This window comes from Bufo gargarizans, chromosome 3, assembly GCF_014858855.1.
Source record: "Bufo gargarizans isolate SCDJY-AF-19 chromosome 3, ASM1485885v1, whole genome shotgun sequence".
In the NCBI taxonomy this organism is placed as follows: domain Eukaryota; kingdom Metazoa; phylum Chordata; class Amphibia; order Anura; family Bufonidae; genus Bufo; species Bufo gargarizans.
Window position 1 is genome coordinate 208144579 of NC_058082.1, and position 139977 is coordinate 208284555.

General features: G+C 44.2%; 1 protein-coding gene across 1 annotated transcript; it reads left to right on the top strand.

The window, feature by feature from the left end:
- The first annotated feature begins 12480 nt into the window (after nucleotides 1-12480).
- On the top strand, nucleotides 12481-86243 carry LANCL3 (LanC like 3). Its single transcript, XM_044288513.1, has 5 exons — nucleotides 12481-13011; nucleotides 41897-42020; nucleotides 42786-42983; nucleotides 84010-84217; nucleotides 86084-86243. The coding sequence occupies exons 1-5, from the start codon at nucleotides 12481-12483 to the stop codon at nucleotides 86241-86243; spliced, it is 1221 nt and encodes a 406-aa protein (XP_044144448.1).
- Nucleotides 86244-139977: the final 53734 nt, after the last annotated feature.

Genomic DNA, 139977 nt, shown 5'->3' on the forward strand with positions numbered 1-139977 from the left:
GAACAGCATGGGGAGGACGTCTGGATGCATCATAGACTCCCATGTCGCTGCTGGGAATGATGTTGCCTGAGTAGTATGCTACTTTTACAGACTGACAATAATGCGCACAAAACCGAAGATAAAATCGATTTTAGATGAAAAATTGTTAGGAAACATTCTTCGCTGTATATTTACTTGTATATAAAGTGCAAGTGCTGCCAAAAATTACAAGGAAGAGGCACTCCGATACAAACTGTATATCACATAAAGGAGGTCCTCATTTACATTGTGGTACAATTGTTCAGGTAGTGAGACTCCTACACTCATAAAGCCTATGCAGTAAGTGAAAGGGCTGCCAAAAATTACAAGGAACCGGCACTACAATACACCCTTTGTTACACATAAAGAAGGGCATCATACAAAGCCTTGAAAAATTATGATTGATGTCCTGCTGGTGACTCTCAAAAACATTTGGAGCAAGGGCCTGCTGATCTGACCATCTAAAACATTATGGGTCGAGGGCCTGCTGCCGTTTTGGTGACTCTAGATAACCTGGGCCCGATCGCACGTCCCCGTGATGGCGACGATCCATTCGGATGTCTGCCCTATAAACTTTTGATGTTATTTTCAGCGCGAACTACAGTGACCATGGGTAACTGGGAATCAGGGTTTGATTCTGGAGAGGGAGCCTGAGAAACAGCTACAGCTACCACTTCCAAGCAAGGCAGCATGCGTGCAAATTACCTATTAGGTATAATTAGGTGAGGGGCTGCAGGTGAGCAGACCCTGTAAAATATTGTAGGTGAGGGCCTGCAGGTGAGCTGACCCTGTAAAACATTAGTTGTGTGGGCCTGCAGGTGAGCTGACCCTGTAAAAGTTTTTAGGTGCGGGCCTGCTGGTGAGCTGACCCTGTAAAACATTATATGCGAAGGCCTGCAGGTGATCTGACCATGTAAAAGATTTTAGGTGCGGGCATGCTAGTGAGCTGACCCTGTAAAACATTATATGCAAGGGCCTGCTGGTGAGCTGACCCTCTAAAAAATTATATGCGAGGGCCTGCAGCTGAGCTGACCCTGAAAAACATTGTAGGTGAGCGGACCCTCTAAAAAATTATAAGTGAGAGCCTGCAGGTGAGCTGACCCTGTAAAATATTGTAGGTGAGGGCCTGCTGGTGAGCTGACCCTCTAAAAAATGATATGCGAGGGCCTGCTGGTGAGCTGACCCTGTAAAAAATTGTAGTTGGGGGCCTGTGGGTGAGCTGACCCTCTAAAAAATTATATGCGAGGGCCTGCAGCTGAGCTGACCCTGTAAAACATTGTAGGTGAGGGCCTGCTGGTGAGCTGACCCTCTAAAAATGTATATGCGAGGGCCTGCAGCTGAGCTGACCCTGTAAAACATTGTAGGTGAGGGCCTGCTAGTGAGCTGACCCTCTAAAAAATTATATGCGAGGGCCTGCAGCTGAGCTGACCCTGTAAAACATATGCGAATGGCATTATATGCAACAAATAAGCATGTTGATATGATGGAAGAGGAGGAGGATGAGAAAAGGAAGATTCAACCATATACCCTTGTTTGTGGTGGAAGGAGTGCATGGGAATACAGTGTATTCAGTACATTATAAACAAACAATTTAAAGTGCCTTTATGTTCATCAGCTTTCCTCTGGTGGAGTTGAAAAGTCATGGTCAATCCAGGCCTTGTTCATTTTTATAAGAGTCAACCTGTCAACATTTTCATTTGACAGGCGGATACAATTATCTGTTATAATGCCACCAGCAGCACTAAATACACGCTCAGACAAAATGCTGGCGCCATGGCAGGCCAGCACCTTCAAGGCGTAGAGCACCAATTCGTGCCACGTGTCCATCTTGGACACCCAGTAGTTGTAAGGCACTGAGGGATTATTGAGGATGCTGACACGGTCTGCTATGTACTCCTTCACCATTTTCCAAAATATTTTCCTCCTTGTGACACTATGCAGCACATCAGGGTGAGGGTGTTGGCGGGGTGTCATGAAACTGTCCTAGGCTTTGGAGAGTGTTGCCCTGCCTCTGTTGGAACTGTTATGTGTTCCCCTTGTCTCCCCTCCTCAGTTGGCCAAGGAACTACGGACTCTACCGCCAGCGTTGTCAGATGGAAATTTTTGGAGCAAATTTTTAACAAGGACCTTCTGGTATTGCACCGTTTTGCTCGTCCTCTCCACCAGAGGAATGAGAGATGAGAAGTTCTCTTTGTAGCGGGGGTCGAGAAGGGTGAACAACCAGTAATCAGTGTTGTCTAAAATGCGTATAACGTGCTGGTCGCTGGAAAGGCAGCCTAAAATGAAGTCAGCCATGTGTTGCAGAGTACCAACAGGCAAGACTTCGCTGTCGTCATCAGGAGGATCATTCTCAATCTACTCATCCTCTTCTGCCCACCCACGCTGAACAGATGGAATTTAACTTCCATGGGTACTACCCTCTGTAGCGGAGGCAACCGTCTCCTGCTCCTCCACCTCATTATAGTCCAATTCGCGCTGAGAAGACAAACTGAGGGTGGTCTGGGTATCACCCTGTGTAATGTCTTCCCCCATTTCCACATGCAAAGCGCTGTCCTTAATTGTGAGTAGCGAGCGTTTGAGTAGACACAGAAGTGGGATGGTTACGCTGATAATAGCGTTATCACCGCTTACCATCTGTGTTGATTCCTCATAGTTTCTTAAAACCTCACAGAGGTCCGACATCCATGCCCACTCCTCGCTTGTGAATAGCGGAAGCTGACTGGAAAGGCGACGACCATGTTGCAGCTGGTATTCCACTACTGCTCACGAAGCCTGGCCAATATGTGGAACATCTAGTTCCAACACGTGCTCACGTCGCACAACAGTCGGTGAGCTGGAAAAGTGCTGCTGCAGCGTTGACAGGCCGGCTGAAGCTGTCGATGACTTGCGGAAATGTGCACACACGCGGCGCACCTTCACCAGTAGCTAAGGCAAATTGGGGTAGGTTTTGAGAAACAGCTGAACAACTAAGTTTAAAGTATAACTGTCATATTTTTTTGGGGGGAGTATTGGATTGTGGTGATTAATATCTCCTTTCAACTTTTCACTGTGTACTCAATTACCCCTTAATTCCACATGTTTGTTCCCTGTAGTGCCTACTTTTAAGTTAAAATCAGGTTGCTATGCAGGGTCCATCTATCTGTTGAAGGACGGAGGACGCAGAAGCACGCAGCCTGCAAGGTCAGATTACAGACAGCCAGGGACTGTAAGTAAATGATTAAAGCCAGGTCCTCCCCAGCAGCTGATAACAGTGCCTGGGCTGTGTGCACTTCTCCCTGTCCCTGCGCTTGGCAGACGCTCCCTCACTCAGCAGACTGGGACAATGCAGAGTCGAAGCAGAGCAGGGAAGGGAGAGTAGGACAATGTGTTTTGGGGTGTATTTTTACATATACCCATGCTGGGTGAGAGAAATATCTCTGTAAAAGTCAACTTTTCCCATTTTTTTATACAAAGTTGTCATTTTACAGAGATATTTCTCTCACCCAGCATGGGTATATGTAAAAGGACACCCCAAAACACATTGCCCAACTTTTCCTGAGTATAGCGATACCACAAATGTGACATTTTTTTGCAGCCTAGGTGCGCAAAGGGGCCCAAATTCTAAAGAGCACCTTTAGGATTTCACAGGGCATTTTTTACGCATTTGGATTCCAAACTACTTCTCACGCTTTAGGTCCCCTAAAATGCCAGGGCAGTATAAATACCCCACATGTGACCCCATTTTGGAAAGAAGACACCCCAATGTATTCCGTTAGGGGCATGGCAAGTTCATAGAATAATTTTTTTTTGGACACAAGTTAGCAGAATTTTTGTCCCGTTAACTTGGGACAAAAAGTTTAATCTTTCATGGACTCAATATGCCCCTCAGCGAATACCTTGGGGTGTCTTCTTTCCAAAATGGGGTCATTTGTGGGGTGTTTGTACTGCCCTGGCATTTGAGGGTCTCCACAATCATTACATGTATGGCCAGCATTAGGAGTTTCTGCTATTCTCCTTATATTGAGCATACGGGTAATGAGATTTTTTTTTCCGTTCAGCCTCTGGGCTGAAAGAAAAAATGAACAGCACAGATTTCTTCAATCGCATCAATCAATGTGGATGAAAAAAATCTCTGCCAAAAAATGTGCAAAAAAAAAAAAAGGTGGGAAGGAGGGGAAAGGCGTCTGCCAGGACATAGGAGCTCCGCCCAACATCCAAACCCACTCAGCTCGTATGCCCTGGCATTATTGCCGGAATTATTATTATTTTTTTATACAAAGTGTTTGCCAAAGCATATGAACACCGCCCCTCAGCTCATAAGCCTCGGCAAACGTGTCTCTTACTGCAGAGGAGAAATCTCGTCTTGCAGCGCCGCATACACCGACTTTTGTGTAATCTGACAGCAGCGCAATGCTTCTGTCAGAATGCACATCAGTGCTGCAGCTGCTTGATCGCTTGGTCCACCTAGAAGGTAAAAAAAAAATACAGACAGCAACGCAATAAATTTATTAACATTAACTTTATATAACATTTGAACAGAACATTAACTTTTATAAACTTTATTGAACTTTTGAAACAGAACATTAACTTTTTTGCTTACCTGTGATTTTTATTTTTTTACCTTTAGAGGACAAACCTCTTCTTCCCCATGGGACAATGTGCAAAGCGCAAATCGCCCAGAGATGTGGCGAAGTACATTATGCACTTTGTCCCAGGTTTGTGGCAGCTCTGTGTGAAAGGGTCCTAAGACCCCTGTGTGCCTGTCCTGTGTCACGCAATCCCTATGCTAAGTGTACCTGTGTGTGGAACTTGTGGAAACACTGCCCTAAGCATAGGGCAGGCTGGTCAGGACAAAAAAAGGTGGTTTCACGCCTTATTCCACCCCTGCTACAGACACAACATTTTTTTCTTGGGGAACGTTGAGTTGGGGTACCAGGATAGACAGTGTCTGCCATGTAGCCGGCTCACTACATCAGGGACTTGGGGCATGGACCCTCCTGGATACAGGATTTCTGTAATGATCTCTTCCTGGAATTTTAGGAAGGATTCTGTTCTCCCAGCCTTCTGTAGAGAACAAAACTATTATATACAGCCAATTGAATTAAATATACAGACACCTTCTTATACCAGCGTCTGGTGCAATGACTCCAGTTGCCCTTTCAATTTGCACTGTCGTGTCTGCGTGAATGGAGGACAGAAGGTAAACGTCCCTCTTGTCCCTCCACTACGAGCATTGAATTCCGACTAGATGTAAGTGCCGAAAGAGGGCCACGCTTGAGTGAAAATTGTCCACGTATAAGTGGTACCCCTTGTGGAGTAAGGATGACACCAAGTCCCAGACAATCTTGCCACTGCTCCCCAGGTAGTCAGGACATCCGACCGGCTCCAGTTTTGAGTCTTTTCCCTCATAGACCCTAAAACGATATGTATAGCCTGTGGCCCTTTCACAGAGCTTATACAGTTTGACCCCATACCGGGCGCGCTTGCTGGAGATGTACTGTTTGATGCCAAGGCGCCCGGTAAAATGTACTAGGGACTCGTCTATGCAGATGTTTTGATTAGGGGTATACGCATCTGCAAATCTGGATGACAAATGGTCTTTGAGGGGCCGAATTTTGTGGAGCCGGTCATAAGCAGGGTGGCCTCTTGGATGACAGGTGCTATTGGCAGCGAAATGCATAAAGCACATGATGACCTCAAAACTTGCCCTGGACATTGCAGCAGAGAACATGGGCATGTAATGTATTGGGTCTTTAGACCAATATGACTGCAATACATTTTTTTTAGTTAGACCCATGCTGAGGATAAGGCCCCAAAAAAAAATTTCTTCGGAAACTGTGACTGGTTTCCACTAGTAAGGCTGGGCATAGAAGCTTTCCGGATTGGCAGTAATAAACTGTGTGGCATAGAGGTTGGTTTCTGCCACAACTAGGTCATAGAGATCCGCAGTGAAGAACAGATCAAAAAACTCGAGGGCTGATCCTAAATGAGCTGTCTCCACGCGAACTCCAGACTGGGCGGTGAAAGGGGGCAATACGGGTACAGGAGTTGCGCTTGCCCAATCAGGTCAGGGGCCTGGCTGTTAATGACAGCCAGGCCCCTGCTGTAACTGTGAAAACTCTGATGCTTGCAGTTTAACCCCTTAGATGCAAAAGTCACTACTGACCTCCGAATCTAAGTTTACATTGGCATTGGCTCCCCACAATGTGATCACGGGGTGCTGATGGCTGCTATGACAGCCCATGACCTTACAAAGGCCTCGGACCTGCTACAGAAGCATTCTGGGTCTCATAGGCAAACTGTCAGTGTATGAAACTGACAGTTACAATGCATTACAAAACTTCTTCAACAAAGTAGCGTTTTTGTATGTGTCATGGCATACTGATCAAGACGCATCTGGCATGAAACACAGTGCATGTCAATAAGTGCCGTGTCAGTTTTTTCAGACACAAAAGAAAACGGATCCAGGCGCCCATTTATTTACAATGGTTTTAGTCCTGGATCCATCTTGGTCATTTTAGAGATAATACAGCTGGATCCGTTCATAATGATGCAGCCTGTGGTATTATCAGTAACAGAAGCGTTTCTGCTGATCCAAGACGGATCCAGCAAAAATGCTGATGTGAAAGTAGCCTAAGGGTGGGTTCACATGATGCTTTATGTCTCTGTTTGACGTACGGTATACGTAGGGAAAAAAAAGGATGCAAAAATGCAGCACACCACATTCTTGTATCCTGCACAGTCTGGCAAAAAAAAAAAGTATACTTTTTTTTTTTTTTTTACAATGGAACTCTATGGTGAACGGATGCCACTGTATGGCATCAGTCTGAGGCATCCCTTTAATGTATAACTTATACCTAACGTATACGCTAAGTGGATGGGAAAAACTGGTGTCTTGTAAAATGGTATTTATTGGTAAAAAAACATTAAAATATTAAATAAGGTATAAAATAAGAGAGCTACGCATTTCAACAGCGCCGCCTTCCTCAGACTTGAGCCTGAGGAAGGCAGCAGTATGCCGCTGAAACTCATAGCTATCTTATTTTATATTTTAATGGTTTTTACCAATAAATACCATTTTACAAGACACCAGTGCAGTGCCCAGAGTTTACCTATTTTTTACACTTACTTCTTCTGATTCTGTTCCGGCGGGCAGGTGTAGTGGCCTGGTCTCTCTCCGTGAAGGAGTGCTTCTGCACAGGGTGCACAGCTTACTCCGGTACAGAGCTCCAGGTAATGGGCACCCATATTTCATTGCTGAAGGAGTTACACTAGGGGAACGCCCCCACTCTTTTTCTTCACGTTAGTGATCCGTCACTGCCCCTGCTCTGACGCTTACCAGTCTCTACCTCTTGAACATAAGACTGGACAGTGATTGGCAGAGTGTTCACCTTTCTTAGGACGAGAGGGACCAGGAAGTAGCCCGGCGGGGATCGGGAAATGCCTGTAAGTGGGTATGACTTATTTTATTATCTTTCACCGAGTCTATGTTGATCCAGACAACCCTTCATGTCCTATTCACACAGCAAAATTAGCCATTTTATTGTTTCGATTCCACACCAACATTGCATCGGCAGCCGTGTGGTGTCTGCTTTCCACTGTTTGCAATAGGAGGCAGCACTGCCGTTCATAGAAGTTTAAAGCCGCGACCGCGTCAACAACAAACGGGTCCCGTGTGGTTGTGGTGTCCAGACAAACATTGCTGGAGGTTGCAGCCGGAGTATGCTTGCAGTTTAGCTCCATTCAATGGGTCTGTGGTGTTCAAAGTGAAAACCTATGATGGCTTCTGCCATGGAATATACTGTGGATTTTACCAGAATCAAAACCTGCCATATGAACATATCCTTAGTTAGGACTGTAGCTATAAGCCCTAGCTCCATGGAGCACAGGCAGCTGAGACGTATACACGTGTACGTATACAGATTGGCAGAGGGAAGGGGTTAATTACTATAGCAGAAATCACTGATCACATGGAATATACACCTTAGAGCTCGTTCACATGAACGCGTGAAGCCCGTGCACCGCAAATTGCGGTGCGCAATGCACGGGCACCGTCCGTGGGGCAGGCACATGGGGATCATCGCAGACCCATTCACTTGAATGGGTTCGCGATCCTTCCGTTGCGCAAAAAGATAGAGCTAATTCTATCTTTTTGCGGTGCGAAAGCACGGAACGGAACCCCAGAAAGCACTCCGTAGTGTTCCGCATCTCCGGATTTGTGGAGCCATTGAAATGAATCTGTGATGCGGAATGGCCACAGAACGGTGCCCGTGTATTGCGGATTCGCAATATGACAACAGGCATCGGTAATTGTAAAATATCACATCAAGATCTGATCCTGATCCCTTCCATTTTCTAGGCAGCAGAGAATGTTCCTTGTCATTCTCTAGTGGAAGGTATGACATTCTATGATATCAAGGACTGACATTAATCAAATTAAAATGCAGAATCTTAAGCCCCTATTAGACCGCAAGATTATCGGCAATTCATTGCAAACAAGCACTGATAGGAAGGCTCGGATAATCAAGCAGGTGATGAGTCTGTTGACTGATGGGCATCCTTTGTCAGGAAGAAAGATGTCAGATTATCAGCAAATCTCCCTGTGTAATCAGGGCTGTGCTGCCGATAATGAACAGAAGGAATGGCTGCGGTAGTAATCGTCCTTCAGCATTCTGTTTGCATCGTCTGTGTAATCAGGCCAGTGTGCAGGATGTGGTCTCATGCCTCGGCGCTTGCATTGTCCGATACGGGCAGTGTAATAGCACTTTTAGTGAATCTGCACCTTTTAACAAAATGTCATTTTAGGTCTAAATTTCTACATACATTTATTTAGATTATGACGTCACAGCCGTTTGCTTCAGGTGAGCTGCTATGATGTCACAACTGTGTTCCCATCAGGTAACTCCTAGAACAAAAGGTGTGTTTCCATAAGGTAAGCTGCCATATATGACAAGTGGGGTCCTGGGGGATAAGCTATGGTGACATCACAAGAAGAATATAGGGCAGGTAAGCTGATGTGACATCACAAAAGGATTTACATCAGATAAGCGTCTGTGACATCACAACTGTATTTCTGTCAGGTGACATCACAAAAGGATTTACATCAGAGAAGTAATACCACTGGTGGGTTTCTGTGAGCGGGGGAAGACTGGGAACTTTAAGTGGCCCAGTAAAAAAACTAGAAGTGGCCCCATGTTGTAGGCGGGTCCAAATTGACAGAAGGTGGAGCAACACAAGTAGGCGGGGCCAACAATACTGTAGTGCAGGACAAAGTACCACCCCAGAAGGACCAAATACCACAGTACAGCACAATATACTGCCCCAGCAGAACCAGATACCACAGTGCAGCACAATATACTGCCCCAGCAGAACCAGATAAACAGTGCAGCACAATATACTGCCCCAGCAGAACCCGATACCACAGTGCAGCACAATATACTGCCCCAGCAGAACCAGATACCACAGTGCAGCACAATATACTGCCCCAGCAGAACCAGATACCACAGTGCAGAACAATGTACTGCCCCAGCAGAACCAGATACCACAGTGCAGCACAATATACTGCCCCAGCAGAACCAGATACCACAGTGCAGCACAATATACTGCTCCAGCAGAACCAGATACCACAGTGCAGCACAATATACCGCCCCAGCAGAACCAGATACCGCAGTGCAGCACAATATACTGCCCCAGCAGAAACAAATACCACAGTGCAGCACAATATACTGCCCCAGCAGAACCAGATACCACAGTGCAGCACAATATACCACCCCAGCAGAACCAGATACCACAGTGCAGCACAATATACTGCCCCAGCAGAACCAGATACCACAGTGCAGCACAATATACCGCCCCAGCAGAACCAGATACCACAGTGCAGCACAATATACTGCCCCAGCAGAACCAGATACCACAGTGCAGCACAATATACCACCCCAGCAGATAAATACCACAGTGCAGCACAATATACTGCTCCAACAGAACCAAATACCACAGTGCAGCACAATATACTGCCCCCGCAGAACCAGATACCGCAGTGCAGCACAATATACTGCCCCAGCAGAAACAAATACCACAGTGCAGCACAATATACTGCCCCAGCAGAAACAAATACCACAGTGCAGCACAATATACTGTCCCAGCAGAACCAGATACCACAGTGCAGCACAATATACTGCCCCAGCAGAACCAGATACCACAGTGCAGCACAATACACTGCCCCAGCAGAAACAAATACCACAGTGCAGCACAATATACCGCCCCAGCAGAAACAAATACCACAGTGCAGCACAATATACCGCCCCAGCAGAAACAAATACCACAGTGCAGCACAATATACCGCCCCAGCAGAAACAAATACCACAGTGCAGCACAATATACTGTCCCAGCAGAACCAGATACCACAGTGCAGCACAATATACCGCCCCAGCAGAACCAGATACCACAGTGCAGCACAATATACTGCCCCAGCAGAACCAGATACCACAGTGCAGAACAATATACTGCCCCAGCAGAACCAGATACCACAGTGCAGCACAATATACTGCCCCAGCAGAAGCAAATACCACAGTGCAGCACAATATACTGCCCCAGCAGAACCAGATACCACAGTGCAGCACAATATACTGCCCCAGCAGAAACAAATACCACAGTACAGCACAATATACTGCCCCAGCAGAACCAAATACCACAGTGCAGCACAATATACTGTCCCAGCAGAACTAAATTCCACAGTGCAGCACAATATACCGCCCCAGCAGAACCAGATACCACAGTGCAGCAAAATATACTGCCCCAGCAGATAAATACCACAGTGCAGCACAATATACTGCTCCAACAGAACCAAATACCACAGTGCAGCACAATATACTGACCCAGCAGAACCAGATACACAGTGCAGCACAAAATACTGCCCCAGCAGAACCATATACACAGTGCAGCACAATATACCGCCCCAGCAGAACCAGATACCACAGTGCAGCACAATATACTGCCCCAGCAGGACCAAATACCACAGTGCAGCACAATATACCGCCCCAGCAGGACCAAATACCACAGTGCAGCACAATATACCACCCCAGCAGGACCAAATACCACAGTGCAGCACAATATACTGCCCCAGCAAGACCAAATACCACAGTGCAGCACAATATACTGCTCTAGCAGGACCAAATACCACAGTGCAGCACAATATACTGCCCCAGCAGGACCAAATACCACAGTGCAGCACAATATACTGCTCCAGCAGGACCAAATACCACAGTGCAGCACAATATACTGCCCCAGCAGAACCAGATACACAGTGCAGAAAAAATACTGCCCCGGCAGAAACAAATACCACAGTGCAGCACAATATACTGCCCCAGCAGAACCAAATACCACAGTGCAGCACAATATACCGCCCCAGCAGGACCAAATACCACAGTGCAGCACAATATACTGCTCCAGCAGGACCAAATACCACAGTGCAGCACAATATACTGCCCCAGCAGGACCAAATACCACAGTGCAGCACAATATACTACCCCAGCAGGACCAAATACCACAGTGCAGCACAATATACTGCCCCAGCAGGACCAAATACCACAGTGCAGCACAATATACTGCTCCAGCAGAACCCGATACCACAGTGCAGCACAATATACCACCCCAGCAGAACCAGATACACAGTGCAGAAAAAATACTGCCCCGGCAGAACCAAATACCACAGTGCAGCACAATATACCTCCCAGCACAACCAGATACCACAGTGCAGCAAAAATACTGCAATCCTCCTCACAGTGTAAAACTGTATCATGATCCTGGGCATAGCAATACAGTTGAATTCAGGAGGGAACCTCCAGCCACTGGCCAGGTGCGTAAGTGTCTGATGCCATTACATTCATTAACGCAGACAGCATCAGATTATGTACCTGGCAACCGGCCAAGAAGAGGGCTCCTGCGGCCCACCTGGAGATTTCTCTATAGTACAGTGGTGGCGAATCTATGGCACGGGTGCCAGAGGCGGCACTCGGAGCTCTCTCTGTGGGCACCCGCACCCTCGAAAAAGTCTAAGCCAAGTGATAAAGTACATGGAGGATATACTATATTGGCCTGTGGTATTCAGGTTAAATTACCGTGTTGGCACTTTGCCATAAATAAGTGGGTTTTGGGTTGCAGTTTGGGCACTTGGTGAAAGGTTCGCCATTGCTGCTGTAGGGTCTATGGCCAGTCCACCCATTCCTGTCAGCCAGGTAAACACACTGCAGATGCCATTGTACACCAGGCAGCCTCCTGCCCCTGCTGTCTCCATGTACATCTGTGGTGTAAATCACCTCAGGTACATATGACCCTTCCATGATGTGCGGCAGTGAGGGTGACAGGGTGCTGAGCGCCCATGGCAGGAACCCCGCCCCTTGTGTGAGCGCTCCGCCCCCTCCAGCAGGCACAGTCTCCTCTGCGGGCACACTGCTCCTACCACCTACCTACCGCCTCAGCACAGGGATGGAGAACAGGCGCTGCTTCACCAACCGCTTCTCCGACTATAAGGGCAACCTGGTCCCCGGCCAGAGCCGCGAGCTGGGGGCTCCGCTCATCCTGCAAACGGTGGAGCGCATCCTGGGAAAGCTGCCGGCACAGGGGGGACAGGAGGGCGGGCTGTACGGAGGGCTGGCCGGGGTGGCATACATGCTCTACCACGTCTCGCAGTGCCCGCTGTTGAGCCCTCACAGGGACAGCTACCTGCGCCGTGCAGCCTCCATCATCGAGTCGTGTGTTGCGTACTATGATCGGGAGCCCGACCGGGAGACCCGCGCGTCCTTCCTGCTGGGTGGCGCTGGGGTCTACGCGGTGGCCGCGCTGATTTACAAGGCGCTGGGACGGACGGACTTCACGCAGGTCCTGGAGCGGTTCCGGGCGCTGTGCGACATCTGTGCGCCTGTGGGCTTTCTGGAGTGCGGCTCTGACGAGCTGTTCGTGGGCAGGAGCGGGTACCTGTGCGCCGCGCTGGTCCTGAGGCAGAAGCTGGGCATAGAGGTAAGAGGGCAGCCTGTAGGCACCTGTAATAGTCTCAGGGTTACTACAGTATGGTCTCTGAAGGTCACAGTGGGATGGTGACAGTGATACCCTGCTGCCAGGCTGCTGTGCCCACAGAGGGAGACCTTTCTCCTCAGTGCCCTTATGTAGAAGGTAAGTGGTGTTCAATTACAGTATTCATATTGTGTCATCTCCATTCACAGCTATGGGAATTTCAAAAATGGCCAAGCCCCACAGCATTGACTGGAGAGACACAAGTGCGTCCACCGCTATGGGACTGGCGGAAATGTCCGAGCCAGCGCTTGGCTATTTTCTTTTACTTTTATAGCGGTGAATGGAAGGTGACCGCACATGAGCGGCTGCTGTCCCTTCACTTCAGGGGCCCCATTCTGGAGATGGTGGGATCCACAGCTATCTGACATTTGTGGCGTACGTGCGATATTACATCAATTTTGAGATGGGGAAGGCTAGCTCAGCCGAATGTACCTTTCACTTAGTGATCCATTGTTTCATTCTGGAAAAAGTACCCTAAAAGGGGTTGTCCAGGATTATTCTGTTAGGCTCCATTCACACGTCCGCAAATGGGTCAGCATCCGTTCCGCAATTTTGCGGAACAGGTGCGGATCCATTTATTCTCTATGGGGACGGGGTCCGCAGCTCTGCAAAAAATAGAACATGTCCTATTCTTGTCCGCAGCTGCGGGCAAGGATAGGCATTTCTATAGGTGGTGCCGGCCGGGGGTGTTGCGGGTCCGCAACACACTACGGACGTATGAATGGAGCCTTACTGGCCTGTCCTCAGGATAGTACATCATTATTAGATCAGTGCGGCACCCCCAAAGATCAGCTATTTGAAGGTGAGTGCCATGGCCTCATGGTCATTGGTCACCTGGCCTGTGCGCAGCTCAGTCCCATTCAAGTGTATGGACCTGGGCCTCAGTACACAGTCCACAGCACTCACACAGCTGAGTGGTGAAGGTGCCAGGAGTCAGAGCCCCACTGATCAGATATTTAGGCCCCATGCACACGGCCGTGTTTCACAGCCGTGTGCGGGCCGTGGAACCGCGGCCTGGATCCCTCCTGAGAGCAGGAGCGCACGGCGTCACTGGTTGCTATGACGCCGTGCGCCCCCTGCTGCCGGCACAGTACAGTAATACACTGGTATAGATCGTACCAGTGTATTACTGTACTGTGCCGGCAGCAGGGAGCGCACGGCGTCATAGCAACCAGTGACGCCGTGCGCTCCTGCTCTCAGGAGGGATCCAGGCCGCGGTTCCACGGCCCGCACACGGCTGTGAAACACGGCCGTGTGCCTGGGGCCTAATGGCTTAGGTTACTTTCACACCAGTGTTTTTGCAAACAACGGAAGCCGCACGTGTGCATTCCGCAATTAACGGAACGGGTGGCCTATTCTTGACTGCAGGGCCACGGAACGGAGTGCTGTCCGCATCTTTTGCGGCCCTATTGAAGTGAACGGGTCCGCACCCAAGCCGCAAAAACTGCGGCTCAGATGCGGACCCGAATAACGGTCATGTGCAGGGCCGTCTTTGCCGCAGGGCAAAAGGGGCAGCTGCCCCGGGCCCAGTTGCTCATGGGGGCCCTGGCCCGACTCTGACTCTCTGACTCTATTGTCTAATATGCAGCCGGCAGCAGCGCAGCAGTCTTCACTAGACAACTTGAACTAACTGACAGTTACAGGGGAAGGCGAAGCACTTCGGCCCCCCGCCCCCGTCACTCACGTGGTAAAAGGGGGGGTGTCGTGTGTGAGTCAGTGTCGCCGCAGCCTGGTGTGAAGCGCCACGGCGGAGCAGCCAGCAGCAGCAGGGACTAAGTCCCGCCTCCGGTCCGGAGGCTAAAGGGATTGGGTGGCGGTGGTGAGTGAGTCACAGCCTCACGTGACGTCACGTGACCACTGTCTGACCAGACAAGAACCAGACGGTCCAGAGACCAGACCAGTCTCAAGTCACTGACCTGCTGACCTGACCTACCTAATACAGTCAGCCAGGCCAGCCAGAGTCGACCTGCCACTGCCGCGCCAGGAGGGGAGGACAGGACTGAGGAGGAGGTAAGCAAAAAGCAGTGGCACGCTGCGCATAGTCTGTAGGCATTTTCATTATATATTAATTGACTTTATTTTATATTAGAATTTAGAAGAAATCGGTCAGGTCACCAGATCCGACCATTCATAAATTTGTGGGGGATTATTATAGAGAGCCCCAGGCGACATAAGGGCAGGGGTTGGGTAGGGTTCTTCTCTCTGTCTGACTCTGCTGCTGAACTGTGGCCTGGGGCCATCACTTGCCAGCCCACATTTACTAATCTTTGCTCTGGGGGGCCCTCATGGTGTGGTGTGGACTGGTCATTTTCACTAAGGAATAGTTCAACCATTTATGTGCAAAAGAGAAAATAAGAAGTCAGCTCCAATCAGATATCTGCACATAGACCAAGACTCTGGGTCTATGCAGATATCTGATTGGAGCTGACTTAGTGACCTCTTTTTTTCTCTTTTGCACATAAACGGTTAAACTATATTCCTTAGAAAAAATGACAAGTCCACACCATGAGGGCCCCCCTGAGCAAAGATTAGTAAATGTGTCCAGACGGCCCCAGGCCACAGTTCAGCAGACAGAGAGAACCCAACTCCTTTGTCTCCCGTCTCTATAATAATCCACCAGTAATTTATATAACCCCATTAGTGGGAGATTATTATGGAGACAAAGGAGTTGGGTTCTCTCTGTCTGCTGAACTGTGGCCTGGGGCCGTCCGGCCACATTTACTAATCTTTGCTCAGGGGGGCCGGCCCCTCATAAATATAGACCCACATGGTGTGGACTGGTCATTTTTTCTAAGGAATATAGTTTAACCGTTTATGTGCAAAAGAGAAAAAAAAGAGGTCACTAAGTCAGCTCCAATCAGATATCTGCATAGACCCAGAGTCTTGGTCTATGTGCAGATATCTGATTGGAGCTGACTTCTTATTTTCTCTTTTGCACATAAATGGTTAAACTATATTCCTTAGTGAAAATGTCCAGTCCACCACACCATGAGGGCCCCCCTGAGCAAAGATTAGTAAATATGTCAAGTGGTGGCCCCAGGCCACAGTTCAGCAGACAGAGAGAACCCAACTCCTTTGTCTCCCGTCTCTATAATAATCCACCACTAATGGGGTTATTTAAATTACTGGTGGATTATTAGAGAGACGGGAGACAAAGGAGTTGGGTTCTCTCTGTCTGCTGAACTGTGGCCTGGGGCCACCACCTGCCACATTTACTAATCTTTGCTCAGGGGGGGCCTGGGGGGCCCTCATGGTGTGGACTGGACTGGTCATTTTCACTAAGGAATATAGTTTAACCATTTATGTGCAAAAGAGAAAATAAGAAGTCAGCTTCCAATCAGATATCTGCATATAGACCAAGACTCTGGGTCTATGCAGATATCTGATTGGAGCTGACTTATTGACCTCTTTTTTTTCTCTTTTGAACATAAACGGTTAAACTATATTCCTTAGAAAAAAATGACAAGTCCACACCTGAGCAAAGGGTGACACCAGCCATAGCAACGCCACTGCCTCTATCTGTAAGTCGCTGGAGTGCACGGCAGGCTCGCTTTTCTGAAGGAAGCGGAACTGTGAACTGTCTGAACTCTGAACGGCTGTACAGTCGGTAGTGGCATGTGACACATGTGGCAATAATAATGTGTCTGGTAAAGACCTGTGTCATGTCATGTGTGATGTGCATCCCAATTATTTTTTTGTGTGTGTTGTGGTCGAGGGCGTGATTGCATGCTAGGGTGTGGGAAGGCGGGATCCAGGGGGCCCAAGGAAATCCTTGCCCAGGGTCCAATCAATATTAAAGACGGCCCTGGTCATGTGCATGAGGCCTTAAGTGAGTGGCGTCATTGCATTCAGCCATACTGAATCAGCCCGGCGAGTCTGCCGACTGTGGCTGCCCTGACCCGATCTGTGAGCACACTGCAATAGCCCCACAATCAGATATAAACCGACTGTATCATAAATGAATACGGGTCAAGAGGAGCCGCAGTTGACCCAGAACATACGGCTGACGCACAGACTGTGTTTCATGCGCTGATCACGGTCGTGTGCATGAGCCCTACAGTAAATTTCCTAGTGGCAGACTCCCTTTAAGCCCCCCATACTCATGCAGGCTTGTCTTGGTGGTTCTCAATAGGAAGAAGGGAAAAGGTGCAGACACCTCTGGTGGAGTCTTGCCTTCTTTAAGGCTCCATTGAGACGTCCATGGAATGGGTTCGCATCCGTTCCGCAATTATCCGGAACATGTGCGGACCCATTCATTCTCTATGGGGCCGGAAGAGATGCGGAGAGCACACTATGTGCTCTCTGCATCCGCATTTCCGGAGCGTAGGCTCTATCTTCTGGTCCGCAGCTCCGCAAGAAAATTGAGCATGTCCTATTCTTGTCCGCAATTGCGGACAATAGGCATTTCTATGGGGGGTGCCGGCCGGGTGTATTGCGGATCCGCAGTGCACTACGGATGTCTGAATGGAGCCTAAGAATTGGACAGTTGACATTTAGGCTACTTTCACACTTGCGCTTGATCGGATCCGTTCTGAACGGATCAGATCATATTAATGCAGACGGAGGCTCCGTTCAGTACGGATCCGTCTGCATTAATAACTTAGAAAAATTTCTAAGTCTGAAAGTAGCCTGAGCGGATCCGTTCAGACTTTCAATGTAAAGTCAATGGGGGACGGATCCGCTTGAAGATTGAGCCATATGGTGTCATCTTCAAGCGGATCCGTTCCCATTGACTTACATTGTAAGTCTGAAAAATAAATAAAGTAAAGTCTCTGTTAGATATACTTGTCTTCTCTAGCGCTGCAAATCCGGAGACAATGTGGGAAAAGTCAAATAAGTAAAGTTTTGGAAAAGGATTGCGCTGCAGGAGAAAATTCCTTTGTATAAAAATAAAAATATATAATAAAAAGTTCCTTTGGTAGATCTTCAATCAACGTGGTCACAAGCCAACCTCACAACTTAACACTGGTATGGAAATCTGTTCTGAAAAGAAAAAGCGCACTATGGTGTAGCAAGTTCCACAAACTTAGCGCCCCTGCGATTAGATTATACTCACAGGGTATCTTGCAAGAAAATGCGTATATGAATGGATGGTGTCTTCAATAGTACTCTGTTGAAAAGAGAGGACTATAGTGTAGCATGTAATTACACTTAAAACGCTTGCTGTAAGGTTATACTCACAGAATGTCCCTTATGAGAGGCTTGGAAGGAATCTGTGCAATCTTCACAGGCAGCTGGGCGGGGTCTTGTGGTTTTAGCTGTAATTTTATTTCTCAATAAATAATTTTTATCCGACTTTTTGGTGCGCATCCGTTCCACTTACCAGTCCTTCTGAGTAGCTGAGGTCTAGTACCATCTAGGTGCAGAAGCATTCCATCCGTCGGATCGATATTTGGAAATTCCTACTCGAGTATCTTGATCCTTGCCTGCTCCACCCGCCCAGCTGCCTGTGAAGATTGCACAGATTCCTTCCAAGCCTCTCATAAGGGACATTCTGTGAGTATAACCTTACAGCAAGCGTTTTAAGTGTAATTACATGCTACACTATAGTCCTCTCTTTTCAACAGAGTACTATTGAAGACACCATCCATTCATATACGCATTTTCTTGCAAGATACCCTGTGAGTATAATCTAATCGCAGGGGCGCTAAGTTTGTGGAACTTGCTACACCATAGTGCGCTTTTTCTTTTCAGAACAGATTTCCATACCAGTGTTAAGTTGTGAGGTTGGCTTGTGACCACGTTGATTGAAGATCTACCAAAGGAACTTTTTATTATATATTTTTATTTTTATACAAAGGAATTTTCTCCTGCAGCGCAATCCTTTTCCAAAACTTTACATTGTAAGTCTGAACGGATCCGCTCGCCTCCGCACGGCCAGGCGGACAGCTGAACGCTGAACGCCGCCAGACTGATGCAGTCTGAGCGGATCCGCTCCATTCAGACTGCATCAGGGCTGGACGGAGGCGTTCGGGTCCGCTCGTGAGCTCCTTCAAACGGAGCTCACGAGCGGACCGACGAACGCAAGTGTGAAAGTAGCCTTAACATGCTTGACCTTTGATTCCTCCGACATCTGTGTCAGGGGAGAGCTGGAACATTACCACACATGTCAAATCGTCAGGGGGCTCGGCTGAGCATGCGTGATGGTTTCTTTGGGAATAGTGGAATACACTACTCCTCTGGCAGCAGCTTACGTCACAGCAGCCTGACACCTGTCATCAAGGGACGGTTAAGACCCCCATACACATTAGTTGTAGGCCAATACTCTGATGTGTGTGAGGGGCTTCTGACTCTCCCCTGACAGATGATGTCAACGGAGAAAAGGATTGGGCAAAATAAATATTTTCGCCTGATCCTTTTGTTCTCCCGGTAGATAATGTATACACATACACGTTCAGTCGGGCCAAATGTGTATGGAGGAGTCGGGAGGGATAGTGGTCAGCTTTCACAGCTATTGAATTGTCAATCTGGTGTCTTTAGGCTCCCCCTTAACTATAGTGTACTGATCTCATCCAGATTGTCAGATTCAGTCAACTAGGGATAGCTTGAAGGCCCCATACACATTAAGTGTCCATTCACACGTCCGTAGTGTATTGCAGATCCGCAAATTAAGGTTCCGCAATACACCCGGCCGGCACCCCCTATAGAACTGCCTATTCTTGTCTGCAATTGTGGGCAGGAATAGGACATGTTCTATTTTTTTGCGGAGCCGAAGCCCGGAAGTTCAGGGCTGCGCTCTGGAAATGCGGATGCGGAGAGCACATAGTGTGCTCTCCGCATCTCTACCGGCCCAAAAGAGAATGAATGGGTCCGCACCCATTCCCGATATTGCGGAACAGATGCGGACCCATTTGCGGACGTGTGAATGGACCCTAATCCTTTCCTGATGCAGCGATTTTCTGTTTTTGTTTTTCCCTCCCTGCAGAGCCATACATTTTTTATTTTTCCATTCACATGTCCCGCAAAAAAAACAGGTCCTCATACGGCTAAGTTGTGCTTTCTAATGCCACCTGCGTAGGATGTACTGCGAATTGGAGAAACAATTTCCAATGGGGTGGAATTGGAAAAGAAACACAATTCTGCCACAGGTTTTACAGTTTTTGTTTTACAGCGTTCCCTATGCAGTAAAACTGACTTGTGCTCTTCATTCTCCAGGTCAGTATAAATTCGGCGATAAAACATATGTATAGTTTTTCTTGCATTTGTGTTTTAATACAAAAAAAAACTGTGCAAAAATTATTTGTTTCTTTTTTATAGTTATGTCTACGCAGATGTGTTGGGGCACATTTTTTGGGGGGACGATCTGTCGTTTTTGATACTATTTTGGAGTGTTTATGACTTTTTAATCACTTTTTGGAAACTAAAGTAATGAAAAAACTGTGAATCGGCCATTAATATTTTCCGTTACACCATTCACTGGGAATAACTTTTTTATATTTTAATGTAGAGTTGTTGCGATACCAAATTTTTTATTCGATTTCGATACCATAAAAAAGTATTGCAATACTTGATACCATTCGATACCACGCGAAAAAAATAAGCCCAAAAACTTTTTTTTTACTGTTTATTTAATAACTATCCTGGGATCTTTTCATCCCTTGTCCTATTCACCCTAATAGAGCTCTATTAGGGTGAATAGGACTTCACACTCTCCCTGCTGCCCTGTGTATAGTGTACACAGCAGCAGAGAGATTACTATGGCAGCGAGGGCTTCAGTAGCATCCTGGCTGCCATGGTAACCGATCGGAGCCCCAGAATTACATTGCTGGGGCTCCGATCAGAAGCTGCCACTGCCACCAATGAGGGGGAGGGGAGAGGACCCTGTGGCCACTGCCACCAATGATTTTAATACTGGGGGAGTTGAGAGGGGCGGGCGCACTGTGCCACCAATGATTCTAATGGGGTGGGGGGTTGAGGGGGGGGGAGCACTGCGCCACCAATGATAATTAACCTTTAATACAGGAGGCGGGTACTGGCAGCAGATCAGCGGCAGTTAACCCCTCAGGTGCCGCTGATCGCAGTTCCCTGTCAGAGGCAGGGTGCTGGCAATGCGATTCTGCTGCCAGCACCTGCCTCCTGTATTAAAAGTTAAAGACGACCTTATATGGGTTCGGACTTTGTTAAGTAGCAGGCTACACAGAGCGGCGCCCAGGGATGTCCCAGCACTTACTATTCTTCCTGGGCGCCGCTCCGTTCGCCCGCTGTGCCCCATTACTGTCTCCTGCTCCATATGCTACTTACTATCGGAGCAATGGGGAGGAGACATCAGCTTCTCTAGTTGGCGTTCCTTCTCCCTGGCTGTAGCGCTGTCCAATCGCAGCACAGAGAGAAGGAACGCCCAGGAGAGAAGCTGATGTCTCCTCCCCATTCCTCCAATGGTAATTAGCATATGGAGCAGGAGACAGTAATGGGGCACAGGCGCACAGCGGGCGAACGGAGCGGCGCCCAGGAATAATAGTAAGTGCTGGGCCATCCCTGGGCGCCGCTCTGTGTAGCCTGCTACTTAAAGTCCGGGCCCATGAAAAGTCCTATCATTCGTGGCGCAGTGCGCCCTCCCCTCCTCCTCCCCTCTCTCCCCATTGGTGGCAGCAGCAGCACAGGGGGGAGGGAGAGACTGCTTCCTTCTCCCCTGTGCTGCTGAGGGAACATGAGCGCGTTGACAGCAGCGCGCTCATATTCTGTGATACTAGACTGCACAGCCCAGTATCGAAAAAATGGAAATCCTGGTATCGTATTGATACCGGGACAAAAGTATCGATTGGGTATCGAAATTTTGATACCCGCAACAACCCTATTTTAATGGTATTGGCTCTTTTGCATGCGGTGATGCCCATGGTGTTATTTTTTTTAATTGTTTATTTAGATTTTTGGGAAAGGAGAGTGATTTGTATATATATATTATTTTTTTTAATTAACTTTTTGTTAGGTCCTCAAGTGGACCACAACTTGCAATCGACTTACAATCGCGCTTCCAGGTTTTGCCCTTCTCATACGCAGTGGTCACATTTGACCACAGCATCTGAGGAGTTAAATGTCCGTGGTCGGTATTAAACAGCAGGCACCCTGCCCCATGGCACTCGCTCCACTCCATAGTGGGCACCATCTTTAAAGAGTCAACATGTACAGCAGATGTCAGAAAGTGGGTAAACTGTTGTTGGCCAAACCTGCCTTCTTCAGAGGGACTGGGTGACAATCTGTTGTTTATGGTGAGCCCCCTCCCCATTTTGTTCTCCAGAGAGAAGGTGTATGGGCACCTTTAAACGGGGGTGATTGGAGCTCTAGGGAAAGCCAGAGAAATTTGAAGGATAGAGTGTGATATATCCTATAGCAAGACCAGTATACTCCAGGCCGCTGAAGAAATGCCAGGTCAGACCTACTGCTGTTCACAGTCACTCTGCCAATGGAAAAGGGGGAAAATGAATTGAAAATGGCCTACATAAATCAGTCGCTTTTGATGGAGACCCATGCCCCTTTACTAACACATATGACGTCTATCCCTTGTGTCAGTAAAAGTTTTTACCGTTTTTTTTAATGTAATTATGGTAATCCAGAAAATTGGAGTAACCACATTTATAACTCTGTCACAGTGTAATTTCACTATTTATGGACAATATCATAGAAATCATGGAAAAAACTGAAGGAGAACATACAAACATATTTAGGGCGCCTTCACACGTGGCAGATTGTGTTGCCGAAAATTCTGCGACGGAAAATCAGTTCCATACATTTGCATGATGCTTGCGGAAATCCATGTGCCTACTGCAAAATCAACCCCATTCAGATAAATGGAACAGATTTTCAGTCACTGATTTTCTGCAACAAAATCTGCTGCATTTGAAGGCGCCCTTAAAGGTTAATGGGCCCTAGGGTGTATGTGTGAGTTTGTAATACAGTCGGACAATTAGATTGTCAGACATCACTAACCTGATCAATCACTGTTTTTGATAGAAATGATATTTCTACATGGCAAATAATTTACTAGCAGGTGTAGTAGAGTAGAGTAATAGAAGTCCAACAGACCCAACAGTCATGAAATGCATGCTGCTGATTCTGTGTAATTCAATCACTTATTGAAAGGGGCATGTTCAAAATAATAGCAGTGTGGAGTTCAATGAGTGAGGTCATTCATTCTTTGAAAACAGGTGGAAATGATTGCCCTTATTTAAGGAAGAAAGGCAGCAAATGTACATGCTGGTTACAGTTCATTTCTCTCTGAAATTCTGAGGAAAAGGGGTTGTTCCAGACATTGTTCAGAAGAACAGCGTACCTTGATTAAAAAGTTGATTGGGGAAAACATATAAAGAAGTGCAGAGAATGGTACGCTGCTCAGCTAAAATGATTGCAAATGCTTTAAAATGGCAACGAAAACCTGAAAGACGTGGAAGAAAGCGAAAAACTACCATTCGAATGGATAGGAGAATAGCCAAAATGGCAAGGACTCATCAGAACAATCAGCTCCAGGAAGATCAAAGAAGGTCTAAAGTTACCTGTGAGTACTGTTACAATTAGAAGACGCCTATGTGAAGCCAAGCTATCCGCAAGAAGCCCCCGCAAAGTCATGTGCTGAAGAGGTTAAAATTTACCAAAGCACATTGACTGGCCTAAAGAGACATTTTGTGGACTGATGAAAGTAAGATTGTTCTTGGGTCTAGTGGCCGGAGACAGTTTGTCAGACGACCCCCAAACACTGAATTCAAGCCACAGTACACTAAAGACAGTGAAGCATGGTGGCGCAAGCATCATGATATGGGGATGTTTCTCATACTACGTTGTTGGGCCTATTTATCGCATACCAGGGATCATGGATCAGTTGAATACATCAGAATACTTGAAGAGGTCATGCTGCCTTATGCTGAAGAGGAAATGCCCTTGAAATGGGTGTTCCAACAAGACAACGACCCCAAACACACCAGTAAACGTGCAACATCTTGGTTCCAGACCAACAAGATTGACGTTACGGAGAGGCCAGCGCAATCCCCGGATCTTAATCCAATAGAAAACTTGTGGGTGACATCAAAAATGCAGTTTCTGAGGCAAAACCAAGAAATAGCGAAGAACTGTGGAATGTAGTCCAATCATCCTGGGCTAGAAGTTGGTTGACTCCATGCAACACAGATGTACAGCAGTTCTCAGAAACAGTGGTTATACAACTAAATATTAGTTAAGTGATTCAAAGGAAAGCAAAATCTTCAAACATGTTTCAGTTTATATAGTGAATGTTTGAGTTTGTAAAGAAGAATACAAACACTGCTATTTTTTTGAACAGTCTAATATTCACTTTTCTTATATTCAATATTTTTAGAGGAACAACACAAATTTGATATATTTTTCTTCATGTTTTGATTTGGAATAGAATGTGTAGTGTTCCCAATGCATTTGTGTGTATGGAAATAAAAGCTATTAAAAGGATTTTGAGCTTTATTCACTTTTTTAAACACACTGCTATTATTTTAAACAAAACTGTATATAAGTAATTTATTTTTTTACCTATTTAAAAAAAAATCTTTTGGACTGGACACTTTTTTGCTCAAATGTAAATAAAATCTTTTTATTTGTTTTGTTTTTTCCACAATAATGCCTCTTGTACATCGTCTTACTATCTTTTGGGAGACATCTACCGTATTTTTCGCCCCATCAGACGCACTTTCCCCCCCAAAAGTGGGGGAAAAGTGCCCCTGCGTCTTATAGGGCGAATGCTGGCAATTTACATTGCAGTCTGCGGCGGGCCAGAGTACAGTGCCTGGCACTGCCCGCCGCTCTACCCGCCTACTACAGACCCTCCTCACTAATACATCGCAGTCTGCGATGCTGCAGCATCGCAGACTGCGATGTAAATTCCCAGCATTCGCCCCATAAGACACAGGGGCACTTTCCCCCCACTTTTGAGGGGGAAAAAGTGCGTCTTATGGGGCGAAAAATACGGTAGGTGTCTCCCAAAAGATAGTAAGACGACGTACAAGAGGGATTATTGTGGAAAAAACTAAACAAATAAAAAGCTTTTATTTACATTTGAGCAAAAAGAGTCCAGTCCAAAATTATTCATACCCTTCCCAATAATTAATAGAAAAGCCGATATTGGCTATTACAGCAATCAAACGCTTCCTATAATTGCAGACCAGCTTCACAGGTATTTTTGCCCATTCATCTTTAGCAATGAGCTCCAAATCTTTCAGGTTGGAGGGTCTTCTTGCCATCACCCTGATCTTTAGCTCCCTCCACAGATTCTCAATTGGATTCAAGTCTGGACTCTGGCTGGGCCACTCCAAAACGTTAATGTTGTTGTCTGCTAACCATTTCTTCACCACTTTTGCTGTGTGTTTTGGGTCATTGTCATGCTGAAATGTCCACTGGTGCCCAAGGCCAAGTTTCTCTGCAGACTGCCTGATGTTGTCGTTGAGAATCCTCATGTATTGCTCTTTTTTCATGGTGCCGTTTACTGTGATTAGGTTCCCTGGTCCATTGGCTGAAAAACACCCCCAAAGCATTAGGTTCCCACCACCATGTTTGACAGTAGGGATGGTGTTCTTTGGGTTGAAGGAAACATCATTGTGACCAAACAATTCAATTTTTGTTTCATCTGACCATAACACAGAAGACCAGAAGTCTTCTTCTTTGTCCAGATGAGCTTTTGCAAAGGCCATGCGAGCTTTTGTGTGCCTATTCTGAAGAAGTGGAACCCAGCAGTGTGCAGAGTCCTTGAGACATTGCCACCAGCAGAGCCCAGATTCACCAGGATGGCCTTGGTGGTGATCCATGGATTCTTTTTCCCCTCTCTAACTATCCTCCTGGCCAGCACAGGTGTCACTTTTGGCTTCTGACCACGTCCTCTGAGATTTTCCACAGTGCGGAACATCTTGTATTTTTTGCTCAAATCTTTGTCTTATCTTTTAGGAGACCCGATGTCATTTCCCTTCAAAAAATTACTTGCTGGTTGAATAAAAGTAACTTTAATTAAAAATTTGCCAGGGGTATGAATAATTATGGGCAGCACTAATATATATATATATATATATATATACAGTGGGATGCGAAAGTTTGGGCAACCTTGTTAATCGTCATGATTTTACTGTATAAATCGTTGGTTGTTACGATAAAAAATGTCAGTTAAATATATCATATAGGAGACACTTACAGTGATATTTGAGAAGTGAAATGAAGTTTATTGGATTCACAGAAAGTGCGCTATAATTGTTTAAACAAAATTTGGCAGGTGCATAAATTTGGGCACCACAAAAAAGAAATTAAATCAATATTTAGTAGATCCTCCTTTTGCAGAAATTACAGCCTCTAAACACTTCCTGTAGGTTCCAATGAGAGTCTGGATTCTGGTTGAAGGTATTTTGGACCATTCCTCTTTACAAAACATCTTTAGTTCATTCAGGTTTGATGGCTTCCGAGCATGGACAGCTCTCTTTAAGTCACACCACAGATTTTCAATTATATTCAGGTCTGGGGACTGAGATGGCCATTCCAGAACGTTGTACTTGTTCCTCTGCATAAATGCCTTAGTGGATTTTGAGCAGTGTTTAGGGTCGTTGTCTTATTGAAAGATCCAGCCCCGGCGCAGCTTCAGCTTTGTCACTGATTCCTGGACATTGGTCTCCAGAATCTGCTGATACTGAGTGGAATCCATGCGTCCCTCAACTTTGACAAGATTCCCAGTCCCTGCACTGGCCACACAGCCCCACAGCATGATGGAACCACCACCATATTTTACTGTAGGTAGCAGGTGTTTTTCTTGGAATGCTGTGTTCTTTTTCCTCCATGCATAACGCCCCTTGTTATGGCCAAATAACTCAATACTAGTTTCATCAGTCCACAGCACCTTATTCCAAAATGAAGCTGGCTTGTCCAAATGTGCTTTAGCCCACCTCAAGCTGCACTTTTTGTGCTGTGTGCGGAGAAAAGGCTTCCTCTGCATCACTCTCGCATACAGCATCTCCTTGTGTAAAGTGCGCCGAATGGTGCACAGTGACTCCATCTGCAGCAAGATGATGTTGTAGGTCTTTGGTGCTGGTCTGTGGGTTGACTCTGACTGTTCTCACCATTCGTCGCTTCTGTCTATCCGAGATTTTTCTTGGTCTGCCACTTCGAACCTTAACTTGAACTGAGCCTGTGGTCTTCCATTTCCTCAATATGTTCCTAAGGCTACATTCACACGTCAGTATTTTCCTATATCCCGATTTTCGGTCCGTTTTTTGCGGATCCGTTGTTCCTGAAAATGTTTCCGTATGTCATCCGTATGTCATCCGTTTTTTGCGGATCCGCAAAAAAACGGAAACATGTATAAAGCTCAATAATCAAATAAAGTTGTTTGGATTTCTTTGAAAAAAAATTGAAATAAATAAAAAAATAAAAAAATGTATGTGTTTCCAGGAACGGATTCCGCTAAAAATGGATGACATCCGAATGTCTTCCGTTTTTTGCGGATCCATTGACTTTGTATTGTACCAGGATCCGAATTTTGCGGACAAGAATAGGACATGTTTTATATTTAAACGGACATGCGGAACGGAACAACGGAAACGGACAGCACACATTGTGCTGTCCGATTTTTTTCCAGGACCCATTGAAAATGAATGGATCCAGATCTGGTCCTGATCTGTTCCGCAAAAAACGGAACAGATCAGGAAAGAAAAAACGGACGTGTGAATGGACCCTAACTGTGGAAACAGACAGCGGAAATCTCTGAGACAGCTTTCTGTATACTTCCCCTAAACCATGATGGTGAACAATCTTTGTCTTCAGGTCATTTGAGAGTTGTTTTGAGACCCCCATGTTGCTACTCTTCAGAGAAAATTAAAAGAGGAGGGAAACTTACAATTGACCCCCTTAAATACCCTTTCTCATAATTGGATTCACCTGTGTATGTAGGTCAGGGGTCACTGAGCTTACTTAGCCAATTTGAGTTCCAATAATTAGTTCTAAAGGTTTTGGAATCAATAAAATGACAACAGTGCCCAAATTTATGCACCTGCCTAATTTTGTTTAAACAATTATAGCACACTTTCTGTAAATCCAATAAACTTCATTTCACCTCTCAAATATCACTGTGTGTGTCTCCGATATGATATATTTAACTGACATTTTTTATCGTAACAACCAACGGTTTATACAGGAAAATCATGACGATTTAAGGTTGCCCAAACTTTCGCATCCCACTGTATATATATATATATATATATATATATATATATACCCTTTTTTCAATTTTTTTTAATACCCCTGGGGGACCTAAACATGCAAGAGCCTGCTAGTCTTCAAATGCACTAAAATTAAAAGCTGTAGAAGAAAAACGGTGGGAAATTTGTAACGAAAAATAATTGACAACATGACTTTTAGCCTAAAATGAGTAAAATGGAAATAATAAAAAAAAGTTGCCCCATGAAAGCTTCTTGGAGTAATAAAAATTCCACCATGGTGTAGAGTGGCACCATTTAGATGAAACAGTAAGAAATATGATGCAAGAAAGTTGTGTGTATGAAGTGTTATAGGAAGGGTTTTCAGCAGGAGGGATGCTGACCCCCATCAGAAATCCTTGTGATTAGAGACCATTATACTCTTAGTGTTGCTCGTAGTGTTTTCTAGACTCCATTCGATTGGCATTTAATCACAGAGATTGCTTGATAGCAACTAAATTGCTTGAAATATCACTTAAAAACCTTTTAAATAATTACATTTAGCCGTGATAACATAGAAGAAATATATTTCTAAGGCTACTTTCACACTAGCGTTCGATCGGATCCGTTCTGAACGGATCCGATCATATTAATGCAGACGGAGGCTCCGTTCAGTACGGATCCGTCTGCATTAATAACTTAGAAAAAATTCTAAGTGTGAAAGCAGCCTGAGCGGATCCGTTCAGACTTTCAATGTAAAGTCAATGGGGGACGGATCCGCTTGAAGATTGAGCCATATGGTGTCATCTTCAAGCGGATCCGTTCCCATTGACTTACATTGTAAGTCTGGACGGATCCGCACGCCTCCGCACGGCCAGGCGGACAGCTGAACGCTGCAAGCAGCGTTCAGCTGTCCGCCTGTCCGTGCGGAGGCGAGCGGAGCGGAGGCTGAACGCCGCCAGACTGATGCAGTCTGAACGGATCTGCTCCATTCAGACTGCATCAGGGCTGGACGGAGGCGTTCGGGTCCGCTCGTGAGCTCCTTCAAACGGAGCTCACGAGCGGACCGGCGAACGCTAGTGTGAAAGTAGCCTTAGAAGAATAGCATGCGTTATATGCTTGGACTTACATTTACCCTGTTTTATATGCATCTGTCCCTTACATTTATTGCATCTCCATATAGATTTCATAGATTTTGGATGCTAGCCAGAAAGGGTAACTAGCTAGTCATTAAAGTCAGTGTCCCAATATAAATATACAGTGATCCCTCAAGATACAATGTCTCCTGGGCCACTGGAAGTTTAAAGGAAATGTGTCATCAGAAAATGACCTATTGTTTAAGGCTACCTTCACACTAGCGTTTCTGTTTTCCGGTATTGAGGTCCATCATTCATTGTCAATGGGGACAAAACTTAACTGAGCAGAACGGAATGTTCCAAAATGCATTCCGTTCTGTTTGTTTGCATTCCAATACCGGAGGTTTTCTTTCCGTCATGGGATGTGGAGCAAAACGTTTTCTCGGACACAATAGAAAACACATCTGTCCCCCATTGACGTTCATTGGAGTTCATGACAGATCCGTCCTTGCTATGTTAAAGGGGTTCTGCACTTTGTTTAAACTGATGATCTATCCTCTGGACAGATCATCAGCATGTGATTGGCGGGAGTCCGACAGCCGGGACCCCCTCCGATCAGCTGTTTGAGAAGGCAGCGGCGCTCCAGCAGCGCTGCGGCCTTCTCACTGTTTACCGCAGGCCCAGTGACATCATGACTTGTATCAACTGGCTTGGGCGGGGCTAAGCTCCATTCAAGGGAACGGAGCTTAGCTGCGCCCAGGACAGTGATACTAGTCGTGACCTCACTGGGCCTGCGGTAAACAGTGAGAAGGCCGCGGTGCTGCTGGAGCGCCGCTGCTTTCTCAAACAGCTGATCGGCGGGGGTCTAGGGTGTTGGACCCTCGCTGATCAGATGCTGATGATCTATCCAGAAGATAGATCATCAGTTTAAACAAAGTGCAGAACCCCTTTAAAGACAATACAATCGGATCCGTTCATAACGGATGCAGATGGTTGTATTATCAGTAACAGAAGCATTTTTGCTGATCCCTGCCGGATGCACTGTGTCTATTGTCCATGGGGCTGCCATAAAGCAATTCTTAATGCTGTCTAAATGCTTTGAAGGAGAACCTGTCACCAAAAAATGCAATGCAATCTGACAGCACCATGTTATAGAGCAGGAGGAGCTGAGCAGATTGATATATATTTTTATGGGAAAATATTCAGTAAAATTCGTAATTTTTACATTTATATCTGCATCCCTCTGAAGTGCTATCAGTACAGGAGGGAGGAGTTATCAGTGACTGACAGCTATCTCTCTATACACACTTATACACACAATGCCATCAATCACTGATAACACCTGGGTATTCACAGAAGGTAGAAAAAGCACAGATATACTGTAAATGTATAAATTACAGGTTTTACTGAATCTTTTCTCACACCGCAGAAGGGAGGGACTGAACTTGTTCTGTGCCCCTCTGATGGAGTCAACCCCCACTACTGACGAGGCAGGTGGACATCCACTACCTTAAAAAATCTGTATACTTATTTGATTATTAGCATTTTAGGATGCACTGTTTCCTGTTTACGAGTTTTCCTTTTAACCCTTTAAGGCCCAGAGTTTTTTTTTGTGTGTTTTTTTTTTTGCGTTTTCGTTTTGCGCTCCCTGCTCCTCCCTTTTTCTGTTCACATAGCCATATGAGGGCTTGTTTTTTGCGGGACAAATTGTACGTTCCAACGCCACCATTTAATATTGCATATGATGTAGTGGAAAGTGGGAAATAAATTCCAAATGGGGTGAAATTGCAAAAAAAAAGCAATTCCACCAGTTATACGGGTTTTTTATTTGCGGCGTTTGATGTACGATAAAACTGACCAGTTACTTTTAGTGTCTTTTCACAGGTCCGCAAAATGGGTCCGTATCCGTTGCACAATTTTACAGAACAGGTGCAGACCCATTCATTTTTAATTGGGCCGGAATGGGCTGTCCGCATTTGCGGATCCGCACTTCCGTTCCGCCAAAAAATAGAACACGTTCTATTCTTGTCCACAATTGCGGACAAGAAAAGGCATTTTCTATGAGAGTTCCGGCGTTGTGCGGTCCACAAAATGCGGAACGCGCATTGCTGGTATCCGCAAAACACATATGGACGTGTGAATGAACCCTTATTCTACAGGTCAGTACAAATCTGGCGATACCTTATATGTATAGTTTTTCTTGCGTTTTGATAGTGATAAAAAAAAAATTAAATGGGAAAAAAATCAGTTTTATTTTTTGTCACCATATTTTGACCCCTCTAACTTTTTTGTAATTATGTGTACGGAGCTGTGGGGGCTCTTTTTTGCGGGGCGATCTAAACTTTTCATTTATTACCATTCTGGGGTGTGTATGACTTTTTGATCACTTTTTATTTAATGTTTTGTAGAAAATAAAGCGACCAAAAACAGCGAATTGGCCATTTGAACGCTTTTTTCCGTTTTGCTGTTTGCCGTATGGGGAATATATTTTTATACTATGGGCATTTTCTCACATCGCGACACCCATGATGTGTATTTTAAATATTTTTTAGTTCTTTTATTTTTATTTTGGGAAAAGGGGCTTGATTTGAATTATTATGATTTTTATTTTCAAAAACGTTTTTTTTTTTTGCACTTTTTTATAGTTCCCATAGGGAACTATAACATGCAATCTTTAGATTGCTATTATCATAGACTCCAATGCACTTGCATTGGAATCTATGATGATTTTACTACTTTCATATGGAGCCCTATTACAGGCAAGGGCTCCATAGGAAATACTATGCAGCAGCCTCCTGTCATTCACAAAGACAGGGGCTGCTGCATACACACTCCGGCTCCTCCGATCGCCACACGGGGGAGCCGGAGCATAACTGAAAGCGTGTGCTTTTGGTTTTCAGCGAGCTCAGATGCCGTGGTCAGGAGCGGGTGCCATCTGTAAAGACCCTGCCAGCGTTGTACATGTACGGCGCTGGGCGTTAAGGGGTTAAGCTCTTTTATAGAAATGGAAGTCTTAGTGTGTACTTCCAGTCAAACTGCTGCATAAGGCTCTTTGCCCTCTGATTTAGTCGGTGTGTAACGTCTAATTTTGCAATCACTTATGAGCTATTCTTTGTGGGACGCTGATTGTTGCTGCATATTTCATAGTAATTGCTTTGAAAATGTTATTCAGTCTTGTACTGAATCTATTTTACAGTGTGATAATAATTTGCCTATATAGAAAACCACAGCCTGTCTGATTTTGTAAGGATCTTCAACGTGGTAATGGTGAGCAAAAGATACACCCTATTTTAGAAAAATCAGGGACTTTTGTACCATTGAGGGTGTTGCCACTTCAGATGTAGTATCGCATAGCAGCCATTCAGATAAATGGCCGACTATATAATACAGGGATTGCTTGTACAGACCGTCTCATAGAGGGGGTTCCAGAACAGCTACTCAGCTCTGTGATGTTTTTGTGCCCTAATAGGTCATATTGACAGGGGATGTCTTTATGAGACAATCCCTCTAAAATTGTAGTAAAAGATCTCAGCCTGTAAATACAGAGCTCATATCAATGTTTCTGGACTTCTATCTGAAAAAAATGCTCCATGTAGCCTAAAAACTTTTTTTTTTTTGTTATTTTGTAAAGCTCTTCAACCTTATTAGAGCAATAAAATCCTTAAAATGTGTAAATTAATTTTATTTGTTAATGTGTAGAGACAGTAAGTAATACACTATATTAGCTACATGTAAATTTTTGTTAGAAAACTGTATGTATAGCCTCCCCTTGGCTCTGAGGGTTGCTAAGGAGAATCCATCTTTAGCGTTCTACTGAACGCTGAAGCTGCCAGATAACTATATGAGTCTTCTCAGCCTGCCTCTGGTCTCCCTGTGCCAGAATTTACCATCCTATCCCAGCCCTGTCTCCATAAAGGTGTAATCGAGCATGCTAAGACTAATGTGACCCTGCAGTTTATCTGCTGCCAGTGCCCATCGCTGGCAGAAGTGCTCCCTCTGTCTTACTAGCACGTCTCCTAGTGCTGGGAAAGTTGCAGTGTTCAGCACTAAAAGTAAGTTTACAGTAACATACCACACTTACTGTTAGCGCTGTACGTTGCAGCCCCGTTTTCCAGTGCTAACCAGAGGCATGCTGGAAGGTCGAGGGAAAGTGCCGCTTCCAGCTATTAAGGCTGGCAGCAGGGTCACTTTAGTCTTAATACGCTCTATTACACATTTAGGAAGGCACGACTGGGAAACGGGAGACCAGAGACAGACTGAGAAGCCTTGACATCATACAGGTATCCCATTGTCTTCAGAAGATGATTCTCCTTAGCAAGCTTCAGTAAGAGCCAAGGGGAGACATTACATACAGTTTTATAATAAAAATTAACACATTTCCCTAATAAAGTGTATTTAGCAACATATACACTGAGGGTCCTTACACATAAAAAAAATTACACTTTAAACTAGTTCAAGGGGTTATCAAGGTAGAGATAATGCTGACCTATCTTCAGAATAAGTTATCATTATCACATTGGCGGGGCTCTAAGTCTTGGGAGCCGCCGCGCTCACTGGAGCTTTGGCAAGCATAGCCAGCTCGAGGCAGTTCACCTAGCACAGCGCTGTACATTGTATAGCTACACTGACCTGCAACTAGGCCTTGTGACTGATGTATGGTGATGTCACATGGCCTAAAAAGAGGCAGTGGAGCTCACAGAGCACCAGCGTCTTCTAACAGCTGATCAATGTGAGTATCGGCCCCGTGCCGATCTGATATTGATGACCTATCCTGAGGATAGGTCTTCTATATCATTTCCAGGATAACCCCTTTAAAAGGAACCTGTTGCCAACCCTGACATGACTGTTTTAATAGCTTCATGCATTCTCCATGTAATAACAATTCTGGAACATCTATTCTTATGGCTCTATGTTGTGCCATTCCTTTATTATTGCTGCTCGAAGTTATGAATGAATTGCTAGCAGTCTGCAGTAAGGGTACAGATGAGTGTAACAAGTTGGGTGGGGGGGGGGGGGGGTCCCTGCACAGATTAACTCTATCCCATCAGTGCTGCCATTTTCAGACTGCACCCCCCAACTGGTTACCTTACCACCCCTCTGTACCTTTACTGCAGACTGCTAGCAATTGATTCATAACTTCTAGCAGTAATAATAAAGGAATGGCACAACATAGAGTCATAAGAATAGATGTTGCAGAATTGTTATTACATGGAGAATGCATGGAGCTTTTAAAACAGTCATGTCAGGAGTGGTGACAGCTCCTCTTTAACTCCTTCCTGTCCATTCCAAGTAAAATACAGCTAATGGAGTGGTCTGGGCCTGTACATTCATGTTCATTATTAGAAGATACTCCATGCTCTGTGTATACATTACTTGATTTAATAAGCTGTCCCTATTATATGACTTTTCCTATATGGTCTCAACAGTGAACCAACAGACCTTGTGTTGCCTTCAGTCATGATGGTGTAAAAATAAATAAATGTTATGCAATGTCATATAATTAACCCCTTAAGGACTTATGACGTACCGGTACGGCATGTTTGCCGAGTCCTTTAGGACCCATGACGTACCGGTACGTCATAACTTTAAAAGTAGATTGCGGCGCGTCGGGGGGTTAATAGGAACAGGATGTCCGCTGAAATCATTCAGCGGGCATCCTGTCACAACACCGCCCGCTGAATGATTTCCCCCCCCCATATCGGCGATCGCAGCAAACCGCAGGTCAATTCAGACCTGCGGTTTGCTGCGTTTCCGGTCCATTCGGGTCTCCTGTGACCTGATGAACCGGAAAAGGATGGTGATCGTGGTGTGATTACACACCACCAATCACAGTCCGAGCATTTGGGGGCGGCGGTGCTGTCCTTGGTGCTGATTGGTGCTGGGAGAGAAGAGGGAGATTCAAACTCCCGGCGCTCCTCTCTCCCCTCCTCTTCCTGCTGCTGCTCCTGCACCGTTCTGCACCAGCTCCTGTGATTCCCCCCTTCGACACCTATCACCCTCCAGGTAGGTTAGGGTCAGGGGAGGGTTAGTTAGAATGGAGAGTTAGTTAGAGAAAAAATAAATAAAAAAACTTTATCTGATTTATTGTTTGTGGTGGTTGGGGTCTGAGACCCTAGACCCACCACCACTTTTTTTTTTTGCGTGCGCTGACTGTGGCCGGCATTTTTTGCGTCCGGCCACTGTTAGCACATCGGCCGTCCCACCACTGATCAGCGTTGTACTGATGATCAGCGTTCTACCGCTGATCAGCAAGTTTGAACTTTTTTTTTTTTTTTAACACTTGTCCATTCTTTTTTTTTTACTTTAGCTTTTTAGTACGTGAACACCCTGTGCCCCCACACACACGCACATACAATAAAGTTTTACACGCACGCACATACACAAACACACACACATACCCATGGCCCGCCGGACGTTCTCGGCCGAGGAGGCTTACGCCCAGCTTGCCTCCGACTCCGAGAGCCCCAGTGAGGATGAGGATGACCCCACTTTCTTCTTGTCATCCGCATCCTCCTCATCATCTCTGATGACGATGAGACTGCCGCCAGTCGGAGCCAGGGGCCCCACATGCTAAAAACCCTGTGGCCCACACCAGTACGAGCCGCCCTGGGGCTCGTATTGGTTTCCCGGCCTACCAAATAAGCCCACTGGAGCCCCCTACCGGTGAACCTAGCTGGTGTCCCGAGGTGATCCTGCCTATGACCGTCTGTATAGGATACGGCCGGTCATCGATCACTTCGGGGCCAAATTTGCGCAGGCCTACGGACCTGGACGGGAGGTCGCGGTTGATGAGTCTCTCGTTGCTTTCAAGTTTCCGCCAATACATTTCCACTAAGCGGGCGAGGTATGGCGTGAAAATGTACAAAATTTGTGAGAGTACCTCAGGGTACACTTACAAATTTTGTGTGTACGAGGGGCGAGAGTCCCGTATTGAACCGCCAGAATGTCCCCCCACTCTGGGTGTTAGCGGAGAAACTCGTGTGGGACCTTATGCACCCACTGCTAGATAAGGGTTACCACTTGTACGGGGATAACTTTTATACTAGCATTCCCTTGTTCAGGTCCCTTGCCGCCAGATCCACTGTCCGCTTGTGGGACCGTGCGGAAAAATCAGCGCGGCCTCCCTGTCCACCCCCTCCAGGTATCTATCTCCAGGGGTGAGACCCGTGCCCTTACCAGTGGAAACCTGTTGCTGGTCAGGTATAAGGACAAGAGGGATGTCCTTATACTGTCCACAATCCACGGTAACAGCATCACCTCTGTCCCTGTGCGAGGTACTGCGGCAACGGTCCTCAAGCCCGATTGTATCGTCGACTACAATCGGTATATGGGAGGAGTTGATCTTTCTGATCAAGTCCTCAAGCCATATAATGCTATGTGCAAAACCCCGGCATGGTACAAAAAAGTTGCTGTCTACTTGGCACAGGTTGCCTTGTACAACGCTTTTGTACTATCCCGAAGCGCTGGCAGCACAGGGACATTCCTCCAATTCTATGAGGCAGTCCTCAAGGACCTGATTTTTTCAGACCTGGGAAAGAGCAGGCTGGAGTACCTCGGGAACTGGAGGCGCCCGGATTGTCCCTGGCCAACATTTTCCAGGTGTGGTCCCCCATACTGGAAAGAAGGGACGAACCCAAAAAAGATGCAGAGTGTGTCACAGGAGGGGGATACGGAAGGACACCACCACTCAATGGGACACTTGCCCCGATCATCCGGGCTTCTGCGTTATCAATTGCTTCAGGGAGTATCACACTTCCATGGAGTGCAAAACTTTTATAATCCCCAACAGTCCCCTAGAGAACATAAAAAAAACCTCTCAGACTTTGGAGACACAGAAACAATTTTTCCCCAAAAAAATATTAGTTTTAGTGCAGGCATCCTCAGACTGCGGCCCTCCAGATGTAAAACTATAACTCCCAGCATGCCCTGACAACGTACAGCTATCAGCAGGGCATTGTGGGAATTGTAGTTTTACAACATCTGGAGGGCCGCTGTTTGAGGATGCCTGCTTAGTGTCTCCAAAGTCCGAGAGCCATACATATTGGGAATTGCCGCGTCCGTAAAAATCTTCTCTATAAAAATACTAGCTCCCAGGCTATGGAGATACAAAAATAATTTTTTTGTTCCTCAAATGATAATATAGTGTAAAATCTAAATAAATAAATATTAGGTATCTCCGCATCCGTAAGAATCTGCCCTATAAAAATAACTTTTAACGCGTAAAAGAAAAAAGCTATTTTTTGTCACCTAACATCACAAAAAGTGTAATAGCGAGCGATCAAGCAAGGGTTAACAGCCAAACAAAACTAAATTATTATTGCCCCGATTCTGTAGTTTGCAGAAACACCCCATATGGCTATATAGCCGCACGGCAGGGCATAGAACGAAGGGAATGCCATATGGTTTCTGGAAGGCAGATTTTGATGGACTGATTTATTTACACCATGTCCCATTAGAAGCCCCCCTGATGTAGCCTAGACTAGAAACTACAAAAAAGTGACCCCATCTAAGAAACTACACCCCTCAAGGTATTTAAAAGTTACTTTACAAACTTTGTTAACCCTTTAGGTGTTCCACAAAACTTAATAGCGAATGTAGAAACAATTTTAGAATTTAAATTTTTTGTTACCTTGCCTCAAAAAAGTGTAATATAGAGCAACCAAAAATCATATTTACCCTAAAATAGTCCCAAAACAACAATCACCTTATCCCGTAGTTTCCTAGATGGGGTCACTTTTATGGAGTTTCTACTCTAGGGGTGCAGCAGGGGGCTTGAAAGGGTACATGGTGTAAATAAACCAGTCCAGCAAAATCTGCCTTCCAAAAACCATATGGCGTTCCCCTTCTTCTATGTCCTGCGTTTAGCCAAATAGTAGTTTACGACCACATATGGGGTGTTTCTGCAAACTACATAATCAGGGCAACCCATATTGAGTTTTGTTTGGCTGTTAACCCATTTTTTCCAGTAATAAAGTAAGGGTTAAAATGGAAAATTTTCCAAAAAATAGAAATTCCAAAATTGTTTCTCCATCTGCCATTAACTCTAGTGGAAGCACCTAAAGGGTTAACAAAGTTTGTAAACCCAGTTTTGAATACCTTGAGGGGTGTACTTTCTTAGGATGGAGTCACTTTTTTGGAATTTCTATTCTAGGGGTGCAACGGGAGGCTTGAAATGGGACATGGTATAAACAAAACCAGTCCTGCAAAATCTGCCTTCCGAAACCCATATGGCGTTCCCCTCCTTCTATGTCCTCCCGTTTGGCCAAACAGTAGTTTAGGACCATATATGGGGTGTTTTTGCAAACTACAGAATCAGGGCAACCCTATATTAAGTTTTGTTTGGCAGTTAACCCTTACTTTATTACTGGAAAAAATGGATTAAAAGGGAAAATTTTCCCAAAAATAGAAAATTTTAAAATTTAAGTCAATTTGCCATTTTTGGGTGGTTTTGTTATTACGTAAGCCTCACAAAGTGACTTCAGACCTGGGCTGGTCCATAAAAAGTGGGATTTGGAAAATTTCAGAAAAATTTCAAAATTTGCTTCTAAACTTCTAAGCTTTGTAACATCCCCCAAAAATAAAATGGCATTCCCGAAATGTTACAAACATGAAGTACATATGGAGATTGTAAAGTCATCACAATTTTTGGGGGTATAACTATGTATTACAGAAGTAGAGAAACTGAAACTTTAAAATTTGCAAATTTTTCTAAATTTTGGGTAAATTTGGTATTTTTTTAATGCAAAAAAATTAGCTTTTTTGATCCCAATTTTAGCAGTGTCATGAAATACAATATTTGACGAAAAAAACTGTCTCAGAACGGCCTGGGTAAGTAAAGGCGTTTTAAAGTTGTTCACACATAAAGTGACACTGGTCAGATATTAAAAAAATGGCCAAGTCCTTAAAGGGGTGAGCTGAACCCGGACATCCCTCCATTTTCACCCAGGCAGCCCCCCTGACATGAGCATCGGAGCAGTTCATGCTCCGATGCTCTCCTTTGCCCTGCACTAAATTGCGCAGGGCAAAGGCATTTTTAGGATCATCAGTGCCGGTGACGTATCGGGGCTCTCCATGGGGCTGACAGGAACCCCGGTGACGTCCCTGGCACTGATGGGCGGGATTTAGCTCTGCCCTAGCCAGTAAAACGGCTAGGGCAGAGCTAAGGCCTGCCCCTCAGAGTTGGTGACGTCACCGAACACACTGCTGGGTGGAAGTTACCTGCCGGGCAGTGTGTTATTGAAAACAAAAGAGCCCTGTGCCCTGCGCGATTTAGCGCAGGGCACGGGAGCGCATCGGAGCATGAGATGCTCCGATGCTAGCCTCAGGGTGGCTGTCTGGGTGAAAATAAGGGTATGTCTGGGTTCAGCTCTGAACCCGGACAACCCCTTTAAGTTGAAATAGGGCTGAGTCCTTTAGGGGTTAATGAATACTTCAAGAAAGTTACCCGAACAACTCAAACATGGAGACATATATATCTCCAAATAGCAAGGCGCCAGCATTATATACCCTGCATTATTTTGGAATTCCATGTGGTTACCTCAAACATACAGACTACATGTAAAGCTAGCATCGAGAGATACATGTAAATGCCCATTTTTACTTTTTTAACAACTGAAAAATAAAAAGATGTCTCCACAATTATTTTTATATTGTACTTGAACAAAGAACAGTACTCTGCCATCTGCTGGACAAACACGCTACTGCTGAAATACTGCAGATACAAAAACTGACAACTGTAAAATCAGATCTACACTAATTCTTACCCTGTGCTCCTGGTGAGTGTCCATTCTTCTATCAGCTCCTTCTGTATTTAGCTACTGCAGGTGCACATAACAATTTTAATAACCACTGGAAGAGCTAAACTGCAGTAGCAAGCGCGTCCAGCAGATGGCAGAATACTGTTCTTTGTGCAGATGACTCTAAAGTGCTCCTTTATTCATCATTAATTCTACTTTGTGTAGCGAATCAAATTCGTGTGGCGACGTTTAATGAATACTTTTGCCTTGTGAAATGGTGCACAGCAATGTCTGTGGGAAAATAAAAAAGCCAGTGGGCCATACCTATAATACCCAAAAGCAGTCTTCCAGAGAACAGGAGCAGTAGATTGCTGGATTAATGTGACTCAGCTTTGACACTAGTGGCCCCAGATGACATCCGAGGTATCCTCGTGTATCTGCAGTTGCAGAACCTTAACAGTTGATGTGATTGAATGATTTGTCTTCATTTATTGGAACGTGGTATAATTGTACTGGGAAAGTCCAGTGGTATTTAGTTGTTTCCCTCACTGTTCACAGCAAGTGAATTTACGTAAATTAAAAGAAAATGCCAATGTTCTGAATATAAGTACTTTTTTTTTAACAATATGCTTTTAAAGGGGGCATTGGGGAGGAGAGTTAGGATTGTTTCACATTTACATTTGCCGATCAGACAGGCTGTTCCGGCCGGGAGCAGCCTGCTGGATCTGGCATTGTTGTCTGGTCCATTAAAGGGATTCTGTCATGAGATTTTACCCCTATAACCTAAACATATGCCCATGTCCGTACTAATAACATGAATCCTAAGTTGGCCTTATTAAACCTGCTTGTGGCTCTATTAGCCCAGAAAACAGGTTTTTATAATCTGTCAATCACCTACCTAAGGTGCCCAAGGAGACTTCTATTAATACAGAGTGCCCGGCCGCACCCATCACCCTCTGGTGCCCAGCGTTGCCTTCCCTGTCATAATCGCTGCCCTCCCTGTCTACAGTGCCGCCTTCCTCACCTCAGCGCCGCCTCCGCAATCCTCCCCTCCCTTTGCCAGATCCCGTGCGCACTAGGCTCAGCCTGATGCGCCTGTGCAGACTCCTGGCAGCGGCTTTGTTGAGCGAAGTGCGCATGCAAAGGGGTTATCCCATTATTAATGTAAAAAATGAAGTACATGCTCTCCCTATCACAGCTCAGGAGGCGTGTCCATGCTCTCCCTTTCACAGCTCAGGAGGTGTGTCCATGTTCTTCCTATCACAGCTCAGGAGGTGTGTCCATGCTCTCCCTATCACAGCTCAGGAGGCAGTTGAAGGATGAAACTGAGCATGTGCGACCTTCTCAGTGAGACGGACAATGAAGTAGGAAAAAAGACAAACAGCAGGTGGCGATATACAGATACATTTTATTGAATAACTCATTACATGCAATTACAAAAGTATTCAGATGCGGTTGCTAGTTAGAAAACTGTAGAATATTTTTGTGGGACGACTGCTTTATGATTGCTGAGAGAGAGCAGCAGGACCACCTGTGTGAACACCTTTGTCCAAAGCTGACAACACCTTTAATGTTAATAATCTGAAAAGGCAAGAAAACGTTGGGTGCCACCATGTGATACATCTTATATATGCTTGGCAAAGTGCTGACAGAATAGCACTCAGCTATTTGTCAAATCAAAGGTGGGCAGCAGGCCATAACCACCTTGGTAGCCAATGGCTGCATAAAAAAGTGGTGGCTTTGGTCTGCCGTGTGCACCACGACCGAACTGTTTGTCCTTACCCGAATATACGGTAGCTAAGTGTCACTGCTTCTCTGCCTGTTATATCTGAATGTGGCGTTCAAGCTAAAACACTTGCAGTCTTTTGAGGTCCTGCTATGATGTGTATTCTGTCCATAGGTGTTAACGCCAGCACAGATCAGGTTTATCTGCCATGCCATCCTGGAATCTGGAAAACAGTATTCAAGCAAGAAGAGGAAACCATTTCCACTTATGTACTCATACTATGGGACCGAGTACCTAGGTAACAAACAATACATTACATGTACATGTACAAAATGGGGAGGATTCACTTTATCAATTACAATTGGAACCTTTCATAGGGATCATTTAGTACTTATCTATTTCGTTGCATTCTCTACATTAGATGAGGTCAGTTATCTGTGCTACCAAAAATGAGATAGCTACAGATATATTCAGTAAACCTTTCTATTCATCCTTCAGAAATGGAAGCAAGCAGTTTTCATGTCCAGATTAGAAATACAAGAAAGATCATGCTCAAGTCTGCTAAAATTGCCCAAAATCCACTCTTGGTTCTGATATAGACTTTAAAGGGCTTGTCTCACTTCAGCAAATGTCATTTACTATGTAGAGAAAGGTAATACAAGGCACTTACTAATGTATTGTGATTGTCCATATTGCCTCATGTCGGCTTAATTCATTTTTCCATCGCATCATATATTATTAAGTGCCTTGTAGTAACTTTCTCTACATGATAAATGCCATTCGCTGAAGTGAGACAACCTCTTAATTTGGCAAACTGCAGCGGGAGCAAAAGGATCAGTTGGTCGGGGCTGTAATTCACGTTTTTTTGTTACACCCTCTAAGTTAGTAACATGCATCTTCAAGCCATGTTTTCTTATGACCCTGTCTATGGGTAGAAATCAGAATGAATAAGCAGGTTATTTTACTACTATCACACTACAAAATGATGTCCATTGACCGGCACTTAGTGCAGTATAATACCAGCCATCTTTAGATGAGCTTTTTTCTTTTCTTGTTGCTGTAGGGGCAGCACATGGACTGTCTTCTATTCTGCAAATGCTACTGTCCTATCAGGATTACCTTGAGCCAGCTGACCGGGACCTTGTTTGGCAAAGTGTCGACTTTCTTGTGAACCAGGAACAAAATTGCAATTGGCCACCGGAACTCGGGGAAGTAATAGAACGTGAAAACGAGCTTGTCCACTGGTGTCATGGAGCCCCAGGTTAGTCATTATCTTGGTTTAGCCTCCTAACAGTCACGTTATAATTGGAAAAACCTCCCAAAAATATCACCTTTTTTATAGTAAATTTTTAATGTGTGTCTGCAGTAAATCTTGTTGGTGCACAACTCCGGGGACACTATTACATTTTTAACCCTAGTGACATCATTAATGTTAGCCTTAAGGACCAATAATATTTTCCCACTTTTTTGTGTTCTAGCAGTCAGTACTTTTAAATTTTTTCTTCAATTTTTTTTTATTTAGCAGGATTAGTTGTAGGTTTTTTAGGAACCATTTTCGGTTATATAGTGTATTAAATAACTTTTATTTTATTTTTAAGGGGGAAGATAAAAAAACTCAATTTTTACATTGTTTTGTGGAATTTTTTTATTGTGTTCACTGTGTGGTAAAAATAACGTAATTTTATTATGTGGGTCAGCACACTGATGATAATACCACATTTCTATATACATTTTCCCTTTTTTCTTTCTTTCCTCCTGTCAGCTATGCAGCTGCTTCCTCATTCTCCTCCACACTGACAGGGAGGGGGCACTGCTCATATCTTAGGTTTGGTACCAGACATATGGGCTTTGTATTGTTTGAAAGCTGACATTCCAGACAATACCAGAATGACATAAATCTGTTTAGTACAGGGGAACATATCACTGATAGAAATCGGGATGCTGTGAATGCAGCTGAAAGTGAAAGTAAAAACAGATTTTACCTGCGATTATTCCCAACTTGATTTCTAACAGTGATTTCTCCTTTGTTGCTTGGGCTAATGCTGTCATTTTGGTCCAGTTGCATGTTTTTAGCTGTTACCATTCAGGAGATAGCAGCATCTAAATAGCCCTCTCCCCTCCATTTACACAGTTAGCTACTTTTCCCACTGCCCGAGCTGGACTCGGGGAAAATAGGTGGTTAAAGGGGTTCTCCAAGATTTTGTCAAATAACCCTTTCCTATAACATGCTACCACTCTGGTCTCTGCTGCTCCATTTCCAGCTAGGCCTGCAGCATCACATTTGGTTCATCTTTACCGTGACCACTATAGCCAATCACTGGGCTCAGCAGTGACGTGTTCATGACCATGTGTCCGATGAGGTCAGTGATTAGCTGTAGCATTTATGGGACCACTGAATGTGACGTCCATTCCATGCCCAGTGGTAATTAGAGTTGCTGGGATCAGAGCAGAACTGGTTAGACAATAAATATGAGTAGGTTTTTTTATTATTATTTTACTAAACATGATACTTTTACTTGGGTCAAGGATTTGAATTTATTTGCCAGAAAATTGAAATGGCACAAATTCTTTAAAAATTGTAATAAAATAACATGCCTAGACATTAGGCCTGCACAATATATCGCCAAAGCAATCGCAATCGCAATTAATCGCCATATCGCAATCGCCAATTGGCCGACCCAAAAATGCTGCAATTATATTACCATATTTTTCGCTTTATAAGACAAACTTTTCCCCCCCCAAAAGTGGGGGGGGGAATGGCAGTGCGCCTTATAAAGCGATGGTTGACTTTTTACGTGGTTGACACGGATGTATCGCCGGCCGCTACGCCGGCGATACATCAGTTACAGTGTGGGGAGGGAGGAGGGGCTGGAGGCAAGTCGTTATTTTAATGAACAAATGTTCTTTTATTTATTCTATTTTATTTATCTGTTCTGTGCAGTGCTAATAAGAAAATGGCAAGTTTTGTATTTTGTACTTTTGCAGTAATGCAAATATGTTATATAATTTAGTAAAATATGTTTTATTTTGAAAAGCACTGTGCATTTCAGTTCTTGAGTTAAGCATAACTTCATTTCAGCATTATCAGTAATTTGTGTGTGCTTTTGCCTTGAAAATCCAAGCAATTAGACCTCTAGCACAATTCCCTTAAAATATCGCATCGCATACCGTTATCGCAATTTTTAGGGCCCTAATCGCAATCGCACAAAATTCCCATATCGTGCAGCCCTACTAGACATGGGGATTAGCCCTGAGGATTTTCCGGATTTCCAAAATCTTTTGGAACTCTGTGAAGAGGGAACCAGGATCCCAGGAAAAGGTCCGTTTACGGAACTACGGCCGCGAAGTACCAGACTGCCACCCCCTGTAAGTACCAAACACATAGATATCTTCTTGCGTCTCGTTATTTCTGACATCGAGAAAATACAGGGTATGTCCCTTCACTCGAATCTCTCGGCATCAGAGTTCCAGGCTTTGAGAAACCTGGAAAATAACAAGGAGTTGATTATTAAACAGTCGGACAAGGGTGGTAATCTGGTACTTCTGGACCACCACCAATATCAATTAATGTGTTTGGCATTACTGAATGACAAAAACAGTTATAAAAAAATACCAGTGGACCCAACTGAGATTTTCCGTACTGATCTTCTCGGAGTCCTCAGTCAGGGCCTACAACAGGGTGTCATCAGTAAGACCGAGTATGATTTTCTCTTTCCGAAAACCCCACAAACGGCCACTTTCTATTGCCTGCCCAAAATCCATAAAGGGATACATCCCCTGAAAGGGCGTCCCATTGTATCGGGTATTAATTCGTTGACACATCACGGTGGAATTTACCTTGACAAGGTACTCCGTGATTTTGTTTCAAGTTTACCATCCTTTACCCGTGATACAATGGACTTTCTCCATAAAATTTAAACGCTCACAGTAAATCCTAAAAGTATCCTGGCAAGCATCGATGTGGAATCGCTTTATACCTCGATTCCACACGATAAAGGAATTAAGGCAGTGAATTATTTCCTCAATACAAGAGGAACCCAGTTTTCTGCACATAATGGTTTTATCTTGCAGTTGCTGGATTATATTCTCACCCATAATTTCTTTCTATTCAACGGCTCCTTCTACCACCAGCTCAGGGGGACCGCAATGGGGAATTCCTATGCCCCCACTTATGCGAATCTCCTCCTGGGCTGGTGGGAGGACACGGTCGTCTTCCCAGATCAGCACCCTTGGTGGAGTGAGTACATCACATTTTGGACTCGCTACATCGATGATGTGTTCTTGATCTGGGAAGGAAGTCTCGCAGCATTCCACCGCTTTATCGATACTCTCAACTGTAATGATATTGGTCTGAGATTTACCTGTGAAACCCAACTAGAACAGATCACCTTTTTGGACGTTGTGGTGACCAAGATAGAGGGTACCCTAAATACTTCAGTTTTCCGGAAACCCACGGCTACTAATAGTATCCTCCATTGGGAGAGCCACCACCCCACCGTCGTCAAAAAAGGGATCCCTAGGGGACAATATCTGCGGGTCCGTAGGAATTGTTCGTCGGGAGTTAATTTCTATCAAGAATCAGGAAAACTCAGAAAGAGATTGAGAGAGAGGGGTTATCCCTCAAAAATTCTTAGGGACTCCTTTCAGTTCGCAGAGTCAAAAAAAAGAGAAGAACTTTTAATACCAAAACAAAGAGACACGGACAAGAATCTGATACGTCTTATCTCGACTTTTGACTCTGGGAATGGGGAGGTGGTATCCATACTCAGAAGACACTGGGCAATTTTAACTATGGACCCCGACCTAACACAGGTAATTAGGAACTATCCTCAGGTGACTTACCGCAAAGGGAGAAGCCTACGTGATCGTTTAGTACATAGTCATTATGAAGGCCCGAAGAGAGAGGGCACGTGGTTAGACCGTAGGCCCCTCAGTGTTTTCAAGTGTGGTTCTTGTAAAGCCTGCAATTTTATTAATCCATCTAAATCAATAATTTGCTCTGTGACCCAACGACCGTTTACGATCCGTGACTTCGCCAACTGTAAAACCAAAGGCGTAGTCTATATTTGCCAATGTAGTTGTCCGTTGGATTACATTGACAAGACCAAGAGGGAATTACGGAGAAGAATCTGTGAGCATCTTAATGATATAAAAAAATCCAAGGATACTCCGGTGGCCCATCATTTTAATAGCTGCAATAAGGGCGATGTGAGTTCGGCTCGTTTCTCAGTGTTGAAGGTGGTTCCCTTTCCTGAGAGGAGGGGCGACTGGGACAGAAGGATTCTCCAAAAAGAGTCCAGCTTGATTTATCGTTTTCGGTCCCAGTCCCCCCTTGGTCTCAATGAAAGACTCAATTTTGCGTGTTTTATTTAATATTCCCCTTGTCTGTTTTAGTTTTGGCGATCCCAGTTAATTTGTCCAGTATCAGCAGTATGTGACCCATGGTATTCTGTGCTGATCAGTGCGAAAAGCACCACTTTTTTCAAGGGGTTAATATGATTGACTCCCTTTATCTGTAAATTACCTGCTATCTCTATTTCATCAATACTATTGGAGAGGCAGGTTTTCATGTATTTCTCCATCATGATTAAACATCTTTAATTGTATACATTGTCTGCTGAGTGATACTTCTATGTCTTCAGGGGGCTGTTACTGATGTTCTGCTGTGCCCCTTGTGCATCTTTGGCACACTTTGGAGAATGTATGCTCATCTGCAGGTTCGTTTTATATTAATAAATTGCTGGCTCTCTCTGGCACATTATGGAGTTTTTTTTTGTGATCTGGAGCTCCTATTTTTATCTTTAATATGCTGGCCTTTTTGCTTTAAACCCCTCTCCCCCTCCCTCCCTCCACCCTTCATGTTATAATCGCCTGAATAGTATGGCCTCCTCCTGTCATCTTCCGGAGGCCGGAAGCCCTTATGCGTTCCACCTGGCGTTCCGGGAGCAGAATGCGCCTCCCCGGCGGCTGGACGCACCGATCTGACCCTATAAATGGGTCTAAATCTTTGCTGGCACCTTACCTGGGCCCTGAGCAGGCTACTGGGGGAGCTTATGGCCGGCATCAACAGCATGTAAGTAGCAGGATGAGCCAAATACCTGCTTTCTTGATCATTATAACCTGTATTTTTTTTAGTTACCTTATACCTAATTCTTCTCCATTTGTATGCACCTCTTTAGGTAACTCCTGTTGGGATGCTTATATCTTGCCTTCTGGTAACATTGTATTTTATGCCTCCTCCTTTGAACATCTCTAGCTAAGTATCGCTCCATTTTCATTATCGCCCTTGTATCATTTATCACATCTATATCATGGTTGGACTATGTCCTAATGTTGTACCTACTTCCTGACCTTATACAGGTGAAACGCGTTGAGGTTTGTGTAATAAGATGTGCATACTAAAAATGTGTGTATTATTTACTTGAGAGGAACGGTGACTTTTACAGTATCCTGGATCGCCTTCCATTATTCTCTTTTTCTGTATCTGCAATAATTATACTTAATCGTCGGATTGGACAGGTGGCGACTCCACCTTTTTTGTACCACCTTCCACTTCCGGTGTATCTTCCCTTATTAAGAGTACATATTTTCTCTTCCCGGTTAGGGCTAATCTAGGGATTTCATAGCCTTAGGTTCGGGGACAGGGAACCCCCACCATCAGGGGGTCACCCTGGGCTGAGCAGTCATTAGGGCCTTTAGGGTAAGCATTCTGTCTGCCCTGCCCTTTTTTCAGACCCTGTCCTTTTTTGGTCTATTCCTCGAGCCACTATGTCTACAGGCATTGTTGTGTCACTAGTAAACTTTTTATGTAGGGGCCACTACTCCCCAGTCAAAAGAAATTTATATATAACCCTTTTGAAAGGTAGTACACTTTGTCGGTATATACATACCTATACCCGCACTATCATTAATAAAGGTATTTTTAAAAGTCACTAATTTCTAAAGCTATATACTAAAAACAGATTTTACCTGCGATTATTCCCAACTTGATTTCTAACAGTGATTTCTCCTTTGTTGCTTGGGCTAATGCTGTCATTTTGGTCCAGTTGCATGTTTTTAGCTGTTACCATTCAGGAGATAGCAGCATCTAAACAGCCCTCTCCCCTCCATTTACACAGTTAGCTACTTTTCCCACTGCCCGAGCTGGACTCGGGGAAAATAGGTGGTTAAAGGGGTTCTCCAAGATTTTGTCAAATAACCCTTTCCTATAACATGCCACCACTCTGGTCTCTGCTGCTCCATTTCCAGCTAGGCCTGCAGCATCACATTTGGTTCATCTTTACCGTGACCACTATAGCCAATCACTGGGCTCAGCAGTGACGTGTTCATGACCATGTGTCCGATGAGGTCAGTGATTAGCTGTAGCATTTATGGGACCACTGAATGTGACGTCTCCATTCCATGCCCAGTGGTAATCAGAGTTGCTGGGATCAGAGCAGAACTGGTTAGACAATAAATATGAGTAGGTTTTTTTATTATTATTTTACACTGCCCCTGTTCACTGAAATTTAAAAAAATCTTGCAGAACTCCTTTAATGTCTAATCTTAGTTTGTTCCACTGTAGATGAAGGTACTTACACTTATTGTAGGGAGCAGTGACAGGGGGTTATTTAGCAAAACTGTTCTAAAGGAAAATTGACGTAGTGGCCAATAGCAACCAATCAAAATCCTCCTTCCATTTTTCAAAGGTCCTTTGGAAAATTAAAGGTGGAATCTGATTTGTTGCTATGGCCAACATAGCCAGTTTTCTAGTACACCAGATTTGATAAATCTCCTCCAAGGTACATACTTATTGAATTCTTTCCATTAAGAAGATTCAATCCTAGAATGGCTCCTTCCTTGTGTCTTCCATATGGCAAATATTTGAACAGGGTGCATGTTAAAAATCTTTATTTTATGTAACCCTATTCCACATTTTTTTGTAGAACCTCTTTGGTACATTTAATTTTCAAAGAGGACCCTCTACAGACATGTCTTAGTAAATACTTGTATTCACCATAATGTAACAACTATGGGGCATTTTATCTTACAGCTCTTCGATGTGCTAGAAATTTACAAATAAATTGAAAAGTTGGTGTTACCAGTTGGGGATGTGTCTCTGCACTTTCTGACATTGTCCAATTGATGCTGCCAGTGTCAGACTTTGTAGGCACACACCCTTTTGATAAGGGGAATGGTAACACCCATCTGTCAATTTATTCATAAAATTCTAGGAGGAATGGCACAATGGAGAGTTATTAGAAAAATGCTCCAGAATTGTTACCAAGAATTGGCTAAAACATGCATGTTTGGAGATGAGACATGTCCTTTTTAGCCCCTTCTCAACCAGCACCGTACATATTAAACAGCAGACACCTGGGACTAATATATGTGATTGATGATGACGTAGATCGCATACTTTTAATCCTTCAGTTGCTGTGGCCAAACATCGTCTGAGAGGTTAAACGTGGTCTGCTGTTTAAACCAGCAGGAACGCGGCGGCTATGGTGCCCGTCACGCACCACGAGGTCCATGAAGTCCCGTCTGGAGCCATACATGTAGGCACTGGTCAAGAAGAGGTTAATGAAGAACGCTATTCATTTATGGCACAGCGAGCAAAAAACAGGAGCAAAGCAAACAAAACAGGAGTTGTGCCCACCTGATCAGTACAGGGGCCTGGCAGTTACTAGAAGCCGGAACCATGATGTATCCACCGTCATCTGTTGAAACCTCAGATGACAGCAGATTAACAGCTTAGATGTCATGGTCAATGCTGAGCCATTTTTTGGTGACCTCGCTTTGCAAAAATATAATAGCAATCAATCAATCAAAAAATCGTATGTACTTCAAATAGTACCAATGAAAATGTCATACGAGACCATTGCCCCAAAAATATGGCTCTCAGAAAATGGCGACACAAAAACATGATTTTTTTTTAAAATGCTTTGTGTAAAAGTAGCAAAAAAAATAAAAACTACATAGAATTGGTATCCCTGTAATCATACTGACCATCAGAATAAAGTTATGTCATTTTTCAGCACAGTGCATGCCACAATAACAAAACCCAAAAAGCAATGGCAGAATTGCTGCTGTTTCTTTATCCTGCTTCTCAAAACGCAAAATAAAGTGATCAAAAAGTCGTATTACCCTGATTCGGCAGTTTATAGAAACACCCCACATGCGGTCTGAGATTGCTGGGCTCAGAAGGTAAGGAGCACCATAGGGTTTTTGTAGGACAGATTTTGGTAAAATAGATTTTGGGTGCTATGTTGCATTTGAAGAGACCCTGAGGTACCCCTACAGTAAAAACCCACAAAACGTGACCCCATTTTCAAATAAAATGTCTCTTTTTCATTTTCACAAAGAGTAACAGGAGAAAATCACCATACAATTTGTTACCCATTTTCTTTTGAATATGACAATACAATAAACTACTGTACTGGCACACAGCAGAGCTCAGAAGGGAAGAAATGCCATATGGCTGTAGGGCAGATTTTGCTGGAATGGTTTTTGAGTGCCATGTCGCATTTGAAGAGACACTGAGGTAACCCCTATAGTGGAAACCCAAAAAGTTACCACATTTTGGAAACTATAACCCTCAAGGAATTTATTGAAGGGTTTAGCCAGCATTTTGATCCCACAGATGTTTTCCAGGAATTAATGTGTAGTGTATTGTAAAAAATTAAAATTAAAATTGCAATTTTTCCACAGATATGCAATTTCTTTTTTTAAATCAGATAGATCAGAAAAAAAAGAGAAACCCATAGAGAAGATAAAGGGATGAGTACATGCAATCCCATTGGACATTCAGAAAGATATCAAGACATTTTCCATAATTGACATCCAATTTTCAATAGTGAAAGCACACGATACAGAAATATACCCTTTTAACTCCTTACAGACACAGCCTTATTTCACCTTAAAAGGGTTGTCCAGGTTCAGAGCTGAACCTGGACAGCCCTCCATTTTCACCCAGGCAGCTCCCCTGACATGAGCATCGGAGCAGTTCATGCTCCGATGCTCTCCTTTGCCCTGTGCTAAATTGCACAGGGCAAAGGCATTTTTCTGAGTTCCGGTGACGTACCGGGCTCTCTATGGGGCTGACAGGAACCCCGGTGACGTCACCGGCACTGATGGGCGGGATTTGGCTCTGCCCTAGCCAGTAAAACGGCTAGGGCAGAGCTAAAGCCCGCCCCTCAGAGCCGGTGACGTCACCGAACACACCGCTGGGCGGAAGTTACCGCCCGGCAGTGTGTTATTGAAAACACAAGAGCCCGTGCCCTGCGCGATCTAGCGCAGGGCACTGGAGCGCATCGGAGCATGAGATGCTCCGATGCTAGGCTCAGGGGGGCTGTCGGGGTGAAAATAAGGGTATGTCCGGGTTCAGCTCTGAACCCGGACAACCCCTTTAAGGAGCAGACAATTTTTTGCAAATCTGACCCATTTTAAGTGGTGATAACTTTAAAACGCTTTGACTTATCCAGGCCATTCTGAGATTGTTCTTTCGTCACATATTGTACTCCATGACACTGGTAAAAAGGAGTAAAAAAAAATCATTTTTATTTATAAACAAAATACCAAATTTGCCAAATTTTTTAAAAAATTAGCTAATTTCCAAGTTTCAATTTCTCTACTTCTAGAATACATAGTAATACCTACAAAAATTGTTATTACTTTACATTCCCCATATGTCTACTTCATGTTAGGATAATTTTGGGAATTACATTTTATTTTTGGGGGACGTTACAAGGCTTAGAAGTTTAGAAGTAAATCTGAAGTCACTTTGTGAGGCTTACATAATAGAAACCACCCAAAAATGACCTCATTCTAGAAACTATAGCCCTCAAGGTATTTAAAACTGATTTTACAAATGTTGTTAACCACAAGAATTAATGGAATATAGAGCTACAATTTCAAAATTTTACTTTTTGGGCAGATTTTTCATTTTAATATTTTTTTTTCCAGTTATAAAGCAAGGGTTAACAGCCAAACAAAACTCTATATTTATGGCCCTGATTCTGTAGTTTACAGAAACACCCCATATGTGGTCGTAAACTGCTGTACGGGCACACGACAGGGCGCAGAAGGAAAGGAATGCCATACGGTTTTTGGAAGGCAGATTTTGCTGGACTCTTTTTTTTTTACACCATGTCCCATTTGAAGCCCCCCTGATGCACCCCTATTATGATCCCATTTTAGAAACTACGGGATAGGGTGGAAGTTTTGTTGGTTACACTATTTATGAGGCAAGGTAACAAGAAATAGCTGTTTTGGCACCGTTTTTTTTTTTTTTTGCTATTTACAACATTCATCTGACAGGTTAGATCATCTGGTATTTCTATAGAGCAGGTTGTCACGGATGCGGGGATACCTAATATGTATACAATAATACGTTTTACACAATTATTTTGTTTCAAAAATGAAATCAATCATGTTTTAGTGTCTCCATAGTCTGAGAGCCATAATTTTTTCAGTTTTAGGGTCTAATTTTTTGCGGTATGAGATGACGGTTTGATTGGCACTATTTTGGTGGACGTACGCCTTTTTGATCGCTTGCTGTTGTACTTTTTGTGATGTAAGGTGACAAAAAAATGGTTTATTTAGCACATGCGGCGATACCTAATATGTCTATCTTTTTTTTCCCCTATTTTTTTACAATTTTTTTTACTTTATTTGGGAAAAATGACGTTTTGGTTTATTTTTACTTGAAACTTTTAATTTTTGGGGGGAAACTTTTTTTTTTATCCCACTTTGGGACTTCAACTTTTGGGGGTCTAATCCTTTACAATGCATTCCAATACTTTTGTATTGGAATGCATTGGCTGTATGAGTAATACTGTGTGTATTACTCATATAGCTTCCGGCCTGGATCTCACAGGCACGTCACAGGAATGCAGCAGCGATGCCTTTCATGCCATCGGGTCCCCCCTTCAGCCCCATGAAGACCCGATGGCACCGCCGCCGCCCGCACCATAAAAACCCGCAAACCGCCGGTCTGAATTGACCCCCCCCCCCCCCAGTGATCGGAAATACACAGGGCATACAGGTACGCCCTGTGTCCTTAAGTACCAGGACATCAGGGCGTACTTGTACGCCCTGTGTCCTGAAGAGGTTAAATGTAACACAGAATGTTATTGAATAAACCGCCCCCCCAACCAGCGATGAGACATGTACCATGTATCAGAGCACTGAGGAAGATATAGCCGACGCCCTAAATATGAGCTTAACCCCTACCCTTCCAATGATAACCTAGTCTCTCAATTCCTCCACTCCTAGCCACCCACCATAATTATCCTTCCCAGTCCCGGTCTCTTATATGCATACTCAAAAACCACACGTATCTCTGAAACCACTCCTCCTAACACAGCCAAGATAATCATACTCCATGTTGTGTCACAGTGGTCCTATAAGATACCCACTTGTTCCAGATTTTGGTAAACTTGGCCAATCACTGCCTTTTAATATATACTCTTTTTTCCAGATGATGGATCTCGTTCATTCTGTTAAAAAATTCAACCCTGGAGGAGGGGGGGCTGTGGTGTAAGCCAGTATTTAGCAATCAACTTGCTGGCCTGGAAGAGCAGACGCTGCACGCGAGTTACAGTTTGTAATGTCCAAGATTCCCAATACACACACAATACACTCTGACCAAGCGGGACCACAATGTGATATGCCTCTTTAATACAAGTTAACATGCCTGTCCAGAAATTCCGAAGCTCCATACACTCCCGAAACATGTGCATCAGGGATGCAGGACTCTCCCCACACCTAGGGCAGGAAGCATCGTTCCTAACCCCGATCTTGAATAGAAGTAATGGAGTGCGGTATACACGATGAACAACAAATAATTGAGACATACGCTGGCCCTCACAAACTGATAACTGAGGTGTCAGTGCTAGTACTGCTTTCCATTGGTCCTCTGAAATAGAACCAACCTCCCCCTCCCATTTTTGTTTGACCACCAAGCGGTCATGCTTCACAGATTTCACGAACAGGCTCCTGTATATGGAAGATTTTAATCCACTTGAGGAGCCACATGTGAGAATCTGTTGCAACAATGGGACTACTGTACATGTAAGCGACCCAGAACTTGCCTGAGCTTGGAATGCATGTCTTAATTGCAAAAATTGATAAAAGGCCTTATGAGTAAGAGCAAACTCATTCCTGAATTGTTCGAATGATTTGAATACACCATCTCTTTGCAGCTGATACAAGAACACCACACCCTTCCGTTCCCAAGGGGAGAACCCCTCTAGGTGAAACATTTCCATAGAGGGGTGACCTGAGTGAAGCCCTGTATAGACAGCAAGTCACGACACTTATGCTATCAGCCACGCAGATGCGTTGTCCCCAGGAGTCCTCCCTCAACCCCTCAATTGCTGCATTTGTGAGGAAATATAATATAGCCACGGATTAGGAATAGAGAGACCCCCTGCATCCTTTACTTTTTGTAAAGTATCCAACCGAATCCTGGCCCGTTTTTTGCGCCAGATCAAGCTTCTAAACAACCTTTGTATTCTAAAAAAAATCCATTGTGGGATCTAAACAGGGGAGTTATGCAGGACATACTTTTTTTGGGAGATCCTAGGGTGCGGTCTGGGTAGTGCTACCCATCTGGATTGGAAGTACATCTAGTTCAATTTTTCTTACCACTTTACTGTTGCAATTTTTTAAAATAAAGACTAAGAGCCAAAGCGATTTATAAGTATAAAAAAAGGCCCCAAATAAGCCACAGAAACTTAAAGGGGTTGTCTGGGTTCGGTGATTATTAGTAAATAGGCTGCTTTTCACTAACAGCCTATATATATGTGGGTTCTACCTTTATTTCTTTATTCTGATTCCTCAGACTGGATTTGCGGACCGGAAGTGTTATTTTTGTTCAGCTGGTGACGTACCGGACTCTCGTCACTGGCAGAGAGAGGCGTTCTGGAGTGCTCAAGGAGGCTGTTTTGTAGGAGGGAACTGGCATTGCTAAAGAACGCCCCTCTGTTATGTCACCGGGCACAGAGGGGCGTTATTCTGGGCTAAAGGAGGTTGATTTGGAGGCAGGGAACGCTGCTGTTTAGCATAGTGCACGCCTCTCATCTGCATGTACACCGCATGAATTCGGTAAGCACGCCTCCCATGTCCTGTAGACACGCCTCCCATGGTTGGGATCGAGACGTCAATCTACAGAGTCGCACTGCCTTGCGGGACCCATAAGGCAGTGCGGCAGGAAATGACATAGAGGGAGCACTGCAATGTAAACATTACCGAGCGCAGCTTCGGGGACCCGGAGGAGTGAAAAAAAAAACTGGGAACCTTCAGGGGGACCTTACAGACACATTTAACGGTAAATACTAATGTTAGTTAAAAAGACTGTGATCCCGGACAACCCCTTTAACCTGTAATATCAATTCCAGACAAATGTAATTCTCAAAAAATAAAAATAAATTACCAGTAGAAAGAGGGAGGTGCTCATGCCGCTCTACAGAGCACTAGTGAGACCTCATTTGGAGTATTGTGCGCAGTACTGGAGACCATATCTCCAGAAGGATATTGATACTTTGGAGAGAGTTCAGAGAAGTGCTACTAAACTGGTACATGGATTGCAGGATAAAACTTACCAGGAAAGATTAAAGGACTTTAACATGTATAGCTTGGAAGAAAGACGAGACAGAGGGGATATGATAGAAACTTTTAAATACATAAAGGGAATCAACAAGGTAAAAGAGGAGAGAATATTCAAAAGAAGAAAAACTGCTACAAGAGGAAATAGTTTTAAATTAGAGGGACAAAGGTTTAAAAGTAATATCAGGAAGTATTACTTTACTGAGAGAGTAGTGGATGCATGGAATAGCCTTCCTGCAGAAGTGGTAGCTGCAAATACAGTGGAGGAGTTTAAGCATGCATGGGATAGGCATAAGGCCATCCTTCATATAAGATAGGGCCAAGGGCTATTTATAGTATTCAGTATATTGGGCGGACTAGATGGGCCAAATGGTTCTTATCTGCCGACACATTCTATGTTTCTATACATAACTTTCTGCAAAAGTATCATTTTCAGGAGGTTACTTCTACCTATTTCAGACATTGGCAGTTTGCACCATGCATTGATTTTTTCAGGCATGCTGTTCAGGAGTGGATCTATATTATTTTTCACGTAGTGCTCAATATTTGATGAAACCACGATCCCCAAATACTTTAAGTTGTGAGCAACCTGCAGCTGAGTGGACAGGAGGGAGGGACCAACGGGGGCTGGGTCCAGTGGGATTAGAATGGACTTGTCCCAGTTTATACGAAACCCAGACCGGTCTCCAAAGTCTTGTATAAGAGACATTATGGGGCCCAACGACCCTTCCACATCTCCCACGTATATGAACATGTCGTCCATATATAGGGACACACGTTCCTCTCTGGCTCCCATGGGGAACCCAACAATTCTATTGGTTGAGCGAAGTAGGCATGCAAGTGGCTCAATTGCAATGGCGAATAGAAGAGGGGATAGCGGGCATCCATGACGCGTACCCCTACCCAACTCAAAGACTTCCAATGTACCACCATTAGCTCTGATCCTAGCCTTGGGGCCGCAATATAACAGTTGTACCCAAGAGATAGAGGTATTCCCAAATGCCATGACTCTTAAAGGATAACTGTCACACTTAGACCCTAATTTCAATTTTCATATATGTAGTTACTAATACCATGATCAGTTACTATTAGACTGACTTACCCCATATTTAATAAGATTCAGCTCTTAGCAACCAGTCTGCATAAAACTGCAATTTGGCCGCCACTGCCCTCACCCTGAGGCTAATCCCGCCTGCCCTCACTAGCCAGTAACTATAGCCCCCCAAAAGTGTCAGTAACCAGAGCCCTCCCCCTAAAGGGTTCATCTCCTACAGCACAAAGGGGTCCTCTTACCACATGTTGCTTTCATTTATACACTGAGCAGATGGCAGATCTCCCTTCCCTGCTCTGCTTTGACTCTGCATTGTCCCAGTCTGCTGAGTGAGGGAGCGTCTGCCAAGCGCAGGGACAGGGAGAAGTGCACACAGCCCAGGCACTGTTATCAGCTGCTGGGGAGGACCTGGCTTTAATCATTTACTTACAGTCCCTGGCTGTCAGTAATGTGACCCTGCACGCTGCGTGCTTCTGCGTCCTCCGTCCTTCAACACATAGACGGACCATGCCTAGCAACCCTATTTTAAGCACAGGTAAAAGTAGGCAGTACAGGAAACAAAAATGTGAAATTTAGGGGTAATTGAGTACACAGTGAAAAGTTGAAATAGGGCCACCAAGGAGATATTAATCACCACAATCCAATACTCCCAAAAAAATATATATGACAGTTATACTTTAATACCTCCCATAGGTAGTGCTCCTTAACACTATCAAAGGCTTTAGCAGCATCAAGGGATAATAATAAGAAGGTAGTTCTTCTTTTTGAAGGGAGTCATTAAACACAGATATCAACTGTGGTAGTAATGGAGTGCTATATTTTTTGAAGAACTCTGCCGGTAAGCCATCTAGTCCGGGAGCCTTTTCATTCGGGAATGATTTAAGCGCCACTTCTAGTTCCGTCAATGACAGGGGTTGGTCTAAGTAGGCCGCACTCTCCGCCGAGAGCCGTGGGGTAGATATCCCAGCGAGGTAGTCTGCAATATTTCGGGGGCCCACCGCTGACTTATATATATTTTTATAATACACGTGGAATTCCGCCAGAATATCAGAGTCTGTCGTGACCAAAGATCCATCAGAATTTTTGATGGACCATCTTGTGCTCGGACAATCCTGACCAGCAGCCTGCCAGAACTTTCCCCAGCTTCAAAATATTTTTGCTTAAGAAAAAGCGTCTATTATCAGCGGCATGTAATAGATGTTCCTTTAAGTCTGTCTGTGCCGTCACCAGCGACATCTCATGTTCACGTGAGGGGTGCTCAACAAATCTCTTTTCCATCTCCATAACTAGGTCCTGGAGCTGTTTTAAAGTATCTCTGGACCTCGTTTTGTGGCGACTTATCCGCTGGATGTATAGTCCACGGATAAATGCCTTACAGGCAACCCAAACTACTCCCATAGGTGTCAACCCTTTATTATTAGTAAAGAATTCCCGAAGCTCTCCCGTGATACCCCCCTCCCCATTCACCAGCTGCAGCTTAAAATGGTTAAGCCTCCATGTTCAAACCCCAGGAGGTCTCCTTGCACCCAATTGAAGCACCACATGTATAGGGGAATGGTCAGATAGACCTCTCGGCAGGTAGTTAGCATCCACCACCCAAGAGAACATATCTGGGGATCCTATAGCCAGGTCAATCCTAGAGAGGGAGTGGTGAGAGCGGCGTATATCCAGATTCCTTACTCGCCAGATATCATGCAAATCCAGCCCTCGTAATACTGTGGCAAAATTACCGTAGTGTCTCTATTTGCACCCGACACTCCCATCCTGTCCAACCTTGCGGACGGGCAAGTATTAAAATCACCTATTATTAAAATGGGACATGGTAGGGAGCTCCTCAACATAGGCCATTATCTCTTTCAAAACTTCACCACTATAGGGGGGGGGGGATATATACCACCACTAGGACAAAGGAGGAGTGGTAACAGGTACAATATGGGCATACATTAGGGCTGCAGCTAACGATTATTTGAATAATCGATGAGTTGCCGATTAATTTCTACGATTAATCGGGAAAAACGACAAAATTACAAAACAGAGAGGTTTATATGATCTTACTTGAAAAATTATGTTCAAAGGCCATATTAAAACAAATTGTGGACGACACTAGTATGGGGGATCTGTGGACGACACTATTATGGGGGATCTGTGGACGACACTATTATGGGGGATCTGTGGACGACACTTATGGGGGATCTGTGGACGACACTTATGGGGGATCTGTGGACGACACTTATGGGGGATCTGTGGACGACACTTATAGGGGATCTGTGGACGGCGTAGTTATGGAGAGGGGGATCTGTGGACGGCGCAGTTATGGAGAGGGGGATCTGTGGGTGGCGTAGTTATGGAGAGGGGGATCTGTGGGTGGCGTAGTTATGGAGAGGGGGATCTGTGGACGGCGTAGTTATGGAGAGGGGGATCTGTGGACGGCGCAGTTATGGAGAGGGGGATCTGTGGACGGCGCAGTTATGGAGAGGGGGATCTGTGGGTGGCGCAGTTATGGAGAGGGGGATCTGTGGGTGGCGCCGTTATGGAGAGGGGGATCTGTGGGTGGCGCAGTTATGGAGAGGGGGATCTGTGGGTGGCATAGTTATGGAGAGGGGGATCTGTGGGTGGCACAGTTATGGAGAGGGGGATCTGTGGGTGGCGCAGTTATGGAGAGGGGGATCTGTGGGTGGCGCAGTTATGGAGAGGGGGATCTGTGGGTGGCGCAGTTATGGAGAGGGGGATCTGTGGGTGGCGCTGTTATGGAGAGGGGGATCTGTGGGTGGCGCTGTTATGGAGAGGGGGATATGTGCACTGTTATGGAGAGGGGGATCTGTGGGTGGCGCTGTTATGGAGAGGGGGATCTGTGGGTGGCGCTGTTATGGAGAGGGGGATATGTGCACTGTTATGGGCATAACAGTGCACAGATCCCTTTCCTCATAACAGTGCACAGATCCCCCTTCCCATAGCAGTGCCATACACAGACCCCCCCCTCCTCCCCATAGCAGTGCTATACACAGACCCCCCTCCCCATAGCAGTGCCATAGACAGATCCTCCCCCCTCCCCATAGCAGTGCTATACACAGACCCCCCTCCCCATAGCAGTGCCATAGACAGATCCTCTCCCCTCCCCATAACAGCCCCGGCCCCGATGCTTATAAGTCGGACTAATCACTGCATCTTTATTTTACCTTTTTACAATGACGCTCCTGTAACAGCCAGGCAGAGCGGACGGCGGCGTAACGTCACTCACTCACGTGACGCACCTGCTCCGCCCACCTCATGAATGAAGGAGGCGGAGCAGGCGTGTCACGTGAGTGACGTTACGCCGCCGTCCGCTCTGCCTGGCTGTTACAGGAGCGTCATTGTAAAAAGGTAAAATAAAGATGCAGCGACCGCCCGCCCGCATAGCAACGAATCGGCGATTATTCGATAACTGGATTCGTCGACAACGAATCCAGTTATCGAATATAATCGATTACATCGATTAATCGTTGCAGCCCTAGCATACATATCTACCCATAGGATCTATACGAGAGGAGTGACAGATAAATGGTAGAGATTTGTGTACAAGAACACTCACCCCCCTTGATTGCGTGGAAAGTGTTGAGTGATATGAGTGACCCACCCATGGTTTGTGCATCAAGTGAGTAGAGGTGGAAACCAGATGTGTCTCTGACAGGCATATCACTGCAGGCTGATAATGCTGCAGTGCAAGAAATACCGCAGCACGTTTTGCTGCCTCTCCCAGTCCCCTAACATTCCATCCTACAATTTTAAGTTTGTCAGCCATATTCTGCATAGTAGTAAGTCATGCCAGGAGAAATATCTCGCAAATATCTCGGTGCTCTGACCACCCTCCCCCCGAATACCAAATTATTAATGTACGCGTCTCACCTCTAAATCCACCCAATCCCTAAACGCATATAAACATTGTAAACGTTGTCATATTTCAAAAATGCGTTCCATAAAAAATTTAACCTAAAAAAAACACACGGGGCAAAAAAAACTTCCTGTAGTCGGGCGCCGGCATATTAAAAAAACACAGCTGAACTCACCCAATCCCCAAACCCATACAGATATGCAATTTCAATTTGCGCCACTGTGAAAATTTAGCTCTCTAATTATTATACTCTGTTTCCTGATTGTACACCCCACATGTGGCCCTAAACTTTGTATATATGACAAGGCTCAGGATTAAAAAGAGCAGCATGTGCATTTGAGGCCTGATTTGGCGATTTACACAATATTGGCTGACAATTGCTGTGCCTCTGTGAAATAAAAAAAGAGCCCCCCAAGAAGTGATTCCAATTTGGAGACACCCCTAAAGGAATTTTTCAAGGGGTGTAGTGAGCATTTTGATCCCACCTGTTTCCAAGAAATTAATGTGTAGTGCAGGCTTCGGCACTCCAGCTGCTGTGAAACTACAATTCCCAGCATGCACACTAGCTTAGCTGTTCAAAGAAGTGAAATAAGGATTTTGGGAGTTGTAATTTCAAAAGGGCTTGAGTGCCGGAGGTTGCTAATTCCTGGATATTTAAAAGTATATATGTAAGCTGTGCAGAATGTATCAGAGTGTAATAAGGTGGTAAAATTGCAGGATACATATAGAATGAAATTATTACTGCATGGATGTATGGTTCACTATGAAGCAATCTTTTCTGCAAAAGTCAGGTGTTACAGGGCAGGTTTTACTGTGATAAATGGTGTCCTTTCGTATCCTCATTTTGGATCACACCCTGCATCTCTTTTGGGTCCTTCCCTTCCTTGCTTTTTGAGGGACTTGTTGGCCTGGTACAATACGGACACCATCACTTCTAGACGTACTGGGCCCCGCCGTATCTTGGTTTAGAAAAATCAGAACCTTGATTGCCACCTCTTTAAACTGAAGGATTGTTTGAGTATGGCCTGCAGAGCGAAAAAACACGTACGCATTGTACAGTGCTGTGTGTACAATGTGCACAATGTGCACGACTAGCTTTTTGTACAACACCTTCATTTTCTGCACGGCACTGTATGGCTTTAGTTCATGATCTGAAAGATCAACCCCTCCCAATTTCGTATTGTACTCCAGAATACAGTCTGGTTGGGGGTAGTGGTAAGGGTACTTCTTACAGGTGCAGTGGAGATACTGTTCCTGTCAACAACCAACATGTGCTCATTGAGGAAAGCCCTGCTGTCGCCCCTTCTGAGTGGTCGTCCAAACAGGGACCTAGGAAGGCCTCTCTGATTTTTGCTTACAGTTCCACAAGCTACAATACCTCTGGGACTTAAAGGGCTTCTGTCACCCCACTAAACCGTATTTTTTTTGTTTACTTCCTATATAATCCCTATACTGCGATTTATGCCTACATAATCTAATTAATCATTTTGGTCCAGTAGATTGTGTTAAAAACGTGCTTTTAAAATATGCAAATCACCTTGTTACCAGCAAGTAGGGCGGCTACTTGCTGGTAGCAGCCGCATCCTCCGATCCTAAAGACGCCCCCTCCGCATGTTGATTGACAGGGCCAGTGAACGGGATCGTCCTCTGCTGGCCCTGTCTGCTATCAAGATTTCGCGCCTGCGCCGTAACGGTATTCGGTCGGCGCAGGCGCACTGAGAGGCAGCCGCTCGCTCGGTCGCTCCATCCTCAATGCGCCTGCGCCGATGACGTCACATCTACACCAGGCGCATTGAGGATGGAGGGGCCGAGCGAGCGTCCGCCTCTCAGTGCGCCTGCGCCGATTGAAGACAGGTACGGCGCAGGCACGAGATTTTGAATGCAAACAGGGCCAGCAGAGAACGATCCCGTTCCCTGGCCCTGTCAATCAACATGAGGAGGGGGCGTCTTTAGGATCGGAGGATGCGGCTGCTACCAGCAAGTAGCCGCCCTACTTGCTGGTAGCAAGGTAATTTGCATATTTTAAAAGCACGTTTTTAACACAATCTACTGGACCAAAATGATTAATTAGATTATGTAGCCATAAATCACAGTATAGGGATTATAAGTAAACAAAAAAAAAAAAAACGGTTTAGTGGGGTGACAGAAGCCCTTTAAATAGTGGAGTGCTGGTGTTATAGATATTCACATACAGGTGGCTGGTCCAGCAGTGGGTGCATTAAATCCCAGACTATTTTCTCACTAACTCCTAGGACTGGGGGCATTCTGGGGGTTCAGTCTGGGTGTCCTTCTCTTCGTAAACCTGGAACTTGGTGGCTATACCCAGAGGTACTCTTGAACAGCTTATACATTTTAATATCTTTCTGGGCAGGTATTGACGGAATTTTACCCTACTTTTAAAATTTATAAGGGACTCGTTTATGCTTATGTTTTTTTCGGGGTGTACGTCTCAGCAAATTTGGCGATAAAGGACTGACCTAATTTTAAAGTTAAGTTAAATCTCTGATCATTTTGTTCCGAGCATTGCGCATTATCATTATATTATAAAAAATTTCAAACTGCTTTAAATCATTCCAGTGTAATGGCCATACTGTAAATTGGAGTGTGGTACAAAACATCTCTATCCAATACTGTTTAATGTTTGTCTTTTTTACAAGGTTTGTACCCATAGAGAGTACAAACCTTGAAAATGTTATAATCTCTGCTGCATTTACTGGAGACCATATTAGAGGTCGAGCAAATGATGTTGGATATCGTGGCCGTGAAAGGCAGCCTCTGTATTTCTGGATTATACAAGGCTGACGCACTTTAGTTCCTATGGAGCCCATGCCTGTGGTGGGGCTCCATAGGAACATAGTAAAACTCCAGTGCTAATGCATTGGAGTCTATGAGAGAAGCCATCTGATTGCTTTTTATAGTTCTCTATGGAAACTGTAAAAAAAAAAAAAAAATGTTTTAAAAAATATAACAAAATTTTAAAAACATAACAATTCTAAATGAAAACGCCTATACTATTAAAATATAAAAATTGTTATCCCATACGGCAAGTGGCAAAACTGAAAAAAAATCGAAATGGCAGATTTTCCATTTTTTGGTCGGTTCTCCTCTGACCAAAAATTAAATTGTGATCAAAAAGTCATACACATGCCCCGCAAAAAATTGGCCCGTACACAGCTCCGTACACATTTTATAGGGGTAAGAATATGGAATCAAAAAGAAAAAATACATATGTAGTATTGCCGTAATCGTACTGACCTGGAAAATGAAAATAGCAGGTCTGTTTTACCGCATAGGAAACGCCATAAAAACAAAACCCATAAAACTTGTGTTTTTTCCAGCTCCCCACTACATCATATCCAATATTAAATGGTGGAATTATAAAGTGCAATTTGTCCCACAAAAAACAAATGGCTATGTGAATGGGAAAAAAATAAGTTATGACCCTGGAAAAGCAGGGAGTGATAAACGAAAACGCAAAAAGGGTTAATATTAATCAGAGGATGGTGCGTATAGTACAGTACATCAGTATTATTCACCAGCTTTTTTATTTAGTATGAAATGTAAAGATAATAGTAGCTCTCACTGATTTTATCCAATGGCGGATTTTATTTATATTATTTAAGGTGTTGAGGTGGTTCAATTATTTTACAAGGAGATAAAAAGATACTGGTTTAAAGAACGCACTTTCTGGCCAGAATGATAATCCTTAGAAAGTGGCTGTATAAGGATGCTCCATTGGGTAAATTTTGGTAAGGACCGTAGGCTGTTATGACAAGAGATATTGCCATAGTCAGGCCAATCTGGTAAATGGTTATCTATTTGGGGAGAATATAAAGGATGAAGAAGATGGGTGCATTGAATTACCGTATTTTTCACCCTATAAAATGCACCGGCCCATAAGATGCACCTACAGTTGCAAGAAAAAGTATGTGAACCCTTTGGAATGATATGGATTTCTGCACAAATTGGTCATAAAATGTGATCTGATCTTCATCTAAGTCACAACAATAGACAATCACAGTCTGCTTAAACTAATAACACACAAAGAATTAAATGTTACCATGTTTTTATTGAACACCATGTAAACATTGACAGTGTAGGTAGAAAAAGAATGTGAACCCTTGGATTTAATAACTGGTTGAACCTCCTTTGGCAGCAATAACCTCAACCAAACGTTTCCTGTAGTTGCAGATCAGACGTGCACAATGGTCAGGAGTAATTCTTGACCATTCCTCTTTACAGAACTGTTTCAGTTCAGCAATATTCTTGGGATGTCTGGATCGTTTTCTTGAGGTCATGCCACAGCATCTCAATCGGGTTGAGGTCAGGACTCTGACTGGGCCACTCCAGAAGGCGTATTTTCTTCTGTTTAAGCCATTCTGTTGATTTACTTCTATGCTTTGGGTTGTTGTCCTGTTGCAACACCCATCTTCTGTTGACCTTCAGCTGGTGGACAGATAGCCTTAAGTTCTCCTGCAAAATGTCTTGATAAATTAGGGAATTCATTTTTCCTTCGATGATAGCAATCCGTCCAGGCCCTGACGCAGCAAAGCAGCCCCAAACCATGATGCCCCCACCACCATACTTCACAGTTGGGATGAGGTTTTGATGTTGGTGTGCTGTGCCTCCTTTTCTCCACCCATAGTGTTGTGTGTTTCTTCCAAACAACTCAACTTTGGTTTCACCTGTCCACAGAATATTTTGCCAGTACTGCTGTGGAACATCCAGGTGCTCTTGTGCAAACTGTAAACGTGCAGCAATGTTTTTTTTGGACAGCAGTGGCTTCCGCTGTGGTATTGAGTAAGTCTTTAGCTGGCTCTAAGATTCTTCACCTCATTGAGCAGTCTGCGCTGTGCTCTTGCACAGTCTGCGTCTGTGCATCTTTACAGGACGGCCACTCCTAGGGAGAGTAGCAGCTGTGCTGAACTTTCTCCATTTATAGACAATTTGTCTTACTGTGGACTGATGAACAGCAAGGCTTTTGGAGATACTTTTATGACACTTTCCAGCTTTATGTCAACAGCTTTAAGTCAACAATTCTTAATCGTAGGTCTTCTGAGAGCTCTTTTGTACGAGGCATCATTGACATCAGGCAATGCTTCTTGTGAAAAGCAAACCCAGAACTGGTGTGTGTTTGTTATAGGGCAGGGCAGCTGTAACCAACACTTCCAACCTCATCTCATTGATTGGACTCCAGTTGGCTGACACCTCACTCCAATTAGCTCTTCGAGATGTCATTAGTCTAGGGGTTCACATACTTTTTCCACCTGCACTGTGAATGTTTACATGGTGTGTTCAATAAAAACATGGTAACATTTAATTATTTGTGTGTTATTAGTTTAAGCAGACTGTGATTGTCTATTGTTGTGACTTAGATGAAGATCAGATCACATTTTATGACCAATTTGTGCAGAAATCCATATCATTCCAAAGGAACCACATACTTTATCTTGCAACTGTATATTTTAGAGCAGGACAATAAGAAAAAAAATATTTTTCATTAGACCTCAGATCAGATCAGCAATCAGACCCCCAGTTTTAATCAGACCTCAGCTTACAGCCCCTATCAGATCCCCAATGTTAATAAGACCTCAGATCAGAGCCCAATCAGATCTCAGATGTTCCCCCATGCCTCATATCATCCCCCAGCCATTTATAAGCAGCCCTCAGTCATATCAGCCCCCAGCAGTGATATTTCAGCCCCCATCAGCCTCAGATCACAAAATAAAAAAACACTTACCTCTCCTGCTCCTGGACGCCGCCACTCCTTACCCACAGCGCGATCCTCTTCATCTTGCCGCTGGCTGTGCTGTGAAGGCTGTGCACAGCTTGAGATCACAGAGCGCACTCACGCTGTGCGCAGACTTCACAGACGAGGACCTGGAAGCGGTGAGTATAGAGCCTTCACCGCTTCCTGGTCCTTCGGAACTAATGAGCGCTTCCATAATGGAAGCGGCTCATTAGTATTCGCCCCATAAGACGCATGGGCATTTCCCCCCACTTTTGTGGGAGGAAAAAAGTATCTTATGGGGCAAAAAATACTGTAACTAATTTCCTTTATTCTTTTCTTTCTCTCTTTTCTGGATGGGAGTAGCTTGGGGTGGGATAGGGTTATGGGAACGATGTGTGGTTTAATTGAATCTTTAACTTGAGTATGTGATTGAAATAAAAATTATTTAAAAAATGTGTCAGTTTATTACAATGGCACAGACGAAGAACTAGAAGTACAGTAATGGATCTTATCAGCACTGAAAATAAAAACATGTATTAGCAATATTGTGATTCTGTGTAACATTATTAGCCATGAAAGTAAAACAACCACTCACTGGTTAAGATTTCATAAAATAATCTGTCTAATGTAAATTAGACTACTGATTTTGCTACCAGCATTGAATGAGTCAATCTCATCATCTTTCCTTCCAGCATATTGTGCCAATTAAGCCCTCTCAAGGCTGAACATTAAGACAATTAGTTCTGTCTCTGTGCTCTGTTTCCCAATGAACTTATGTTCTCCGTTAATGAGACAATATCTGCAAGATAAGAAACTGTAACGGAGCATTATTGTATTCCCTCATACAGATGACCATATGGCTACTCAGTTTTATGGCAATAATTGGGCTTCCCATCAAGCAGATGTACTATACTTTTGTGTGCATCTAATTGTGTATGGAATCACATGCCGATTGATTTTCTTCCTTAAAACCATATGTTGCCCACTGGATACCTTACTAGGAAGCTATATGGCCTTATGTACTGCCATACAGTATACTAGTCTGAAGTGGATGTGGCCTACCGAGACTGGTGGTCCAGACAGAGAACATGGCCTGTTATATATCCTGCTAAGACCTTCCAGTGGGAACCAGACTTTTCACAAAAGGATCTCTTCATCTCAACACTCTTTCTTCAAGGGTTGCCAAAGTTCTAATTATCACCTGTCCAAACACAACCACACCTTGGGTTCAGTGTTTCTTTACAGAAGAAAAAGTCACAAGCAACCTTATGGCCATTGTGAAAAATTCAACTATACAACATTGTGGTATTGACACCCTATGCAAGAATGGGATCTGATCCCATCATAGGAATACATTAAAGCCTTTACCAAAAAGCTATGTGAATTCAGCCCTCAATAATTATGCAGTGTTTCATCTGAGACAGTTCTCATTCATAAACCTGTATTTCCGATCCACATTGTATCATAAGCAACTCATAAAAATATATGGACACATATTATTTTTTTCCTCACAGGTTAATATGGATGCCATGATAAAAAAAAAGCTAGCCTGTTCCACTGTATGCTATATTTCATAGATATTCTTTCCTAGAAGCATTGCTTCTTCTAAGGTCTCATGCACACACCAATATTTTTAAAGAGTTACTATTTAAGAGAACATAAACCCTATGTACACGCAAGGTTAACCTGCTTGACCTGTATTCCTGCGCCCACAGGGAGCGCGTTTATGCAATGATGCGATAACATCCGGTCGGGTGAATCCCGAAATGTGTTCCATTGCTACTAATACAGAAAAAACTGTGTGAAAACAAAGACAGATAAATAAAACCTATATACAGCCAGGTCCATAAATATTGGGACATCGACACAATTCTAACATTGTTGGCTATATGCACCACCAAATGGATTTGAAATGAAACGAACAAGATGTGCTTTAACTGCAGACTGCCAGCTTTAATTTGAAGGTATTTACATCCAAATCAGGTGAGCGGTGTAGGAATTACAACAGTTTGCATATGTGCCTCCCACTTGTTAGGGGGCCAAAAGTAATGGGACAATTGGCTTCTCAGCTTTTCCATGGCCAGGTGTGTTATTCCCTCATTATCCCAATTACAATGAGCAGATAAAAGGCCCAGAGTTCATTTCAAGTGCTATTTGCATTTGGAATCTGTTGCTGTCAACTCTCAAGATGAGATCCAAAGAGCTGTCACTATCAGTGAAGCACGCCATCATTAGGCTAAAAAATAAAACAAACCCATCAGAGAGATAGCAAAAACATTAGGCGTGGCCAAAACAACTGTTTGGAACATTCTTAAGAAGGAACGCACCGGTGAGCTCAGCAACACCAAAAGACCTGGAAGACCACGAAAAACAACTGTTGTGGATGACCGAAGTATTCTTTCCCTGGTGGAAAAAAAACACCCTTCGCAACAATTGGCCAGATAAAGAACACTCTCCAGGAGGTAGGTGTATGTGTGTCAAAGTCAACAATCAAGTGAAGACTTCACCAGAGTGAATACAAAGGGTTCACCACAATATGTAAACCATTGGTGAGCCTCAAAAACAAGAAGGCTAGATTAGCGTTTGCCAAACGACATCTAAAAAAGCCTTCACAGTTCTGGAACAACATCCTATGGACAGATGAGACCAAGATCAACTTGTACCAGAGTGATGGGAAGAGAAGAGTATGGAGAAGGAAAGGAACTGCTCATGATCCTAAGCATACCACCTCATCAGTGAAGCATGGTGGTAGTAGTGTCATGGCGTGGGCATGTATGGCTGCCAATGGAACTGGTGCTCTTGTATTTATTGATGATGTGACTGCTACAAAAGCAGCAAGATAAATTCTGAAGTGTTTCGGGCAATATTATCTGCTCATACTAAGCCAAATGCTTCAGAACTCATTGGACGGCGCTTCACAGTTGCTGATGGACAATGACCCAAAGCATACTGCAAAAGCAACCAAAGAGTTTTTTTTAAGGGAAAGAAGTGGAATGTTATGCAATGGCCAAGACAATCACCTGACCTGAATCCGATTGAGCATGCATTTCACTTGCTGAAGACAAAACTGAAGGGAAAATGCCCCAAGAACAAGCAGGAACTGAAGACAGTTGCAGTAGAGGCCTAGAAGAGCATCACCAGGGATGAAACCCAGTGTCTGGCGATGTCTATGCGTTCCAGACTTCAGGCTGTAATTGACTGCAAAGGATTTGCAACCAAGTATTAAAAAGTGAAAGTTTCATTTATGATTATTATTCTGTCCCATTATTTTTGGCCCCTTAACAAGTGGGAGGCACATATGCAACTGTTGTAAATCCTACACCGTTCATCTGATTTGGATGTAAATACCCTCAAATTAAAGCTGACAGTCTGCAGTTAAAGCACATCTTGTTCGTTTCATTTCAAATCCATTATGGTGGTGTATAGAGCCAAAAATGTTAGAATTGTGTCGATGTCCCAATATTTATGGACCTGACTGTATATGCAATTATGCAATGAAGATACCATTATTTTGGAATAATAATTACTCATAAACTATAGAGACGATATGGTTTGCCAAGACTTCTGCGTCTATTGTGAAACGCAGATTCGCTTTGGCTTAATCAATCAAATACAGATGAACAATATATATATATATATATATATATATATATATATTAGAGGTACTATTAATTTGTGAAAATATTATAGAAATATATATTATTATTATTTTAAAAAAGAGGGTTTATATGTATGTGGTAGTACTAATAGTCGTTATAAAGAAAATAAGTCCAATGTTTATACCGACTAAAGATAACATTGTATTATATTATACTAGCCAAGACCTGAATAAATGAAAAATTATAATTGATGGTGAATATAAGATGCACAAATATATACATAGATAAAAATAAATATAAAAATAACCACAAGAGAGTGGTAAGACATATATAAAATATGTATAAAAACTTACATTTATAAAAATACTTAGATACAAATTAATATAAAAAAAAGGGAGGGGCAGAGGATGGAAGGTTTATCGCAATTCGATTCGTGGACTACCGGTGTCAGGGTCTTCATACACACACATAAGAATTCATATAAATTACCATTAATAATGGCTATATTCCAGGGTTTCATTTAAGCCAAATGGGGATAAAGTATTAAACCTGAAAATCCAATACATCTCTTTTTTACAAAGCTGGGAATAGGATTGGGGGACCGAATCTATGGGGGTCAGTTTAAAGCCTGAAGGATTACCCGCATGTACTTCAGAAAAAAGTTTTTCTAGTCTCGCCATCCCGTGGCGCCCTGTATTCTCAAAAAAAAAAAATAATAATAATCTTCTTTCATCTTTCCATTTAGCACTTATTCCCAACTTCTATCCCCCACACCTGATTTTCTCCACCCTATACTTTCTTTTGCTCCTCTTTCTGTCATTTAGCACTAATTCCCAAACTTCTTTTCCCCACTCGTCTCACCCTGTACCTTCTTCTGCTACTCTTTCTGCAATCCCATTTATGCTCCTTTTTTTTTTGTTAAAATTTCTATGCATTATGTACTTGTCCTCCTTATTCAAAGCATCGGCTGGAGCCCATGGGGCTGACTCGGGATGTCTCTACCTACAAAAAGATCTACAGGATCTATCACAGAAAATTTTCTGAGAAATTAAAAGCCTAGACATGTCCCAAAACCTGGACTTGTGGAAGTCGTCTATTAATCTTAACGGCAGGAGAATTTCTCCATCAGGTGTGACCAGAACTTTGTTTAAGGATATTAAGGACTTTGTTCACCGTGAAATTGACTGGATTTTTCTTAGCCTTTATTTACATCTAGATATTATCCCCAGAGGTCTACTTATGGCCTTTAAACCAGTATTTTTGAATGACCCAGACTTCTCTACTCGGTGGCATTGATGGGTGTTCCAGGTCTCTCATGTCGTCCTTAATTGACAAACTTTGTGGCCTGTGTAGGGGTATGGCAACACGTATTAAGAATACCAATAATTTAGGGACACAATCACTCCCACCCAGATACTTCTTTAGAAAGTTGGAATATAAAGTTAGGAAAAAGTGTAAAAAACTACCACGCGATATCTATGATTATAAAATGGGCCATATCAGGCGATGGCAGTATGAACCTCAAGAGTACACGACACAATCCCAAACTTCCAATAAAGACTCCTATTCTTCACAAAATACAATCCCTAATCATAGTTTGAATGTTCAATCCAATAGGTACTCCAACCATAGGAACATCCAAGGGAGAATTTTTTATAGGAGTCGAAAACCACCACGAATCCCTTTTGCAACGGGAAATAAGGAGATAAAGAAATGTATCCCTTCACCGTGGGGAGTTATAATGTACCCATCTCCACATATCCCCAATGCAAAGCCGACCCTAGGACACCCACCCATTTAAAAAACACAAGAATGGCCAGTACCTACCCCCTTTTAAAGGGTAAGAACAACCCCTTGGGTCCCTCCAAGCCTTGAACACACAAATAGTCCTGGAAATTGTATTCGACCAGATCATTCTCTAGAGGTAAATCCCACACATGAAGATAGTGGAATCTTTAATGGCATAAACAAGAACAATGAAGGCTCCATGTCCACATCCAACATACCACCTTGTCCCAACTCATCTTCTCCCATGAGAAACCACCTGATAGGGATGTCCGAGATACAACCAATTCCCCCAAACACCAACATCACAACTAGTCCCTTAGAGGTCTCCAATCCTAATGTCATCTCACCCACCAGTACAGTGGATAATATATCAGTGTACAGCGACCATCTATCAAGTCCAGAACCATTTCTAGCCTTACCCACTAATCTGGCCGATCAATCCTCTCTAAGCCACCTGTCACCATCTGCTGGTATCCCCATCGGGCCCTCTTCATCTAGACCAGTTCTTTCCAGTATTCAGCTATTATCACCTTATCTCATAAATTCCCCCCTAGCCAAGCCGAACCCTTTTCAGAGTCCACGCTTACAGCAAAACCAGAAAATTACCCAATTCTTCAGTCCAATCCAATCACCTTCGCAAAAACAAAAGAGTAATGTCCGATGAAGAGGCTTTAGAGGAGGGAAGAGACACAGGTCCAAACAACAAAAAGTTACGGCCAACATTAACAAATCAATAGAGCACCCCTCTGGGAACTTGAAGGAAAAGGGTATTTTTAATTTATCAAGTTATAACCTTAATAGAAACAAAATTTAAGTACTCTCTAAGGGTCTATCTCTTTTTGTCCCTCTAGAGGGCCTGATATCTTAGAACTTTTTGTTGACCTGAATCAGTACATACGAAAACTGACACTTAAACGTAATTTCCTACTGAAAGATCTTGTCCCTAACCTGGTTGCCTCGAGTACTACTAACTCCCAATTTGCTGAAGTGGATGAGGATACAGTAGAGATTCTGATGGAAGAACTATTTGAGGATCCCATTCCATCCCAATTCAAATCTCAGTCCACATTCTACCCAATAGAAAACCGAGGGCCTCACCTAGAAACATTCTACAACATGGTTCATTAAGACTATGGTTGACTCTGGACAATTACAAAACCATCCCGCAATCTTACTACCGCATAAATTAGAGCCATCTCTTCCCTTAAAGGGGTTCTGTAGTTTTTTTTAACTAATGATCTATCCTCTGGATAGATTATCAGCATCTGATCGTCAGGGGTCCGACACCCGGGACCCTTGCCGATCAGCTGTTTGAGAAGGCAGCAGTGGTGAATGGAGCTTAGCCCCGCCCAGGCCATTGATACTAGTCGTGACGTCACTGTCCTGCGGTAAACAGTGAGAAGGTTGCGGCGCTACTGCGAGTGCCACTGCCTTCTCAAACAGCTGATCGGCAGGGCTCCCGGGTGTTGGACCCCCGCCGATCAGATGCTGATGATCTATCCAGAGGATAGATCATCAGTTTAAAAAAACTGCAGAACTCCTTTAAATCTAACAGGGATATAGTCATTAAGAGTGCTGATAAGGGTGGGGGAATCGTTATTATGGACTCTAGTGCATATGACAATGAGGCCCTAAGAATTCTATCCGATGCCAAATATTACGTAAAATTGCCGGAGGACCCAAGCAATGGTTTCAAGAAAGCTCTAGCAGCACTCTTAGACAGAGCATATGTGGATAAGATCCTTACCAAAAAAGAAACCCAGCTTCTCAAAATACCATTTCCCTCCATACCCTATTTTTTTTTTTTTTCACAAAAATCCATAAAACTCTCACAAATCCACCAGGCTGGCCGATTATACCTTTCAGCATATATAGACTATATAGGCATATATACACTACAGAAGTACGTTAAACATCTATCCTCCTACGTAAAGGATTCCAGTCATCTTATCACACTCCTTCAGGATATCACCTGGGAACCGGGGATGCTATGGGTTACACTAGATGTGTCAGCGCTATATAGTAACATCCAAGGCATCCTAGCAGTGGAAAGCTTCCTAAATAAGGATATGTACCTACCATTAAAACAAAAGGCATTTATCTTAAATTCCATCCAGTTCATTTTAACCCATAATTATTTTCATTATAAGGCAGAGTTCTACCTCCAACAATGTGGAACAGCTATGGGCACCAAATTTGTCCCTTCATATGCAAACCTGTTTATGGGGGCCTTCGAAAAGATGGAGGGCCTACTTAATCATTGTGATATAAGTTCTTATAATAGATTTATAGATCGTATCATTTTTATTTGGAAGGGGGGTCCCACATCCTTATCTTCATTCATCCATAAACTTAATAAAAATGATTGGAACCTCACCTTTACCGCTCACTATGATCCCAAGTCTATAGTTTTTTTAGATCCTAACCTCCAAATTTGGGAGGGCCGTATTGTAACAAGTACACACTTTAAAGAGGTAGATGCAAACAGCTACCTGGACTTTAACAGCTGCCACTTTCATAGATGGAAAAAGAACATCCCCTATGGACCGATGAAACGAGTCCGCAGGAACTGCTCGGATGATAACATTCTTGTAAACCAACTAAAAACAATACAGAAAAGATTCTGAGACAAGGGATACCCAAAAAGCCTTATATTAGACTCTAAATCTAAAATCTTAAAGGAGAGTCGGGCTGATTGTTTGAAACCACGCACAACGACTCCAAAATCCAAATCAGCAGATGTTCAATTAAATTTCTTCACGAGATATCATTCTCAACCCAACTCCATCAAACAGATCCTTCAAAAACACTGGCCCATTCTCCATCAGGACCCGGTTATAGGTAAATCTCTTCCGAATAAACCCAATATCACTTTTAGACAAGCCCAAAAATCCCTACACAAAACACTTGACCCCATAGGTAACCCAATAATACCAAAGGGGTCATTCTGTTGTGGCTCTAAACGTTGTATGTGTTGCCACACTATTTCTGATAATATGGACTCAGTGATCATCTGAAATACAGGGGAATCTGTTCCACTCAAACATAATATGAATTGTAATTCTGGGTATGTCATCTATATAATATATAGGACGTATTACCCAAACAGTAAGAGATAGGCTTAACCAACATCGGTCCAATGTCCAGAGAAAGTACTTGAAGCATGGGGTGTCTAAACATTTTTCTGAAGTACATGCGGGTAATCCTTCAGGCTTGAATCTGACCCCCATAGTTTCGGTCCCCCAATCCTATTCCCAGCTTTGTAAAAAAGAGATGTATTGGATTTTCAGGTTTAATACTTTATCCCCATTTGGCTTAAATGAAACCCTGGAATATAGCCATTATTAATGGGAATTTTTATGAATTTTTATGTGTGTGTATGAAGACCCTGACACCGGTAGTCCACGAATAGAGTTGCGATAAACCTTCCATCCTCTCCCCCTCCCCTTCTTTTATATTAATTTGTATCTAAATATTTTTATAAATGTAAGTTTTTATACATATTTTATATATATCTTACCACTCTCTTGTGGTTATTTTTATATTTATTTTTATCCATGTATATATTTATGCATCTTATATTCACCATCAATTATCATTTTTCATTTATTCAGTATCATTATATTTGAGATGATGATATTCATCAGGTCCTGGCTAGTATTATATAATACAATGTTATCTTTAGTAGGTATAAACATTGGACTTTTTTTCATTATAACGACTTTCTGTCACGGAAGGTGTACAGGAAACAAGACAACACAAAATGAATATATGACTCACTGGACCCAAAACTAAGGAACAAAAAGGGAGACCCCTGCATAAGACCTGGCTCTCTCCCTTTCTGCTCAGCCTATGCGAAAATCCCAATGGTAGATGATCGCATATCCTCGTACCTCTACTGTATAACACCTGAACACCCTATAATAGTGAGGGGACACGACCACCGGCTCCCTACACTAGATACGGAGGGAGTCAGGGTCACCTGGGATCCAGCAAACAGAAAAACACAAATGAATGCACAACACTTATCTTGTAGAAGACTGAGAAGTAGGATCAGCATGCACACACACTCCAGGAAGGAATATAAACCGCAAACTGATGCACTATGGGGAGGGATTTAAAGGTATGCAATCAGTACAACTACATGACAGCTGAGAGAGGCTAACGAGATGAGGAACTGAAAGCAAAACAAAGGAAGCTCAAGGAGGAGGTTCTGAAAGGCATCTGTCAGAGCTTCTCAGATGTCTGGTGGTGACACTTTCAGTACTACCACATACATATAAACCCCCCTCCTTTAAAAAAAATTATAATATAATAATATATATTTCTTTAATATTTTCCCAAATTAATAGTGCCTCTATTATATATATATATATATATATATATATATATGTTTTGTTCATCTGTATTTGATTGATTAAGCCAAACCGAATCTGCGTTTCACAGTGGAATGCGGAAGTCTTGGCAAACCATCTTGCCTCTATATAGTTTATGAGTAATGATTTTTCCAAAATAATGGTATCTTCATTGCATATATACAGTTTTTTTTATCTGTCTTTGTTTTCACACAGTTTTTTGTTCACCCCCTGATGAAGCATGAGTGAAACGCGTGTCGGGGTGCAGGACACGTGGCTGGTGTGATATTGTTATACTGTGATTTACTTGGCTGCTATAGGATTGACATACTAATAGAGTATATGTTTATTTGCACAAGCACTTTACTATATAATACTGTGGGTATGGCTCCTATATGTATGCTGCTTATAGAAAGTAATATATTTATTTAATTGTCAGCCCACATTGCCTGCCTGGGCGTTTTGTCCCATGTTCTCTGTGACCACCTGAGAATTATTTTTAATATGTAATTTTTTTAAAATCATGTGATAATAAAGAATTGTTAATTTATATACAGTCCTGATGAAAAGTTTAAGACCACTTGAAAAATGGCAAAAAATCTTATTTTACATTGTTGGATCTTAACAAGGTTCCAAGTAGAGCTTCAACATGCAAGAAGAAGAAATGAGAGTGAGACAAAACATTTTTTGAGCATTCAATTAACTGAAAATAACGATTAAACTGAAAAAAATGTTTTTCAGCTGATCCAAATTTTAGGACCACATGCCTTTAAAAGGCCAAATCTGTGCAAAGATGTGGATTCATTGTCATTTTCTGTCAGGTACTCACACGTTGTGATGGCAAAGGCAAAAAAACTCTCCCTTTTTGAACGTGTCGGGTTGTTGAACTGCATAAGCAGGGTCTCTCACAGCGCGCCATCGCTGCTGAGGTGGGACGCAGTAAGACAGTCATTTGGAATTTCTTAAATGATCCTGAGGGTTATGGAACAAAAAAGTCAAGTGGAAGACCCCAAAAAATTTCATCAGCACTGAGCCGGAGGATCCAATTGACGATCCTCGACCCAAATTAAGGCCCTTACTGGTGCTGACTGCAGCCCCATAACCATCAGACGGCATCTGAGACTGAAGGGCTTAAAAAACAAAAAATGTCTTTAAAGACCTCGTCTCCTTGAACGCCACAGAACTGCTCGTTTGGACTTTACAAGGGAGCACCAAACATGGGACATTCAAAGGTGGAAGAAAGTTTTATTCTCTGATGAGATTTTTTTTTACCTTGATGGTCCTGATGGTTTCCAACGTTACTGGCATGACAAGCAGATCCCACCTGAGATGTTTTCTACGCTGCACAGTGGAGGGGGCGCCATAATGGTCTGGGGTGCTTTTTCCTTCAGTGGAACAATGGAGCTTCAGGAAGTGCAGGGGCGTCAAACGGCCGCTGGCTATGTCCAGATGTTGCAGAGTGCATTTCTCATGACTGAGGGCCCTCGTCTGTGTGGTAACGACTGGGTTTTTCAACAGGACAATGCTACAGTACACAATACCCGCAGGGACTTCTTCCAGGAGAATAACATCACTCTTTTGGCCCATCCTGTGTGTTACCCTGATCTAAATCCAATTGAGAACCTTTGGGGATGGATGGCAAGGGAAGTTTACAAAAATGGACAACAGTTCCAGACAGTAGATGGCCTTCGTGCGGCCGTCTTCACCACTTGGAGAAATGTTCCCACTCACCTCATGGAAACGCTTGCATCAAGCATGCCGAAACAAATTTTTGAAGTGATACACAATAACGGCGGAGCTACTCATTACTGAGTTCATGTTTGGAAGTTGGATTTCTGTTTTGGGGGGTTTAGTTTTTTTTTTGGAGGTGCGGTCCTAAACTTTTGATCAGCTGAAAAACAGCCTGTTTCAGTTTATTCGTTGTTTTCATTAAATTGAATTGAATGCTCAAAAAATTTTTTGTCTCACTTCCATTTCTTCTTGTTGCATGTTGAAGCTCTACTTGGAACCTTGTTAAGATCCAGCCATGCTAAATATGATTTTTTGCCATTTTTCAAGTGGTCTTAAAGGGGTATTATCATCTTAATGATCACTGGTAAATCTGTTAATAAGTTAACAGTAATAATTTTTCTAAATATATTTCATTAACAAATCCCCACCCCTTAGAAAATAATAAACCTATACTTACCTGACTGTTGTCTTCCGTCTCCCCTGGTTACGGCCACCGCTCTTCTCAGGAATCGCAGTGGCCGCGCGTGCGCAGACGACTTTTCTTCTCCCGGCCGGCCGCGCACTGTACATAACGCGCACGCTGAGTCCGCGCATGCGCCCTGGTGACTTCTTCCTGGCAAATACTATACTGGCATGAAAGAAGTCACCAGGGCGCATGCGCGGACTCGGCGTGTGCGTTCAGTACAGCGCGCGGCCCGGCCAGGAGAAGACATCAATCAAGATGGAGCCCGCCCCCTGCCGAGTGCCGAAACCAGGAAGTGGACGGCGCGCCGGGAGCAGGTAAGTATAAAACTGTGTTGAGAAAACCCCTTTAAACTTTTGATCGGGACTGTATCTCCGGCTGTTGCTATTTCTTTGGTGTTATATTTTCTATAAATTAGCAAAAATGTTGAACATTCTGTTTTCAGTTTGTCATTATAAGGTATTGAGTTCAAAAGGATGGGGGAAAATCTTTTTTTTATTTTATTTTAGCACAAGGCCGTAACATAGCAAAATATGAAAAAAGTGAAAGAGTCTGAAGACTTTTTTAATGCATTGTAAATGTATCCTATTGTGTAAGAGGAAAGTACAGAAGGTGAAATGCTCACAGCTTTAGGCCTCATGCACACAACCATAGTTTTGGTCTGCATCCGATCCGCATTTTTGTGGATAGAATGTGGACCCATTCATCTCAATGGGCTCCAAAAGATGTGGACAGCAAACCGTGCGCTGTCCGCATCCATCTGTCCGCATCCATCTGTCCGTTTCCTGGCCCTGCAAAAAAAATTTAACATGTCCTATTCTTGTCCGTCTTGCAAATTTTCTACATGATGAAATATAGAAGCATTAAGTAATACACTTGTGTTGCGAGAATTTCTACATATTGAATTAATTGCCCCTTATATGTTGGCTGAAAATGGCCATAAGTTGTCAGCTCTACTCTGTACAGAGCCACAGAGATATGTTTTTGTTAAAGGCAGTGTGTCAGCAGTTTTCGACAATGCTAAATTATACAAAACGCAGTGTGTCTCGGTCATATTGGTGTTTGACCGTGACGCGGTTGACATGCAGACTGGTTGCATGTGCACTTCCCCTTTAAGGTTTGCCTCCCTGCTGTTTGGTGAGCAAGGGGTTAATGTTCATGCTAGTGGGGATTAAGGTGTTTCTTTGAGGTGGCTGTGGGCTTGATATATACCTGTGGCTTGCTGGCTGGGTGCAGTTGTACTACAGCCTTGCTTGGTGTTGGAGCTTTGCTCCTTGCCTGGGTGTTTCTGGCCAGCTCTTGAGGGCCACCTTATGGAACATAAATTGTCTTCCCTTATGTACCCTCCATATAACTTTACCCTCACTTGTTGTATTTGTGGTGTGGGTTTATGTTCTGGGTGTGTGAAGCGTTTTGTTGGTTGTTACAGGTCTGGGCTGTTGTTGGTGTTGGTCCCTGCATGTATGCTATACATCACCCAGTATGTTGATACCTCCGGAAGGGGGCTGGTTTCCCAGAGGGGTGAACCATAAGACTAGATGCAGTGCTGCCTGGGGCTGCCGTGCACCTTGCTGTATGGGGCCTAGGCAGTATCAGGGGTGCTGGATTCTGGTGTGTGGTGTTTGTACGGTGTCCTATTTGCAGTCGTGGTGGCTGCGGCAGGTAAGTGTGTTTCTGGTGTTCTTACCTGCCGACTCTGTTGCTGTATTCAGTCGTCCACTTTTCCCTGCAGCTAGGCCTGTGGAGACTCTGGTTTATCTGTGTCTTGGATGAACTTGTTTGTCTCTTGTCCCTGTCTCCTAACTTCATAGATATTTAGGGATTTCAGGGTTCTGAGGTTTCCAATGTATGGGCCCTCCTACCTTAAGGGTCGACTCATACAGTTAGAAGAACAGAGCCAGATTTCGGGATGCTATAGGAGTGACCAGCTCCCTTTTCTTGATATCCTGGTCTAGCTGCTACCCCTATCCCTTTTACATTGTACGGTGAGGGGTTTCCTCCACTCCCCACCGTGACACGGTGCTTCACTGTAAAGCGCTCTCTGCATTGAGCTGCTTCACAGCCCCACCCATCTGAGTGATAGTTGTAGTTTCCATCAGGAGACCATTACATTAGCCTGAGGGCTTTGAAAAAAGTACTTAGGCTAGTATCACATCTGCATCATGAATTCCGACAGGCTGTTCCAGCAGAGAACAGCCTGCCGGAAATCTGACGGATACAAATGGAATGCCTCCCAGCCCCATTGAGTATAATGGGGTCCGGAGCAGATCCGGCTGCAGTCCAACAAAAGTGTGGAGAATCGGCCAGACAATAAATGCTGGATGCTATGGTTTGTGTCCGGCCAATTCCCGGCATTGTCTGGCAGATCAGGTGCCGGATCTCTACGCCAGAGATGTGAAATTATCCTTTTAACCGTTCACCTGAGCCAGACAGCACAGGGGGGCTGCTTTAGCTGCTCATATATAGAGATTAGTAGCAGCTAGAGATATGGTCGTGTTTGAAAGCTGGCATCCTCAGCTCTCAAATAAGACCAGCATCACAGAATTATCTCCACTACATCAGGAGATATAGCTGTTAGAAATTGAGTGGGGAGTGAAAAGCAGTAAAACCTGCTTTTATTTTGACTTTCAACTGCATTCTCTGCCAATCCGATTTCTAACAGCTATATATTCCCATGTAGTGGAGATAATGCTGTGATTCTGGTCTCGTCTAAAAGCTTGACCCATATATCTAGATGCTACCATTTTCCAGATATGAGCAGCTAAAGCATCCCTCCCCTCTTGAGTCTGGAAGAGGAGCGAGGTAAAGTTATTATGTTACTTATACCACACAATGAACGCTGTAAATAAATTCCACAAAATTATGTTAAAATTGCTAGATTTTTTTATAATTCCTCCTAAAAATAAAATAATAAGTTATTTAACCTAAGTACCAGGCCCATTTTCATTTTTTCAGTTTTAGTTTTTTCCTCCCCCTATCCCAATAGCCATAACGTTTTTAAAAAAAATCTTTGTGTGGGTGAAATTGAAAAAATACCACAATTCCAAAAAGTTATTTTGGAATTTGCTATTATGGCATTCACTGTGCGCTAAAAATGATATGACATCCTTATTCTGCAGCTCAATACGTTTAAAAAAAAAAAATTCTCTGCATTGCCATTTTTTGACAGCCATAACTTTTTTATTTATGTCTACAGAGCTGTGTGAGGGCTTGTATTCTGCGGGACAAACTGTAGTTTTTATTGGTCCAATTTATGGGGTACCTACAACTTTTTTATACCTGTTTTACTACGCAGGAAAAATATTTTTATATTTTAATACTTCGAACACGTCAGGTTATGTTTTTTTTATATGTAATATTGGAAAAGGAGGGTGATTTGAACTTTTAATATTTTAATGAGTTTTTTTTACATAATAACTTTTAGCCCTCTTAGGGGGCTAGAACCTGGGATCCATTCACCAGAATAGAGAACTATTATGGTAAATGAGATTCTGCCGCTCTGCATGCTGAGTTGTCCCTTGTACACAGCTTTGCAGGCAGATTACCATGACAAGCCCAGGAACCTACAGCAGACCCAAGGTTGTAATGGTAACTGATTGGAGCCCCGTAATGTCACATCAGATAGCTCTCTATGGACCGGGGCATCTGAGGGGTTAAATGACTGGGTTTGACATCATCGCCGATCCAGGTAGTTGCAGTCAGGTGGCTGCTGTATTATACAGCTGGCACCCGCCACATATGGAGCAGGTTAAAAGCAGCAGCCCCATACATTCCTTCAGCCACTATGACATAGAGGTATGTCACAGTGGCTTAAGGGGTTAATACACTATATGTACCCCAAAATGGTTCCTAAAAGAACTACAATTTATCATGCAAAATCAAGAAAAAGTTCCTTAGAAGTAAAAATTACAAATTACTGCTGGGACACAGATGGAGAAAATGCTACTAGTCCTTAAAGGGGTTCTGCAGGGTTTTATATTGATGACCTGCGCATGCTGTTTCCTCTTCATTACACTGTCTGTTGTCTCGGAAGTGATTGTAATTACAAGTAATTGCTCCATTCACTTGAATAGAGCAAGTACTTGTAATAACACCTCCGCTGCAAGGGAGATGACGCATAGTGTAATAAAGAGGAAGTAGCCATCTACTCTTCAAACTGCTGATCATCTTGGGTGCTGGGTGTTGAATCAGATATTGATGACTTATCCTGAGGATAGGTCATCGATATCCAGTAAAACCCCTGCATAACCCCTTTAGTTATGTCACTAAGGTGTTAAAAATGCAATGTGTCCCCGGAGTTGTGTGCCAACAATACTTACTTCAGACACATATTAACAATCTACAGTAAAAAAGTGAAAAGTTTTTATGTGACTGTTGTTGTTGTTGTTAAAGGGCATCTATCAGGTTTGTATCTATGACACTGGCTGACCTGTTACATGTGCGCTTGGCAGCTGAAGGCCGCCTGCATCACTGAGAAAAATGATTTTTTTATCACATGCAAATAAGTATCTAGGAGCAACAGGGGCATTGCCGTAACACCTAGAGGCTCTGCTCTCTCTGGAACTGCCGCACCCTCTCCACTTTCATTGACAGGACCAGGCAGTGAAAACATCATCACGTGTGGCCCTGTCAAGAGTGCAGACGGAGAGGCAGTTGCAGAGAGAGCTGAGCCTCTAGCTGTAACAGAAATGCCCCCATTGTTCCTAGAGGATCATTTGCCTATATTAAACCAAATTTTTCTCAGCAATGTAAGGCATATATGAACATGGGACCAACACAGATGTCTTCAGCTCCCAAGCACACATGTAACAGGTCAGCCAGTGTCATAGGTACAAATCTCCTGACAGATGCCCAATAATCAGATAATATTCTTTTCGGTTTAGTTTTCTCCTTAATGTTATGTGGTTCCTTTTGAGATTCCAAGGAGACTAAAAACGCTGTGTAATGATGAGTAGGTTTTGTACATTTGCCAAGAGTCGGAAGAGTTACTGCCCATATGCAGCAATTTATGATATATCACCGTGGGCTGTTCTCCATCTGTTCAGAAATGCAAATTACACATTAAGTTCCCTTTGCTTCTACTATGTGACATTGTCTTACATTTGCATGCAGGCATCACCTATCTTTTCGCAAAGGCATATTTACTGTCAAAAAAGCCATGCTACCTGGACACTTGTATTCGCTGTGGAGAGCTGACCTGGCAGAAAGGCCTGCTGAAGAAAGGACCTGGTATCTGTCATGGAGTTGCTGGCAGTGCCTATGTGTTTTTATTACTTTACAGACTTACAGGCAACTCCAAGTACATCTATAGAGCTCAGAGGTTAGTGACACTGCAGCATCTTTTTTGACTTACTTGACTTTGTGGGGGACAAACAATTTTGGAAATTTGATTAAATTGACTAAGTTGCAAAAGGCATCCTGAGGAATATACATATAGGGGGATTTATCAGAGGATGGGGCCTTGCACGACAGATTTACTACAATATACCCAGAGGGCCAGACGTCACCCGACAGATTTACTACAGTTTATGCTATAACAATACTCCCCCAATCCAATACAAGAGATACACAACAATATAGAGAGATACATAACAATATATAAACACAAAAACACAAATGCAATCGCACTCTGCAACCAGCACTCTGCCCTACCTCTATGCTGGATGTTGAATAAGGCATTGGTGTACATTTTGGCCAAAGCGTAATAAGCCACTCACCACATCAAGGTCGCCTTCATGAGTGGTCCCTAACACTAGTTCCTACCTGTTATGGGCCATGACAGCCACACAAAGTCCAGGGAGCGCAGGTACAGCATGCACGCCAAGCACACTCTGCTTTTAACCCCGTCCGGTGCCATTACAGCTTTCATCGGATCCAGGGATGCAAGTACCAACATGCATGCTGAGCCCACTATATACTTCTCCTGGAGCCAAATGGCTACTGGTAGGTGCTATATAAGCAGACTCAGTTTTATACTGACTTTAAAACCAGCCTCCGGGGCAGACTAACTGGTCAGGTGTGCATGACTGCATGGAGATCGCCACGCCTCCAAGGAACTAGTGTTACGGACCACTCATGGAGGCGACCTTGAAGTGGTGAGTGGCTTATTACGCTTTGGCCAAAATGTACACCAATGCCTCATTCAACATCCAGAATAGAGGCAGGGCAGAGTGCTGGTTTGCAGAGTGCGATTGCATTTGTGGTTTTGCGTTTGTATCTGTATTTCGCCATAGCAATGTGCACCTGCATACAGGGTTGTGCTGGCTGAACCCCCCACATAACAATATATATATATATATATATATATATATATATATTTATAAATACCTATATAATCTCCTGATATTTTATTTAGAAAAAATAACTACATACCATAAAGTATAACAAATAACAGCTTTATTGTAAAAATATAAAAAATATCCTACAGTATAAAAAAAGTATCAAAACCGTGTAGGAAAAGACCTGTTAGGCCGGGTTCACATTGGTGTCATTGAATTCTTTTATAAGTTCCGTTATAATAGTTATAACGGAATCCAAAACGGGAGCCTTTAAGAGGCATTCCATTTTGCTCCGTCCTAATACATGTCTATGGGGGCAGATAACAGTTCAGTTTGTTTCCGTTATACATGACTGTTATAATGGAACCTATAACCCCAATGTGAACCTGGCCTTACTGATACACTACCCCATTTAATAGAGCTGGATTACAAAAAGTGCATAGTTATCTTACTATACTACAAATTGTTGCTAAATGTGCTTTCAGTCTCTGATGTGGAGGCTGGTACTAAACATTGCTCAATATGTGACAGGGTCTTCCTCAGACCCCTATGCGTTACACACTGAGGAGGCTGAAGGTACAAAACACGTAGGGATCTGAGTAGGACCCTGTCACAGGTCACGCATGTCATCCCTACAGGGTTGGTAAGTCTAGTACTTTGTATTTTATAATAGTCTGACAATTGTGAACCTTCATTTTAACTCTTGCTAGACATCACCATAACATATTAGAATCTAAATGCCAGATCACTGATGGAATTAGGGCAGTATCCACCTGCACACTAGGTTGTTTTCTACCTGATGTTGGGTAGTACCGCCCCTGCTACACAAACATTCTTCACTCAGAGCTGGATTAGAAACTGTGGCAAGTTCGGTGTAATAATGAGTATATATATGTTGTTCTCTCTAGATTTGCAGAATTTCTGTCTTCAGAGGAGTTCAGAATTGGATCATGCACTGTGGAAAGCATATACAGTCTCTATGAAGGTTTGTCAGGGACAGTCTGTTTTCTGGTTGATTTACTGCAGCCAAACCAGGCTGAGTTTCCACTTTTCAGTATCTTTGTGTAAGTTCTTGCAGAGTTATTTACATCTCAGAGGGTATTTTTGTGCCGAAAATGAATAGAAGGTCAGCACCTTTCTAAATATACTGTGCAAAAGCTACTGCCCCAAAACACTCATTATGGCACTTTTCCCCAAAAAATTGGACCAGTATGGCTAAGTCTGAAAGAAACTATTGTAAAAGTTCTTTATGACCCCATAGAGCAAATAACTTATATGACTTTTGTCTATAACAGTTCAAGACCTACACATAACATTATAAAGCAATAAGCACAACAGTAACCATATGAAACAAGCCAAAGTCAAATAGCCCATAAAAGTCACTTGGAGCAAGTCATCAGTGTGAGAAAAATGCAGTCCGCTCATAGACTCTCCTCCACAAATACAATTACAGCTATACTGTATATAAACTGCTGTGAGTAGTGATATACTAAGAGCTAATTTTAGAAAGTATTAAATCAGATTTTCTAAGCCACATGTCCCCTAGTAATCCACCTATTTCTGGGAATTTCCCATTGCAGTTAATATTATTTGTTATTGCATTAACACATTTACATCTGTAAGAAGTGAATTTATATGGCAGGCATCTCCAAAATTAGATCAAAGTGCTTTAACAATGAGAGATATATATCTATACATATATTTATATCACCAGCGGCCAATTTATTATGAGCAGTAGGACATATGTGTGGCATACTTCTCTGCTCCCTGCTACTTCGTTCTGGCTCCCTGTATTACACCTGTTGACGAGGCCTTTTTATTTTTGTTAGCATCTTAGTCCCTTCAAGATCATGTGATTTTCCATTTTTGCGTTTTTGTTTTTTACTCTCTGCTGTCCCGAAACCATAACTTTAACATAACTGTTCACATAGATGCATGAGAGCTTGTTTTTGCAGGACAAGTTGCCCCCTTTTAGTGTCACAGTTTAATATTGCATACAATGTAGTGGGAAGCTGGAAAACAACATTTAAATAAATGCAATTCTGTCGTACTTTTATGGGTTTCATTTTTAAGGCATTCCCTATATGGTAAAATTTACTTGTTACCTTCATTCTCCAGTTCTGTACAATGACAGCGATACCACATTTATATAGTTTTTTTGTGTTTTAATACAAAAAAAAAATTACTTTGGGGCAAATACATTTTTTATGTGCATCACCATATTCTGACCCCCATAACTTTTTAATATTTCTGTCTATGGAACTGTGTGAGGGCTCATTTGATGGGCGATTGTAGTTTTTATTGATACTATTCTGCAGTGTGCATGCCTTTTTCATCACTTTTATTTTATTTTTTTATTTTTGGGGAGGTGATGCGATAAAAAAATGGGGAATTGCTCATTTTGATTTTTCTTTCATGGTCACAACATGGGATAAATAAATTTATATTTTAATTAATTTGGTTTGGGAATTTTGGGACACGGCAATACCGCTGATCTTTATTTTTGTATTTTCTATTTAATATTGGGGAAAAAAGATGATTTAAATTTTTTTTTTATATATATATATATTTTTTTTTACTTATTTTTTTACTTATTTTTCATTTTTTTAAATCCTAGGGGACTTTAACATGCAGTCGTCGTAAACTGCAATTATTTACTAATACAGTAACTTTTACTTTTTTCACTTTTTTTTTTTTTGTCCCCCAGGACACTCATCAGATCACTTGTCCCATACACTGAAATACTTTACTATTGCAGCCTATAAGAGTTTCATTATGTTCCTATGGAGCCCTGCTACAGGCACAGCTCCATAGGAACATAGTTGTGACAAGCCTCGGAGCAGTTTGAAAGCCTGGGGCTGGAACAGCAAGTGAACGGCTCCCCAGATCTCGATGCGGGGGAGACGTTCGGGCCCCGGGAGTGCAGCGCTCCCAGGGAAATCCCTCTCAGATGCCATGGTCATAATTGAATACAGCATCTGAAGGATTAAATGACTGATCAGCGATATCCAGGTGTCAGCTTCTGAGGGGGTGCCATTTTTAAAGACTCGACTTCCTCAACCCACAAAACTCTTATTTTGTTTCTCTTAATGAGAGCAATAAACATGTGTATATATCTTTCACATTTGGTTTCAGAAAAAGATGACAAATTCTATTTGCAGACAGCAGAACAAAAAAGTGTAGCAAAAGCTAAAAGCTATTCAGTGTGGAAGAGCAGGGGGCAGAGACTTACCATCCAAAACAGGGACACTACGAGGAGTGTATTATTCATTTATTTCATAAGGGACATCCTGACAGCCACTGAAATGTTACAAAGAAGTAAATAAAAAAATTCCGCAGCTCAATTTTTCTGCTTATTTTCCATGTTGCATTAGCAATCTGTCCAGGTTTAAAGGGCACTGAACCTACAAGTTTCTGCTTATTGCTGAAAGATATTTGCACGATCACTGGCCCTATACATTAGAAGTAGATGTTAGGATACCAGCCCATATAAAGGAATTCTCTACAGTACAGTACAAACATGATTAACATGTACCTCATATCTGTCTATTGCTGTCGGAGACATAGCACTGGAGAACCCCTTTATATGACAGATAACCAGCTTCTAAACCAGCTTTATCCCTGAGATAATTGTGCAAACCGTTGGGTTAATTTTTGCTACCTGTTGATCCGTATGATCTGTTTGGTGGACCACAGTGTAAAATAGTGTTATGATTAGTCTATGGAGAATATGTAGTACTTTAACATGTATTTCACCTACAGTGTGTTCAGCTTCCCAATGCTTTACAGTTATGTGTATGTTACTTATTCTGTATAGGTGAACGTGTACTTTAACTTCAGTGGTAAAAAAGTACAAAATACAAAAGTTGCCTTATCTGATTTGTGCTTATTGTAATGCAGAGTTACCTCCCTGTATTACTGTGGGAGTGCGCATATGCGTCATAATAGAAGTCTATGGGCTGCAAAACGGATCCGTCCTCCTCTGCATAACGGAACGGATCCATTTTGCAGCCCATAGACTTCTATTATGACGGAATGAATAACGGAATGCCTCTAAAGGCATTCCCTCATAGAATTCCGTTATGGTCCGTGGTAACGGAATCCATAACGCAATTCTGCTTTTACCCCCAAACGAAGCATGAACGAATTTCAAAATATGAAATTCGCTCATCTCTAGTTATAGTCTTTATACGGCAAGTCTTTATAACAATCAAATATTGATGTTCTACCTCTACTAGCTCTGCAGGTCTTTCCACGTTGCTGAAGATATTGTTTTTTAACACAAATACATAGGATTTACCCTGTCTTAAGCTTCACATCAATGTTTTGTTTTCAATTCTTCTGATCCGTCAAAAGAACAGAAAAAAAAAAAAAAATAGATCCTTTATTTTTAGCATCAGTTATGCTCATTTGCATCTCTTTTAGCAATTTCCATCAGTGATCCGTTATTTTAGACTGAAGAAAAAGTTATTTGCGGAGGACTTTTTCTCCCGTCTAAAATAATAGATCTCAGATGGAACTGACAAAAATGGATGTAAAATGATCATAATGGATGCTCAAAATAAAGGATCTTAAGGATTAGAACGGTGGTGTGAACCTAGCCTAAATTGTCTAACTATGCTTGCATGGCTGGATTATATGCAGTGCTAGAAAGGAGGTTGCCTGCACCCTGCACCACCCAGTTCTTTTCAGTCCTTCTAAGCAGCAAGACATTAGACTAAACATATTTAAAGTATGCCTCCTACAGTATAAATGTAAAAGAGAACCTTAGAAAAATGTGGTGTAATCTGCAGGCAGCATGTTTAGAGTAGGAGCAGCTGAGCAGATTGATTATATACTTTTGTGGGGAAAGATCCAGTATACTTTGTATTTTATACAGTTAAATCTCTGCTCTTTCTGACTTCAGTTGTACACAGGGAGGTGTTATTAGTGATTGATAGCATTCTCTGTGTAAGTGTGTATACAGAGAAAGCTGTCAGTTATTAATAGGTGTACACCGGGGTGGTCTTAAAGGGGTTGTTTTATTTCAGCAAATGTCATTTATCATATAGACAAAGTTAATACAATACACTTACTAATGTATTGTGATTGTCCATATTGTCTCCTTTGCTGGCTTGATTAATTTTTTATTTGCATTATACACTGCTCATATCCGGGGGTTATGACCACCCTGCAATCCAGCACCGGTGACCATGTTTGCACACTACAGGAAAAAGCACCAGCATATGCGCACTCCCACAGTTCCAGCACCAGAGAGGCCAGAGCTTTTTCCTATAGTATGCAAACACGGCCACGGCTCCGTGGTTGCAGTGGTGGCCATAACCCCTGGAAAAATGTGATGGAAAAATGAATCAAGCAGTAAAGGAGGCAAAATGAACAATAGGGATCGACTGATATTGATTCTTTCAAGCCGCTAGCCGATAATTTATACCGATATTCTGTGAATTTTCATTTTTGAAAAAAATATTTCCTACACAAATCTGCTGAAAATTAATATGTTTATTGTTAACGTGTAGGTTTTTTTCTTGTAAATCTTTCTTTTTCATTTATAATTATTTTGGTGTTTTTTTTTATTTTTACTATTAGCCCCCTTAGGGACTAGAAGCCTTGTCCTATTCACCCTGATAGACCTCTAATCCCTTGTCCTATTCGCCCTAATAGAGCTTTATTAGGGTGAATAGGACTTCACACTCTCCCTGCTGCCCTGTGTATAGTGTACACAACAGCAGAGAGATTACTATGGCAGCCAGGGCTTCAGTAGCGTCCTGGCTGCTATGGTAACTGATCGGAGCCCCAGGATTACACTGCTGGGACTCCGATCAGAAGCTGCCACTGCCACCAATGAGGAGCAGGGGAGGGGACCCTGTGGCCACTTCCACCAATGATTATAATACTGGTGGGGTTGAGGGGGGGGAGGGGGCACTGCACCACCAATAATAATTAACCCTTAATACAGGAGGCGGGTACTGGCAGCAGATCAGCGGCAGTTAACCCCTCAGGTGCTGTCAGAGGCAGGATGTCGGCTATGCGATTCTGCTGCAGGCACCTGCCTCCTGTATTAAAAGTTAAAGACGACCTTATATAGGTTTGGACTTTTTTAAGCAGCAGGCTACACAGAGCGGCGCCCAGGGATGTCCCAGCACTTACTATTCTTCCTGGGCGCCGCTCCGTTCGCCCGCTGTGCGCCTGTGCCCCATTACCGTCTCCTGCAGTCCTGCTCCGTATGCTAATTACTATCGGAGCAATGGGGAGGAGACAGCAGCTTCTCTAGTGGGCGTTCCTTCTCCCTGCGCTGCGATTGGACAGCCGCTCTGTGTAGCCTGCTGCTTAAAGTCCGGACCCATTAAAAGTACTATCATTGGTGGTACAGTGCGCCCTCCCCTCCTCTGCCCCTTCTCCGCCCCTCTCTCCCCATTGGAGGCAGTGGCAACAGCAGCACAGGGGGGAGGGAGAGACTGCTTCCTTCTCCCCTGTACTGCTGAGGGAACATGAGCGCGCTGACAGCAGCGCGCTCATGTTCAGAGATACTAGACTGTGCAAAAGTGCAGGCCAGTATCGGAAAAAATTGAAATCCCGGTATCGTATCGATACCGGCACAAAAGTATCGATTGGGTATCGAAATTTCGATACCCGCAACAAACCTACTGGTATCATAGACCCTGAACACTGCTTACTTGGATTGACCCAGTCATTTTGCCAAAATCAGAACTGAGCAGCTCCAGCATGAGCCGTGCAGTGGAGTCTGCTCAATACAGTCTAGGAGTTCAGGAGTCCTGATATTCATAGGCTTCCCTTCCCGACATCCCCAGCTTTCGCCCTATACTGTGGTAGATACTGATTTTATGAAAACAGCTGGGTCAGTTCAAGAAAACGACCCAGCATTTTCATCAGGGCCTCTGTCACCTGGGTCTCTGTCCCAAGTGTGGGGGTTAGCTCAATAGTAGTGGGCACAGCAGTCAGAGACAGTGACACAATGGCACAGTTCACACAGGGGTTTGCCTGTTTTCTTTATTTTCGTCCACAAACAAAATATAAGACCTTTACATTCAGGCAAAGATACAAAATAAATTCCTGCTCGGCTGAGCACTAACTAAACATAAAATCACCCTTTTTATACGGGCGGCCTACTACCTTTTTGTTGCTTTAGCAGACTTCTGTAGCAATGGTGAAAGCCAGTCAGTTCAACCAGTCCCAACCCAGACATGCTCATAGTGCAAACCTTTATAGCCCAGAAACTAGCTTAGATCCATCACCTGGCTGAGAGCTCTATATGAAACCCGTTCTGGACAGGAAGGGAATGAGGAGCCCCGCTACCAACCTGCATCCTCATTCCATTAAATCCAGGCCCGACAACACCATTTACCAAAGTCCTCAGCAAACTGTTTTGCTAAGGCAGACCAGCTTTTCCTGGATTTCTGATATCTCACCCAGTTTCCTAGTTGAGATATCCACCTCCTGTAGCATAGTACATGGTATATGAAAGAAACCTAGGGGAAATATAACGATTCGCTACTACTTTTCCAGTCACTCTCTCACACAAGCAACAGAAAAGTGCTCCAGCTCCAGCGCCACTGCTCTGGTGGTCCCCACAGTACTGCAGCGGTGACATCACATACATCCAATTACATGACTGCTGCAGTCAATCACTGGCTTTAACAGTGACGGTTGCCTGTATGGCATGTACATATGTATCTAGCACTAAAATCAGTGGTATGGCGCGCTATCCTAGCAAAGTAACTCAACATCACCTCTAAGCTTTAGAAGCTTTGGGCACAATTAGGGTCCATTCACACATCCGGATATGTTTTGCAATCTGCAAATTGCGGATCCGCAAAACACGGATACCGGCTGTGTACGTTCCGCATTTTGAGGACCGCACATGGCAGCCCTGTGATAGAAATACAATTTTTTGTCTGTGGCTGAAGGAAAGAATAGGACATGCTTTATCTATTTAGCGGGGCCGCGGAACGGAACTACGGATGCGGACAGTACACAGTGTGCTGTCCGCAACTTTTGCGACCCCATTGAAATGAATGGGTCCGCACCTGTTCCGCAAAATTGCGAAACTTATGCGGACCCATTCATACGGATGTGTGAATGAACCCTTAAACTAAGTTAGTGGGATAATGCATCAGGTTTGACTTTAATGCTGGCTACATCTGTAACTGCTTAGGCCAGTGATTTGCTGCTGTGGTCACATGAATAATGTAGGTGATGTGATCACTTGCTCGTAGGCAACTTTCCTAAATTCCCATACAACATGTTAGCATGTTCTAGGTATGTTAGTAGAGTACAGGAAGCAGTATATGGATAATTTCTGGTTTGACAGGTGGTAGCAAATTGTACTGGGGCATCAAATCATCTGGTATTTTAGTGTGAGCACATTCTTAGCAGTTCTGGTACATCCATGTTGGATGTATTTTGGTGCATAAAGTCTGCAGCAACCGCTGGCAAAATCTCATAAGTTACACGCAGATTTTGATGCTGATTTTGCAGCACAACTACTTGCCTACAACTATAAAATGCTGCAAATTTGGCAACACATGCAGAACCAATACCAAAAGCAACCACAGTATGCAACAGAAAATCTGCAACATATTCATCCTGTCCGGAAGTAGCCTTTATGTTGCGGATTTTACCTATTGCAATGCAGAGTGTGATATCCACGGCAAAACCTGCATGTTAGGCCTCATGCACACGACTGTTGTGTGTTTTGCGGTCCGTAAATTGCGGATCCGTAAAACACGGAAGGTGTCCGTGTGCGTTTTGCAATTTGCGGAACGGCACGGACAGCCTTTGATATAACTGCCTATTCTTGTCCGCAAAACAGGTTTTATTTTTTTAGCGGACTCCGTGTGCTGTCCGCATCTTTTGCAGCCCCATTGAAGTGAATGGGTCCGCATCCAAGCCAAAAAACTGCGGCTCGGATGCAGACCAAAACAACGGTCGTGTGCATGAGGCCTAACTCACTGTGCAGCAAAATATGCCATCTGTGCCCATACCCTGTTGCAACTTAAGCTTATTTTCATGTCAAAACTATAGATTTCACCACATTTCACTTAAAAATATCTGTGATGATAGAGCAACTGTGAATTTATGTATTAGCGCCAAAACATTTTTATAGTTATTATGTGATCTGCATCATAGTAAATAAAGTGTAATGTTTTCTTTCTCTCTGCAGTAACTCCCTACTTAAGACCTGGGTTACATGGAGACTTTTTGTAGCGTAGCTGATTTTGTTGAGCATGAGCTGGAATACATGGAATTGTATGCAATCTTGTGGACTCCAGCTGTCACTCGAAGGTTAAAATCAACCGGTATTCACATTTTATAGATCAGGGATCAGCAAACTTTGTCACTCACCAGCATGCACACTTGCATAATTATTCCGACAACTCCTAAAAAAGTAAATAGAGCATGGGAGTTGTAGTTTGACAGCAGCTGAAGTGCCAAAGGTTGCTGACCGCTTGTATAGATGAAGAGAATGTATTCACGGCACTCACCAATGTAAAGCCATCACTTTATTTTGCTTTATACATGTTCACAGTCAAGTGCATAATGTAGGGGCACACCCCAGAAGGCTCCCTCCTTCTCCTGTGTTAGGCACAACAGTCATTTCGCATCACACATGACCTTGTGGCTCCTAGATGAACATTATAGGAGAGGGAGCCTTGTGGGTTATGTCTCCTACATTAAGTACTTGAGTGTGAATATGTATCGAGCAGAAGTGATGGATTTACATTGATGAGTGCCGCAAATATATTTTCTTCATCTATACCGTGTGAATATTACTTGCCTTGGACTATTAGACACAAACCATCAGTGACCTCCCTGACAAGCTCTGCATAGACACATAGCTGTAGTTCATCAGAAGAAAAACAGCATTGTAATCAGTTCATCGAAGGCACTGTTCCTCACTTTTGATGCTTTCTGTTAATATGAAAATTAGGCCTTTAATGCAATGAGGGTGTCACCATTGCTCTTGTTGCACCTAAGCCCGCTCATTTCTGAACTCAGCACCTCCATAGCTGCTTTGGTTGACAGGGCCAGGCAATGGCAAAGCGGCCAGGGAGGGAATGGCCACAGAAATGAGTGGAGCTTGAGTGCAACAAGAGCAATGGTAAAACCCTTATTGCACCAAAGGCCTAATTTGTCTATTAAAAAAAAATAGTATCATAAATTAGGAGCGGAGCCTCAGATCAACAAAAGAAAATCATCATTTTAATCAGGTGAACCACAGCTTTGTGTCTATGCAGTAGGATAGGTTGCTGGTGATTGATTCCCTTTAGAATCAATCAGTAATGCTACGAATAGTCTGTGTAGCTCAGGCCTTAATCTTCACTTAAAGAAGCTCTGTTACCAGGATCAACCCTATTAAACCAGACATACTGCCTGGTAGGGCTCATTATGCTGATTAAAATAGTACCTTTCTTTTGTCTGTATGCTAAATAGCTGCAGATAAATCTGCGTTTTCATTCATATGCAAATGAAAATTGTGAGCACTCGGAGGTGGGGCTGAATCATCTGAGCACTGCTATGTAACACCCCCTCCCATTCATTGACAGGACTAGACAGCAGGTTGAGGGCAGAGCAATATCATATCATAACTCACTTTTCTTCCATGTTTATCCCATAAGAAAAGTAAATCCCTTTCTCTGACAATAATGTTTTTGTTTTTTAGAAAGCTAATACATATTACTGGTTTCTTAATAATCATATATTGTGTCTGTGAATAATCAGGTAATAAGTTTTAGCAAAAAACAAAACAAAAAAAACAACCCACTATTCTCAATATAGTAAGGCCTTTTTATTATTATATATTATAGTATATCCTTTTATTTTGGGTTGAAAAAAAATAATCAGAAAAAAAGTGTACATCTCTTCTACACTGAACAAAAATATAAAGGCAACACTTTCGGTTTTGCTCCCATTTTGCATGAGCTGAACTCAAAGATCTGAAACATTTTCTACATACACAAAAGACCCATTACTCTCAAATATTGTTTACAAATCTTTCTAAATCTGTGTTAGTGAGCACTTCTCCTTTGCCGAGATAATCCACCCCACCTCACAGGTGTGGCATATCAAGGTGCTGATTAGACAGCATGAATATTGCACAGGTGTGCCTTAGACTGCCCACAATAAAAGACCACTCTGAATTGTGCACAGTTTTGCCTTACTGGGGAGGGGGGGGGGGGGGGGTTCAGAAAACCAGTCGGTATCTGGTGTGGCCACACATCTCCATCGCATACAGTTGATCAGGTTGTTGATTGTGGCCTGTGGAATGTTGGTCCACTCCTCATTAACAGCTGTGCGAAGTTGCAGAATATTGTCAGGAACTGGAACACACTGTCGTATGCGCCGATCCAGAGCATCCCAAACATGCCTAATGGGTGACATGTCCAGTGAGTATGCTGGCCATGCAAGAACTGGGATGTTTTCAGCTTCCAGGAATTGTGTACAGATCCTTACAGTATGGGGCCGTGCATTATCATGCTGCAACATGAGGTGATGGTTGTGGATGAATGGCACAACAATGGGCCTCAGTATCTCGTCACGGTATCTCTGTGCATTCAAAATGCCATCAATAAAATGCACCTGTGTTCGTTGTCCATAACATACGCCTGCCCATACCATAACGCCACCACCATGGACCACTCGATCCACAACGTTGACGTCAGCAAGCCGCTCACCCACACGACGCCACACACGCTGTCTGCCATCTGCCCTAAACAGTGAAAACCTAGACTCATCTGTTAACAGAACACCTCTCCAACAGGCCAGACACTATCAAATGTGAGCATTTGCCCACTCAAGTCGGTTAAGATGACGAACTCCAGTCAAGTCCAGACCCCGATGAGGACGACGAGCTTGCAGATGAGCTTCCCTGAGACGGTTTCTGACAGTTTGTGCAGAAATTCTTTGGTTATGCAAACCGATTGTTGCTGAAGCTGTCTGGGTGGCTGGTCTCAGATAATCATGGAGGTTAACATGCTGGATGTGGAGGTCCTGGGCTGGTGGGGTTACACGTGGTCTGCGGTTGTGAGGCCGGTTGGATATATTGCCAAATTCTCTGAAACACCTTTGGAACAGCTCTGGTAGACATTCCTGCAGTCAGCATGCCAATTGCACGCTCCCTCAAACGTTGTGACGTCTGTGGCATTGTCTTGTGTGATGAAACTGCACATTTCAGAGTGGCCTTTTATTGTGGGCAGTCTAAGGCACACCTGTACATTATTCATGCTGTCTAATCAGCACCTTGATATACCACACCTGTGAGGTGGGAAGGATTATCTCTGCAAAGGAGAAGTGCTCACTAACACAGATTTAGACAGATTTGGGAACAATATTTGAGAGTAATGGGTCTTTTGTGTATGTAGAAAATGTTTCAGATCTTCGAGTTCAGCAAAATAGGAGCAAAACGGAAAGTGTTGCGTTTATATTTTTGTTCAGTGTAAGATTTGAACCTAGGATCTCTACATGCAGGGTAAACCACTATACCACTAAGTTATAACATGATCACATAAAGATGCCTGTTTTTTTTTTCTATGCTTATAAGCTAACATAGATTACTCCGTCTTTATAGCCATATATTGTGCCTGTGAATAAAGCAGTAATATGTAGATTAGCTTTCTAAGCAGATCTCAGTGTGGCGAAGTTATAGTACATAGGGTATATGATATGTATAAGCCAGGACACAGCTCTGCCCTCAGCCTGATGTCTAGCCCTGTCAGTCAAAGGGAGGGGGCGTGCGCAGAGCTCAGGGGCCGTTACATAGCAGTGCTCAGATGATTCAGTCCCCGCCTCCTAGAGCTCTAATTGCTCATTTGCATATGAATAAAACACAGACAAAAAAATTAATAGTTTTTATCAGCATGATGAGCCCTACCAGCCAGTATGTCTAGGGTTGATCCTGGCGACAGAGCCTCTAAGTTGGGTAAAGTTCAGATTTTTGTTGTACAATTATTTGAATACAAATTCTGTAAAATGTGATCTAATGTGATCACTTGTTTCTAGATTTCATTTTGTGATATGTAAGGGTATATTAGAAATTATAGTGCTTGTTGTGATTGTGTAACCTTGATGTAGCCTTAAAATAATGTTAACTATTACATTGTTTAATGACACCTGGAGTAATCAATTGCTAATAAGAGTTTTGTACATTTCCTATACATTATTTTATTTTTGTATATTTGATGGATTTTGGTTCTTTAAAGAATTTTCTATGGCTTATTTGTGCTACACATCATCTGTTCAAGTCTGTGGATAATACTATGAGACATCAAAAATGTTAATTTGTACAAATAAATATTTTGTACAATGGTTTTGTGCTTTGTGATTCATTCCTGTGTGGTTATTGGAATCTTGGATCATTTTTCACATTCCACTTTAGAACAAGAAAAAAAAAAGGTAATGGAGTAATGAATTTGCTCTGTTTTGGGGTGATTTGTCTCCCAATTCATTCACATGTGGACTGAATATTACATTACAATGAAACAATTCACCAGCAGTACATGCCTATGTGGTGCTGTTCACCACTGAGCTCCCTCGCATGAATTATGTCACTGCCGTACTCAGTTTTAAACTGGTCCCAATGCTTTGTAGGGTTGCATCCATATTTTATAAGTCCACCTTTTCGTGCCAGAATGCTGAGAAAAACAGCTTTTAATCTGTATACTAATGAACACTAAAGTGCACTGAGGGAGGCCCAAGCTCATCAGAGCACCATAGTTCCATAGCTTTTCTGTCCTAGCCCCTTCCCTCACCTGTATGATTGACAGGGTCTGATTTGCAGGGATCTCAACTCTCCCGGAGGTTCAGGGAGTCTCCCGCTATTAGATAGCGGCTCCCTGACACCCTCATGTGAAACAATATCTCCCGGAAAGGTTTATCTCAGTCAGATAGCAGAGCAGAGAGATAAGAGAAGTGACAGGACAGAGTTTAGATTACAGGTTGAATTAACCCTTTAGGGTCAAATTGGCTTCTCAAGGAGATATATATGTTAAAGGCATCCCTTCTGTCTCATTCAGTAGCTATATAACTATTGAAAGAGATGTATTTTTTTTTTTTAATACATTTACACATTTAACCCTCCATTTTAATTATATTATTTACCCCAGTGTTAAATTCACACCCCCTGGATGCTTTAATCATATATATAAATATGATAATTTGGGGCAGGGTAATGATCCCGGTCCTCCACACCATAGAGAAAAGTGTGCAGATACTTCATATGTTTGGAAAATGTAATAAAAAGTTCGTGAAAAAAACCAAAAAAAAAACCTCCCTGAAATGAGAAGTGCACCTCCCTGAAATGAGTTTTTGCAGGTTGGGATGTCTGGATTTGTGAATCGTCATAGTTCCTGGCCCTCGAGTAATTATACAAAAAAAGCATTAGCATAAAAATGTCAGTACATTCACAACCTTTCTTAACATTTTTTTGTATAGTCTTCCACATTGTCCTGCTCAAGGGTTCATTTAAATATCTATAGACTGAGACTAAGTTACCTCAGACTCTTTCATAGACATTCACATTTCTGACGCTCAGATACAGTTACCGCCAAAGATTTGGAGGGTTGTTTTGTAGTTTTTTCTAGATAGAATCCAAGTCTAAACCACAGTGGCCACTGGTAATAACACTTTTTAACCTGCATCCTATGTTCCTGTAAGGTGGGTCATAAAGCTATTGACTTTAAAGGCTATGGACACCTTAAGGGCAATTGTTTTATTATTGCATTGCACTCATATTGAGCTCCCTTTCTCATATTAAGCTAGTCAATCCCTTTCTCTGTACAGCAATTTTCTTGTAGCAAGCTGTATACACTGTGTTCCGTCAGGAAACTCAGCTGACGGCTCATGTGAAGCCTTATCTCTGATTCCTGACAGCACATAAACATTCATTATAGCTCAATTCTCATCTTAATGATAGGAGTATGGATTATATAAGTGTTTATGAGGTGTCAGGAGTTCAGAGATAATGACTGACATAGCTGTCATCTGATGACTCAAAGTGAAAGTAAGACGCTCACAGCTAGGCTAAAACTTAAAGCGGTTGTCCTGCCATTTATCTTGATGACCTATCGTCAGGTTCTCCGGCACCCTCGCCGATCAGCTGTTTAAATAGAAGGTAGCGCTCCATGCGATAGCTGATTCCTGTTCCTTACACTGCCCGTTGCTTGGAAGATTCAGCAGTGCAGTGTAATGACAAGTACTTGCTCCATTCAATTACACTACTCCCCGCTACTTGGGAGACGATGGGCAGTGTAATGAAGGGGAAGCTGCATTCGCATGGAGCACTGCCTCCTCTTCAAACAGCTCATTGGCGGAGTGTCGGACCCCCAACGATCAGATATTTTTCTGACCTACCCTGACGAAAGGTCATCAATATAAATGGCAGGACAACCCTTTTAACCCTTTATGACGAAAACTGCTGAAAATTTCTAATGAAAACCAATTGAAATTTTTTTAATTTTTTTTACCCAAATGAGTAACATGCGATCATAAAATTCCCTGAAGGCCTTTAATGTTTCAACGTATAATGTATAACATACATTTAATGTAAAGATCACATACTATATGGATCCTCTGTACCCATCTGCAGCTTTTTATTGATCTAATGTTTAGTTGTCCACTTGTCACATCACATCACTGACTATAGGTTGCAGCCATAAATGAAGTGGAATTTTGACTTGCATATATTATACAACCCACTGAATTCAATGGCACCAACTAACAAGTTCTGCTTTCTGTATAACTCATTATCATTCATAAATTGAATACATGCACTTTGCATCTAAACGTACAGTATATTGTACTGTACATACATGACAACAGACAGAAGTATGGTGATTGTGAATTGCAATAAGATTCGGAGAAATGATCTCAGAAATAACACCCATCATTTTAATTGCAAAGTATTATCCTACATGTTACATAATCTGGAAATATATTCATAAAAGTTTCACCAACCCCACATGAAATTAATATTTGCCATTAAAATGCATCTGTCATCCTCACACAATAAAACCAGCGCCAAATGATTGTCTGATGTAGCAATATATACCGTATGACAAGCAAACCATTTCATCCATCTGTGCTCTTCTCCTTCTCAGCATATGAAATAGAGTGCTGGAACACTAGATGCATCTTACGAGAAATAGCCCAACTGTGTTGTACTGAAAAAATAAATTAATATTGAACCCAAGCTTTGTCTCAGAAGGCAATGTGATCACTGAGATGACAGAGACATACAGTACTTCTCAGCATCACAGTTTATAATACAGTATTTGTCATGAAATGAGACTCCAGGCACTCAGGTCACAGTTCTAGTATATCTTTTGCTATTCACATTAGCAGTATATATATATATATATATATATATATATATATACAGTGGGATGCGAAAGTTTTGGCAACCTTGTTAATCGTCATGGTTTTCCTGTATAAATCATTGGTTGTTACGTTAAAAAATGTCAGTTAAATATACCATATAGGAGACACACACAGTGATATTTGAGAAGTGAAATGAAGTTTATTGGATTTACAGAAAGTGTGCTATAATTGTTTAAACAAAATTAGGCAGGTGCATAAATTTGGGCACCACAAAAAAGAAATGAAATCAATATTTAGTAGATCCTCCTTCTGCAGAAATTACAGCCTCTAAACGCTTCCTGTAGGTTCCAATGAGAGTCTGGATTCTGGTTGAAGGTATTTTGGACCATTCCTCTTTACAAAACATCTTTAGTTTATTCAGGTTTGATGGCTTCCGAGCATGGACAGCTCTCTAAGTCACACCACAGATTTTCAATTATATTCAGGTCTGGGGACTGAGATGGCCATTCCAGAACGTTGTACTTGTTCCTCTACATAAATGCCTTAGTGGATTTTGACCAGTGTTTAGGGTCGTTGTCTTGTTGAAAGATCCAGCCCTGGCGCAGCTTCAGCTTTGTCACTGATTCCTGGACATTGGTCTCCAGAATCTGCTGATACTGAGTGGAATCCATGCGTCCCTCAACTTTGACAAGATTCCCAGTCCCTGCACTGGCCACACAGCCCCACAGCATGATGGAACCACCACCATATTTTACTGTAGGTAGCAGGCAGGGCCGGCTCCAGGTTCATGTGGGCCCTTGGGCGATAAATCCCAGTGGGCCCCCATGAGGCATTTTTTTTACATTGACATGTCCCCCTGTGGCTCCCACACGGTATAATGACCCCCAGTGGCCCCTATACAGTATAATGACTACTAGTGGCCCTTCACACAGTATAATGAACCCCCAATTTCCCCCCCCCCACACTGTATAATGACCACCTGTGGCCCTGCATTCAGAATAATAACCCCCAGTCGCCCCCATTCAGAATAATGACCCCCAGTAGCCCCCACACTGGGGGAATACTGTTTGGAGGGGGCTCTGGGGGTCATTATACTAAATGGGGGACACTGGGGGTCATTATACTATGTAAAGGGCCCTCACAGTATAATGACCCCACAGTGACCCTCCATTCAGAATAATGACCCCCAGTCACCCCCACACTGGGGGTTATACTGTATAGAGGGGGCACGAGGAGTTATTATTTTAATGGGGGCTCTGGTGGTCATTATGCTAAATGGAGGGTCAATGGGGATCATTATACTAAATGGGGGGCACTGGGAGTCATTATACTGTATAAGGGGCCCTCACAGTGTGATGAATGACCCCCCAGTGGCCCCCTCACATATCTATCATTGCTGGAGCGCAGGGGAGCTGGTGGTCCTGTCATTCACTAACCGCAGCTCCCTGCGCTCCTCTCCGGCGGCCCGCTGCAGCAGTGAGCCAGGCCTGGAGGAGAGAAGGAGATGTGCAGTGATGTAGCTAGAACTGACTGGGCCCCACAGCAAATTTTAGTACGCCCCCCTCCCCCCCAATGTGTGTTCACATCACGTTTTTCCTATCGGTTTGATGTATACAAATGTGCAGCACTCCACGTTTTTGTATCCTGCAGAGTCAAGTAAAAAATGCATACGTTAACGTATATGTTTTTTTCTACCATGGAACTGTATGGTGAATGGACGCCACTTTACGGCATCAGTCTGAGGCATCTGTTAACGCATATATTTTTGGTATACATTAAATGGATGGCATTAAATGGATGGTGAACCCAGCCCTAGAGTCAGAATAAGGACCAGTACACAGCGGAGCAGCGTGGCGGAGAGGGGAGGCCGCCATGTACTGACAGAGTGCTACCTGGTCCTGGTGGTCAGGGATGAGGACTGTGTTTACCAAGGATCATTTTCTACAGGGAAATACAGGGCACAGTATAATACACTAGAATCTATATAATATAAAGATATTAGCCCTACCCCCGAATAATAATACAATTAGGGGGTCATTTATTATATAGAAATACGTCTATATTAGGCATATTTCTGACACAGATTGTGGCGCAAAGGTCCTTAGCACCGCAATCTGTATCTTTTCCCGCTCATGCCAGGTCTAAAAAAAGTGGTGTGGGCAGGGAAGGGGATACAGTTATGGCCATGCAGTTATTGGATACCACCGCCATATAGTGATAACACCGCCATACAATGATAAAACCACCATACAGTGACCGGATAAAAGGGTATAAGAGGGCACAGTACAGGGAAAGACTATGGGCACTGCACATGGTGTGGTAAGAGGGCACAATGCAGGGTATAAAGGGGCACAGTACGGGGTGGGGGCACAGTCACATGACCCTGTGACGTTAGAAGGTCCTTATGGTGAATGCTGTTCAGATGCCACCATAATGAGAGGCAGAGGAGTGAGACAGGGGCCATGGATGGACAGGAGGGGTGGACACAGCAAGTAGGTTGAAGGGGCTCTGAGCGGGATTCATACAAGAAGTAGGGGCAGGAGGTCTGTGCAGGCCAGCAACAGGAGATAGGAGGGTGAAACAGGAGCTCTGGATACATGAGGGAGGAAAGGAGACAGCAGGGGCTCCATGAGGATGAGATAGGACAGGATATGTGGGGGGGGGCAGGTGTCATGGAGGCAAACTGCTTAATGAAACAGTAACACAACTAAATAGAATGAAGCAGCAGCAGATCTAAGAGTTCCCCCCCCCCCCTCCTTCTGTCCCACAGAGAAGAGACAGTCACAGTGCAGACTCACTCACAGACTGTCTTCACACTTCTCTGCTCCAGCCCTCCGGTCTCTCTCCTCAGGCAGCATGTGTCCTGTGTAGAGGGGGCGTGTCTGAGTCTCTGCAGCTTAGAGGGCCCACCAGGGGGGTACTGCGTAAGTGAAATGACAGCAGTGAGAGCTCCCATCTGTATTGATGGAAGTGCTCATAGCAGCTCAGTGGGCCCCCCCAGGAGCATTGGGCCCTGGCACTTGCCCGGGGATGCCGGGTTATGATGCCGGCCCTGGTAGCAGGTGTTTTTCTTGGAATGCTGTGTTCTTTTTCATCCATGCGTAACGCCCCTTGTTATGGCCAAATAACTCAATTTTAGTTTCATCAGTCCACAGCACCTTATTCCAAAATGAAGCTGGCTTGTCCAAATGTGCTTTAGCCCACCTCAAGCTGCACTTTTTGTGCTGTGGGCGGAGAAAAGGCTTCCTCTGCATCACTCTCGCATACAGCATCTCCTTGTGTAAAGTGCGCCGAATGGTTGAACGATGCACAGTGACTCCATCTGCAGCAAGATGATGTTGTAGGTCTTTGGTGCTGGTCTGTGGGTTGACTCTGACTTTTCTCACCATTCGTCGCTTCTGTCTATCCAAGATTTTTCTTGGTCTGCCACTTCGAGCCTTAACATGAACTGAGCCTGTGGTCTTCCATTTCCTCAATATGTTCCTAACTGTGGAAACAGACAGCTGAAATCTCTGAGACAGCTTTCTGTATCCTTCCCCTAAACCATGATGGCGAACAAGCTTTGTCTTCAGGTCACTTGAGAGTTGTTTTGAGACCCCCCATGTTTCTACTCTTCAGAGAAAATTAAAAGAGGAGGGAAACTTACAATTGACCCCCTTAAATACTCTTTCTCACAATTGGATTCACCTGTGTATGTAGGTCAGGGGTCACTGAGCTTACCAAGCCATTTTGCGTTCCAATAATTAGTTCTAAAGGTTTTGGAATCAATAAAATGACAACAGTGCCCAAATTTATGCACCTGCCTAATTTTGTTTAAACAATTATAGCACACTTTCTATAAATCCAATAAGCTTCATTTCACTTCTCAAATATCACTGTGTGTGTCTCCTATGTGATATATTTAACTGACATTTTTTATCGTAACAACCAACGATTTATACAGGAAAATCATGACGATTAACAAGGTTGCCCAAACTTTCCCATCCCATATATAATATTTTGGGCACACTGGCACTACACATTTTGGACAGAGAATGGAAATCTAAGATGTTTGTACATCCATTACCGCCAAGACCAACTATAAACTAAACAAACTGTAGGGTATGACCCTATGGTAAGACAGACCGCATAAGGCCAAGTTATGAATAGAGATGGCCTTGCGGTTCGCCCGGCGGTCGTTTCACGGCGAACTTTGCGTGTTCGCGATTCGGCGAACATATGGGGAAATTCGCGCCCACCATATTCTTTTACATTATGAAGAACTTTGACCCATGACACATCCATCAGGTGGTACAGGACAGCCAAATGAGACATTTCAGCACATGGACATACCCCCTGATCTGGTCACCATTTTACATTCAGTGTTTTGCCAGTGTAGGGAGAGGTTGCTGTGTGGAGCAGGGGCAGACTGTTAGGGACACCAAACGCTAGCTAATAGGGCCACAAAAGTCATTTTAATGACTAGTATTGGTGTGCTATCTATATGTGTGATACACAGAGGGGTGCGATATACTTTTATAATGAGTAAAAAACACATAGATCTATATAGCGATTACCTGGAAGTCAGGGGCCTAGGGGCTTACTAGGGCCATTTTTATATAGGGTAAGGTTCCGGACGGGGTCGTTCTTATCAGTGCGGGTGGTCTGTGGTTAGGCTATCAGGGCCAGAATAGCACCCCTTGTAGGGCAATATCAGGGACAGTTCTTTGCCCACCCTGTCCTTCAATACCACATCATCTAGCCCAGGGATAGGTGGTTTTTGCTTTCCCTCCGGGATTCATGGATGTGTACTGGAACCCCCTAGATTGTGGTAGGACATATGGTTTCTGATTTGGTGCCACCGAGCACTCGTTATTGGCTACCACATCTATGCTTTTTGCTTAAAGGGGTTCTGCACTTTGTTTTAACTGATTATCTATCCTCTGGATAGATCATCAGCATCTGATCGGCGGGGTCCGACACACCCGGGACCCCCGCCGATCAGCTGTTTGAGAAGGCAGCGGTGCTTCAGCAGCACCGCGGCCTTCTCGCTGTTTACCGCTGGCCCAGTCACGTCACGACTAGTATCAACTAGCGTGGGCGAGGCTAAGCTCTGTTCACTTGAATGGAGCTTAGCCCTGCCCATGCTAGTTCATACTAGTCGTGACGTCACTGGGCCAGCGGGAAACAGTGAGAAGGCCACGCCGCTGCCTTCTCAAACAGCTGATCGGCGGGGGTCCTGGGTGTCGGATCCCCGCAGATCAGATGCTGATGATCTATCCAGAGAATAGATCAGTTAAAACAAAGTGCAGAACCCTTTTAACTTTAATAATTTAATTTATTTTCATTTTGAGGGATATCTTTTCCATTCACACGTCCGCAAAATGGGTCTGCATCTGTTCCGCAATTTTGCGGAATGGGTGCAGACCCATTTATGTTCAATGGGGCTGGAATGTGCTGTCCGCATCCGCATTTGCGGATCCCCACTTCAGCATCTGTGCTTCCGTTTCCGCAAAAAATAAAACATGTCCTATTCTTGTCCGCAATTGCAGACAAGATTAGGCATTTTCTATTATAGTGCCGGCAATGTGCGGTCCACAAATTGCGGAATGCACATTGCCAGTGTACAGATCCGCAAAACACTTATGGACGTGTGAATGTACCCTCATAGTAAAATTATTAAAGGTTACGCCCATATATATCCAGATATACCCAGGGACTGAGAAACAGCGAGTTTTAGTGGTTAGCAAAAGTGACATACTAATAGGGAAATAGATTGTGAGCTCCTCAGGAGACAGTGAGTGATGACAATATGTTCTGGTGCTATATACACAAGAGAAATAAATATGAAAAAAAGGTAAAGGGATTGTCTAATCTCCCTCTTTTACTTCAGATAGATCACCCTGCTTCCTATATGCAGATTGTTACGGACATGCATATGGGCAATGGTTGTGGAATAGTGATGGACGAACATCAGCCGGGACGTTTCGCGAACGCGCGTTCGTGATCAAATGTTCGCGAACCGCGCGTTCGTGGCGGGCCACATTCACTTGGCAGGCGAACCTGAAAAACCTTCAGGTCATATTTGCAGCCACCAAACACTTACTAGAAGTGCACAAATAGTCCCACAACATGGACTGTGACATACCAGAGGGGGGTCAATGGCAAAAATTCCCACAACAAATATGTATTTTAATCAGGGGCCATTTTTATTCGTCTTAAAAGAAAAAACTCTCAAAAATGTGCCCTGCTGGAGCCTAGAAATTTTTTATTTTAGAGTACGGGCCCCAAAAATTTGGCATTCACCTGACAGAAATGAACAAGTGATTATGTGGCTGGAGGTATATTAGACGGTCAGTGGATAACAATTTGACTGTAGGCTAGTGGAGTACAGGCCCCAAAAATTATGCATTCACCTGACCGAAAAGAACAGGTGATTATGTGGCTGGAGCTATATTAGACGGTTAGTGCATAACAATTTTACTGTATGCCAGTGGAGTACAGGCCCCAAACATTAGGCATTCACCTGACAGAAAAGAACAAGTGATTATGTGGCTGGAGGTACTGTATATTAGGCGGTCAGTGGATAACCATTTTACTGCAAGCCAGTGGAGTACAGGCCCCAAACATTTGGCATTCACCTGACAGAAAAGAACAAGTGATTATGTGGCTGGTGGTATATTATGCGGTCAGTGGATAACAATTTTACTGTAGGCCAGTGGAGTACAGGCCCGAAAAGTTATGCATTCACCAGACAGAAAATAACAAGTGATTATGTGGCTGGAGGTACTGTATATTAGACTGTCAGTGGATAACAATTTTACTGCAGGCCAGTGGAGTACAGGCCCCCAAAATTAGGCATTCATCTGACAGAAAAAAACTAGTGATTATGTATCTAGAGGTACATTAGGCAGTCACTGGATAAAATTTTTACTGTAGGCCACTGGAGTAGAGGCCCCAAAAATTATGCATTCACCTGACAGAAAAGGCCTTTTATGCCACTGTATATACATAAGACAAGGACCATTCTTTGTTATGGGCGGTGGCAGATGTTTGGGCTGGCATGAGGAAATTCAATTACACGTGGTCGTCACAGGTGTTGAATTCCTCCGAAATTCATGCCTCATTTATTTTTAGAAATGTGGGTAGTCCACTGTCGTGAGCTAGGCGAGTGTGCTTATCGGTCACGATCCCCCATGCTGTGCTGAACGTCCTTTCGGACAGGACACTCGATGAGGGGCAAGCCAAGAGTTCCATGGCAAATTTTGCCAGCTCTGGCCACAGGCCAAGACTGCACACCCAGTAGTCCAGGGGTTCCTCGCTTCTCAGATCGTCCACATCGGCCGCTAACCCTGTTGTCCTAGGTCTCCTCTCCCCAGCCACGGACAACACCAGGGATCCCCGAAAAAGTTTAAAGTCCCCCTGAAAGTCTGCTCTTCTTGCTCCTCTTCCCCCCAGCCACCATCCTCCTCTGACTCCTCTTCAGACTCCTGCTGACTTGTCTCAGATGGAGTAGCCCCCCTGGGAATTCATTCAGCATTGCGACTTCCTCATCTTCCAGCTCCTGTTCCTCGACGGCTTGATCAATGACACGACGCAATGCACGCTCCAGAAAGAATTTGTAAGGTACGATGTCACTGATGGTGCCCTGGCAGCGACTGACCAGTTTGGTGATCTCATCAAATGGCCGCAGAAGTCTGCATGCGTCGTGCATGGGCAGCCACTGGCACGGTGAAAAGAAACCAAGCTTCCAGAACCTGTCTTGCTGCAGAGTTCATACAGGTAGTCGTTAACGGCACGTTGCTGCTGGAGCAGCCTATCAAGTATATACAAGGTGGAGTTCCACGGCGTCGGACGGGCAGGTGGTGTCGCCGCTGAAGGTTAGCAAGGCGAGTCATGGCCGTGTAAGATCTTCTAAAATGGCCAGATATTTTCCTGGCCTGCTGCAAAACGTTCTGGACCGCAGAGTATTTGGCAACTAATCGCTGCACGACTAAGTTCAGGACGTGTGCCATGCACGGCACGTGTGTCATTTTGCCCTTTTTCAGCTAGAGTTGTTGTGGGTATCGAAATTTCGATACCCAATCGATACTTTTGTCCCGGTATCGATATGATACCGGGATTTCAATTTTTTCGATACTGGGCTCAAGAAAAGAAGGGTGTGAAAAGGTGGGCAAACGGAGCCTCTAGGAGCAGGTGCAATGCCCCCCCTGCTCCTAGAGGCTAATTAACATATTATAAAAGTTAGTTTTTCTCAATAAAGGCTTCAGGCAATACCCATTTTTGAGATGACAGAAACCCTTTAATCAGTATTTTGTAGTAGCAGGTATATCGCACCCCTCAATCTGTATTTTGTGGAAGCCGGTATATCAAACCCCTTAATCAGTATTTTGTGGAAGCAGGTATATCGCACCCCTTAATAAGTATTTTGTAGAAGCAGGTATATATCACACCCCTCAATCAGTATTTTGTGGAAACAGGTATATAGAACTCTTGAATCAATATTTGGTGGAAGCAGGTATATCGCACCCCTCAATCAGTATTTTGTGGAAGCCGGTGTATTGCAGGCCTCAATCAATTTTTGGTGGAAGCAGGTATATCGCACCCCTCAATCAGTATTTTGTGGAAGCAGGTATATCGCACCCCTAAATCAGTATTTTGTGGAAGCAGGTATATAGAAACCCTTAATCAATATTTTGTAGAAGCAGGTATATCGCACCCCTCAATCTGTATTTTGTTGAAACAGGTATATCATACCCCTTAATCACTATTTTGTGGAAGCAGGTATATAGAACACCTGAATCAATATTTGGTGGAAGCAGGTATATCGCACCCCTCAATCCGTATTTTGTTGAAGCAGGTATATCAAACCCCTTAATCAGTATTTTGGGGAAGCAGGTATATCGCACCCTTCAATCAGTATTTTGTGGAAGCAGGTATATAGAACCCCATAATCAATATTTGGTGGAAGCAGGTATATTGCACCCCTCAATTAGTATTTTGTGGAAGCAAGTATATCGCACCCCTCAATCACTTTTTTTTGGGGGCAACAGGTATATCAGACCCGTTGCAAATAGTTGTTCCAATAACGCTGGTCCCTCTATATAACAGCGGTATCGCAGCACAACCGCACACAACCGCTGCACAATACAAATGCACTATAATATACTTTCTATGTTAGAAAGAATATTATAGGTATATCACACCCCTCAATCAGTTTTTTGGGGGCAACAGGTATATCACACCAGTTGCAATTAGTTATTCCAATAGCGTTTGTCCCTCTATATAGCTGCGGTATCGCAGAAGAATCGCACACGACTGCTGCACAATACAAAAGCACTATAATATACTTTCTATGTTAGAAAGCATATTATAGGTATATATCACACCCCTCAGATAGCGAGTTATATAAAAAACAGATTTTAGATATGCTAAATGATCACAGTACCTATCTTGCATTGGACTGCAACCCTCTCCTCCCTTGTCAGAAAATGCTTTGTGAAATTTTGGAAAAAGGCCAGTCCCTGGGTATTTTATCGAAAAAGGAAACTGAATTCATATATGTAGTGCATGCAATTACACCTGTATTCCATGCGCTTCCTAAAATCCATAAACCAGGTTTCCCTCCCCCATTACGTCCGATTGTGGCAGGCATCGGCTCCTACTCCGAAAATTTATCGGAGTGGGCAGATTCCCTGCTACAGCCACTTGTGCCATTAATACCAGGACATTTAAGGGACACATGCACGGTATTAGAAAATGTCTTTTCTTTTGATTGGCACAGTAATTTTACTTGGGTAACAGCAGATATCACTGCATTATACACGAATATACCACATCAGTCAGCTATTACTGCTCTAAAATGGTTCCTAGAGTGTTATAGCAATTACACCTCAGAGCTCCAGAGTCTATGTATAGAATTCCTGATGAGACATAATTTTTTTATGTTTAGCAAAAAATATTATCTCCTGCAATCAGGAATCCCTATGGGAGTGAAATACTCACCTTCAATCGCAAATATATATAAGGCGTGGTGGGAAAGCAGGTATCTCTTCTCCGACAATAACCCGTATAGAGAGGATTTTAAATGGTATGGTCGATTTATCGACGATATGTTGTGGGTATGGCAGGGGGACAAAGAGAGAATAGTAAAATGTATAGAGTACTTAAACAGTTGATCCGGACAAAATTGTTTTTCTGGATCTATGTCTGGAAGTGGACAAGGGCATTAATAAGGTGGTTACATATACCCACAGAAAGCCCACAGCTGGTAATACTATTCTCTCTGCCTCCTCCTGCCATCCACCACACGTTATTAACAACATCCCTAAGGGGGAAATGATAAGGGCGAAAAGAAACTGTTCCACCAAGGAACTATTTGAAAGAGAAGTCCAAAATATTGCAGCTAGACTAAAAATGAGAGGATATACCCAAACGAGTATAAATAGAGGCATACATGTTGCCAGATTAAAAGACAGAAAGACTCTTATTTTCTCTAAAGGAAATAATAATAGAATAAAGGATGAGAACAAAAATAATACTAGAGGGAAAAAACAAAAGTAAAAACAAAACTAAAAACAGGAACAAAAAAGACTTGAATAAAGATGAACCTATCATTTTGTAAACCAATTACAGTAGAGACTATTTCAGGATATGTAAAATCATACGGAAAATAAGTCCAAGTCTGAGGAAAAAATTCCCAAAATATGCACTTGGCCTAAAACTAATGGAAACTACAAATGTGGTAGCAAAAAATGCATTTGCTGTCGACACATGTTTATCTCAAAAGAGGTCATATCTATGGCTAATAATAAAAAACATATGTTGAAGCAATACATTAACTGCAACACAGACCACGTAGTATATGTTATAACATGTAAAATATGCAGGGTACAATACGTGGGCTGTACCACAAATAATCTAAAAGTACGTATAAGGAAGCATTTGAGTGATGTCCCTCACGTCACGTCTCGGAATGTCTCAGCGGCAACAATGCATTTTTCCACTGTTCACAAGGGCGATATCTCTGCGCTTTCTGTGCAGGGCGTGGAGGTTGTCTCCGCACCTATTAGAGGAGGTGATCGCAAACAGAAGCTCCTAAGTAGAGAAACATATTGGATGTTTGTTTTGGAAACTTGTATACCGAAGGGCCTAAACAGAAAATATGATTTAACACTGCAATACATGTAGTTCATCAATTTGTGTTTTCAAATGCATGATACTAATTTGTTGCCTCCCCGCCCATGTGCTCTTGGCTGGACTTCTTTACCTAATCCAGGAACACCTGGGCCTGGGATGTGACCTTTAGCCAATCAAAAAAGGAGGAGGAACCTATCTGTGTTGTATATAAGTACTTGTTTTTAGTGCACTTTGTATTCTCTTGATGAAGAGCTCAATACTATAGCCCGAAACGTGTCACAATTATCTTGTGTCTCTCCATGTGATGTATGTTGGATCTTAAATTTTGGAAGCCAAATAAAGAACAAACTATTTTATACGTCAGAAGCTGGAATTGATCCTTTGTTTTCTGGATATTTCAAGTGTGGCTGGGTTCAAGCCTTATCTTCCGTGCTTCACAAGGGTGATCAGAGGTGAGAGCTTCAACTTTCTTCTTTTTCTGTATATCACACCCCTCAGTATATCACACCTATCGATAGCACACCTATACCAGTCCTTAAAAGGACTTTTGTGGCCCTATTAGCTAGCGTTTGGTGTCTCTAACAGTCTGTCCCTGCTCCACACAGCAACCTCTCCCTACACTGACAAAAGACTGAATGTAAAATGGCTGCCAGGTCGGGTCTATTTATAAGGTAGGGGGTGTGTCCATGTGCTGAAACGTCTCAATTGGCTGTCCTGTCCCACCTGATGGATGTGTCATGGGTCAAAGTTCAGAGCAATGCAAAAGAATATGGCGCATGCAAACATCGCCATATGTTCGCATGTACGGCAAATCGCGAACGAGCAAATTTTGCTGCAAAACAACCGCCGGGCAAACCGCAAGGCCATCTCTATTGTGGAACCACTGTGCCAAGTAATTGGTTTGACATTGTGCCAAACCTTTAGACCTTATTCTGGCTCCTCCCTGGTTTTAACCCTTTAACTCCTGTGCATGTGGATTTTTCTGCAGGTTAGCAACCTGACCACTCCCTCCTGGGATGGTCCTGGTTTACTTGGCAGCTGACCTTCTGAGATCAGAGACAATAGTGAAAACACCAAAGACACAGCAATGGCAGAAAACACAGAGCACTGGAAGAAAAACTGATCAGGAACCCATGCAGATGGAAACAGGAACTTATTCACACTCAGTAAGGTTCTGTAAGAATCCGATCACACTCATAAAAGCAAGGCATATTGGCGAGCTGACACAGAATGCACAAGAGTCAGACATACAGACTTCGGGAAATTAGACACACGGCCTTCAGGAATGGACTTTTAGAAGCCACACATACCTAGCGTATACTGGACGGCAGTGGGTATGACTTCTCGTCGGAAGTAAGCATAAGATGTTCACAGGACACAGTACAGACACAGCAGTAAAGGAATGCAGAACAGAATTAGGCTGGCACACACAGACAGACAGATAAGCTCCATACAGACTGTAGCAGAAAACATACAATCCATGACAAGGTCAAGCAAACAGAGTACAAAAAAATGCATAGAACAGACAGATGGTACAAAGAGACCCCCAAACTGACCAAAAACAAGGCATGCTGCAAGACATGCAATAATTGCACAGCCAGGGCAGGTCACAGTACTCAAGACATCCACCAAACTGACACAGAGCTCAGGACTATATAGCAGACTTAGGCCTCATGCACACGACAGTATTTTTTCACGGTCCGCAAAACGAGGTTCTGTTGGTCCGTGATCTGTGACTGTTTTTTCGTCCGTGGGTCTTCCTTGATTTTTGGAGAATCCATGGACATGAAAAAAAAGTTGTTTTGGTGTCCGCCTGGCCGTGCGGAGCCAAACGGATCCGTCCTGAATTACAATGCAAGTCAATGGGGACGGATCCGTTTGACGTTGACACAATATGGTGCAATTGCAAACGGATCCGTCCCCCATTGACTTTCAATGTAAAGCCAGGAGTCCCTTTTATACCATCGGATCGGAGTTTTCTCCAATCCGATGGTATATTTTAACTTGAAGTGTCCCCATCACCATGGGAACGCTTCTATGTTAGAATATACCATTGGATTTGAGTTAGATCGTGAAACTCAGATCCGACAGTACATTCTAACACAGAGGCGTTCCCATGGTGATGGGGACGCTTCAGGTTAGAATATACTAAAAGAACTGTGTACATGAATGCCCACTGCTGCCTGGCAGGTGCTGCCAGGCAGCAGGGGGCAGACCCCCCCCTGTATTTAACACATTAGTGGCCAGTGCGGCCGGCCCCCCCCTCCCTCCCCTGTAGTTAACACATTGGTGGCCAGTGCGGCCGGCCCCCCCTCCCTCCCCTGTAGTACTGTAGATTCATTGGTGGCCAGTGGGCGCATTGCTTATAGCACAGACCTGTCACTTACCAGTAGGAGGAGCTCCCGGCCGGTCACAGACATCGCAGCTCGCAGGTAAGTATAATGCTTCTAAAAATTGCTAAGTAACCAAGGCAACCAGGACTGCAGTAGCGTCCTGGTTGCCATGGTTACCGATAGGAGCCCCAGCGATTAAACTGGGACTCCGATCGGTACTCTCCGCTGCCACCAATGATGGGGGGGAGATTTTAATTAGGGGGGGGGGCCCACTGGCCACCAATGAATCTACAGTACTACAGGGGAGGGAGGGGGGGCCGGCCGCACTGGCCACCAATGTGTTAACTACAGGGGAGGGAGGGGGGGGAGCGGCCGCACTGGCCACCAATCAGTGGCGGATCCAGGGGGGGGGCAACGGGGCAATTGCCCCCCCCCCCGAGCTGGCGGCGGCGGCTGGGCACAGGGAGATGAGCGCTTCCATTGTGGAAGCGCTCATCTCCAGTCATCTGTATCGCCGTCCTCAGGACAGCGATACAGATGCCTGCCTAGTGCCTGCAGCCTATCAGAGGCCGGCGCAGGCGGCGCGATGACGTCATCGCGCCGCCTGAGCCATACAGCGTGGGACACAGGCCAGAAGAGGCCTGCATCGCATCGCTGACATGGAGGCAAGTATGTGTGTTTTTTTTTTTTTTTTTCATTATATACAATACTTTTACTGGCAAAGGGGGGCTCTTATTACTGGCAAAGGGGGGCTCTTATTACTAGGGGCTCTTATTACTGGCAAAGGGGGGTTGTTATTACTGGCACAGAGGGGCTCTTATTACTGGGGGCTCTTATTACTGGCTCAGAGGGGCTGTTATTACTGGCACAGAGGGGCTCTTATTACTGGGGGCTGTTATTACTGGCTCAGAGGGGCTGTTATTACTGGCACAGAGGGGCTCTTATTACTGGGGGCTGTTATTACTGGCACAGGGGGGCTCTTATTACTGGGGGCTGTTATTACTGGCACAGGGGGCTCTTATTACTGGGGGCTGTTATTACTGGCACAGAGGGGATGTTATTACTGGCACAGAGGGGCTCTTATTACTGGGGGCTGTTATTACTGGCTCAAAGGGGCTGTTATTACTGGCACAGAGGGGCTCTTATTACTGGGGGCTGTTATTACTGGCACAGAGGGGCTCTTATTACTGGGGGCTGTTATTACTGGCACAGAGGGGCTGTTATTACTGGCACAGGGGGGGGGGCTGTTATTACTGGGGGCTGCTATTACTGGCACAGGGGGGCTATTATTACTGGCACATGATTGGGGGCACTATAGGGGCATCTACTGAGGCCACAAAGAAGGGGTATTTTATATGGGCTCTCTGTACAGTACAATTTTATACTGGGACACATTATGGTGGGTACTATGGGGAAGGGGGGAGAGGAGTACTATGGGGTCATCTACAGGGGGCACTAAGAAGGGGTATTTTATACTTGCAATTTATGGGGGACACTGAGGGCATCTACTGGAGCATTTTATACTAGTACATTATGGGGGGCACTAGGAGGAAGGAGGGTGTGGAGCACTATGGGGTCATTTACTAGGGGCACTATATAGGGGTATTTTATACTGGCACATTATGGGGGCACTATGGGGACATTGGGGACATTAGCTCAACTGGGGCATTACAAGGGGGTATTTTTTGCACTGTCACATTATAAGGAGAATTATTTCTACTGGGAGGGGCATTATGGTGGGCTTTATTACTCCCCTATGGTATGACCCCCTAGTAGCAGCACCACCCTCTCCCTGCTCTGCTATCCCTCTGCCCTTTCTCCAAATCCTTATTATGAAATCTTTCTCATTAGAATAAAACACATCAGCTCCGCCGAGCCCCCGGCCAAAGTGTGGAAGTGACGTCCGAGATCCCCAAGGGCCAAGCCAAGTAACTGAGTGTTCATGTGAAATATGTTTGTTATACACATATAGCGTACACGGTGCCACACAGTATACAGTATACCGCTACACTGTGGAGTCTGCTCTATAAGCACCATTGTTTTGTGGCGGCGGACAGAAAATAATCTGAAAGTGCCCCTCCCGAGACCAGGCTCTGGATCCGCCACTGCCACCAATGTGCTAAATACAGGGGGGGGGGGGAAGGGGGGGGGTCTGCCCCCTGCTGCCTGGCAGCACCTGCCAGGCAGCAGGGGGCAGTCATGTCCACATTTCTTTTAGTATATTCTAACCTGAAGCATCCCCATCACCATGGGAACGCCTCTGTGTTAGAATATACTGTCGGATCTGAGTCTTCACGAAGTGAAAACTCAGCTCTGAAAAAGCTTTTATGCAGACGGATCTGCGGATCCGTCTGTGTGAAAGTAGCCTACGGCCACGGACGCGGATGCCAATCTTGTGTGCATCCGTGTTTTTTCACGGACCCATTGACTTGAATGGGTCCGTGAACCGTTGTCCGTCAAAAAAATAGGACAGGTCCTATTTTTTTGACGGACAGGAAACACGGATCACGGATGCGGCTGCAAAACGGTGCATTTTCAGATTTTTCCACGGACCCATTGAAAGTCAATGGGTCCGCAAAAAAAAAACGGCACAACGGCCACAGATGCACACAACGGTCGTGTGCATGAGGCCTTAATAAACTGATTAGTTGCAGATGCAGACACACACAGCAAGGGAAAGACTGAGAAGGGATATAAGCACATAGGCAAAATTTACATCACAACTAATTGGGACCAGGATAAATGGAGCAGTGGCAACATGAACTACCATTGAACACAATGGCCATACACGTAATTCAAACCCACAAGCATCCAACAACGGCACAGACGTGAAAGGCCTTTATAACAGAGATAACTTTTCCTATCCTTAGAAAAACTGTACTGTCTAAGCCCTGTAAAGTTATTTTTTAAGTTTTTAAAGGGCTCTGCATCGCTGGTGTGAACAGCTCCAGGGCTACTGTGTATCTCCCCTGGCGTCGTCTCATTGAGATTGAAAGCATTGCAGAGCAGTTGCCAGATCAGGAGTTACAGAGCTTGTGTGATTATGTGCACTCCCGAATTCCCTGCCACTAGACTTAAGAGAGACCATCATAGGCTACTTTCACATTAGCGTTTTTTGCGGATCCGTCATGGACCTGCAAAAACGCCTTCGCTTGCAGCGTTTTTCTGTCCGCGATGGGGACACAACCAAACGGAACAGAATGCATTTCGTTCAGTTTTGTCCCTATTGACAATGAATGGGAATAAAACTGAAACGTTTTATTCCGCTATTGAGATCTTATGACTGATCTCAATAGCGGAATTGAAAAAGCAGATGTGAAAGTAGCCTTACATCGCAAGTGATCCAGCCTCTGACGATAAGCAGTAAATAAAGAGGGGAGTGGGTGGCCTTACTGGAAAACAATGTACTTCTGAAAAAATAATATACAGGTGAAACTTCGAAAAATTAGAATATCTTGCAAAAGTTCATTGATTTCAGTAATGCAACTTAAAGGAGTTGCATTAATGCAACTTAAAATTAGAATTTTGTGAAAAGGTTCAATATTCTAGGCTCAAAGTGTCACACTCTAGTCAGCTAATTAATCCATACCCCCTCAGCAAAGGGTACCTGAGATTGTGACTTTGGGGTTTCATAAGCTTTAAGCCATAATCATCCAAATTATAACAGATAAAGGCTTGAAATATCTCGCTTTGCATGTAATGAGTCTATCTCATATGTTAGTTTCACCTTTTAAGTTGCATTACTGAAATAAATGAACTTTGCACGATATTCAAATTTTTCGAGTTTCACCTGTATTTGGTAAGTGTCTTATTTTGCTTTTTTCTACAGGATGGCATCCAATTATGGAGATGAGACAACCCCTTTAAGCGTTTTATTCATACAACCATTGTAAGCTAATTTAAAGAATAGTCATGACAAAATTCACAAATCATAGGGACTCATTCAATTTGATCAGTGCGATTAGCTGGTGTGGGTCTCATGTACCCCCTGACAGCTAATATACACACTAGCATAGAGCAGAGAGGATGCACAGTCATGTATGAAGAAGATTATATAGCTGTAAATAGGGTTGAGCGAACCCGAACTGTAAAGTTCGGGTTCGTACCGAACTTTAGGATTGTTGGACCCCAGACCCGAACCCGAACTTTCCAGTAAAAGTTCGGGTTCGGGGTTCGGTGAGTTAATGACACTTTTTGAAAGGCTGCAACCAGCCAATCAACAAGTGTTTAACTCGTGTGCCCTTAGAGGCCATCACAGCCATGCCTACTAATGGCATGACTGTGATTGGCCAGTGCAGCATGTGACACAGCCTCCATATAAGCTGGAGTCACATAGCCCTGCACGTCACTCTGCTGTGCTTAGTGTAGGGATAGGATGCTGCTGCTGTGAGGGAGAGAATAGGAAAGAATCTTTTATCAGAAGTGCTTGTTAACTCAGCGATCTACAGCGATTTAGTTTTGTGGGTGCAGTGCACAATTTTTTTACCCTGCCCTGAGCCCAGTGACACAGAAAAATAACTTTTATCAGTCTGTTAGTTAGGTGGGCGTTGGCGGCCATTTTATGCAAGTTCAGTGCACCAGCACAGCATATGTGCATTTGTGACAGTCAAGTACAAGCTTGAAATACTGCAATTATATTCTGGGTTTAAAAAAAATCACCCATTTTTTGAAAGACCCTACATCTGGGGACATAGCCAGCGTCCGTTTGACGCCCCTGCACTTCCTGAAGCTCCAATGTTCCACTGAAGGAAAAAGCACCGCAGACCATTATGGCGCCCCCTCCACTGTGGTACGTAGAAAACATCTCAGGTGGGATCCGCTTGTCATGCCAGTAACGTTGGAAACCATCAGGACCATCAAGGTAAAGAAAAATCTCACCAGAGAATAAAACTTTCTTCCACCTTTGAATGTCCCATGTTTGGTGCTCTCTTGCAAAGTCCAAACGTGCAGTTCTGTGGCGTTCAAGGAGACAAGGTCTTTGAAAAAGTTTTTTTGTTTTTGAAGCCCTTCAGTCTCAGATGCCATCTGATGGTTATGGGGCTGCAGTCAGCACCAGTAAGGGCCTTAATTTGGGTCGAGGATCGTCCAGTGTCTTGACGGACAGCCAATTGGATCCTCCGGCTCAGTGCTGGTGAATTTTTTTGGGGTCTTCCACTTGACTTTTTTGTTTCATAACCCTCAGGATCATTTAAGAAATTCCAAATGACTGTCTTACTGCGTCCCACCTCAGCAGCGATGGCGCGCTGTGAGAGACCCTGCTTATGCAGTTCAACAACCCGACCACGTTCAAAAAGGGAGATTTTTTTTTAGCCTTTGCCATCACAACGTGTGACTACCTGACAGAAAATGACAATGAATCCACATCTTTGCACAGATTTGGCCTTTTAAAGGCATGTGGTCCTAAACTTTTGATCAGCTGAAAAACAGCCCGTTTCAGTTTATTCGTTGTTTTCATTAAATTGAATGCTCAAAAAATGTTTTGTCTCACTCTCATTTCTTCTTATTGCAAGCTCTACTTGGAACCTTGTTAAGATCCAACAATGTAAAATATGATTTTTTGCCATTTTTCAAGTGGTCTTAAACTTTTGATCAGGACTGTACAAGCTTGAAATACTGCAATAATATTCTGGGTTTAAAAAAACACCAATTTTTTGCAATACCCTACATCTGGTGCCTTTTCTGCATTTGTCACAGTGAAATACAAGCTTTAGATACTGCTGTTATATTCTGGTATTAAAAAAACACCCATTTTAGGCAAGATAATAAATTCGCGACCTTTGCTGCATTTCTGACAGTCTAATACAAGTGTTAGATACTGCTGTTACATTCTTGTTTTAAAAAAAACACCCATTTTGGGCAAAATAATACATTTGCGGCCTTTGTTGCATTTGTGACAGTCAAATACAAACTTTAAATACTGCTGTTATAATCTGGGTTTGAAAAAAACACCAATCATTTGCAAGACCCTACATCTGGGGCCTTTGCTGCATTTGTCACATTCAAATACAACCAGTCAATACTGCAGCTACATTGTTGGTTGACAAATTAAACATTTTTGGGACCGTGAAGTAATTGTATAAAATTCACCTGTCACTGTTGTGTGACCTCAAGAAATTTTTCATCTTTATGACACCGGCACTGCCTTACTCTCAGTGAACTTAATTGTTGACTATTGGCAGTTACATTGTCGCCTGACAAAAACTATCTGTTAGTTTGGTGGGTGAACGCAAAGAATGAGGAGAGCATCAAATAAGGGACGTGGCCCCGGTTGTGGTGCTGCTGGTGGAGCTCCTGTTGCAGGGAGAGGACGTGGTCGATCTGTGCCAGCTACACGCCCGGCCTGGTGGTGTGCAATAATGGGTGAAATCTCATAGCAGCTCTAGGACTAGTCAGTTTGATGCACATCCCTTGCCTGGCGCATGTGCTGAATTTGGTGGTGCAGAGGTTCCTTAAAAATCACCCCGATATGTCAGAGCTGCTGCAGAAAGTGCGGGCCATCTGTGCGCGCTTTCGGAGTTCTCACCCTGCTGCTGCTCGCCTGTCAGCGCTGCAGCGTGACTTTGGCCTTCCCGCTCACCACCTCTTATGCGACATGCCCACAAGGTGGAACTCCACCTTGCTCATGCTGGCCAGACTGTGTGAGCAGCAGCAGGCGATTGTCAGTATGGGATCTGCATCTCCACTGCAGGGTGGCAGATCGCTGTCTACACATTGCAGCACTATGGGTCCCAGTACTGGCTTACCTTGTAGAAGACGCAGGTGCCCGCCAGCATACCGTCGCATCCGTCCTCTTTGCCAGGTGTCATCTGATGAGCTATAGCACGCGCGCGCGCACCTCTCCCTTTCTTATAGGAGTAGGCAGCTGGTTCCTGATTACCATCCCCACCCGGAGGCGGGACTATTTGTATTTAAGGCAGCTTCACTCATCATGAAGTGCCCAAGCGTGGTTGTTGTACCTCTGGACTCCCGCTGAAGCATTCCACTGTGTCTGTTTATTGGATTTCCTGGATTCTGACCTCCGCTTCATTTGACTACGCATCTGCCTGCTGTCTGTTTATTGGACCTCCTGGATTATAGACCTCTGCACTGCCTGACAACGCATCAGTCCATCTCTTCCATGTAAGTCTGCCTGGATCCAGTCCCTGCGCTGCCTATGAGACTGCTTATATCTGCACTGCCTGATTATGCATCTGCCCATGTAAAGTCTGCCTGGATCCAGACCCTGCGCTGCCTCTGAGACTGCTTATATCTGCATGCTATATTGCTCTGAACTTTGTGTTGCCTGTATCTGTCAAGTGACTTTTTGAATACTGTCTGCCAGTAAAGACCATCTGTTACTTTATTCTGCCTTTGTTGGACTCTGTTCACACTACTGCAGGTAGCTGCATTCAAGGTAACAGGTGCAGACACCAGGGTCCTGTCTCTGAGAGTCAGCAGTCTGCGATATTGGACTAATTCCAGTCCTCTATCAGCTGACACAGAGGATCCACATCCTCTGGTCGTAACAGTACGCTTGGGCCATGGATCCCGCTGGCTCTAAACCAGGAATGTCTGAAGTACTACATGAACTTGAACAACAGCGTACCACCCAGAAACAGGTGATAAATTACTTGCAGCATGTAGCTGCTCGCCTGGACTCCCTTGCTACAGCACAGTCTGCACAGGCTCCTACTGCTCCTGCTGTCCCTGTTGCGGCTGCAGCACTGCCAAGCATTTCTGGACCACGTTTATCTGCTCCGCCCCGTTACAGCGGCAACCCGAAAGCCTGTCGTGGGTTTCTTAACCAGTGTACAATTCACTTTGAACTGCTTCCTCATCACTTTCAATCAGACCGCGCCAAAGTGGCGTTCATTATCTCTCATCTCGAGGGTGAGGCTCTGGCCTGGGCGAATCCAATATGGGAGAGATCTGGTCCTATCACCAATAATGTGGCACTATTCATGGGCTCTTTTAAGAAGGTGTTTGAGGAGCCAGGTCGAGCTTCTTCTGCGGCCTCCTCTCTGCTGCACGTCCGTCAAGGAAGCTGGTCGGTGGGCCAATATGCGATTCAGTTCCGCACCTTAGCGTCTGAAGTTTTGTGGAATGAGGAGGCTTTGGTGGCGGCCTTTTGGGAAGGGTTGTCTGGACGTATTAAGGATGAACTTGCAGGTCGTGATGTGCCTACCTCCCTTGAGGCTCTGATCTCTCTGGCTATTAAAATCGACATACGGTTTTCGGAGCGAGCTCGGGAGGCCCGTCAAGAGAAAAGACTTCCACAACAACTGTTTAAGTCTAATATGTCTCAACCTCCATTACGCACCTCCTTTTCGGATCCTGAACCCATGCAGGTGAATTCCACTCGGCTCTCGGATGAGGAACGTCGTCTTCGCATGTCTTCTGGACTCTGCCTCTACTGTGGTGGTTCGGGTCACCGTGTCCGCAACTGTCCCCAGAAGTCGGGAAACTCCAATGCTTAGGGTCTTTGGGAGAGGCGGCTCTAGGCGAAAACTGCTCCACTCTCCAAATTCCTGTGACTCTGGTTCTTGGGGGCATCAAGGTCTCCATATCTGCTTCCTTGGATTCCGGGTCTGCGGGGAACTTCATACACCAAGCTATGGTGAGTCAATACCACATTCCTGTACGCCTGCTTCAAAATCCCCTGCTGGTGACTGCCGTCAGTGGACAAGTACTGACGGATCCAGTCCGGTTCATCACTGAGCCGTTGGAACTGCAGGTAGGGTGGTTACACGTTGAAAAGATTTCTCTATATGTGCTCCCTGAACTGTCCCATTCTCTTTTGCTGGGGTTGCCCTGGCTTAGGATGCACAATCCAGTAATCGAGTGGAGCTCTGGAGAGGTTCTTCAATGGGGACAGCTGTGCCAAGGCAAGTGCTTATGTTCCATTCAACGAAGGGTCTCTATATCCCCCCCTAAAAACCTGGAGGCCTTGCCAGTGGTCTATCATTCCTTTGCGGATGTGTTCGATAAAAAAAGAGGCTGAGACACTACCTCCCCATCGCCCCTATGACTGCCCAATTGATTTACTATCTGGGACTTCTCCTCCTCGGGGTCGTGTTTATCCTCTGTCCCCTGCCGAATCGCAGGCAAAAGCAGATTACATTAAGGAGAACCTTGAGAGGGGTTTCATCAGGAAGTCTTCCTCACCTGCAGGGGCAGGATTCTTTTTTGTGAAAAAGAAAGATGGGTCTCGTCGTCCCTGTATAGACTACCGTGGTCTGAATAAGATCACCATCAAGAATAAATACCCTTTACCGTTAATTTCTGAATTATTTGATAGACTCCGTGGGGCTCGGATCTTCTCTAAGTTGGACTTGCGGGGGGCATATAATTTAATACGGATTCGTGAGGGTGACGAATGGAAGACAGCTTTTAATACCAGGGATGGCCACTATGAATACCTCGTGATGCCCTTCGGGCTCAGTAATGCCCCTGCTGTCTTCCAGGAGTTTGTCAATGACATTTTTCGAGATCTGCTCTATTCTTGTGTTGTTGTCTATTTGGATGATATTCTTATTTTTTCCAGAGACATCAGAACTCATCGCAGGCATGTGCAGATGGTCTTACAACGCTTACGAGAGAATCGTCTGTACGCTAAATTGGAAAAGTGTGTCTTTGAAAAGTCGTCCCTGCCCTTCCTGGGGTACATCATCTCGGATCATGGTCTCAAAATGGATCCTGGAAAGGTGGCAGCAGTGCTCGACTGGCCCCGTCCCTCCGGCCTGAAGGCAATACAAAGGTTCCTGGGCTTTGCCAATTATTATCGTCAATTCATCCGTAATTTTTCTACCCTAACAGCTCCTATTTCTGGCCTGACCAAGAAGGGTGCCAATCCCAAACTATGGTCCCCTGAAGCAGAGACAGCATTTTCCTCCCTCAAGCAAGCCTTTTCTTCAGCTCCAGTCCTTAGACGCCCAGAACCCAACAAACAGTTCTTCTTGGAGGTGGACGCATCCTCTGTGGGAGCCGGGGCCGTCCTGTCACAGAAGAATGCCTCAGGTCGTATGTCTCCTTGTGGTTTTTTTTCTAAGTTATTTTCCGCTGCCGAAAAAAACTATTCTATTGGGGACAGGGAACTCCTAGCAATTAAGTTGGCTCTAGAGGAATGGAGATATCTTCTGGAAGGTTCTAGCCTACCAGTCATAATTTACACCGATCATAAGAACCTCACCTATTTGCAGACAGCTCAACGACTTAATCCTCGTCAGGCCCGTTGGTCTCTCTTCTTTGCCCGATTTAATTTTCAATTGCATTTTCGGTCCGCTGACAAAAATATCAAAGCGGACGCTCTCTCCAGGTCCTTTGAAACCACAGATTCAGAAGACGAACCCCAGTTTATCATTGAACCAAATAAAGTAGTCCCAGTGGCTCCAGTTAACCTGTCCAAGGTTCCCCCAGGTAAGATCTTTGTTCCGGAATCTAAACGAAGGAAGGTTTTACAGTGGGGGCATGCATCCAAGATTGCCGGCCATCCAGGTCAACGGGGGACCTTGAATCTCATCTCCAGACATTACTGGTGGCCATCCATAACAGCGGATATTGTAGACTTTGTGGCTTCCTGTACCTTGTGTGCCCAGAATAAGTCTCCCAGACTGAAACCTGCAGGTTTATTATTGCCTCTTCCGGTGCCTGAGGTCCCCTGGCAGCATATTGGTATGGACTTCATAACCGATTTACCTGTCTCTGAGGGCTGTACAGTCATTTGGGTTGTCGTTGACCGTTTTTCTAAGATGTCGCACTTTATTCCGCTTCCAGGTCTGCCATCTGCTCCTCGTCTTGCTGAGCTATTTATTTTACATATCTTCCGCCTTCATGGATTTCCCCTCCATATCGTCTCGGATAGAGGAGTACAATTCACCTCCCGGTTCTGGAGATCTTTATGTAAGTCTCTGAATGTCTCTTTGGACTTCTCTTCTGCCTATCATCCACAGACTAACGGCCAGGTGGAACGCATGAACCAAATATTGGTCAGCTTCCTGCGACATTTCACCAATGCCCATCAGGATGACTGGGTGAAGCATCTTCCCTGGGCAGAATTTGCTCATAACAATAGAGTCAACCAAGCCACAGGTAAATCTCCATTTTTTGTGGTCTATGGACGACATCCAAGTGTTCCTCTTCCTGTGCGGCCTTCTTCTGGAGTTCCTGCGGCAGATTCCTGTGTGGAGCAGCTGTCTCGGGTCTGGTCTGACACTAAAGTATCGCTTCGGAGAACAGCGGACCAGATGAAAAGGTCTGCGGATAAGAGGCGCAGACCTCCTCCTCAGTTTGCCATTGGAGACAAGGTATGGCTTTCTTCTAAGAATATCCGTCTCAGACTTCCCTCTTACAAACTGGCTCCGCGATTCTTGGGACCTTTTTCTGTGATCAAGAAAATTAATCCTGTTGCCTACAAGCTCAAACTACCTGCTACCTTGCGGATTCCCAACTCATTTCATGTTTCATTACTTAAGCCAGCTGTCTTTAACAGGTTTTGCAAAGGCACTTCACAGAACCCTCCTCCTGTCACTATGGATGATGAGTTTGAAGTTAAGGACATTCTAGACAGGAGGATTATCAGAGGTAAGACCTTCTATTTGGTGGACTGGAAGGGCTACGGGCCTGAAGAAAGGTCATGGGAATCTGCAGAGAATATTCATGCCCCTCTGTTGCTGAAGAAATTTCTCTCCAGGTCAGCCGTGTGGAGGAGGGGGCGTAAGAGGGGGGGTACTGTCAGTATGGGATCTGCATCTCCACTGCAGGGTGGCAGATCGCTGTCTACACATTGCAGCACTATGGGTCCCAGTACTGGCTTACCTTGTAGGAGACGCAGGTGCCCGCCAGCATACCGTCGCATCCGTCCTCTTTGCCAGGTGTCATCTGATGAGCTATAGCACGCGCGCGCGCACCTCTCCCTTTCTTATAGGAGTAGGCAGCTGGTTCCTGATTACCGTCCCCACCCGAAGGCGGGACTATTTGTATTTAAGGCAGCTTCACTCATCATGAAGTGCCCAAGCGTGGTTGTTGTACCTCTGGACTACCGCTGAAGCACTCCACTGTGTCTGTTTAGTTGGATTTCCTGGATTCTGACCTCCGCTTCATTTGACTACGCATCTGCCTGCTGTCTGTTTATTGGACCTCCTGGATTATAGACCTCTGCACTGCCTGACAACGCATCAGTCCATCTCTTCCAGTAAGTCTGCCTGGATCCAGTCCCTGCGCTGCCTATGAGACTGCTTATATCTGCACTGCCTGATTATGCATCTGCCCATGTAAAGTCTGCCTGGATCCAGACCCTGCGCTGCCTCTGAGACTGCTTATATCTGCATGCTATATTGCTCTGAACTTTGTGTTGCCTGTATCTGTCAAGTGACTTTTTGAATACTGTCTGCCAGTAAAGACCATCTGTTACTTTATTCTGCCTTTGTTGGACTCTGTTCACACTACTGCAGGTAGCTGCATTCAAGGTAACAGGTGCAGACACCAGGGTCCTGTCTCTGAGAGTCAGCAGTCTGCGATATTGGACTAATTCCAGTCCTCTATCAGCTGACACAGAGGATCCACATCCTCTGGTCGTAACAGTACGCTTGGGCCATGGATCCCGCTGGCTCTAAACCAGGAATGTCTGAAGTACTACATGAACTTGAACAACAGCGTACCACCCAGAAACAGGTGATAAATTACTTGCAGCATGTAGCTGCTCGCCTGGACTCCCTTGCTACAGCACAGTCTGCACAGGCTCCTACTGCTCCTGCTGTCCCTGTTGCGGCTGCAGCACTCTATCAGCTGACACAGAGGATCCACATCCTCTGGTCGTAACAGCGATAGTGGAGTTTCAGCTGCAGCATGCACGGGTGAGTCGGTCTGTGGAACAGCAACACTTTACCACCAATGACTGGGCCTCCATGCGAGACCTGTGTGCCTTGTTGCGCTGTTTTGAGTACTCCACCATCATGGCCAGTGCCGATGATGACGTTCTCAGCGTTACTATCCCACTTCTATGCCTCCTTGAAAAAACTGTGCTGGCGATGATGGAAGAGGATGTGGCACAGGAGGAGGAGGAGGAGGAAGAGGGATTATTTTGTAGGGTTTCCGGCCAGTCATTCACAAGTGGCTCCAAGGGTGGGTTCCTGCACCCACAAACGCCAGGTACACAATTGTCCAGCCAGGACACAGTTCTGGAGGATGAAGAGGTGGAGGATGAGGAGATGGAGGAGGAACTGTTCACAGCAGGGTGTCACCAAAACCAGATCATGGCCATCACTGGTGCGTGGCTGGGGGGATACAGAGGACACAGACAATACACCTCCCACAGAGGACAGCTTTTAGTTGCCTCTAGGCAGCCTGGCACACATGAGCGATTACATGCTGCAGTGTCTCTGCAATGACTGCCGAGTTGCCCACATTCTAACATGTGCTGATTACTGGGTGGCCACGCTGCTGGATCCCATTACAAGGACAACGTATCGTCCTTAATTCCGTCACTGGAGCGTGATTGTAATATGCGCGAGTAGAAGCGCATGTTGGTAGACGCACTGCTAGTGGCATTCCCACCTGACAGCGGGGGGCACAGTGAAAGCACAAGGCGAAGGCAGAGGAGGAGAAGGAGGTCGCCAACGCAGCTGGGGCACCACCAGCACCTCAGAAGGCAGGGTTAGCATGGCTGAAATGTGGAAAAGCTTTGTCAGCACGCCACAAAAACCAGCACCACCAGCTGATATGGAACGTCTTAGCAGAAGGCAGCATTTCACCAACATGGTGGAGCAGTATGTGTGCACACGCCTACAAGTACTGAATGATGGGTCTGCCCCCTTTGACTTTTGGGTCTCCAAATTGGGCACATGGCCTGAGCTTGCCCTTTACGCCTTGGAGGTGCTGGCCTGCCCTGCAGCCAGTGTATTGTCTGAACGTTTGTTTAGCACGGCTGGAGGGGGTTATCACAGGTTATATTTTCCAATGTTTTGGGGTCTACCCACATTTAACCCCTTAAGGACACGGCCATATTTCACCTTAAGGACCAGGCCATTTTTTGCAAATCTGACCAGTCAGTGTCAATTTATGTGGTGATAACTTTAAAACTCTTTTACTTATCCAGGCCATTCTGAGATTGTTTTTTCATCACATATTGTACTTCATAACACTGGTAAAATGGAGTAAAAGAAATAAATCTTTTTTATTTATAAAAAAAATACCAAATTTACAAATATTTTGGAAAAATTTGCAAATTTCCAAGTTTTAATTTCTCTACTTCTATAATACATAGTAATACCTCCAAAAATAGTTATTAGTTTACATTCCCCATATATCTACTTCATGTTTGGATCATTTTGGGGTTGTTACAAGGCTTAGAAGTTTAGATGCAAATCTTGAAAACTTTCAGAAATTTTCAAAAACCCACTTTTTAGGGACCAGTTCAGGTCTGAAGTCACTTTGTGAGGCTTACATAATAGAAACCACCCAAAAGTGACCCCATTCTAGAAACTACACCCCTCAAGGTATTCAAAACTGATTTTACAAACATCATAAACCCTTTAGGTGTTCCCCAAGAGTTGATGGCAAATGTAGATGAAATTTCTGAATTTCAATTTTTTGCCAAATTTTCCATTTTAATCAATTTTTTCCACTAAAAGCAAGGGTTAACAGCCAAACAATACTCTACATTTATTGCCCTGACTCTGCGGTTTACAGAAACACCCGATATGTGGTCGTACACCACTGTACGGCCCCACGTCAGGGCGTAGAGGGAAAGGAGCGCCGTGTGGTTTTTGGAAGGCAGATTTAGCTGGACTGGTTTATTTATACCATGTCCCATTTGAAGCCCCCTGATGCACCCCTAGAGTAGAGACTCCAAAAAGTGACCCCATTTTGGAAACTACGGGATAAGGTGGCAGTTTTTTTGGTACTATTTTAGGGTACATATGATTTTTGGTTGCGCTATATTACACCGCGGCATGGAAGGGGTTAAAATGGCTGACATCTGCACAGATGTCAGCAGTTTGAATCAGAGTGTCAGCAATGAGCTGACACTCTGACTCAACCGCTCGGTCATCCTGAGAATAAACAGGGGGCGGTCTCGCACCACCCGCAATCCTCCTGCCCCTCGCTGCGCCCGCAGGCACAAAAACACAGAGGGCTGCAGGGGGGGGGGGGGGTGTTAACTTGTTAATTTGAAATACAGGCCTTTTGAGGTATCTGATCCCTGCAGTCACGGGCCACAGTGATCAGAAACTTGCATAAGCGCTACAAACCGCAGGTCTGAATTGACCTGCGGTTTGTAGCGATCGGCAATGCGGGGGGTCACAGGACCCCCCCTAGGCATTGTCACAGGGTCCCTGCTGAATGATTTCAACAGGCACCTCGTTCTGATCACTGCAGGCCGTGCGGCAGTGATCGGAGCTACACAGGATGTACAGGTATGCCCTGTGTCCTTAAGGGGTTAAACAAAAACAAAAAAAACAAACATAACCAAAAAACAGTGTTGGCTACCTCCTCCACCTTCACCGCCACATCCACCGCCTCCTCAACCTGCTACGCCATATGGACCTCCTCCTAGATCAAGATTTTTTATTTATTTTTTTGCGTATTTTATGTTATTTTAAGTCATATCCCTATCCACATTTGTTTGCAGAGCACTTGCCATGCTCTTAACCACATTCTAGCCCTTTCCATAACTTTTTAGAGCCATTTTAGTGCTCCAAAGTTCGGGTCCCCATTGACTTCAATGAGGTTCGGGTTCGTGGTCAAGTTCGGGTCCCGAACTCAAACTTTTTTGTGAAGTTCGGCCGAACCCATCGAACCTGAACATCCAGGTGTCCACTCAACTGTAGATGTGAAACAAGTGTCAGATGGCAGTTATTATTAGGGTATATTTGGATGCTGAGCCTTGTTGCAGAATTACAGCACAACATAGGTTTTTACAAAATCCATCTTTTTTCCATTGCAGAATATTATCATAATTGTTTGCTTTGAAGGACACAGCTTGGCTGCCTGTTAAATAGATTGTCCAATAATTTATGGTGACATATTCCAGAGATGGCAGATGACTGTCAGAGTCCTGGCAGCTCATGGTCGAGGGACTATATTGTGCCTCTTAATAAGGGATAATGGCCTAGATTTACTAACCCCATTAATGGTGTAAACTTAAAGGGGTTGTGCGGGATTGGTGACATTTGTTTAAGTGCACTTTATTCACCTTAATTGTACATACATGTGTGTTATCTTTTTATTCCTATTGTGATGCCCCGCTTCAACATCTCAAAATTCGGAGCCAGAAGTGTAGATTTTCTACAAGTTAGTGATGTACCGGGGCCCTTTGTGGAGAGTGATACCTCTTCTTCCGATTTGCAAGGTGCCCGGTGACATCACCGGCACCCAAGGGCATTATTCAGAGCGCAAGTGTAGTGTCCCATTAGGTAGAGGTGGGCACTAAACAAGGGTCAATTGGGTCACGTGTTACTCCTACTCCTAAGGGACAGTGGCATTATATTTAACTATGCATTTTAATGTATTTTCTATGTGCTCAGAAGAATCGACCCCAGTAGAAGTGATGTGCCTCCTGGGAGAAACAGCAAGTACCCTGCAGTACCCTCAAGCCAAGCAGCGCCAGTGTATCCAGCTAGACGCAAGTAAGCTAAAGGGCAGAAGGATTATAAATATAGTGCAAGGATAAATATGGGAGGAAGATTATTTTGCCAAGGATAAAAGCCAGCATTTAGGGGTCCGGGCCTTGGAATAGAAACCAGATAGGAGTTCTAAGGAACAGTGTACTCTATATCTAAGGAGAAGGTACAGCCTGGTCTGAGTGTGTGTATTATTGTTGCCCTCCGAGTATCTTGCCAAGATTATACCTGCCAGTATTGAAATTAAGCCTGCTTGTGAAGCCTTTGATGCAAGGGACTGTATTTACCATCTTATTGTATAAAGTTGGACTGTTCCAAGTAAAGCAAAGTTTGGTTCACCGCAACTTGTGTTCCTCACTTATTACTGCTAGAAACCGGTGTGCCACCGTTACAGGCACTGGCGTCACAATCCTTAAAGGGACCTTGCCACAGGCACTCAAAACACCTGCAACATCCAGGGCACCTCATCCACCATCAGGCCAGGTCCCTACATACAGAGTGTGCCCCAGAGGAACTTTGTGTCAGCCTCTCCTTCATTGCCGCATGCCTGCCCAGGGTTCTCCTATAAACAGTGAGTAACCCTCGATTGCCCATTACCGTGACCTCACTTTGCAATACCTGCAGGTCTGGCGTGCTGCATAAATTGGCGTCACGAACAGGATCCGATCATTCCTGCACCATTGCGGACTATAAACGGTGTGCCGTTATATATCTATAAAGTGACTAAGCCCTACTTATTTATAGAAAAATTGCTGGGCCAAAGAACTGTAATAAATTGCGGTGTGAAAGACTGTATATTGCATGGACTGTTTTGCTGCTTATTTAGCCACCGCTTGCTGTCAGTGAATAGACAGTGATGTGCTTAAAGATGGCCGCCTAAAGAAACTGACTGGATTTATTATTGCTGCGTCATCTTCATACTTTGCTGGCGGGAAAAATTGGCGCCTTCTGCTGAAAAAGTGCGGGAAAGGCTATATATCCTGTCTGGCGCCTTCTGCTGAAAAAGTGCGGGAAAGGCTATATGTCCTGTCTGGAAATTTACATGTCTACTGAAAAAGACTCCGCCTCCCCCATGTTGGGGTACCCGGGGGGCGGCCTCCCGGAGCAGTGGGAGGTCGCAGGCGAGATACTGGGTGCCGCCCTGTCGCTCTCCAGAGAAGGATCAAGCATGTTGGCGAGTGAGGACTGCTTTGAACTGTTGTCAGCACCTACTGGACTTAACATGGATTCCGCTACTAAGGAGCGAGGAGATGCCCCACCGGCCTACTCTCCGGGACCGGAGAGACCCACCTGCCTGCCGCTCGGGGCCCAGCCTGAGCCCTACTTCGGCTCATGGAAGGACATTATCCGGCCCTCCATGCAATGGTCGGCATAGATGGCAGAAGTGCGGGAGGGTGCAATAAGAAGAACTACCAAAACCAAAATTGACTTTGAAGAACTGGCAAAGACTGTACATGAGCGCCACACGGACAATCAACCCCGCCTGGAAAGTAGAATGGGGTTGGTAGTGGCCTTTGATAAGGACCGAGGATTCGGCTTTATTTAAGATTATGTGACCGGCAGGGACCTCTACGTGAACCGCAGATCCGTCAAACGGAGCTACCTCCCAGAGCATATGCATAACCTCCACGAGGGAGAGGAGGTAGAGTTTACCTCTGCCGAGGGCCTGCGAGGACCCTACGCCACCACTGTGACCCGTCCTAAACGAAAATCGGAGGACTGGGAAGAAGACGAAGATTTTACTGGCTGCGAGCGCGAACCAGAGCGTTCCCCAGAGCCGGTCCATATCACCTTCCTGGAGCGGGGCTCATTCATTGGACCAAACATATTTTGGCAGCCGACTGTGGTGGAAAAAGGGGTGAGAACTTGGAAAGCTTTCACGCTGCGCTGGATGATATTCGCAAGGGAAGAAAGACAGACACAACATGCGAACCTGCAGCGGCCGTGCAAGACAAGCCAGCCCCTTCACCTGTACCCGCGGTGACGACGGAGAACTCCAGCAGCGACACGAAACCCGAGAGTCTGGATGAACAGATCGTCCGACTGGAATTACAGCTGCGAGGCCTGCGCCAGCTTGCCACCTCCAGGATCCGGTCTCCGCCTAAGGAAGAGAAGAGTGGGGTTAAGGACTCGGACGTCTCCGAGCCTAAGGTAAAAGTGTCTAGCCCTGTCAGCCGGCCCGCTATAGTAGCTGCAGCTGCGGTAAGACCCCAAAGAAGGGCTACCTATTCTGTGCATCATCGCGTACAGACTGTCACCCCTGAATCGATGGAGCCATCTGCGGCTATCTTACCTGGACCTGTGGAACCATCCGCCTCATGTATGCCCAGGTACAGCGATTCATCTGCAGCATTGAGATCTCTGGCAATCTATACCCCCAGGCCTATGGGGCCCATTCCTGTAAGGGGGCCATTTATGCTGCAGTTGCCACCCAATACCATTTTGTGGGCCCATCCGTATGTTGACCCCCGTGTCAGGCCCAGTTTACAAACAGAACCGGGATGTGCCACTGATGTGCCAAGTGGAACTGATGTGCACCCGTGAGTAGGCCTGCTAGGCCATAATACTGCATCCTTTTTGTCAAGGGACCCTATTCCAGTGGATTAACCCTTTCAGGACAGGAGTCCTTTGTTTTGGTCCCATGTTGCTGCTGCCAGTTCATCCACGGCTCAGTGGTAGTGGTGGGCCACTGAAATTACCAAATGCTACAGGGCCATATTGTTTACAGGACCTCCTGCCTGCTTCAAAGAACTAAAGCCAAGTTGTGCCTATTTTATTTGCACCTTTAACCCTTTTTTAGGTTGATTAAGGGACATTGCAGCACTTATTTTATATTCCATTTTGAATAATGTGGACTTTTATGTGCAACTCCTGCTTCAAGTAAATGTGCCCAGAGATGACTCTAATTTATGTGGGCCTCTGAGATTTTGATACTTCCAGGAAATGTGCCCAGAGATGACTCTAATCTATGTGAGCCTCTGAGATGCTGCTCTGCTTGCTATATTTATGGCTCTTCGGGTATATATATATATATAACTTGCTTTAACTATTTACAAAGGAAACCTGGGTACGGACTCATTTTTATTCTTTGAGCCTCCAAAAACTTATTTGGTTCTGCATTTTCTATGGGACTACTGTGTTTTATTATGGACAATTTCACTTAAAATTTTATAATGGACTATCCTGGTATCTTTGATACGCTGCACCAGGTCAGCGCCCCCCTGTTCCCTTGTGCTATCCTGAAAGAAGAGAACGACGCCCCTTTTCACCGATACTTGTTCCTTAGCCAGCGGAACTGCCTGATATATATATATATATATATATATATATATATATATATATACAGTTGTGTTCAAAATTATTCAACCCCCAATGCTGTAAAGGGTTTTAGGGAATTTAGTGTACATTTGTAATTGTGTTCAGAATTAAATCTTACAAGGACTTTTTAAAGAACCAAATGCCATCAATTGTTTTTGTAATACAGTATTAAATGTTTTTTTTTTGTGATTTCTTCATTGACACAATTATTCAACCCCTTAAAGACTACCACTCTTAAGAACAGAGGTTCATTCAAGTGTTTTCGATCAGGTATTGAAAACACCTGTGGATGTCAAGGAGCAGCAATCAAGCATAATAAGCACCAATTAGGCAGATTTAAAAGGACTGTGATACTCAGCTCCTTCTAGACATTTACTGGTGTGTTTACAAACATGGTGAAGTCAAGAGAATGGTCCAGGAAGACAAGAGAAGAGGTGATTTCTCTTCACAAGAGGGGCAATGGCTATAAGAAGATTGCAAAGATGTTAAACATACCAAGAGACACCATAGGAAGCATCATTCGCAAATTCAAGGCAAAGGGCACTGTTGAAACGCTACCTGGTCGTGGCAGAAAGAAGATGCTGACTTTGACTGCTGTGCGCTACCTGAAGCGCAAAGTGGAGAAAAGTCCCTGTGTGACTGCTGAGGAACTGAAAAAAGATTTGTCAGATGTGGGTACTGAAGTTTCAGCTCAGACAATAAGGCGCACACTGTGTAATGAAGGCCTCCATGCCAGAACTCCCAGGCCCACCCCTTGCTGTCTCCAAAGAATAAGAAGAGTCGACTGCAGTATGCCAAAAGTCATGTGGACAAACCACAAAAGTTTTGGGATAGTGTTCTGTGGACTGATAAAACAAAATTTGAACTGTTTGGGCCCATGGATCAACGCTATGTTTGGAGGAGGAAGAACAAGGCCTACTGTGAAGCATGGCGAGAGGTCAATCATGCTTTGGGGCTGTTTTGCTTCTACAGGTACAGGGAAGCTTCATCGTGTGCAAGGTACCATGAATTCTCTTCAGTACCAGGAGATATAGGATGAAAATGTGATGCAGTCCGTCACAAACCTGAGGCTTGGGAGACGTTGGACCTTTCAACAGGACAATGATCACAAGCATACCTCCAAGTCCACTAGAGCATGGTTGCAGATTAAAGGCTGGAACATTTTGAAGTGGCCATCGCAGTCACCAGACTTAAATCCGATTGAGAACCTCTGGTGGGACTTAAAGAAAGCAGTTGTAGCGCGCAAGCCTAAGAATGTGACTGAACTGGAGGCTTTTGCCCATGAAGAATGGGCGAAGATACCCGTAGATCGCTGCAAGACACTTGTGTCAAGCTATGCTTCACGTTTAAAAGCTGTTATAACTGGAAAAGGATGTTGTACTAAGTACTAAGATTGAATGTCACTTGGGGGTTGAATAAAACTGATAATGATGTGAGCACAGAAAATACATTTTTGGTTATTTCATTATAAATGTTATGTTATATTTGTCTGACTTACAAGTGCCTCTTTGATTTAATTGTAAACAAGATGACTGACATTGATTTTGATCATTTCAAACTGGCAAAAACACTCAATTTCAGTGGGGGTTGAATAATTTTGAACACAACTGTATGTATTTGCAAATGTAGATGTATATTCCTGCTTTGCATTATTTTTCTCTTTCAGGTGCAGTCTCTAGCTGGGCAGGGCCCCTTTAATGTTGCGCCGAGGACGGGCAACATTGTAGCATGGGGGTATGTAGTGTCCCACTAGGTAGGGGTGGGCACTACACAAGGGTCAATTGGGTCACGTGTTACTCCTACTCCTAAGGGACAGTGGCATTATATTTAACTATGCATTTTAATGTATTTTCTATGTGTTTTGAAATGTATTGTTCCCCTGTGACGTGTACAGCAGGCCTATTGGGGTGTAGTGTAGCATCCTAGACACTAGAGGGAGATAGGGAGCCCCTAGTATAAATGTTCAGGCCCAGACAGGGAGGGGTTAGTCTGTAGTCAGGAGTCTGTGGAGACAGAAGTGAGAAGGCACCAGCCAGAGATATGCTGAGGGCCTCCTCCTCACATGCAGCTAGATAGTCCAGGCTTCTAGTTGCCACCAGGAGGCTAGTGGAGGATTACAGCCTGCCTGAAGTATTCCTGAGTTTATGTCCAGCTCAGAAGAATCAACCCCAGTAGAAGAGATGTGCCTCCGGGGAGAAACCTGCAGTACCCTCAAGCCAAGCAGCGCCAGTGTATCCAGCTAGACGCAAGTAAGCTGAAGGATTATAAATATAGTGCAAGGATAAATACGGGAGGAAGATTATTTTGCCAAGGATAAAAGCCAGCATTTAGGCGTCCGGGCCTTGGGATAGAAACCAGACAGGAGTTCTAAGGAACAGTGTACTCTATATCTGAGGAGAAGGTACAGCCTGGTCTGAGTGTGTGTATTATTGTTGCCCTCCGAGTATATTGCCAAGATTATACCTGCCAGTATTGAAATTGAGCCTGCTTGTGAAGCCTTTGATGCAAGGGACTGTATTTACCATCTTATTGTATAAAGTTGGACTGTTCCAAGTAAAGCAAAGTTTGGTTCACCGCAACTTGTGTTCCTCACTTATTACTGCTAGAAACCGGTGTGCCACCGTTACAGGCACTGGCGTCACGATCCTTAAAGGGACCTTGCCCCAGGCACTCAAAACACCTGCAACATCCAGGGCACCTCATCCACCATCAGGCCTGGTCCCTACATACAGAGTGTGCCCCAGAGGAACTTTGTGTCAGCCTCTCCTTCACTGCCGCATGCCTGCCCAGGGTTCTCCTACAAACAGTGAGTAACCCTCGATTGCCCATAACCGTGACCTCACTTTGGAATACCCTGCAGGTCTGGCGTGCTGCACAAGGAGGGCGGCTAGTAGGCGGCAACAGGCAGCGCTAGGTAACTTCCCTCTGGTCCGGTGACGTCACCGGCACACAAGAATATTATGCAAAGCGCATGGAGGCAGGTTTGTAGGTGGTAATAGGCAGCGATATGTAACGCCCCTCTGGTCTGGTGACGTCACCGGGCATTGCGCAGCGTTTTCTATGAATAAAGAGGAGAGATATGGTTGCAGGAGGCAGAATATCAATGAGGGGGAAGGATGCACGGAGGTGTGGAGACTGCTATGACGGATAGACCGGATGCCGCAATGCTGAGCTGCCTTGTGGGATGCACAAGGCAGTGCGGCAGAAAGTTACCTCACACATACACAAACATGTATAAGTTTAGTAGGAGCACTGGAGAAGTGCCAAAAATACTGGAAAACAGGGGACCTTGAAACAGACAAGGTGATATATCATGTTTTTGAACATTTATTTGATCCCGGACACCCCCTTTAAGGCCTCTTGCACACGACCGTATGCCCTCCGAGACATACGGTCCGTGAGCGGGGCATATGTCCCGGAGCAGCATTGATCATGCGCACGGGAGCACACAGCATCATAGATTACAATGATGCTGTGCACGTTGGGCCGCCCGCAGGACTATTGTCCCGCACTCATAAGATCGTATTGGATGCGGGACAATAGTCCCGTGGGCGGCCCGACGTGCACAGCATCATTGTAATCTATGATGCTCTGCGCTCCCATGCGCACGATCAATGCCGCTCTGGCACATACGCACATAATAGTGCCGCCGATTGCCCAATGAACGAGCAAACGCTTGTTCATCGGGCAATTCAGATTTTTAACCGTGCTTACAATTCAGCACTTGCCGGTGGCAGATTGTGCAGTCTAATAGCGATCTGCTGCTGGCAAACCACTAGATAGTATGGGGATGAGCGATGGTATAGCGATCACTCCTCTCCATACTGTGGGGAAAATCGCTGCATATAATTCCAGCGGTCTTTTCCGCTAGCTAGCAAACAAACGCTTCCCTCCTGACAATCGCTTGCTGCTTTGCCTGTCTAAGGCTCCATTCACACGTCCGCAATTCCATTCTGCATTTTGCAGAACGAAATTGCGGACCTATTCATTTCTATGGGGCCGCACGATGTGCTGCCCGGATCTGGAAATGCGGACCCGCACTTCCGGGTCCGATATTCCGATCCCGAAAAAAATAGAACGTCCTATTCTTGTCCACAATTGCAGACAAGAATAGCTATTTTCTATTAAGTGCCGGTGATGTGTGGTCCGCAAAAGGCGGAACGCACATTGCCGGTGTCCGTGTTTTGCGGATCCGCAAACACACGGACGTGTGAATGGACCATAATACAGGCTTTAGACAGGCTGTCTGGACCTGCACTAGATTTATCACAGTGGGTCAGGCTAGATAATAATTGTGGTGCAGGGATATACACTTTTGTCAAGCTCTATACCAACTAGTGACGTACCTTCAATGGAGGCAGACCATGCAACTGTGATGGGGGCCCGTGGGAAGGGTGCACAAAGCTGAACTCCTTTTCTGGACAAGAAAGCACTTTCATGCAGCTGCCACCAGTGGGAGCTCAGTGCAAAGAGATTATTTCAGCTTCCATTCCTATACACTGAGCTCCCCCTAGTGGTGGCTGCAGGCAGCCATCTTTTTAGTAGAAGGTAAGCAGATTTATCAGTGTATTTATGGCAGTTGTCTGGTGTAAACAGATTGAGAAATATGGTGTTCAGAATCAGTGTTATATTTATGAACCACCTATTAGGTAAGGTGGAGAGCAACTTTTTTTTTATTACTATTTTTTAAATATACATTTCTAGAAATCTGGGGTGTTGCTCTGAGTGATTGTCACACATGTACTAGGAAACTGGGCAGGGCACGGGGGACTCATAGTAAGTTTTGCTATGGGGCCCTATGAGATCTGTGTATGCCCCTTATACCAACTATTGGTTGGCTTACTTTGAGACAGACTTTGAGGGACATGTCCAAGGTCATGGCCTTGCCTGAGAAGACACACCCCTTTCTGATAAGACCCACCCCCTTACCAGACTAGTTGGAAAAAGTCTTGAAACCCTAGTTGCACTAAATATTGCCAAAATTGCAGTAACTTGTGCCACTTTTTAGACAGATTGTAGGTAAAGACACGTTAGTAAATCTGGGCCAATGTCTCCCTTGTCTTCCTAAGACTCAAACTTTGGCACATTATAATTAGAAAAAGTAAT

Excerpts from the sequence above, each read along its gene's own strand:
- LANCL3 (XM_044288513.1), top strand. The coding sequence starts at position 12,481 with ATGGAGAACAGGCGCTGCTTCACCAACCGCTTCTCCGACTATAAGGGC. Across the intron at positions 13,012-41,896 it reads GGCAGAAGCTGGGCATAGAG|GTGTTAACGCCAGCACAGAT; the intron begins GTAAGAGGGCAG and ends TTCTGTCCATAG. Across the intron at positions 84,218-86,083 it reads TACATCTATAGAGCTCAGAG|ATTTGCAGAATTTCTGTCTT; the intron begins GTTAGTGACACT and ends TGTTCTCTCTAG.